The sequence below is a fragment of the Acomys minous genome (genome assembly GCF_964271855.1).
Source record: "Acomys minous genome assembly, chromosome: 10".
In the NCBI taxonomy this organism is placed as follows: Eukaryota; Metazoa; Chordata; class Mammalia; order Rodentia; family Muridae; genus Acomys; species Acomys minous.
The window spans coordinates 70,606,821-70,746,315 of record NC_140491.1 but is presented as its reverse complement, the minus strand read 5'-3'; the positions used below and the strand labels follow the sequence as shown (position 1 = coordinate 70,746,315).

General features: G+C 52.2%; 5 protein-coding genes across 13 annotated transcripts in view; 3 read left to right on the top strand and 2 right to left on the bottom strand.

The window, feature by feature from the left end:
- GARNL3 (GTPase activating Rap/RanGAP domain like 3) overlaps positions 1–15,837 on the top strand; it is a 146,914-nt gene extending 131,077 nt beyond the window's left edge. For all 4 annotated transcript variants that reach the window (XM_084799369.1, XM_084799371.1, XM_084799370.1 and 1 more), the window contains 6 exons: positions 4,164–4,271; positions 6,059–6,177; positions 9,367–9,505; positions 11,765–11,980; positions 12,899–13,025; positions 15,226–15,837. In XM_084799369.1, coding sequence (XP_084655495.1) covers positions 4,164–4,271; positions 6,059–6,177; positions 9,367–9,505; positions 11,765–11,980; positions 12,899–13,025; positions 15,226–15,400 — 884 coding nt within the window. In that variant the 3' untranslated portion in view covers positions 15,401–15,837. The remainder of the gene's footprint in view (positions 1–4,163; positions 4,272–6,058; positions 6,178–9,366; positions 9,506–11,764; positions 11,981–12,898; positions 13,026–15,225) is intronic.
- A 4,219-nt stretch (positions 15,838–20,056) lies between these two features.
- Positions 20,057–28,266, top strand: SLC2A8 (solute carrier family 2 member 8). 4 transcript variants are annotated; one of them, XM_084798439.1, is made up of 10 exons: positions 20,057–20,201; positions 20,276–20,438; positions 20,591–20,797; positions 22,463–22,562; positions 24,860–25,059; positions 25,562–25,705; positions 25,834–25,942; positions 26,373–26,546; positions 26,912–27,057; positions 27,569–28,266. In XM_084798439.1, exons 1-10 carry the CDS (start codon positions 20,143–20,145, stop codon positions 27,704–27,706), a joined length of 1,440 nt encoding a protein of 479 aa, XP_084654565.1. In that variant the 5' UTR covers positions 20,057–20,142; the 3' UTR covers positions 27,707–28,266. The 4 variants fall into 4 exon arrangements, with proteins under 4 accessions (XP_084654565.1, XP_084654568.1, XP_084654567.1 ...); XM_084798440.1 differs by lacking the exon at positions 20,276–20,438 and having other exon boundaries at positions 20,086–20,201; XM_084798442.1 differs by lacking the exons at positions 25,834–25,942; positions 26,373–26,546; positions 27,569–28,266 and having other exon boundaries at positions 26,912–27,055.
- Positions 28,267–33,446: 5,180 nt separating this feature from the next.
- RPL12 (ribosomal protein L12) lies at positions 33,447–36,125 on the bottom strand. Its single transcript, XM_084799393.1, has 7 exons — positions 35,966–36,125; positions 35,655–35,728; positions 34,847–34,945; positions 34,308–34,389; positions 33,812–33,898; positions 33,605–33,717; positions 33,447–33,492 (listed from the first exon to the last, which is right to left on the bottom strand). The coding sequence occupies exons 1-7, from the start codon at positions 36,000–36,002 to the stop codon at positions 33,487–33,489; spliced, it is 498 nt and encodes a 165-aa protein (XP_084655519.1). The 5' UTR covers positions 36,003–36,125; the 3' UTR covers positions 33,447–33,486.
- Positions 36,126–36,131: 6 nt separating this feature from the next.
- On the top strand, positions 36,132–75,135 carry LRSAM1 (leucine rich repeat and sterile alpha motif containing 1). Of its 3 annotated transcripts, none has more exons than XM_084799375.1 (26): positions 36,132–36,249; positions 36,646–36,780; positions 38,460–38,556; positions 39,475–39,531; positions 40,378–40,422; positions 41,433–41,510; positions 43,222–43,290; positions 44,111–44,195; positions 45,165–45,286; positions 48,123–48,213; positions 51,743–51,873; positions 53,615–53,644; positions 53,768–53,890; positions 54,156–54,295; positions 55,007–55,051; positions 57,558–57,628; positions 60,006–60,105; positions 61,220–61,307; positions 64,233–64,307; positions 65,481–65,561; positions 66,771–66,866; positions 68,420–68,518; positions 70,345–70,476; positions 71,696–71,777; positions 72,276–72,421; positions 73,608–75,135. In XM_084799375.1, exons 3-26 carry the CDS (start codon positions 38,485–38,487, stop codon positions 73,731–73,733), a joined length of 2,184 nt encoding a protein of 727 aa, XP_084655501.1. In that variant the 5' UTR covers positions 36,132–36,249; positions 36,646–36,780; positions 38,460–38,484; the 3' UTR covers positions 73,734–75,135. The 3 variants fall into 3 exon arrangements, with proteins under 3 accessions (XP_084655501.1, XP_084655503.1, XP_084655502.1); XM_084799376.1 differs by lacking the exon at positions 36,132–36,249 and adding an exon at positions 36,261–36,328; XM_084799377.1 differs by lacking the exon at positions 65,481–65,561.
- On the bottom strand, positions 75,101–126,453 carry NIBAN2 (niban apoptosis regulator 2). Its single transcript, XM_084799380.1, has 14 exons — positions 126,201–126,453; positions 93,906–94,036; positions 90,116–90,244; positions 88,485–88,590; positions 87,094–87,261; positions 81,508–81,623; positions 80,633–80,737; positions 80,370–80,532; positions 79,100–79,287; positions 78,168–78,323; positions 77,707–77,823; positions 77,421–77,528; positions 77,227–77,338; positions 75,101–76,933 (listed from the first exon to the last, which is right to left on the bottom strand). Exons 1-14 carry the CDS (start codon positions 126,253–126,255, stop codon positions 76,335–76,337), a joined length of 2,253 nt encoding a protein of 750 aa, XP_084655506.1. The 5' UTR covers positions 126,256–126,453; the 3' UTR covers positions 75,101–76,334.
- Positions 126,454–139,495: the final 13,042 nt, after the last annotated feature.

Below are 139,495 nucleotides of genomic sequence, written 5' to 3'. Positions count from 1 at the left end.
CCATGCGCCTGCTTCCAGGGTGTGGGGTGAGGACAGTGGCATCCAGCTAGCAGGCCTTATTGTGTACCAGGTAACCCCCATGTCATTCAAATTTTCACGTCCAGTGGCCCGCAGCAGGCTCTGTTGCTTCCTGCATGGAGAGCTAAGGCAAAGGAGGCTTGCAGAGGTGAACAAACTGCCTTCGTCAGGGCTATGTGCTACTCCGCATCAGGGCCAAGGTTTGCATCTGACCCTCTTGACCTCAGTACCAGACTTTATCATCTACTACTGCAGAAGATAAAATGTCCCTCATCTGAAGTGCTCAGGCCCAGAGTGCTTCAGACTTTGTATCTTTTAAACTCTGGGACAGTTCCTGAGCACAAGTTTTATTTATATTTTATGTACACTTTCTTAAGACCAGAAAGTAATTTCGTGAGTTTGTGTTGTTATTTTTAGAGTGGTTAATTTTTTACTCATATTTTAATTGTTATTTTTTTGTTATGAGATGAGGTCTCAGATAGTTCTGGCTACCCTGGAGCTCACTCTGTACACCAGGCTGGCCTCGAACCCACAGAGCTCTGCCTGCCTCTGCCTTCCAAGTACTGAGATTAGATACTCACACCACAGTGCCCAGCCAGAGTGTCTGAATTTTGGCTCTGACCATCAGATAAGATCAGGTTTGGTATTTTCCATATGTCAGCACTTACAAAGTTTCAGATACTGCATCAAATGTATATTTCAGATTCTTTTGGATTAGGGCTACACAAACTATAACTTTTCTTTTAACAGAGGCTCACTGTATGCCCCTGGCTAACCTGGAACTCTCTATGTCGACTAGGTTGGCCTTGAACTCAGAGAGATCTTCCTGCCTTTGCCTCCAAATAGCTGGAATTAAAGGTGTGAGCCGGAATCCCTAGCTTGTAAACTGTAACTTTTTACATTTCTCTGTTGTTAATGAAATCAGCCTAAAGGGGGCCTGTGTAGCTCGGTTAGGTTAGTTTGGGTCCAGTGGGCTTTGGCCAGAGCAAATGTATCAGATACCGACTTCCAGCATTTCAAGGGCAAATGGGGGGAGAAAGCTCACGATTAAAAATACTTGTCCCTCTTGCAGAGAACCCGGGTTCAGTTTCCAGCACCCACATGGCAATTCACCGCCATCTCTGACTCCCAGTTCCAGGGGATCTGATGCCCTCTTCTGACTTGGTTGGCACCAGGTGTGCATGTGGTGCACATACATGCATGCAGGCAAAACACTCAAATACATACAATGGCTACATGTTTTGTTTTGTTTTGTTTTGTTTTGTTTTGTTTTGTTTTGAGACAAGGTTTCTCTGTGTAGTCTTGACTGTCCTGGACTCACTTTGTAGACCAGGCAGGCTGGCCTTGAACTCACAGAGATCCACTTGCCTCTGCCTCCTGAGTGCTGGGATTAAAGGCGTGTGCTGCTATTGCCCGGCCTTACATCTTTTTTTTTTTTTAAGCAAATGGAAATAAGACCATTTCCTGGGTATGGTTTAACTAAAAAATAATAATAATCAGTCTCTAGAGTAGCAATTCTGGTGATAGCTCAGATACTGTGCTAAGTAATTGATAATTAAATGGAAAACCCAGTTATCAACACAGAAATTTGTCTGGTAAGTATCATCTTCAAAAGTCAAGACTTTAATAGGGACTATTCCAGAGAAGGCAGGACAGCAGCTCGCCGTCCCTGAGTCACCCCAAAGGAGCATGCATCCACAAGTTTTAGCTTAAGCATTCCTCAAGACAATGAATATTTAGAATTCAATCCTGTGGCTTTATTTTAAAAATCTATGCCTAGCCGGACAGTGGTGGCGCACATCTTTAATCCCAGCACTTGGGAGACAGAGGCAGGTGGACCTCTGTGACTTAGAGGCCAGCCTGGTCTACAAAGTGAGGTCAGGACAGCCAAGGCTACACAGAGAAACCCTGTCTCTCAAAAAAACAAAAAACAAAAACAAAAAAAAAAATCTATGCCAGGCGGTGGTGGTACGTACACACCTTTAATCCCAGCACTTGGCAAGCAGAGGCAGGCAGATCTCTATGAGTTCGAGGCAGCCTGATCTACAGAGCAAGTTCCAGGACAGCTAGAGCTGTTACACAGAGAAACCCTGTCTTGAAAGTAATTAATTAATTTTAAAAACCTATAAGGAAAGAACTGGCCCTCCCCACCCCATGAGAAACAAAACTAAACAAAAACTAAAAATAGGCTGGAGAGATGGCTCAGTGGTTAGAACACTGACTGCTCTTGTAGAGGACCTGAGTTCAGTTTCCAACAGCCGTACAGTGCCTCACAACCATCTGTAACTGTAGTTTCAAGGGATCTGATGTCACTTCTGGCCCCCATGGGCACCAGGTACACATGTGGTGCATAAACAACATGCAGACAAAACCTTCATACACACAAACCAACCAAACAAATACATATTTAAGTAAGCTAACTTTAAGATACCAGCACTCAACAGAATGCATCAAGAGGGTTGCAAGTCCCAGGCAAGCCTGGGCTACATGTCAAGATGCTGTCTCAAGTCATATCTACAACAATGATAGTTGTTACCATTATTTTAAAAGAAAAGTGTGTGGTAGGTACAACAGCTTACATAATGAACGGGGACTTTGTTTCCACAAAGACTTTCTTACTTTGTGAAGGTCTGAGCCCAATGTTCAGATGTCAGAATACACTAGGACTGGGTAGCAGAATTAAACTGGCCTTAATGTTGCCAAGGTTCAGCAAGGGGCATACACACATGGGCCAAGGTCTCTAGTAACATGTTAGGAGGCTGTACTAGTCAGGGCTAGAGAATGACTCTCTCTCTCTCTCTCATATATTATACATGTGTATATGATATATTATAAAAATATATATATCATATATTATGTATAAAGAGAATTTATTAGAATGACTTACAGGCTGTATTCCATCAATGGCTACCCATGAATGGAAGGTCCAAGAGCCCAGTAGTTGTTCAGTCCATGAGACTGGATGTGTCAGCTGGTCTTCAGTAGACTCTGGAATCCTGAAGAAACAGACTTTAATGCCAGTGAAGGGATGGACTTGCTAGTGAGGGTGAGCAAGCAGGCAGAGAGAGCGCTTCCTTCTTCCAGTTCCTTATATATGCTAACAGCAGAAGGCGTGGCCCAGGTTAGAGGTGAATCTTCCCACCTCACTGATCCGGATTAAAGGTGTGCCCTCCCACTGCACAGATCTGGATAAGCAGTGGCTCTTTCCACTTCAAATAGTAAGCAAAAGTCCCTCACAGGTGTGCCCAGCCTTTTGGGTTTTAGTTTTAAAAGATTTAGTCTTTTGACTACATTGCAGATGTTGCCAAGTTGACAACCAAGAATCACCATTACAGAGGGCATATGCAACTCCCCCCATGCTTGTAACCTGCCTTGGCCTGGAGAGATGGCTCAGAGGTTAAGAGCACTAGCTGCTTGCCCTTCAAGAGGTCCTGAGATGAATTCCCAGCAACCACATGGTGGCTCACAACCATCTGTAATGAGATCTGGTGCCCTCTTCTGGTGTGCAAGGGTACATGCAGGCAGAATACTATATAATAAATAAATTAATCTTAAAAGAGTGACATGCCTTGTAGAAAGGCTTCCTCCACCCATGGGCTGCCCATTCTGGATCTTTCTCTGGCATGATGACATGGCGCAGGTAGGAAGCTCACGAGCTCTGCAGCCTGGCCCAGCTTCATTCAAACCCCCCATCCCTGTAGAGCTGGGAGACTCAGGGCAGACCACCTCACTCTCCCAGCCTCAAGCTTATCTTCCAAGTGAGCTTACAGGATAACAGCATCTACTTTCTGAAGTCAGACAGATTAAATGGACAGTCTTCTTAAAGGCCCATGCTTGGCGGGCAGTACGTTTCCTCCAGGTGGCAGCTGTTAGCATACATGGTGACAATATTATTCTTGCTGACTGCCTCACAACCCTCAGCATCTGGCCATTTGTAATGAACTCGGGAGAGCCTGGTGTGGTGACTTGTCATCCCAGCACTTGGGAGGCTGAGGCAGGAGCATTGCTGCAAAGTCAAGTCCAGCCTGGGAGCAAGGAACCAGGGGGAGGAGGATGCCGGCCTCGTGGCCTGCTCGCCGTGTCTCTGGCTGCAGGGAGCTAGGTGCTGTCTCTAACAAAACCAGTTGCTCTCATTTCCATTGCAGACAGTTGCATCTATAAAAAGGTTTGCCCCTTTAACGGTGGCTCTTTTTTGCTTCAACCCTCGGCATCGGATTTCCAGTTCTGTTGGAACCAGGCTCCATATGCAATTGGTAAGAAAAACCTTCATCGTGGTCCTGTGGCCCCCGGCCGATTCCCCCTGCAGGGCTTGGTCTCCCTTCCAAACTACCGCACATTTTGGGGCATGGCCGTTCTTCAAGTCCTCTGCTGTTAGATCGTTTTTATGCTCCCGTTTTAGACTCATGTGCCCCCCTGGCTCTTCTCAGTTCCTAGGCACATGACATTTGAGAGCAATTAAATGTAACTTGTCAGTACCTGGCAGCCTTTTCTAAAATCCAAAAGCCAGGTCTCCAGCCAGCGCACTGACTGGCTCGGGGAGAAACACAGAGATCAGTTCTTACCTGCCTTGAAACCTGAGCGTCCAGAACCTCAGGGGCTGGCAAAACACCTGCCACTAAGATGCCAGAGTGGGCCTGGCAAGATGGCTCAGCTGGCACAGATGCTGAAAGCCTGATGACCTGACCCACATGGTAAAGGAAGAAAACTGACTCCTGCAAGCTGTCCTGTGACCACCACATATGCACCCCAACCAACCACCACATACACATGAAAATGTAGTTTTAAAAAGCAAAATCAAGGTGGGTGGTGTCATACACCTTTGATCCCAGCACTCAGAAAACAGAGGAAGATGGGTCTCTGAGTTCCAGGACAGCCAGGGCTACACAGAGAAACCCTGTCTCAAAAAACAAAACACACACACACACACACACACACACATACATACATACACACGCATACACATACACACACGCATACACACACGCACACAAAAGAAAAAATCAAGTCAAGTTCCTGGATGTTGATATGGCTTCATGGTACAGTGCTTGCCTGGCATCCACAAAACCCTGAATTCTTTTCCCAATGCTACAAATAACAGGAATAAAAACTTTAAAATTAAAATCAGGATATGAGTAGTGAAGGTTGTGTTTATGGAGCCACAATAGATGTTAGAGAGTCACCCCAAAGTCAAGAGTGCCCCCATTAGGACTGTTTTTTCTTCCTGCGATATGGGCTGTGGTAGCACAGGCCTATAACCCCGGCACTTGGGTAATGAAGATAAAAGGTTCATTAGATGCTCAGGGACACCAGCAAACTCAAGACAGCTTGTCTAAAAACAAACAAACAACCCCTCTCTGCTAGAAGGCCCACAGCAGAGAGTGAGGAAGGCACATGGTGAGGCTTCGATGACAGATGAGGTACGTAGTCCAAAAGATGGAATGGAAACTGACCTCTGGGCTTTGAGCCAAACACTGGAGAGATGAGGACCAGAGGCATAGCACATCAGAATGAGTCACCAAGGACTCAGACCCAACAGGTCACTATGCAAAGCACAGAGGGAGAAGGCCAGGGTGGGCAGTGAGGCATGAAGGGCCAGTCAAAAGACACAGGTACAACGGAGAAGTAGCTGTGGTGCGGGAAGTCAGCTTGTCGTAACAACCCTGTGAGGAGCGGTGCCGCCTGGGACAAAAACAAAGCATCCAAGTGCAGGGATGCTTTGAAGGACACAGCTACTGCCTGTACCACGAGGCTGGAGGGGTGCAGGGAAGGGATGGCAGTGCTGGAGAGCCATGGTCAGAGCTGGGTTGGAAGAGTAAAGGAAAGATCCCCAAGCAGGCCGCCACATGGCGACTACAGGCAAAGTCCCACAAGACTGGGCAACTGAGCCACCAGAAAACCAAGTAACGGGGCTTCAGACAGGGCCATAGCCATGACACCTGAGAGGCAGGCCACCCGTGTGAAGCATGGACGTTTCTAGGGCGGTGAGGATGCCGGAGCAAGCAAAGCCGCCTAGCCTACAAGCCCGCCTGTTCCCTTGCAGTCTGCGCCTTCCCGTACCTCCTGGCCTTCACCACCGACTCCATGGAGATCCGCCTGGTGGTGAATGGAAACCTAGTCCACACGGCAGTTGTGCCGCAGCTGCAGCTCGTGGCCTCCAGGGTGAGTGGAGTGCAATTGTATGGCCTTAGCACCCTGAGGTGTCAAGGGAACAAAACTCGTGGCTTATCACTTCAGGGCAGCTGCTCTGTGTCAAGATGGCAGGAGAGAGGTGGGAGCAGACAAGAATGTCCACTGGGGTTCTCACAGGCGCCCTCCATGAGCTTCCCAAATGCTCTCTCAGGGCTGGTGAGATGGCATGTAAAGCATCCGCTGTGCACACCTGATGCCACAGGTCAGTCCCTGGGAGCCATACAAAAGGTGGGACAGGACCAGCTCCGCAAAATGCTCCCTGCTTTGGGGAAAGAGCCATTGGTCCTAGTGGCAGCTGGGGAACACTCAACTGTGTACCTTCTTCCCTTAATTTTTAGTTATGGTGTGTGTGTGTGTGTGTGTGTGTGTCTGTCTGTCTGTCTGTCTGTCTGTCTGTCTGTCTGTCTGTCTGTCTGTGACTGCATGTGTATGTGCCCGTGCACCACAACACACATGTCAAAATCAGAGGACAAGCAGCTCCTTCCTTTTACTATATGGGTCTCAGATTGCAATTCTAGTTGTCGGGCTTGGCGGCCAGTGCCTTTACCCTGCACCCTCCTCCATGCTTGCTGACAGTGTAGTTTCTATTTGAGTTCCCCCCCCCCCCACTAACTCACATCCTCTAACTCAGAGGAGGAGCAAATCTGAAGGCCACTGGAAAAGATGACCTCCCAGCGTGTCTCTGTCTAGTGCCCTCAACATGAGTCAACCGCACAAGGGCCCTCTCACTCCTCCAGTCTAGGATAGTGCCCTTGTCTCCTTCCCTATAGCCCCTTCTCAATCCTGATCTTTTTTAAAGGGGGATCTTTTTTTTAAATACTTTATTTAATTTTAATTTATGTGTGTTGGTGTGAAGGGTGTCAGATCTTGGAGTTACAGACAGTTGTGAGCTGCCATGTGGGTGCTGAGAATTGAACCCTGGTCCTTTGGAAGAGCAGGAAGTGCTCTTAACCACTGAGCCATCTCTCCAGGCCCCTCAATCCTGCTCTTAATCATGCTGGTTGGAAGCAGCTGCTCCTCTGCTGCCCTGCTGCCTTGGCTGTGAGCACAGGGCCTGGGCTGTCCTCCCAAGTGGCAACCTCAGTGTGCACACCAGAGCTCCCAAAATGTGTCATGTTTAAAACGTGTGCATGTGTGTTTGATGACTGTTTACTGATGTAGCATACACAGTCTTAGTTATAGATAACAGTAAAATATGCTCATCTTCATAAAACCCAGTACCACTTATTCTAAAAAAAAAAAAAAACCTTTTTTATTTTTGCTGAGCCCTTGTATCCACACCAAGCTACAGGTTCAGCTCCACCCTGAGTTTAAGGTGGAGTCCTACCTCAGTCTACCCAGTATTGTCCCCGTGGGCTTATGACAAGACATCAGTCATGAAGCCAGATGTGCTGCTCGCATCTGCAAGTCCAGCACCTGAAAGGCTATGTGGAGAATTGCTGTTGGGTTTGAGGCCAGTACAAACTATGTGGTGAGGTCAAAGCTAGCCTGGGAAACAAAGACTTTGACTCAGGAGCCAGGCACACACCCGTAACTCCAGCACTCAAGAGGCAGAGGCAGGTGGATCTCTGTGAGTTTGAGGCCAACCTGGTCTACAAAGTGAGATCAGGACAGCCAAAGCTACACAGAGAAACCCTGTCGTGAAGAAAACAAACAAAACAAAACAAAAGACATTGACTCATTTGACTCAGAAATTTTAAATATGTAATCTACTGCTGAACTTTCTGGGCTGGAGAGACAGGCCAGTGGTTAGGATCCCTGGATGTTCTTGCAGAGGACCCAGGGTCAGTTCCCAGCACCCGTGTGGTGGCTCACAATGTCAGTTCCATGGGATCCAGTCCTTCTGACCTCCTTGGGCTCCTGTATGTGCATGGTGCACACAGACACATAAATTTAAATGATGTTTTAAAAATATTTCTCACCAGAAAAAAATCATGCTTCTTTTTTTGTCATTTTTGGTTTGTCTATGGTTTTTGGTTTCTGGAGGCGGGGTTAATTTGTGTAGCCTTGGCTGCCCTGGACTCACTTTATAAACCAGGCTGTCCTCGAACTCACAGTGAGCCACCTGCCTCTGCTTCCCTGAGTGCTGGGATTACAGGTGTGTGCCACCATGCCCAGCTGGTCAAATCATACCTTTTAAACCAGAATTTACTCCAGCTGCAGCCCTAGACTCAACACACTTTATCCAAGTTCTCACTGGTACCACTCACCAGTGTCTGTGGTCATAGCATCCATCCATTGGGTATGGCTAACACCAGAGTCAGGAAAAACCACACAGGAGTTCCCAAATAACAGTAAATGTAGCCAAATAATTAAGAATGGTTGAGTTCTGATGTTGAGGATCTTTGTCTCTAACATATTTTAGTTTGTGCCATAAGGCCTGGGGAGAGGGCCCAACAGGTCAAAGTGCTTTCAGAGCAAGAATGAGGACCTGAGTTCAAATCCCAAGCACCCATGTAAAATTCTGCATGTGGTCACATGCAAGCCTGAAACCCCAGTGCTGTAAGGGACAGAGACAGGGGGATTTCTTAGGCCTACTGGCCACCAGCTAGCTCCAGGTTCAGTGAGAGACCCTGTCCTAAGGAAGTCAGGCGGAAAGAGATGGAGCAGGACACCTGACTTCTCTTTCCTCCATGCAGGCACACAGTCAAGCATATTACTCACATATGGGGATAAACACCACACACACAAAGCTAATTTTATAGCTTTTCATTTTTATTGGTAGCAGTGTTTAAGATCTGACTTACAAAATTTTTGAGAGTCGGCTTTCAGAAACACATATAATGTCCCACTGCTGTGGTTGCCAAAATCAGCACATCCAGACATGCTGGTGTACCTGCGGACCCTGTGAGGCAAACATCCATCCCCCTGCAGAATGGGCCTGACTGAATCCCTGAGGTCTGTCCCAGTTCTGAGACTCCTGTGGGAAGTGTGTGTGTTGGGTCGGGTTGGGTTTGAAGATGTGTGGCAAGTGCAGAGACAAGGAAAACAAATCCTCGGGGAAATTCTAGCTGGATCAGACCGAGGTCTGCACTGCATGCTGAGGAGGTCGGGAGGCCCTGTCCAAGCCTGGGACCCAGTCAGGGCCTTGGCAGTGGTGTGGGTGTGTGCAGAGCCTGGGAGATAAGGCAGCTAGTAACACTTGCTCTTTCTCTCTAGTCAGATATATACTTCACAGCAGCCACGGCTGTGCATGAGGGCTCATCTGGAGGCAGCTCAAAGGGAGCCAGCGCCCACACGTCTCCTCAGACGCCGCCGTCCCGGGACACTCCACTGTTTCCTTCTTCCCTGGGGGAAGGTGAATTCCAGCTGTTACTGTCCTATTAACAGATGCTGCAGAGTCTGGTGGCCTTGGGGTATTGTCAGAGCTGGACATATCGCTGCTAAAGAAGTTACTCTTCAGCCTCAGCATATACCACACTACCTTAATCCTAGCACTCAGGAGGTAGAGGCAGGTGGATGTCTGTGAGTTCCAGGCCAGTCTGGTCTGCAGAGTGAATTCCAGGACAGTCAGGACTATGTAGGGAGACACTGTCTCCAAAAATACAAAACAAACAAACAAACAAAAAACCCAAAAACAGAATCAAAGAAAGAGTTGTCGAAGGTGTCGCTATCTAAAGCCAGTTTAAAAAGAAAAAAACAAAAACTAGCTTGGCTATGCTCCTAACACTTGTGAGGTTGAGTGAGACAGAGGATCCCACATTCAGGACCAGCCTGGACTGGGTGAGAGAGACCTGTCTTAAAAATAAACCAGTAATAAACTTTGTTCTCTGAATTGGCAAAATTTTTAAGAAACATTATATTATAATAATAGTGTTAATAGGCTGGGTGTGGTGGCGCACACCATTAATCCCAGCACTTGGGAGGCAGAGGCAGATGGATCTCTGAGTTTGAGGCCAGCCTGGTCTCCAAAGTGAGTCCCGGACAGTCAAGGCTACACACAGAAACCCTGTCTCAAAAAACAAAAACAAAATAAATAATAATAATAATAATAATAATAATAATAATAATAATAATAATAATAATGCCAGAAGACATGTTGGTGCATGCCTTTAATCCAAGCACCTTGGAGGCAAAGGCAGGTGGATCACTTTGAATGCAAGGCCAGCCTGGTCTCTATACTGAGTTCTAGGACAGCCAGGGCTACCTAGAGAAACACCAGCTCAAATTAATTAATTAATTAAAATTACAAAATAGGGGCTGGAGAGATGGCTCACTGATTGAGAGTGCTGCCTCCTTTCCAGAGGTCATGAGTTCAACTCCCAACACCCACATTGTGGCTCTGTGATCTAATGCCCTATTCTGCAGACAAATCACTCATATACAACAAATAAATAAGTTTTTTTTTTAATTACAAAAAAGAACCAGGAGGAGGAGAGAACGAGACAAATGTGTCTGAGGAGACAGCTTGTTCAGCAAAGTGTGCTGGCTATGAGGACCTGAGTTCAGATCCCAAGCACCCATGGAAAAGGCCAGGCATAGCGGTGTGCACCCACAAGTGCAGTGCCGAGGTCAAGAGGACCCCTGGGTGCACTGATTAGCCAGTTAGCAAGTGCCAGATTCTGTAAGAGGCCCTGTCTCAAAAAGTAAGTTGGAGGCACCTGATGTAGACCTCTGGCCTGCGCGCGCGCGCGCGCACACACACACACACACACACACACACACACACACACCATGTAAAACAGAAGAAATCCCATTACATAAAACATTGCTTCAGTAGGGAAAAGGAAAATAAAGCCAGAGGGCATCCAGCTTGCAGCGTCACATGTTTTTCCTGGGGTGGGGGTGGCAGTGCTGCTGAGTTTTACAGCTAAATGTGCAGCCTTGAGGCCTCAGTGTGTCGCTCTGGTTTGGCTTATGTTCAGAGGCCTTTGCCAGACTCCTGTGAGGCTAGGAGCCAGCATCTCTTGTCGCTTCTTGCCCCTTCAGTCATCTTTAGCGTGCATTGGTAGGGTAACGCCCAGGGAGTTCCTTGCTCTCCTTGTCTCATCTCGTTTTCTGTGCAAGCATATCTGGCAGCAAGTATATTTTATCAAATTCACTCCAAAGAGGTGAGTGCGGTGGCGCACGCCTTTAATACGAGCACTTGGGAGGCAGGACAGATGCATCTCTTTGAGTTCGGGGCCAGCCTGGTCTACAAAGCGAGTCCAGGACAGCCAGGCCTCTGTTACACACACAAAAAAAACCTGGTTTTGGAAACAAACAGAAAAACAAAAAATTCACTCAAAAGGAAGCTTCTTCATGCTAATTATACTAAGGAATAAGAAGTTGTTTTCAGGTCATTAAGAGGGTCAGAGGGTAAAAGCACTTGCCATCAGGCCCTGATGACCTGAGTTGAGTCCCTGTGTCCCACAGATAGGAGAGAAATGAGTCCTGCAAATTGTCTGCTGATCTCCACATATGCACATGCGCAGGCACACACACATACACACACACATACGTATGTATGTACACACACACACACACACTCAATAAATGTAATTTAAAAGTTTTAAAGAAGAAATTGTTCCATTGTAAATAAGCCTAAAATTCTGGTCTTTTTCAAATTGTGTTTCAGGTGAAATTCAGTCTAAAAATCTGTACAAGATTCCACTTAGAAACCTTGTGGGCAGAAGCATCGAGCGACCTCTGAAATCGCCCTTAGTCTCCAAGGTCATCACCCCACCCACCTCCATCGGCCTTGGCATCGCTGCCATTCCTGTCACTCATTCCTTGTCCCTATCTCGCATGGAAATTAAAGAAATAGCAAGCAGGACCCGCAGGGAACTGCTAGGTAATGACAGCTGCCAGGGTTTGTCCCCACAGCTTGTAAATAGACGAGTGGGCTTTCATCTTTGGAAACCTGAGGTTAAAAAGGAAACTTGGGGCCAGTGAGATGGCGCAGCGGGTACCAGCACTCGCCTCAAGCTTGACAACCTGAGTTCCAGCTCCAGGACACACGGGGTTGAAGGAGAGAATTGATGTCCTCAGGTTGTTCTCTCATCTCCACACACACGCACAGCACACCGTGACATACAAGCACCCACATCACACAACACAAATAAATGTAATAACAATTTAAAGGGACCCCCCTTTCAGAAGAGATTCCATCACTCATATTACCCCATCCCTGGAGAATATTGGAGCATTTCCCACCAGGGATGGTGGTGGCTTCTCTTGGATAGGACAGAAAACTGCCAAGCCCTGTTAATAAGAACACTATAGGGCTCCAGGCGTGGTGGCGCATGCCTGTAATCACAGCACGAGGGAGGCAGAGGGAGGCAGATCTCTGTGAGTTCGAGGCCAGCCTGGTCTACAAAGTGAGTCCAGGACAGCCAAGGCTACACAGAGAAACCCTGTCTTGAAAATAAACAAACAAACAAACAAACAGGGCAGGAAAACAGGAGGGAAGTGGGATGGATCTGACCAAAACATATCATATGCCTGTGTATAATTCCCTAAGAACTTTTAAATTTTGTAAATAAAAAAGGCATTTTTCAGCCAGACAGTGGTAGCACACGCCTTTAATCCCAGCACTCGGGAGGCAGAGGCAGGCAGATCACTGTGAATTCAAGGACAGCCTGGTTTACAAATCGAGTCCAGGATAGTCAAGGCTACACAGAGAAACCCTGTCTTGGGGGAGGAGGGAAAGGGCATTTTCTGTCCCTTATGGTAACGACCCACTGGCCTGTGATTCTCTTCTGCAATGCAGGTCTCTCTGATGACAGTGGACCCAGATCAGAAGGACCACCAAGGGCCAAATCAAAACCCCGGAAACGGTTAGAAGAAAGTCAAGGAAGCCCCAGGCCAGAGACTGTGAGGTCAGCTAGCAATGACAGGTAAAAAGAGGCAGCCCCTGCTCCAATGGTGGCCTAGTGATTCCAGCATGCCTGGGAGGTCCAGGAGCCTGGAACCCTGCAGGCTCAGCACCCAGCCCCACTCTGAAGGGCCCAGAGAAGACAGCTGATGGGATTGAGACAAGAGGACACTGTCACCAGCAATCAAGCAAATGTTCCCTAAAATATATTAAGAAGGCCGGGCAGTGGTGGCACATGCCTTTAATCCCAGTACTTGGGAGGCAGAGGCAGGCAGATTGCTGTGAGTTCAAGGCTAGCCTGGTCTACAAAAAAAGTCCAGGATAGTCAAGGCTACACAGAGAAACTCTGTCTCGAAAAAACAGAATATATATATATTAGCGACACTCAGCTAGAGCCTTGCCTGACCTACACACATGTAAACATACATGAGAAAGAAACAACAGAGAAACTTTTTTTTTTTTAGTTTCACTATTTGGCCCTGGCTAACCTAAAACTCACTATGTAGACCAGGCTGGCCTCAGATTCACAGAGACCCACCTGCCTATTTCCCTAATGCTGGGATTAAAGACATACACCACCACACCCAGCCCTAGAAAGAAACCTTAACATGTATGTGATGTATTTTGACCATCGTCATACAGACACACGCGCATGCACATTCCTCTCGCCTGTCGTCTCCCCACACCAATGCACACACTCCCACTGCTCTCTCTCCTAAGAGACTGTTCTTGGCTCACTAGTCAGATGGGAAAAAAAAAAAAAGATTGCTTAGTAAGAGTTGAGAGTCAGCCAGGTGTGGTGGCTCACGCCTTTAATCCCAGCACTCGGGAGGCAGAGGTAGGCGGATCGCTGTGAGTTCGAGGCCAGCCTGGTCTACAAAGTGAGTCCAGGATGGCCAAGGCTACACAGAGAGACCCTGTCTCGAAAAACCAAAAAAAAAAAAAAAGAGTTGAGAGTCAGGGACTTTGCGGCACTGTGAGCAGGAAGAGTCTTCTGAACAGAGTTGAGAACACGTGAATACACGCTTGTTGCCTCACAGCACGCTGTGCCCCCAGCAGTGCATGCGCACCTCCTGGGGAGTAATGGGAGCCCTGTCTGTGTCGCACTCTTGACTCAGCCACCCACAGGTCTGCTATAAAACTTAAAAGGCAGCAAGGGAGCTGGAGATGGCTGTGGCTGAGGGCACTGGCTGCTCTCACAGAGGCCGAGAGGCCCAGCACTCACATGGAGTCACAACCGTGTGTAAATCCAGCTTCAGGGGACGCAGTGCCTACTTCTGGCCTGTGTGGGCACCAGGCACTCAGATGGTACGTAGACTTTTTTTTACATAAAATAAACATTAAATAATTTTTTTACAAGTCAGCCAGGCTGGGCATGTGGCACTTGAGAGGACAAAGGCAGATCTCTTCAAGCTCAAGTGCAGCCTGGTCTAATGAGTATTAGACCAACCAGAGCTACAAAGTAAGACCCTGCCTCAAAATATCAAAAATAAAAATAAAGAGCCTTAAACAAACAAATACAGCAGACCCCACTGTGAGTGACTGGGCATGATGGCTCAGGCCTGGAATGCTAGCACCTGGGAAGTAAACACAGGGGAATCCTGTAAGGTCAAGGCCAGCCTGACCCTGTCTGGCAATAATATTATTAAGGGGCTGGAAAGATAGCTCAGGAATTGAGAGCATTCACTGTTTGATCTTCCAGAGGACCCAGCACCCCACGGTAGCTCACAATCACCTCCAGTTCTAGAGGATCCGACACCCTCTTCTGGCCTCTGTGGGCACAGGAATGAGCGCTGTGTACAGACATACATGCCGACAAAGCATCCATATGCATAAAATAAAAATAAATAAACTTAATAACACTCAATGATAAGATGCCAGGTAGAAGGTCCACTTTGAAGAATAGAGGAAGCAGCACAGGGCTAGCTTGGAATAAAGGATGAGAGTGCGGAAACTGCCTCAGACAGCACGCAGCCTGCAGCCAGAGACACTGGGACAGAGTGTGAGGGAGGCAGCAGGAGGGCCAGCGGGTGGAGTAGGGCCAGGGGCTCCAGAGGCGGGGGAGGGGGGTGGCATCTGTGGAATCAGAAACTCAGAAGTGACACCCTGCACCTCCTCAGCTTCCTCCCTTCACCCCATGGTAGAGAACAGAAGGCAACAAGCCACGGTGCCGTGTTCCGTGGATTGCCCCAGACCCTTTGACAATGGCTTCTCTCTTCCAGGATCCCATCAGGAGTTTTGGAAAGCCCTGCTTCTGAAGCCAATCCTGAGGGCCGTAACCACTCGACAAGCTCTGAGCAGGACCCCGTGGTGGACAAAGAAGGCAGCCCGGGCTCAGGCAGCAGCCCCTTCCAGCTCATGGCCTGCTCAGAGGAAGACATCATTGATTTGAAGTAGGCTGTGTGTCGGTGGCCATCCTCAGTTTTCTTACGCAGGTCTCTACTGTCTAAGCAACTCCAAACGTCCTGTCTCAACAAAATGCGCCTTCAGCCAGGCAGCGGTGTATCGGACCAAACCTCCTGCTCCCTCAGCCAGGTTGGGTCACTCTCCAGTGTCCAGTGCCATCTTTCTTGACCCTTGTTTCTTTCCGTTCAAAAACCGCCAGTCCCCTTGTAATAAAGGTGGTAGATTTCACTGAAGTTTTAGATCAAAACTTTGAATAAATCAAAACTGTTCATTCTTATCCTCTGCAACCCTTCTCTTATATTTTATAGATTTAGATGGAAATTATTTTTTTCGTAAATTTTGACTTATGACACATACTATGTTTCTTTTATGAAGAAAAGATGCTGCTTTTTAATTTTATTATAAATAAGTTTTCTTTCTGCACCTTGGCCCCGTTGCTGCCTGTATTCACTGGGGTGGGGCCCCCTGCGCTCCTGCCCGGCGCCCAGGAACAATGCCTGAAGCCTTCTGCTTCCTCCTCCTTCGGTTTCAAACAATAACAAGGCAAAGCTCAAAGTCTTAGGTTGCATCCATCTTGTCAGTGTGAGGTCCTGTTGCCAGGGAACATTGCGCCCTTGTCACTGAGAGGCTTCAGAGTCCCTCCCTTGAGTGGGTCCGCCTTCTTTGTTTTGTTTTACATGGTTGGGTATGGATGCCAAGGCCTTGCGCGCCAGGCAAGCAGGCTGCGTTGCTGGGCTGTATCCCAAGCACCTGCCTTGGCCTTTCATCCGACCCAGCAATTATCCCTCCTCTTACCCACACCTCAGAATGTTGAGATAAAGAGATGGAGAGACGGAGAAAGGCCTCAGTGGTTAAAAGCGCTTGCTCTCACAGAGGACCCTGGTTTGATTCCCAGCACCCACACGGTGTCTCACAACCATTTGTAAATACAGTTCCAGACGGTCCAATGTCCTCTCCAGATCTCTAAGGGCACAAGGCACACACACAGCGCACAAACATAAATGTATGTATAACACACAAATTCATTTTACTAGTGTTATGCAGATTGTTGTGTGTATGCGTGTGTCTCTGTGTGTATGTGCACATGAATGTAGTTGCCTACAGACACCAAAAGTGGACATCAGAGCCCCCTGGAGCTGGAGTTATAGGCAGTTGGGAGCTGCCCAAAGTGGGTACTAAGAACCCAGCCCAGGTCCTCTGCAAAATCTGATTTTTAAAATGTCCACCCCAGCACTCCTAAAAAGTGAGTAGTAAATAGTATAGACTGAGCCAGACATAAATGAAATAGAGAGATAGCAGCCCTGGCCCAGAGGTCACAGGTCACCTTTGGTTCAGCAGCTGATTCCTTCTGGTGCCCACATGGCCCCATCGCCTGGCCATGAGGAAGCAGCTCCCAGGAGCTCTGATGTCACGGCATGTGTCAGAGGTGAGCGCGCTGCTCCTTCCTCCTTGCCGGCCATCAGGAGGACCTCCTCCCTTGCCCCTTCTGTTCCACAGTCACACATGATACAGGGACTGACAGTGCCTGGCTCCTCTTTAGCTGTACAGGCAACTTCGCTACATCTCAGCCCCGGCAGCAGTTTGATTAGGTTTGTTCTGGCCTTTCTCAAGGTGGGGACTTGTGGGCATGTAAGTGGGTTTACATGGGGAGGCTGGAGGTCAGCCTCAGGTTTGTTCCTCATGGGCCATGTACTTTGTTTCTTGAGACAGGGTCCCTCACTAGGATCTGGCAGGGCTCAAAGTTAAGCTAGGCGGGAAGGCCAGTGAGCCCCGGGGAACACTCGTGAACACCTCCCCAGTGCTGAGATTACAGACATGCACCACCGCACCCGGATTTTGCAAGAATGCTAGAGAGTCAAACTCAGGTCCTCATGCTTGCAAAGCAAACGTGCCAACTGAGCCATCTTCCAGACCTGCTTCTAACGTAAGAAGACAGACGCCAACAAGAGTCCAGGATGTGAACCTTGTGCTCTTAGTCCCAACGCTGCCTCTCTCTGTTCTCTGTGCCTCTCAGAGGTTGGCTAGTAATTGTTTCCTTTTAGGATGGCGGGGGAGGGGAGTAGGGGAATGTTCGGACAGTTTCATGTGACCAGGATGGCCTCAATCTCTTAGATTCTCACGTTTCCACCTCCCAGGTGCTAAGTGGGAGGCAGCCCTGTGCCACACACCTGCATCCCAGATGCTGCTGCTGCTCATTACCAATTAATGAGCTTGTGTCTGTATTTTTCCTGTGCTTCTTGTTATAGCTCAATGCAGCATAAAATGCACGCCTGTAATTACTCTTCCAGAAAGGCAGTAATGAAGCCGTCTATGACCGAATGAAAGACAAGGGTATAAGAAATGCAGAGGAGGGAAGAAGGGGACCTGGCTCACCAAGCTGGTGTGGCTTCACTCATTCAAAAAAAACAAAAAGAGGGGTTCTGGAAAGATTTCTCAGAGGTTAGGAGCACTGGCTGCTCTTCCAGAGGTCCTGAGTTCAATTCCCAGCAACCAGATGATGGCCATAACCATCTGTAATGAGATCTGGTGCCCTCTTCTGGTGGGCAGGTGTACATGCAGGCAGAACACTGTATACAAAAATAAATTTTTAAATCTGTAAAAAGAAAAAAAAGGGGGGGAGGGTGAGGCTTCTGTAGCAACAATATCTAGGCAAATGTGGGAGGGGAGCCCATTGGCCAGTGGTTCATAGGTGACCATGCTCAGAAGTGTGGTGCTAGGCTGGGCTCGCTGGGGAACCCCTTCTTCATAAGCCACTCCGCATTACTGGCTCAGGTACAGAGTACATGGTCCAGGTGCAATCTGCCCATGGCCTTTACTCTGCAGAAGCCAAGGACCTACTGTCCAGCAGAGCTCGTGTCCATTGGGAAAGGAGAGAAAAGAGCAGGTCATTACAAAAGTGATAACAATTTGTCACTTGGGCTGGAGAGATGGCTCAGAGGTTAAGAGCAATGGCGGTTCTTCCAAAGGTCCTGAGTTCAATTCCCAGCAACCACGTGGTGGCTCACAACCATCTAAGTGAGATGTGGTGCCTTCTTCTGGCGGGCACACATGCAAGCAGAACACTGTGTACACGATAAATAAAATTTTTTTTAAAAAAAATTATCACCCACATATGAGACTTTTGAAGCACAAACAGGTGGTTGCCTGCCTTTAAGGATAGCCTTGTGATCAAGATTGGAAAATGCTGGTTGCTACAATTGGGTGGCTGCAATACCGTCAAACCACTGTGCTGACTGGCATTTGAATGCTTAGCCTGCTCCCAACTCTCTAGAAATGAAGACACCCAGGCTCAGGGAGGGGGCTAGGCGCCTCTGACTGTGCCACTGAAGCTGCCTGCCCACAAAGTGGTAGGTAGCAGCTAAGCAGAGAGCAGTGGTGGCACACAGCCACAGGCAGACTCAGGGTGGTAGAAAGATAAAGAGGTAATACTGGGCTGGAGAGATGGCTCAGAGGTTAAGAGCATTGACTGTTCTTCCAGAGGTCCTGAGTTCAATTCCCAGCAACCACATGGTGGCTCACAACCATCTATAATGTGATCTGATGCCCTCTTCTGGCAGAGCCCTGTATACATAATAATAAATCTTTTAAATTTTTTTCTTTAAAAAAAAAGAGAGATAATATAAAGATAATCCTGAGGCTTGGTATTATCTGTGGGGCAACCAGGGAACAAGAAAAAGTTCCTCTCAGTCCCAGTTCTTGAATGGGGGTCCTTGCCTGACAGGGTCTCAACATCTTGGGGTCCTAGGCTTTGTTAGCACTCACGATGAAGGTGGGCCGGTCCCAGAAGCAACAGGTCAATTTCAAAAAGTCCAAGGAGAGGGACACGTGGCCCAAGATTGCTTGGAGCCTTTTCACCTTGAGGCTCTCTGAGGCAGAAGTCGAGGTTGAGGAGGAATGGCTGACCTTATTGCAGGGAACTGTACTAGGAAGGGTGGGAAGTCTTGCCCCAGCCTAATGTGGCTCAACCAACTGCCACCCTCAGTAGTGGAGGCCAGATAGAGAGACGGCTCCACAGAAATACACGTAAAACTATAAGATCTGGAGGGGATGGCTCAAAGCCTAGCAATGCTTGTTCCTACAGAGGGCTCACGTCTAAGTCTCAAGCACGCACACAGTGGCTCGCAACAATCTGTAACTCCAGTTCCATGGGATCTGATGACTCCGCAAGCACCAGGCACCCATTGGGCACACACACACACACACATATGTAAGCAAACACTCTCAAAATAAGAAGTTTAAGATAAAAATAAAAAATAACAAATAACAATTGAAACCACCAAAACCTGGGCCAGCGAGATGACTCTGCTGATAAAGGTGCTTGCCCTCAAGCCTGACGACTTCCGTTTGATCCCGAGGATCCATATAGTGGAAGGAGAAAGCAAACTCGGGAAATCTTACTTCTGATCTGCACGCAGTCACCTCTGCCCCCTAAGATGATAAGGAAAAAACCACCTAAAACACCCAAACAACCTTCTCCATCCCCATTGGCTAGCTCAGTGGCCGTGCCCTCAGGCTCACATCACATTTCAATTGGATAATCATACCGGCAAAACCTGAACCTGGGTCCAGGGGCTTCAGTCCCGTGAGCCCTGCAACCGGCTCTGTGCTTCCATTGGTCAGCTCTGGTTGAGGGGCGGGCTCTAGCGTCCCATTGGTTACTCCTGCGGCCGGAGGCCGTGCTCACCCGAGCCGTGACAGTTCGCGGGTGGTAGGTACCCTGTGCTGCTGTGGACATGTCGGAGGAGGAGGACCCCCAGGAGACTCAGCCGCTATTGCGGCCACCGGACGTTAGGTGCGGACTCCCGGGGGCCTCGGCCTCTCGCTCACGCCCGGCGACTCCGCTCATGCCCCGCCTTGTACCCGCAGCGCTCCCCCCGGCCGCCGGGTCTTCCTCGCCGCCTTCGCCGCCGCCCTGGGCCCGCTCAGCTTCGGCTTCGCGCTCGGCTACAGCTCCCCCGCCATCCCCAGCCTGCGGCGCACCGCGCCCCCCGCCCTGCGCCTCGGAGACAGTGCGGCCTCCTGGTTCGGGGTGAGCCCGCGGGGGAGCCCCGGGTTCCCCGCTCTCCGCCGCATCCCGGGGTCCTCCTCATTCTCTTTCCTCTGAGGCTGCGGGGCGTGGGGTGGAGGGATCGTGGACCATGGCCCCTGGTGGCCTCCTCCTCAGCCGGTCCGGGTCCCCAGGCCATCGTGACCCTGGGCGCAGCGGCAGGGGGCGTACTGGGCGGCTGGCTCGTGGACCGTGTGGGACGCAAACTGAGCCTCCTGCTCTGCACCCTGCCCTTCGTGACCGGCTTTGCCATCATCACTGCCGCCCGGGAAGTGTGGATGCTGCTTGGAGGCCGCCTCCTCACCGGCCTAGCCTGTGGAGTCGCCTCACTAGTGGCACCGGTAAGTGGTTTGGGCCTCCTAGATGACCTTTGCCAGGGAGGGGGCAGCTCCCTGTATCAGTGAAGCCATTTTCACGCCTTGCATCGCCCTTAGTTGTGCCTCTTTTACCCTACAAATAGTGGTATTCCCTATATACTTAGTGATAACTCGGTTCCCCCTATTTTTTGTCAACAACGCAGCCGGGTTGGCTCCCTTCCCTGCTTTCAGCCAGCTACATACTTTGCAGCCCACACACGTGGATCACTTACGGGTGTGCATAGGCTTCCCCCTCTGAGTCACAGTTTGCTCCCCTGTAAAGTAAGGCTGAGTTCTGAGGTGGTTGCTGCGGACTTTGCACAGAAAGTTGCTGCCCCAGGCATGGTCTCTGGAAAGACTGACCCTGGTATCTGAGATTACCAACAACCTGTGGCCACACACTTGGGTGACCACCATCCCCTCCCTCACCTCTGTGGCCTCATTTTCTCGGCATCTGTTGGAGACAGGCATAAAGGAGCTAGAGGAGAGAGGGGCTGTAGATCTCTAGCCTTTTCTTTTTTATTATTATATGTGGTTTATGGCGGAGAGGGGTACCCCAGAGAGAGACAGAGACAGAAGAAGAGAGAAAGAGGTAGAGGGAAAGAGAGTAAGAGGATAAAAGCACTTCTAAAAAAAATTTTTTTATTAATTTATTCTTGTTACATCTCAATGGTTATCCCATCCCTTGTATCCTCCCATTCTTCCCTCCCTCCCATTTTCCCCTTATTCCCCTCCCCTATGACTGTTGCTGAGGGGGATTACCTCCCCCTGTATATGCTCATAGGGTATCAAGTCTCTTCTTGGTACTTTTTTTTTTTTAAGATTTATTTATTACATATACAGTGTTTTGCCTGCACACCAGAAGAGGGCACCAGATTCCATTATAGATGGTTATGAGCCATGTGGTTGCTGGGAATTGAACTCAGGACCTTTGGAAGAACAGACAGTGCTCTTAACCTGTGAGCCATCTCTCCAGCCCCAAGAACACTTAAAAAATAAAAAGAAAACAAAAACAAAAACCCGAGGCATAAATACGGAATAATCTAGAAGTATGGATAATGCTTAGTGACCCTTGAGCTTAGAAGTGATGGCAGCCCCTGTTAGAATTAGGCTGAACAAAAGCACTTTCAGTGTCCTGGGTAACACCTAGAGCTGGCCAGCAAGGGAGAAGTCGCTCATTCCAACTCATGTTAAATGTGTCCTGGGCTGGTCCTGGTGGAACGTATCTGTAATCCCATGACTTGAGGCATGAAGATCAGGAACTCATGGTTATCCTCAGCTCACTGGAGGCTAGCCTAGGGTACATGAAACTGTCTAAAAGGATAAAATGAGTATAGAGAAACTCTGTGCATTCCTCCCTTCCCTTGTGCAGGCAACCCACAATCCTCTTTTTAAATCTACAGACTATAGCTGGGCGTGGTGGCGCACGCCTTTAATCTGGGCACTCAGGGATTCAGAGGCGTGCAGGTCTCTGTGAGTTGAGTCAAGGACAGCCAAGCTTACATAGAGAAACTTATCTTGGAAACAAAAACAAAAACAAACAAAATAAAAATCTGCAGAGACTGGGGAGGGGCACTCTGCCGACCCACAGCTACAGTTAGACTTTCAGTTTAAAGAGCCAAGTAAAGTCTCACCTTAAATTACCACTAGGTCTATATCTCGGAAATCGCCTACCCAGCTGTGCGAGGACTGCTCGGCTCCTGTGTGCAGCTCATGGTTGTCACTGGCATCCTCTTGGCTTACGTGGCAGGTAGATTTTTGTATGTTGTCTTTTGGTCCCTGTTGATGGCTACGTGGCCACTTTGGGAACTGAGGTTCATAGAAGGCAGGAGTTTGCTTGGTGCCGCTGCTGGCACCAGCCAGGGTGCCAGGTTCTCAGTCACACTCCTGGGAGCTTGGGGTGGGGGTGGGGGCGTCGCCAGAATCTGGTAACTGGGTCCAGGGAGAACCAGAGCAGGTGGTTTCTTTGTCCCAGCAGCCCACCGCACTGTGGAGGGATTCAGGAGAGGGTTCCGGTTCCAGGAAGGGTGGATAGAGGGAAACACTAGCTCTGTCACTTGGAGACCTGGAGTCTCCATGTTATCACTGGATTATCGGACTGTCGGCAGACCGTCACAAGGAGGTCACTTCCCTGAGATGAGGGGCAGAGCTAGAAGCCTGGGGAGGGTGCAGAAATTGTCTCCTGGTTAGGAATGGATGGAAACAGGACAGCCTTCAGGCCTGACACTCTACCACCTGCTGTGTACCACCTCACTGTCACTGTGAGCCTCAGTTCCCTGTCCCTAAGTCTCCAGGGGTGTTAAATAGCATATGAAAAGTGCCTGGTGGCACATCCCCAAAGAGAATTGTTAAAAGGTGGCTTGAGAGTCGTGGGGCGGGTGGGTGTCAGGAGCGCTGACAGGCTTAATCTAGCCTGGGGACCCATACTAGATCGTCACAGAGGGCCTCACACGGGCCCTGGTCTTTAATTTTTAACTTCCTTATCACCCTGGCTCTTCGGTATCTTCTCAGCGTCCCGGCTGCCTTAGGAGCCCCGCGGCAAGCCAGAGCCCCTACTAGGCAGGCACAGATGATGACACTGTGGTGTGGAGACAGGCAGTGTCCATCAACCACAGTGTTACCTCCAGTGCGCTTTCATCACCCTGCCTTGCATTGACCCACTGGTATGAGCTAACTATGATAGCAGAATGTGACAAGGTGGAAACAATAATGCCTCCTCAGTCACAAGACGTTGTGGAACAGCTATAAGCTACCTTATGGCTAAATCTAACTGACTCCTGCAGGCTGACCTCTGACCCCCCTCATGAGTGCGGCACCACACATGCATGTATGTGCAGACTCTCTGTCTTGCTTTTGTGTTGCTATGGCAAAACACCATGACTTATAAAAGCAAACATTTAATTTGGGGCTTATAGTTCCAGCGGGTCTACGACCACCATGGTGGGGAGTGTGGCCAGGCAGGTAGGCAGGATGCTGGAGCAGTAGCTGAGAGCTCACATCCCCATCCACTAACACTAGGCAGAGAGCTGGGAACTGCAAGGACTTTTTCCGGTGACACACGTCCTCCACTAAGGCCACACCCCTTAGCCCTTCCCAAACAGTTCCACCAACCGAGGACCAGGTGTGCAAACATATGCGCATGCGGGGGACACTCTTATTCAAACCACCACACGCAAAACAGTTGAATAATGTGATGAAATGTAAAGGATTAAAATTATGATAAAAGTGTAACATGAGGCTTGGGAAATAGTTCCACCAGTAGAGAAGCTTGCTGCCCAAGCATGAGGACCTGAGTTCAAATCCCCAGCAACCCACATAAAAGGCTAAGTGTGGTCATGAGTTCTTGTAACCCCAACACTGTGGTCGGGTAGAGATAGGAGGATGCTAGGGCCTGCTGACCACCAGCCTAGCTGCAGACTCAGTGGAATAACCCTGTCTAAGGAAGAAAGTGGACAGCGTGGAGTGCGCGCACACACACACACACACACACACACACACACGCACACACACATGCACATTAAAAATTACTTTAGCTGGGTGTGGTGGCGCGTGCCTTTAATCCCATGACTTGGGGGGTGCAGAGACAGGTGGATCACTGTGAGTTTGAGGCTAGCCTCGTCTACAGAGTGAGTCTAGGACAGCCAAGGCTACACAGAGAAACCCTTTCTCGAAAAACAAAAACAAAATTATAATGTAGAAATACATCATTAGCAGTCATTTGTAACCATTGTCAGCATCCATGCCTTGACATGCCTGAGAGAGTACAGCATTTGGCTTACACCAGCATCTCCATTGTAGTACACTGTGATATGTTGCCATAGCTACAAGACATGGCTTGGCAATGGGCATCTTCCAACTGGTGTACATCTTATTGCAATCCGTCTGTATTTCCCTTAAAAGATGTCACCTAATGGTGTGTGATGGAACAGTCTTAATAGCTAGCAATGGTTTCTTTAGCCAACAAGGGGCGCAGCTGGGCAGAGTCCGTCTCAGGACTTGCAAGGGGGCTAGGCTGGCTCACCCTGGCTCTGACATGTGCCTTTGCAGGCTGGGTCCTAGAGTGGCGCTGGCTGGCTGTGCTGGGCTGTGTGCCCCCCACTCTCATGCTGCTGCTCATGTGCTGCATGCCCGAGACCCCACACTTCCTCCTGACTCAACACCAGCACCAGGAGGCCATGGCTGCCCTGCGGTTCCTGTGGGGCTCTGAGGAGGGCTGGGAAGAGCCCCCTGTAAGGGCTGAGCACCAGGTGAGAGGCTGATAGCATCGCCTGTTCCCAAGGCCACACCCTCACCCTCACTGAAAACCAGTGCTGTCCTGTCTGAGCAGGTGGGGACCAGCTGGAGCCCCACTTAGTTCTTTCTGTTCCAAAAAAGTGAAAGGCCAGGCCTGTGAGGGAAAATGGGTGAGGGGCCTAGATTTAATGGGGACCGTAGGCAGGGGAGTCGGCAGCACACAGACACTTTTCAGTTGTGTGGCCTGGCCACCTTTGAGTCTTGGGGCCCTCATCTAAGATAGTCCAGTGCTGAGATCTGAGCAGATGGCTGCAGGAGGTACCCAGCTGGAGGTGAGCCCTGAAGACACACAAGTGTCAGCCTCCCACAGGAAGAGGCTGCAGGAGCCTGCCGGCACTCTCAGGGCCACAGGTGGGGAGGGGACAGCAGAAGCACAACCTTCCACTTAGGCTTCTGAGCTCAAAGAAGGGTCCTCAGGTGAGGAGAGAGAACACTGATCGGCCATGTTTGTGACAGGGCTTCCAGCTGGCTATGGTGAGGCGCCCAGGCGTCTACAAGCCTCTCGTTATCGGCATTTCCCTCATGGCCTTCCAGCAACTGTCAGGGGTCAATGCTATCATGTTCTATGCCGAGACCATCTTTGAGGAGGCCAAGTTCAAGGTAAGAGGCTTCTCCCTGCAAGCGTGAGTTAGCCTGCTGGCGCCTATGGCTTTTTGACCCTGGCTCCCAGCCAGAGAGAGGGAGGGGCTTGTCTCTCTCTGGCAAACCAGCTTCTCCCCTCCCCCCAGGACAGCAGCCTGGCCTCGGTCACTGTGGGCATCATCCAGGTCCTGTTCACTGCTGTGGCAGCCCTCATCATGGACAAAGCAGGGCGGAGGCGTCTTCTGGCCTTGTCCGGTGAGGCCTGAGGGGTAGGACTTCCTGCCTCACATGGGGAGACAGGGCCAGGGAGGTAGTGTGTCTGGTTCTTTTGAACAAGTAACAGTCTGTCTGTCTGTCCCCAAGCCTTCTGAAGTGGGGGAAGGTCAGTAGGTTTGGGCTACACACCCACGGTGCCCATTGGCAGCTGTGACTGGCACTGTGTGGGGTTAAGCTCTGTTGCCATTCCTGCCTGTACCGGCGGGAGACTGCACGGGAACTTCCCAGCACTTGCTGAAGTCTGAGGTCCAAAGCAAGGACAGAAGTGCTGGCCCATCAGGGGCTTCCATGGGCAAGGTGCGCGACTGCTGAGCCTGGCCCGCCTCTCTCAAAGCAGCCACGCTGCCCCCGCTGTCCTGGATGCTGCCATGTCCCCAGCATCCTGTGTAGCCTGAGCCCTTGCTTGCAGGTGTGGTCATGGTTTTCAGCATGAGTGCCTTTGGTACCTACTTCAAGCTGATGCAGAGTGGCCCCAGCAACTCCTCCCACATAGGCCTCCTGGTGCCCATCTCAGCGGAGCCTGCTGACGTCCATGTGGGGCTGGCCTGGCTGGCTGTAGGCAGCATGTGCCTCTTCATTGCTGGTAAGAAGGGACTCAAGGGAACCCGGGTGAGGATTGTTGTCCCAGGAGCCCAGCATGCCCAGTTCTACAGCTCTCAGCTTCAAATCTAGTCTTACTTGGCTTTATCCGTCTGCCCCAAGGAGCATGGCTTCTGTGCATACGTCTCTGACCATGCGCCAGCACTGAGCTAAATCCACTCACTCACGTAATCTCCTTGACAGTTTGCAAGCAGCTCCCACCCTTGTCCTGATGGCTAAAAGGGCAGGGACTGGCCCAAGGCCTCCCACAGGGTTGAGAGCTGGTAGGACCCCTGAGGCCTACAGGCTAGGAAACAGACAGGGTAGGAGGAGCCCAGCACGTGTGTATAATGCTCATCGCTCCCACAGGCTTTGCAGTGGGCTGGGGACCCATCCCCTGGCTCCTCATGTCGGAGATCTTCCCTCTGCATGTCAAAGGTGTGGCTACCGGAGTCTGTGTCCTCACAAACTGGTTCATGGCCTTTCTGGTGACAAAAGAGTTCAGCAGTGTCATGGTGAGTGCAGGCCCCGCCCCCCCCTTGCATCTTCAACAGTGGCAAGCCTCGGAACCACTCTCAGTGCCAGAAAAACCATGTCCCCGACCTTGAATGCAGGCTGAGGTCCCCTCATGCAAAGGGTCACCCAGTGTCTTTTCCTGCAAGGAACTGAGGAGTGGGGACTTTGCAGGGTCACAGACTCACCCCCACCCTCTCTCAAGAGCAACTGTTCCCCCTTTCTCGTCACACAGAGAACTCACAGCACTGGGACACTAGAAGACAGGGCCATAAATGTCGGGTAAAGGAGAAGAGCGAGGGCAGTAAGCCGCAGGTGGCCAGAAACAGAAACCTAGCTGTCCCCTGACATATCTGATCTCAGGGCAGGCATAACCTAGGGGGTGGTGAGCTATCCCCTACACACCTGCGTCTCCAGAAACATGCTAGGCCTGGCAGGGCAGGGGTGCTCCTGGGTTGTGTGGGGCCTTCTGACCTGGGGCTACCTCCACATATGCGGTTCCTCTCTCTGCAGGAGATCCTCAGGCCCTACGGTGCCTTCTGGCTCACTGCTGCCTTCTGTATCCTCAGTGTCCTTTTCACATTGACCTTTGTCCCTGAGACTAAAGGCAGGACCCTGGAACAAATCACAGCCCGTTTTGAGGGACGATGACAGCCCCTCCCTGTGACTGGCAGCCCTGAGCTGAGCTGGCTTTAGGTTTCAGGAAGAGTGGCCTGGAGCTGAGCCACACCTCAGGTTGAGCCTGGAGCCTCCTGACTCCTCAGGCCTCTGGGCCTTCATCCAGGTCTCAACCCAGACCCACGCCATGAGGCCCACTGGATTCTGGGTCTAGTTTGCGGCCTGCTGCACACACTGGCCATCTGAGGGGCTGTGCAGTCTTGCCTAAGACTAAAGAAAGTGAAGCGGCCCGAGGGCTCCTGGCTCCTGTTTCTAGCTGGAGATCTTTGGGGTGCTGGGTCCTAAGCAGCCATCTGTGCCTCACACATGACTTTGGGATCAGAAAGGAACTTAGCCACATAAAATTGGGCCCAGAAACAAGGTCGTGACCTCTTTATGTGAGCCTAGGTGTGCCCAGAGACTGTGTGGGTGGGTAAGCTGGCTTACCCATCACTTGCAGGATCTTTCCAGCTCTTTCCTCGGCTCAGTGACCTGGGTCATTAGCCACCAAATCTTGTTGAGTTTCAGAAAATAAAACGCCTCTTTCTGCTCAACTTTAATGGATCTGGGAGTCTTTTGCAGGTTGCTTGTATCACGTCAGTACAAACTCACTGGAGCAGGTTAGAGGACAGACACATCAGCACGGCAGCCAGTCATCCGCTAGATACTGGCATGGCCAAGGAAGCCCAAGACTGTGGCTCCGTCACAAGGCTCCCCATGATATCCTCTCTCATTGTCAGCTATTTAAGGCTTTGCCTTAGTTAAGACAATAATAAGACCGATTGTCTGTCCTTTACAAAGCATTGTGATCCTCACCAGACTTCTAAATAGTTTCTCTTTGTACTATGTTAACTGTTAGTAGAATTCATTTGAGCTTTTTTTTTTTTTTTTGCGTTGTTTTGCCACAAGGCCTCACTGTGTAGCCCTGGCTGTCCTGGAATTCACTATATAGACCAAGCTGGCCTGGAACTCACAGAGCTGGGATGAAAGATGTGCGCCATGCCTGGCTGGATTTTTTTTTTTTAAGATAGTGACTCACGATGTAACCCAGGCTAGCCTAAAATGCATTAATATATCCCAGGCTGGCCTAAAATGCATTAATGTATCCCAGGCTGACCTGGGCCCCACTGTGGCCCCCTGCCTCGGCTTCCCATTTGTCATTCTGTTCTTTCAGATCAACTTGGGAAGCCATGGTCCTAGATTTTCAGTCAGCAAACCGTGGGTTAGTCCAAGTGTTTCTTGCTCCTTGGAGCTCATTTAATTTGCTGAAACCCTCACAGAGTGGCCATCTTTCAGGATCATAGAAGTTTGTCTCAGGCCATGTGTGAAGGAGACAGTCTGTCCCCAAATGCCTGGGAAGGCTTCATTTTGCTGCCATCTCAAGTGGTGGGTCTCCTGCTGCTATGTTTTTCCTTTTCCATCGCTGGCAACTGAGCTCAAAGCCAGGTGTGTGCTAGCTGGCCAAACACTCCAGCACCATGCTGCGCCTCCCAGCCATCCGGTGTTGTTTAATTCTGTTTATTTGTATGTGGGGTGTAATATATACATGAACATGTTTGTGGATGCTGGTGCATGCGCGCACGTGTGTGTGTGTGTGTGTGTGTGTGTGTGTGTGTGTGTGTGTGCACTAGATAATTATACTGTGTCTTGGATTGCTCTCCACCTTTTTTTTTTTTTTTTTTTTTTTTTTTTTGGTTTTTCGAGACAAGGTTTCTCTGTGTATCCTTGACTGTCCTGGACTCACTTTGTAGACCAAGCTGGCCTTGAACTCACAGCAATCCACCTGCCTCTGCCTCCCGAGTGCTGGGATTAAAGGCATGCGCCACCACCGCCTGGCTGCTCTCCACCATTTTTAAGATTTGTGTGTGTGGTTGTAGATACATCTGGCCCACAGAGGCCAGAGGCATTTGATCCTCTAGAGATGGATCAGTTTACAGGCACAGTTTGCCTGATGGGGATGGAGCTCTGGGCCTCCGCAAGGACGTACAGGTTGAATCATCATCTCTCCAGCCTATCTTCCCTCCCCCCCGCCCCCGGATTTTTTTGAGACAGGGTGTCGCACTGATCCTGAAGTTCTTGGACTGGCCAGCAAGCCCAGACATCTAGTGTCTTCCCCTCCCCCCAGGCACATGCTGCCATGCTCAGCTTTTCAGGTTAAATTGTATTTATCCTCTAGGACTGTGATCCACAGCACACAGGTAAAGGTCAGAACATTTGCAGGACCTGATTTTCTCCTTCCACCACACGGGTCCTGGGGTCCTGGACAGCAGGTGCCTCTCCCCACCAGCCCTCTTGCCTTGTGCTCTTATCTGCATGATGTACACCTGCACACCAGAAGAGGGCACCAGATCTCAATTGTTGATGGTGTGAGCCACCATGTGGTTGCTGGGAATTGAACTCTGGGCCTCTGGAAAAGCAGCCAGTTCTCTTAACCACTGAGCCATCTCTCCAGCCCTCTGTGCTCTGGATTTTTCACTTTGTCTTCTACAACTATTTTGCTTTGCCAGTCATGAATTAAAGCAATTTTAATTTCTTATTCAGGGGGTGGGGGGAGGGGTGGGGTGGAGAGGCAGTTTCAAGACAGAGTTTCTCCATGTAACAGCTCTAGCTGTCCTGGAACTCACTCTGTAGACCAGGCTGCCCTCGAACTCACGGAGACCCACCTGCCTCTGCCTCTCAAATGCTAGAATTAAAGGCGTGCGCCACCACTGCCCAGCTCAATTTTAAATTCTTAAGAATATTTTAATCTATTAATATGTTTTGATTTATTAAGCATTATGAGAGCACTCTCTCCTAGTGAAGGATCCTTGAACAGACCCACAGTCTGCTTTTGTGGGGTGACATATCCTGTGTCACTGAAGCTGAGTGAACACATGAGCTGTTGTGTGGTCTGAAGCTGGGTTCTCCAGACAAACAAAACCCATGGAGGGAAAGGATGTACAGTGTTGCTGCAAGGGGCTGAGAAGGCCTGAGGTCTGCAGAGTGAGTCAGTAGGCTGGCAGCCCAGGAGTGCTGACAGTGTGACAGCAGCCCAAAGACGAGCACAAGACTCAGGAAATGCACTGTTGGCTGCCAACCAATGACCACATTCAGCTTTGGACCTGGGATCCAAGCTAAGGTCCCCAGGCTTGCTGAGCAAGCATTTTACTGACAGAGCCATCTTTCCAGCCCTTATTTTTTTCTTACTCTCTGTGCCTTCATCATAGCATTTTATGCTGTTTAAGGGAATGGCAGCCTTTTCTAAAGATATGTATTTCCACCATTTGAAAATCAGACTGGTTAAGGCATTATTTACAAAAACAGAATGCAACAATTTTAAATATAAATTTTAATGGTTTAGCCAGGGCATGGTGCCACATACCTGTAATCCCAGCACTCAGGAGGCAGAGGCAGGAGGATCTCTAGTAGACATAAATGTTTTTGTTTTGATCTGAAGTGTGGGGTGGGGAACAGGCTTGTGAGAGATCAGGTGATGCTCATCCACTAGAAGACGAACAACCTCATGCGGGGACTTGTTTTTTGTCAGCTGAAACACGTCTTAGTACAGACTCTGAAAGGAGCCCAAAACAGGAGGGAGGGGGGCTTTTTGGGTCTTGGTATTGTTTGGCTGTTCATTGCTCCACTTGGAGAAGCTCCTAGGGAGACCACTCCAGAGAACGCTTCCGGGGTTCCAGTTCCAGCTGCTGCTCCGGGTTCCAGCAGGTCTGCTGAAATCCTGCCGACTACGCCAGGGGAATGCTCCCAGGAACTGAGTATAAAAGGTCTGCTTCTCCTGTACCTGTATACCTCCTTCTCTCCTATCTAGGGTAGTGGGTTGGAAGGGAGGTATAAGCATTAAAGAACCCCAAATAAAGTAGGTTTGGGGAAAGGACGAACTACAGATCTCTGAAAATCCACTGTAAGACCCTTACATATCGGCGTCCACTGCCAGAATAAGCACCCTTCCAGGCATCCCCGGGGAACTGGTCACTCCCTGTCCGGCCTGACAGATGAGGAGCCCTTAAGGTGGACTCTTGAGAGCCAGGGCAGGCACGAGGGGTCTTCTATGTAAAAACACACCGCACGAAGCAACGGGGAACACATTCCTGGCGGGCAGAAGAGACTGCAGCGCCTACAAGCGGAGTGTTGGCGGAAGTGGGTTGGGTGTACGGACTGCGCATGGCCGGAAGTGGCGTAGTTCTGGCCCGCACGCACTTTCTGGCGCAGTGAGGGACTCAGACGTCCAGGAAGTTGCAGGCGACAGTGCCGAGTGTAGCACCTGTGAGAGCTGTGTAGTTGTTCCATTTGCCCACAGATGGACGCTGTAACCCGACCAGAACGCTTTCCACGAGAGTTGTGAGATCTGAGTTCGAGGTCCGAGGACCTCTGGCCGGAATGGCCTGTGTACACCTATCTCTGCCTATTATCCGGCTAAGGCCGGCGACTTTAGCCTTCCGTCCCGCTGAAAGCAGCTGGGGACTTTGGAAGCAGCAGACACTTCTAGGGTGCCCTCGCTGCATTCAGGACAGGGGAATGTGCTTAGAAGGCCCAGACCCAGAAGGTCCCTAACTAAGGGAAGCAAGTTTCTCTCTGTAGAAGATAAATCTTAGCTACTCTTCCTGTCTCTAAGAATTGAAACCAAATGAAATGGCGTCTTTAGGAACTTGGGATACGGAATGTGCTAATATTTTTGCCTCACAAAAGTGGGCGTACATCAGCAATAGGACTGTGCTTTAAAATCAGTGTCCATTTCTTTGTTTTATTGAGACTGGGTTTCTTTGTGTAGCCTTGGTTGTCCGAACCAGGCTAGCCTCGGAACTCGCAGAAATCCTCCTGCCTCTCCAACACACTTACCAGTTTTAAAAACACCTGTAATCCCAACCCTGTTACATGGTTACCAAAAAACAAAATCCCCTTGTATTAAGTTTGTTGCCCCCACATTCATGTGTGTGAACACATGCCTTCAGAGGCCAGTGAATCCTCAAAACTAGGCAGTTGCTGGGAACGGAGCCCAGACTCTCTGCAAAGCAACCAGTGCTGAGCCATCCCTCCAGCCCTTTTTAACTTTTTGGGACTGTCTCCCCAAGTTGAGGTGTATTGAAGACCTTTCTACTTCAGCCTCCAAAAACCACAGAATTGCAGCCCATGCCAATTAAGACATTTGCTTACACTAAGTTAACTCCAGATGGGCCTGTTTTTCATTTTCTCCAGAGAATGGAACAGACCACCAAAAGCTATTCTGGATATTGGGAGCATTAGTATTTTCTGTATTTGAGTGTAAAAGGAAATGGCAAAAGCTGACACAGCATTAGCACCTAGAGACTGTGACCTCTGAGCCTCTTTACAAACACAGGTGAATCCCATCCCAAAGCAGATCTGCTGGTTAAGTCTCTGCTGAGCTAGGTTACATTGGCAAGCTAATAAAGGAACGTCTACTACCAATGCAGGGTTTTTTGTTTTTGCAACGTGGCCCTAACTGTCCTAGACTCGTTTTGTAAAGAAGGCTGACCATGAACTCAAGAGATCCACTTACGTTGGGATTAAAGGCATATATCACCACACCCAGCTGTTAGGCAGCCCTTTTCTTAAAGTTCCACTAGGTTTAGGAAACAGAAAACAAAAAACCCAACCCACTGTGTTCTTGGCCTGTCTCACACCAGGACTGATTCAGTGTTTCCCAGATCTTGCTGCCATGTCCATACCAAATATGCCGAACACTCCCATGCCCCCCCAAAACTTAACCAAGGAGACTGGCCATCAGATAGTCTTTTATTGAAATATTTTCTTGTTGCTTCTTAACTCTGTGGAAAAAAGAGGAAAAGTAAGTCACAATGGGGAATATATTCACATAAATTTTTACTCTTTGACAACGAAAGCCCAGCTCCCTCCACCCCAACATGCAAAGTCACTTACAGCTGGGCATTCCACAGCACCGCTGTTGATGTCATCTATGATGTCATGAGGGTGGCGGCCATCCACGTTGCAGCCCACAGACTGTGCAGTGCCCAGGATCTCCTTAATAGTTCCTACAGTAAAGAGTGGTGGCCTCAGTCCCTTCCAACTCTCAGGTTCAGGGCAAGGCAAAACGGTGGCTGTTCAGTGAAAACAACTTGCTCTTACCAGAAAGCTCTCTGGCTAAGGACCGGTGCCGCATCTGCCTGGCAATGTTGACAATCTCATCAAAAGTGATGTTTCCACTGTGTTTAACTGCAGGACAGAAAACATAAAGGCTCTTTAACCCGACTTCTGGAGACCAGACCCATTCCTCCCCCCATCTCTAGGCTGTCCCCATGCTCTCGGCACAGAGTCATCCACATGTAGGACAAGCCTGTTTCCTAAAAGCTGGGGCTTACTGTCAGCTCACCACTGGAGTGCACCAGCCAACGGGATGGTCAGGCGCAGTGGCGGGTGGCTGGGCACAATCAAGTCCTTACCAGCAGCCCTGACGAACTATGTTAGGGATGGGAACCAACAAGCTTAAATGCCTGAGGCCAAGGGTCCGGGGTCAACCAACCCTAACCCTGGGACGATATTTATTTCTGCACCCTAAGCTCATTACACGGAACCCCACAGCCGGGTGCAAACACTGAGGGGCCCAGGAGAGGAATGGACTCACTGTTCTTCTGCTTCTTCCTGTCTCTCGGTGGCTCCTTGAGGGCTTTGATGATCAGGGCAGAGGCAGAGGGCACCACCTCAATCTGCAGAAAGAGTTGGTGTGAACACGGCCCAGCAGAGCTCCAATAACAGCACTACCACTTAGACACACTGAAGGAGCCAGCAAGACAGCCCAGTTGGTAGTTATTTCCTGCCTGATCACTTAGACCTACATGGTGGCCTCCTGCACCGTAGCAACCACCTATCTGCACAATAAACATGTTTGCCTTTCTCTCCCCCCCCCATAGGGTTTCTCTGTGTAGCCTTGGCTGTCCTGGACTCACTTTGTAGACCAGGGTGGCCTCGAACTCACAGCGATCCACCAGCCTCTGCCTCCCAAGAGCTGGGATTAAAGGCGTGTGCTACCACCGCCCGGCTTATGTTTGCCTTTAAACTTCCCACAAAGATAAAACAGCTTGATTCACCAGAGCAGCAAGATCTAATACCCACAATTCCTGAGGACTGCTACCCTTCCCGGCCCCAACCAAGCAACGTACATACCTGGGCCTGTCTGTTCTGAATGGTCAGTTTCACTGTAATTCTCAGACCTTTCCAGTCACCGGTAGCCTTGGCAATGTCATCACCGACCTTTTTTGGAGACTGTAGAAATAATGGTATTTATTACAAAGTGCCACCAAAGTTGAAGCCACAGCCTTGAAACTCACTGCCTGCAAGGCCCCACATCTCTCACTATAACTCTGCTTTTAAGGACTAATGAACAAAACAGACTTTCTCTGTGTGTAGCCCAGGACTCACTCAGTAGACCAGGCTGGCTTCGAATTCAGAAATCCACCTGCCTCTGCCCTCCCAAAGTGCTGGAGTGAAAGGCGTGCGCTGCCACCAATCGGCCCAGACTTAAATTGTAATGGGCTTCAATGCTAGGTGCCCACGTGTTGCCCGACACGTGCTCCCTTAAAAGCTAGTGACTTGGCATTTCAGCAGCGACACACCGACTCCACTGTTCCCTCCAGAAACAAGCACCTGGCAATGTCTGAGCTTCCACCAGACCGCTTAAAACCCATTCCCTAGGAAGGCGAAGGGAAGCAGATTAGAACCGGCAAGACTGCTCGGCTCAGGGTAAAGCCATTGCCTGCCACAACCGTGCGGTGGCACGATCCTACACAACACACGCTACCTCGATTTAGAAAGCCCTTACAGAGAATGCGTGTTCGAATCCCAGCGGCCACATGGTAGCCCACCACACACACGTGGTGCCCTCTCCTGGCCTCCACAGGAACACGCACCCATGCAGGCAGCCCCGCCAAACGCGTTCGATGTCTACAGCTGCCGGCAGCGACGACTTACTTACCAGACCCAAAGGACCGATCTTGGGGGCCAAGGCGGATGTGGCGCCGACCTCGCCTCCGGTGCATCTCAGATACACTGAGAAAAAGCAGAATTAGAACCTCTGCGGCGCGCCCCGCGCCGGCTCACGCGCTGCCCTCGGTCCGCTGACCTCCGGGGGGCCCAGGCCTTACCCTAAGGCTGCCGGAGCGTCGGCACTCCCTCCCCATTTACACACGAGGAAGCCGAGGCCCAAGGGAGACCGGCCAGGCCCAGGGGACAGCACGCGGGCGAGCAAGGCTCCACCCGTAGCCCGGCCGCGGCGGGGGCACGCACCGACTTTGATCTCGTTGGGGTCAAACTTGGGCGGCATGGTGGGTGGAGGTGGCTGGTGTCGGATGAACCCGGATCCGGGACGACCGAAGAAAGTTGCACCGTAGCCTCCTCCGAGCCGAAAGCCGAAAAGACCGACGTTACCCCGCCCACGCCGGATATAAGGCAGGAAAAGCTCAGCTCTCGCGATAACTTCTGGCTCCGCCCAGTCTCGGGGCGACGCCCTCGCCGCCTTGTTTTTTATGGGCAAGCGTCTGCGGCTGAGGACTGGAGAGCTGGGAATGTGGGTGAGTTAGGGATTCGGAAGGGGTGGCGGTTCGGAGCGACTTGCCCGGCGGGTGTCAGAGTAGAAGGGCTGCACCAGAGGTTCGGGTTCCTGATGTACTCCACGTTCCCTTCTCATGAGGGTGACTCTGAAGTCCCTGGTACCCAGCCTAGGACCCCGCCCCTCCCCTAAGGGATCCGCACCTGTGTTGCGGGAATCCCGTGCCAAAGCTATCCTAAGTGCCCTTCTAACGCTTTGGCGGTGTGTGCATGTTAATTATAGGAGCAAACTATTCGGGTCTAAGTCACGACTCTTAAATCCGCTTTTCCTTGGTTCCTAAAGTCTTGAGACTTTGTCATCCCGAGCTGCATTATTTTCTCAGATTCAGAGTTTCGGTCCTCACTTCCAATGTTTGCAGGAGACCTGACTCCAGCTCAGCTTTCTGGGGCCTATGTTGTGCATCTATGACCAAGCCTTCGGAGTGATTGGCCTACCGTGAGGTCCATCCCAGAGTCGGAATATCGGTGGAGGACCTCTCCATCTTCAAAGCCAGGTCAGCCGCTGGCCAGCCCTGCCAGGGAAGGATGGGTGTGGTTCTCCGGGACCAAGCTGACCGGTCAGGGAAGTTCAAACCATATTTGAAAGAGCTCTGTTCAGAGCGACTAGGGAAGGGTACTTGGGGGGAGAGAGAGTCATTGAGGAAGATGTTTGGATATCTAGACCAGGATAGGGGTGAAAGAGGACTAGTCATTTATTGGTGAGCAGAAGGGTTGTCTGTAAAGGATGCAGGAGAGCTGTGTTGACATCATTCCTCAGGAGTGCCAGCAGAGATGACTGAGTGAGGAAAGCGCTGTGAGCTGGCCTTGCAGGCTTGGCAACCTCCTCTTGGCAGCCCACACCCAGGAATGGAGATCTGAAATCTCCAAGGACCAGGGGATGTGTCTTCAGCTGCAAGACTCCTCTAGCCCTTTTCTCCCTGGCACCTGTATTCCATCTGTCTAATCCCTGAGTCCATCTGTCATGTGCGTGGTTGCACTGTGTCAGATTCTGTGGCCTAGACCTGACATACGTGAAATCACTGAGCCACGCAGACCCCAGCATTGGCAGCATTACCCTGTGTTCCCAATGAGGAAACGGGCTCTGACTGATGACCCAAAGTGACACAACTGTTGTCTTGGATGATAGAGCCTATGTTGTTGGCTACACACTTCCTCTAGATAGTTGCTTCCTTCCTGTTGCTGGACCTTATACAGCACTGGGGTAGCCAGTGCACCCAGCTTCTGAGTCCAGGACAGAATAATTAACTTGGCTGAACTGTGAGGTCTTGGGAGCTGCGCAGGCTGCACAGGATCAGGACTTGAAAGGCAAGCGTCCCGGGATGGTTTCCCTGCAATCCGGGTCATATAACCAGATGGCTGAACTTAATGAGCATCAGGTTCTCCGCAGGGCTGTGGTGAGACTCAAATGAGTAACAGCTGTGAGGGTGGTAAGGCGCCTGTAGACTGCATTTTAATTTGTATTTAACTCAGATAGAGTTGAGTTCCCCCCAAGTCATGGCTACCTCCAGTTTGGTCTCAATGGTGCCATTCGGACAGTTTCCAGGGCTAGAAGTGACTTAATCGGCTGAGTCTGTCAAGAATCCTCAGAGAACATCCTTGCAAGGCACGGGGGGGGGGGGGGGGGGGGGCTCTTCCCCACAATGGGGAAAATGTGGGGCTCAGCACTGGGAGGGTGGTGCCAGCACCACAGATGCCAAACCCAAAGTGTGCCTGCTTTTTTTTTTTTTTTTTTTGCTTTTTTTTTGTTTTTTGTGGGTTTTTTTGTTTTGTTTTGTTTTTTGTTTTTCGAGACAGGGTTTCTCTGTGTAGCCTTGGCTGTCCTGGACTCGCTTTGTAGACCACGCTGGTGGCGAACTCACAGTGATCCACCTGCCTCTGCCTCCCGAGTGCTGGGATTAAAGGTGTGTGCCACCACGCCCAGCTAAAGTGCCTGCTTTATGATCTTTCTGCCTTATTGTGTGTTTATTGCTTGTTAACAGAGCAAAATTTTGAGCAGTGTCATGTGGGCTTGTGGGGGGGGGGGAAGGGGACGGGGGACGGGACTGAGTGAGGTGGCCAGCCCTGCCCACATGGCACTCACGGTGTAGCCAGCCGACCAGCAGCCTGCATCTCCGAGCTGCCTGACTGCAGCGTCACATGCAGCGCAGGTGCTGACTTCTCTCCCATGCTCCAGGGTCCAGAAGAACTCACACAGGAGGATGCCCCTCTTCTTTCGCAAGCGGAAACCCAGTGAGGAGGCTCGGAAACGCCTGGAGTACCAGATGTGTCTGGTAAGGCTCAGCGTGTTGTGGCTGACCCCTAAGTGTCTTCCAGGGCTGCTTGCTTTGCCTTCCGTCACTGGCTGGGTGACATTGCTTGTTGGTGTCTTCCCTTGCTGGACCCTCAGTCCCTAGACCACCTGCCAGATGGACTAGTAGAAGCGGGCTGTGGCCCTGGCCCCTTCCAACTCCTTACATCTTGTTTTCTCCTTTCCACAAGTATAATTTCTTGAATGCTTTTTTTCTTTTTAATCTTGAGAACTGGGTGTGGTAGCTTGCACCTGTAATCCCTGCCCCTTGGGAGGCCCAGGCAAGAAGATTACCACAGGTTCGAAACTATGAAGGGCAACATAGTGAGCTCCAGGTCAGCCTGAGCTAGAGAGTGAGATCCTCCCATGCCAAAGCAGCTGCACTTGGAGATGGCTTCACTAGGACCTGGGCTACTGCATGCAGTACCACACATGGCCACTGGGGGCAGATTAACACGGAGTCCAGGAAGGTATCTCACATAGCCAAGGACGGCAACAAAACCTTCAAGGCTGAAAACAAAGCAAAACCAATTACGGTTGATCTCAAGAAGCTAATGCCATGCATATGAAGCGTTCATAGCATGAACGGAGCTTTTGTAAACAGGAGTTGAAGACTTTTTGGGGGGTGAGACAGGGTTCCTCTGTGTAGCCTTGGCTGTCCTGGAAATCACTCTGTAGTCCAGGCTGGCCTCGAACTCAGAGATCCACCTACCTCTCCCTCCCAAGTGCTGGGATTAAAGGCATCTACCTTTCTCTCAAGCCTGTGCAGAGAGCTCATTCCTCGGAGGTGCAAGCAGGAGGATCAGGAGGTGGAGGCCAGCTTTGTCCACGTGATGAGTTGGAAGCTACTGGACACCCGGTCTTAAAACCACTTAATTTGGAATCATCTTTTTTTCCTTAGGCCAAAGAAGCTGGGGCAGATGACATTCTTGACATCTCTAAGTGTGAGCTCTCTGAGGTAAGCTGAGGATTACCTGTCCTCTCTTCTTGGGTCCTGTGTCCTTGGGAAAAACAGCTGTGGAGATGAGACTTTCAAAATGGCAAAAGTAAAGATGGGCAGGTGGCTCCACCTATAAAACGCCTGCACTGTAAGCACAAGGACATGAGGCCCCTGGGGCTCGCTAGCCGACTGTCCTGGCTGAGTCGGTAAGCTCTAAGTTCAGAGAGAGACTCAGTCTCGAAAACCTAAGGTAGCGAGTAAGACACTGGCCATCAGCTCTTGACCTGCATACGAGTGTGCGCACCCAGACACAGCCACGGCTGTAATCAAGACATGGTCCTTATTTTATGTTCTTGTCTGAAAGAACGGAGATGATCTTTTGGCCTCTAGGGCCTACTTAGAATATGAGCCCAGTGTAGTGGGGTGCACTTTTACTCCCAGCATTCCATTCGGAAGGCAGAGGTAGGGAAGATCATGAGTTTGAGGTCAGCCTGGGCTACGTAGTAAAACCCTGGAAAAAGGCAAGAAGGAAAACTGGGGATAAAGCTCCATGGTAGAGTTGGTCAAGTGCGCAGGATGCCCCTAGGTTCAATCCCTAATGCTATGGGAAAAGGGAAACTACATCAACAGATTCCTAAGGTGCTGGAAGAGCAGAGCTCCTGATGCCACAGAGCAGGTGGGCTGGAGTGGGCCGCCAGCTGATTGGAGAAGGGCTGACAACACGCCCAGCCCTCTCCTAGCTACACGCTGTTCTGGGAAGGCTTGCTGCCCTCAGTCACCTCGCGCTCTCAACACCAGTGCCACTGAGGCGGGTGGGACACTGGCCCGAGGAGACGGTTCTGACCTTTCTCTGTCTTGTCTTAGATCCCATTTGGGGCTTTTGCAACGTGCAAAGTTCTGCAGAAAAAGGTGAGCAGAGTCATTCGTTGTTCAGGGGATTGCCTGCGTAGTGTCTGCTTTTGGGGGGAGCCATTGTCCTCGCACGCGGCCTTCCTCTTTTGCCCTGCAGTAGGAGTTGTTACCATTCGGGGAGCAGGCTCCCGGCTCTGCCTCTCACTAGCTTCATAACTCAGCGTCCTTACATGCTCCCAGCTGTTTTGTTCTTTTGTTAACTTTTAGAATTTTATGTGTGTGAGTATTTTGGCCCGAGTGTATTTATGTATCGCGTGCATGTGTGGTGGCTGGGGAGGCCAGAGCCCATCATCAGGTTCTCTGGAACCGCAGTTAAAGATGCTTGTGAGCCTCCATGTGGGCGCTGGGAATCAAGCCTGGTCCCTCTGGGGGAGCAGTTAGTGTTCGTAACTGCTGAGCCATCTCCAGCCTGCACCCCAGCTTCTCCGTCCGTGGAGTGAAGATGAAAACGTTTTCAGAAGGTCATCCTAGGCTTTGCATACAGGTGGGTACGTGCGCACCGCCAGATCCAACACAGAAAGGTGAAGTGCGTTCCCTGCCAGCAGCAAGGTGAAATCCTTCCATGTGAAATATCGAAGCAGGAGTTAATGCCTAACCAAAACAGGCATGGTTGACACAGGCCGAGCAGTGGAGCACATGACAGCTCCACAGATAGCTTATCACTTGTCATGGCTGCCCTTGAGGAAAAGCACTTTATCACCCTATCTTCCATGAAACACTAGAGCCAGGAAAAGCTAAGTCTGTCAGAGCTGAGCCCGTCTCAGACTGGGAGGTATAAGTAGACTCTCAAACTCCTTCCGCCATGGCAGTTTCAGCCGTCTGAGTCAGGTTCAGAAGTGTCCATGTTTCTAGCAGCCCCCCCCCATTGTGGGTGTGGTTGGGCAAACATTCAAGGAGCCCAGCACGGCTGCCCTGTGCCCTGTGCCAAGCCACATCCCTCGCCCTCAGCCTCCCTGCCTGCTGTTCCTCCGCAGCCTGACATTTCTCTCTCCTCTCTCGCCTCGCAGGTGTTGATCGTGCATACAAACCATCTCACCTCCCTGCTTCCCAAATCCTGCAGCCTCTTGAGTCTTGCTACCATCAAGGTACGGGGCCCTCTCTAGGCGTCAGGGCCTCTGTGGCGCTTCAGCCGGCAGCCGAGCCTCCACACCCTCCTTGAGCGGTCTCTGTTAAAGTTCACACAGGCCGTCCTCACAGGTCCGTGTGGTGTTTGAGCAGCGTGGTTTCCTCAGCACTCCTGTGTGCTGTTGGTAAGGAAACCAGCCCGAGCGCCTGCCCTGTGAGGGTTTCACCTAGGCTGAGTCAGCACATGGATGGACATGACTTTGCCCAAACAAGAGGGGATGGGAGGGGCATCCAGAGAGTCGTTGCATTTGATACCCCAGTGACCTGGGTGGGGTCCCTCCTGACTAGTCCCCTCCGGGACGTGGTAGAATCATCACACGGTTGCACTGTCAGCCTTGGGGTGTTATAGATGAAGGTGAAGCTTGTAAGGGGCCGTCGTACCTTAAGAGTGAGGCCTGGAAACATGCACACTCTCCTCCGGCGTTCCATCCTTCCTCTGACAGGGGCGATTGTGGGGAGCTTCCGCTCCATGGTGATTCTTTTGTTTTCGGATGTGGTCTCACTATGCCGTCCTGGCTGGCCGAGAACTGGCTTTGTGTAGTACAGTCTAGCCTCAGACTCACAGAGATCTGTCTCCTGTATCCTGGAATTAAAAGCATGTGCCATGGAGCTGGAGAGATGGCTCAGTGGTTAAGAGCACTGGTTGTTCTTCCAGAGGTCCTGAGTTCAATTCCCAGCAACCACATGGTGGCTCACAGCCATCTGTAATGAGATCGGGTGCCCTCTTTTGGCCTGCGGGTGTACATACAGATAGAGCACTCATATACATAAAATAATTTTTTTTTAAAGTGTGTGCCACTACACCTAGCACTCAGTGCTTTTGAGAGATTTCTTTATATATATATGTATATATATCTGTGATTGTTTGCCTTTATGTGCTATGTGCATGCAGCACCTGAGCTAGTCAGAAGAGGACATCACAGCTCCTGGAGTTGGAGTTGTAGGCTACTGTGAGCTGTCCAGTATGGGTGCTGAGAACCAAACTTGGGTCCTCTGCAAGAGTAGCGCTTAACTGTGGAGCCATCTCTCCACCTCCACTCCATGTTTTTTTATTCTTTACTGTGTGTGTGTGTGTGTATGTGTGTGTGTAAATGAATCAATGTCAGGCCTTCATGCTGATGATGTGCTGTGCCATTGAGTCATACTGCAGTTCATGCATAGGCTGAGGCCAGAGAATTGATCTAACCTAGGCCACATTGTAAGAGCCTGTCTTTAAATCCTGAAAAAAAAAAAAAAAAAGAATATGAGATGGTGAGCTGCTGGGGCTGCGTGTGCTGGCACATGCATTTAGTGCCAGGCAAGCAGATTTCTAAGTTCAAGGCCAGCCAGGACTACATAGTGAGACCTTGGCTCCAAAAAAAAAAAAAAAAGGAAAGAAAGCAAGCTGGACATAATGGTGCACACCTTTAATCCTAGCACTCAGAGCCAGGTGGATCTCTGAGTTTGAGGCCAGACTGGTCCACATAGTCAGCCAGGGCTATGTAGAGAGACCTTGTCTCAACAAACAAGCAAAACCCCCAAATGAATAAACAGAAGACTATAAGATGGGGTGAACAGTGGGCAGCAGGAAGGGTCGCCATGCTATTACCAGGTATAAGGTGGCCTTGTCGCCTCTTTCAGCTTCTCTGAGTCTGGGGTTCTGGGGCCCTGACAGATGTGTTTGTTCTGTAGGTTCTGGATCTCCATGACAACCAGCTGACAGCCCTTCCTGATGACATGGGGCAGCTGACAGCTCTACAGGTAAGGCTGTAAGGCGTTTGCTGTTATGTCACCAGTGGACCCAGGCTGCTCTCGGCATCAGTGCCACTTTCACCATTGCAGCCTGGCTCTGAGAGTCTCTCTTCCAGGGCTTGGCAGGTACTCATGGGACTTCATGGCCTCATTGCTTTAACTTCTTCCCCAAAATAACTAACTCCAGTGGTGCTCTTACATTCATCTAGGCAACACACTCATATACATAAAATAAAAACAAATTCTTTAAATTCTTATGTATTTTTTAAAAAGGACAAATTCTGTACTTTTTTAATTTTAAGATTTTTATTTATTACATATACACACCAGAAGAGGGCACCAGATTTCATCATAGATGACTGTGAGCTACCATGTGGTTGCTGGGAACTGAACTCAGGACCTCTGGAAGAACAGACAGTGCTCTTCACCTCTGAGCCATCTCTCCAGCCCCCAAATTCTGTACTTGTGTCTGTAGCTGCTCCTGCACTGACTGAGTGCTGTACCTCCCGTTGCTCGACAGTAGATAGCCATATCCTAACCCTCACTGCCTCACTGAGCCCCTGACAGCCTTTCTCCCTTCACTCTGGTTCATGCAATTCCTGAGCAGTCTGCATTCAAGCCTCAAGTAGATGTGTGTCCAAGTGTCCTAACTTCTATAAGCCTCAGTTTTCTCATCTCGTAAATGGGACCGCAACAACCTATACCTCCTTCTTAGGGCTGTAGCAAGAAATACGGGCAGGTATGTTCAGTGCTCGGAGGATGCAGGGCTGAGGGTGCAGACAGCCACTGTTGTCCTATGGCCTCCTCACACCATTGTTTCCTTTCTTAGGTATTGAATGTGGAAAGGAATCAACTGACGCACCTCCCACGCTCTATTGGGAACCTGCTTCAGCTCCAGACCCTCAATGTGAAAGGTGGGGGTCACAAAGTCCTGTCCATGTCATCCTCAGGCAGCTCCAGAATCAGGCCTGCTCTTGTCCTTCCAGCATCCACAGGGATGCTACCTGGGAGCCACTGAGTGCAAGGGTGATGCTGTAAGCCAGACTGACCTCCTGCTAGATCAGTCTGTCTCCATGGCAACCAGAGGCAGTGTGTCTCAGAGTTCCATGACCCCCTCTGAAACAGAGACTTGTGGAGCAGAAAACAGGCCATAGTGACAGGTCAGCTAAGTGATGGGAAGAGAGTGTACTGATGAGCAAGACAGAAGGAGGTGCCACTGCAGTGGCTCTGAGTGGCTCCAGACACTCTGAATAATGTTAGCCCCGTGAATATGGCTGGCCTGACAAGTCTATGAGGCAGGCAGAGGATAAGCTTTGCTCAGTTAACATGAAGAAAGTAAGTCTCAGAGCTGTGGCCTGCTTAGGACACACACGCACACCCCAGTGAGGTAGTGACTAGCCAAGATGCTATGACAGTGTTCTTTTTTGTTGTTGTTGTTGTTTTGTTGTTGTTGTTTGTTTTTCGAGACAGGGTCTCTCTGTGTAGCCTTGGCTGTCCTGGACTCACTTTGTAGACCAGGCTGGCCTCGAACTCACAGCGATCCACCAGCCTCTGCCTCCCAAGTGCTGGGATTAAAGGCGTGCGCCACCAGGCCCGGCTAGGACAGTGTTCTTATCCTACAAGGAGGACTTGCCTCACTGTGGCCAAGCCGGGTATCTTAACCTTGCTGCTCCTCGCCTCTCTGCACAGCGTGCCAGCTCGTCTTGTGACTGATGGGCACGTAGTGGTGCCGTATTGTAGAGAAGAGGCACAGGGAGGGAAGAACAGGGGTCCTGAGTTGCTCAGCTAATAAATAGTGATAGAGCCTCACATGCCACGCCCCCTGGTTGTCAGGAGATGGCGCAGGCTCTGGGGTGCTGAGTTTGCCATCTGGGTCTCCACAGACAACAAGCTGAAGGAGCTCCCTGACACCCTGGGGGAGCTGCGAAGCCTGCGTACCCTTGATGTCAGTGAAAACGAGATTCAGAGGCTGCCCCAGATGCTGGCACATGTGCGGACCCTGGAGGTGAGGGGGGCATTCTCTCCATAGCAACTGTGTCTTCCTGAGAGCCTGGTCCCAGGCTGCCAGGTTTTACAGAGACTGACACATGGATGCATGTCATGGCCGAACTGCTTCAATCATGGGGGGTGGGGGGTGGTAAGTCCAAAGGGAAGGAGAGCAGATGGATCCAAAAGGCTCGCGCTCTATGGCCTTGAAGCCACACTTTGAAGGGGAATGAGATTTGGGACATAGCCATAGAAATGGGGGCATTCAGCGTAGAGAGTGGAACAAAAAGGCAGGAAGTAGCATAGAGTGCACTGTGGACAGGAAGTGATAAGGCCAGAAATGACGGTGCCTGGAGCCCGGGAACTGGGAGAGGGGTGGAGTCGGGTGGGCGAGATGTGGCAATCTGGCCTTAGTGTGGCCGGCTGGAAGCCGTGTCTCAGAACTCGTGGTGGTGGTGGGTGGGGTGCATGTGTCCTGGGGCTCCACATGAGTCATCTCAGGGTGATACATAGACGCTCCCCACACAGGCAGCTCACACAAGACAACGCAGGTGATGAAATCCACGTGTTGACAGTGTTGGTTCTTTTCAAGGCCCCTCTGCTGGTGGCCTGTGTCCGTCCTCTGCCTCTGAGTGTCTATGTCACATCTCCTCTTTCCTAAAGGACACCAGTCAGATTGGGTTAGGGCCCAGCCTGGCTCTAAATGTGGACATTCTGGAATGCAAGGGTTGGGATGTCGGTGTGTAAAGCAGGGGCACAGCTCAACACTGCCACTGATGCCAACACCAGGTGGCCACTCAGGGACAGTGGGCTCTCAGGTATGACAGGGAGGCTTTTATATACAAAGCCTTATGTAGTCCAGGCTGGCCTTAAGTTTACTATGTAGCCAGGGATAACCTTGAACTTTCAGTCCTCCTGCCTCCAACTCTAGAGTGCTAAGATTTCAGACGTGCACCAATACACCCAGTTTGTTTGGTTCCAGGGATCAAGCCCAGGGTCAGGTATGCTAGGCAGGCAGTTGGCTAACTGAGCCACCTCCCAGAACCCCTGGGAGGCACATCTTGTCAGACTTCGCCAATGATAGATGGGACTGGACATGTCCCCTGGAACAACCTTTATGGTTGTCACCTTTGTACAGCTTAGTATCTGGAATAGGGATTTATCTGTCACAGTGGTAACAGCCTGGCTGAGCATCTCAGGGCCCCCTGTTCTTTGGGTGAATCGCCTCTGTCAAGCCAGACTGCAGAGCAGCGGTCTGGGGAAGTGGCAGAAACAGAGACAGCATGTCTACAGCTGGTGCTCATCGTAAGGTGGCAAAGCAGTGTGCGCAGTCAGCTCCTCTCTCTGCACCTCCCAGGAGACTGTTCTGTCGTGGTGGGAGTGTCTGCTGACTGCAGAGCCCAGTTCAGTGGCCATTAGCCATGCACAGCTCCTGAGCATTTGTGCTTTGCGGTTATCGTATGTGTCAGGATAGCTCAGAGCGTGTCCCCAGTTGTGAAGCTGTCCTGAGATACTGAGTCCTAGGGGACCGAGGATGTAGCTCAGCAGTGCAGCCCTTGCCTGGCATGCCAGAGCGCCGGCACTGCAGCAGAAGCTCACGTGGGACTCATCTCCCAGCCGTTCCTTTAAAAAGCTCTTCAAGGCTTCTTGGCCCCTCGGGCAGACCTTTTCTCGGGGTGAGAACACGGGCACTGTTAGCAAGGAGGCCACATTGTGTGCCAACTCCACTCGGATGCTATCTGCTGTTACCTACCATACATCCTGTCAAATCAGGGACATTGTGCCTGTTAAACAGCCTAGCGTACCTAAGTGACCTGTTAGGACCTGTTTCACAGACTGCGCCAGGGTTTAAAGCTGGACTGAGTGTCTCTCAAGAGACAGAATCCATGGCTACTCCCTCCGCAGGGCATAGAAATGCTGTCCTGTGTACTGGCACCCAAGAACTGGTGGCCACCAAGCCAGCATGTAGTTCATGTAGCTAGGGTGACCCTGTCAGTTAAAGTTGAAATGAAGGCCGCTTGTGACAGTCCACACCTATAATCATGGCACCCGGGAGGCGGAGGCAGGAGGATCAGAAGTTCCAATGCAGCCTGGACTACAGAACAAAATCTTGTCTCAAGGGGGGAAAAATGGGGCTGTGGCCATGACTTGGTGGGGAAAGTGCTTGCAGAGGACCTGGAAGCCCCTAGAGGCAGTGTTGTAAAAGCCAGGCCCCCGAGATCCCTGGAGAGGCAGAGGCAGGTGTGTCCCTGGGCCTCACTAGCCAACTTACCAAATTCTAGGCCTGGGAGAGTCTATCTCAAAAGGCAAAGTGGATGGTTCCAACTGAACAACACTTGGGTTTATCCCCCCCCACACACACACACACATGTACACACAACTCAGGAAATGCAAATGGCCACATATGGCTTGCAGCCACTGTACTGGGCAGTGTGGCCCAGAGTCCACACTCTCAGCTACCACACTTTACAAATGATGACCAGGGTTACTATGATGGCTCTTTAGATCTGATCTCTAGCTGCTCCTGGTAGGCAGTCAAGGCAGAAAGCACCTTGACCTGGAGAGATTGCTCAGAGGTTGAGAGCACTGGCTGCTCTTCCAGAGGCCCTGATGAGTTCAATTCCCAGCATCCACATGGTGGCTCACAACCATCTATATTGAGACCTGATGCCCTCTTCAGGCCTGCAGTTGAGGTGCACATGCAGCCAGAGCACTGTATACATAATAAATAAATAAATCTTAAAAAAAAAAAAAAAAATACAGCACCCAGCTTAATAACAAAATCAAGTCAATTCCACCTGTGCTGAGCAGTGAAATGGTGTACACAGTAAAGAAGGGGTTCCCTGTGTCCACAGACGCTGAGCCTCGACGCCTTGTCCATGGTCTACCCCCCACCAGAGGTGTGTGGCGCTGGCACTGCGGCTGTGCAGCAGTTCCTTTGCAAAGGTAAAGACAGGCCCGCAGTGGCCATCCCCTGCCACCAGGCTGGGGACAGCAGACACCAGCTGATACAGACTGCCTGGCCGGAGGTCAGGGTCCAGTGAGGGGAACAGCTACGACAAGGGATCACAGGGAGGTGAACACCCAGGCTAAGCTGAGGAACGGTAAAGGTCATGTGTCTGGCTTAGGTTAGGGCTGGGAAGGCCTGTCTGAGAAAGCAACGCATCTGACACCTGAGGGGCAGCTAGGGCCAGGAAAAGAGACAGTGAGTGTTTCTAGCACAGGAGGCAAGTGTTAAAGGCCTAGAGGAAGGTAAGGGAGCCTGAGGTATGATGCAGAGGGGGCCAGTGTAGTCGGAGTGCTGGAGGCCAAGGAGGAAAAATGGGGGTGGGTGGGCAGTGTCCCCCCGAAGACCTAGCTTCACAAAGACGTAACACACAGTAGAGAAGGCAAGAGAGACTGGAGGACAAGCGAGGCAGGCCTAGGGGAGACCGGGTGCTCTGGGCTTGGAGGAAGAGCGAGGCTAAGCAGCTCGAGGAAGCCGCTTCAGCTGCTGTCAGCTGTGGTTCCTGGGGTGTGACACTCTCAGGCAGCCCCTGGTCATCTGAATTATTCATGGTGCCTGCAAAGCAAATGAAGGATGATCTTTTTTTAGTGTGCAAAAGATCCCAGATCCAGGCCGGGCGTGGTGGCACACGCCTTTAATCCCAGCACTCAGGGGGTAGAGGGAGACGGATCTCTGTGAGTTCAAGGCCAGCCTGGTCTACAAAGTAAGTCCAGGACAGCCAAGGCTACACAGAGAAGCCCTGTCTCAAAAAAAAAAAAAAACAGACCTACCGGCCTGGAGCTGCAGATCCAGCCATAGAGCGTAGAGCTCTCAACTGGTATACAAGGCCCTGGCTTCAATCCTCTGAGGAAAGACTCCAGCCTGATACCTACCTAAATACAGACAGCACTAACCAGAAGGCTGACAGGCTTAGAGTAAACTAAATCAAGCTTCTCGTCAAACGATGCCATCTAGGGAAGAAAAGGTCAACCCTCAGTCTTTGCAGCATGCCGACCCAACAGGACTTACTTTTATTTGTTTTATTTTCACTTGTCTCCAGACTTATTATTACTGTGCCAACTTACTATGATGGCCTTGAACTGAGAATCCTCCTGCCTCCGTCTCCTGAGTGCTGGGGTTATAGCTGCATACCTCTGTTTTAGTCACTTGTCGTTGCTGTGACAGTGTGCCTGATCGACTAAGCAAGGGTTTGTCGGGGCACAGCTTCAGAGACCTCACTCTGTGGTCAGCTGGCTCCGTTGTCCCTGGGCTAGAACAGAGCCACTCGCCTGTGGTCAGAAAGCAGACACACACAGGAAGGGTGGCACACAAGAACACCGCAGAGGGACAGGCAAGATGGCTTGGCAGACACAGACCTGGGACCGCACAAATTGTCTTCTGGCCTCCACGTGTGTACCCCACCCATGCATAAGTCAATGAAAATAACTTTTTTAACTTTTAAAAAAGAAATACCCTTCAAAAGCATATTTTCCCCATAGTCTGGAGAAATAGCTCAGTAGTTAAGAGTACTGGTCGCCTTTAATCCCAGCACTCAGGAGGCAGAGGCAGGTGGATCTGAGTTCAAGGGCAACCTGGTTTACAAAGAGAGTTCCAGGACAGCCAGGGCTACACAGAGAAACCCTGTCTCAAAAAAAAACAAGGCAAAATGATCTCCAGGTCAAGGTCAGGCTGACACCCAACAGAGTGTCTCCAGGGAGGCTGCAGAAGCAGCTCAGCTGCAGTGTGCTGCCTGCTGGACGTGGAGCCCTAAGTTCAAGCCCCAGTACCACATAATGTGTGTGTGTAGTAGCTCAGACCTATAGTCCTAGCTTTCCATTGGTAGAAGCAGGTACACAGTGCAGGAGAAGGTCAGCCTGAGGCATTTGAGACCCTGCTTCCAAATAAATAAATCATAAATTATACCTGGGTATGAAATTGAGTACCTGAAAAGATGAGACAGGGAGATCAGAGTGTTGAAATACCTTTTATTCTTCCTACATTAAGTATCACAGTAAATTATTAAGGCAGTAGTTTTCTTTAACCAGCTAGTTCCCGCAATGACAGACACAGAGACTGTGGTTTATTTTAAGCTGCAAGCACTGTGCTGGGCCGAGTCTGAGCTACTCTAATCCTAATGCCCTTAGAACCAGCGCCTGGCCAGTCTGATGGCTCCTGGGGTGGCTTCTGCTCCTCGGTCTCTTTCTCCAGCCACTTGCTCCACCATCCTCCCAGTCCCCCTTCTCCTTCCTGTCCTTCTGCCCAGCTGATTGGCCAAGCAGCTCTTTATTGACAACTGCTACACCCACTCACGGCACTCCTCCACATCAGCGCAGTCTTGTACTGCCTGGGTCACGTAGTGAGTTCAAGGTTAGCCTGAGCTTTGTGGCAAGACCCTGTCTCTCTCCCTCTCCTCCTCTCTCTCTTCTCCCTCCCCCTCCTCCCTCCTTTCTCCTTCCCCTCTCCCTTTTCCTCTTCTTCCTCTCCCTCTCCCTCCCCCTCCCTGTGGTGTTGTCATGTCTGTTCAAGGTGAACATTCAGGCCTTCAAACTCAGTTCCCTGACTAGGTGTTTGCCCAACAGAAAGAGAAGCCATGTTGCCTACAGCCACTCACAGCCACACTGTTCCAGTAGCGGTGCCTACTATTTCCTACTTACATGTGAATACCACACAGCACTGGAAAGAACAAACTGCATACAACAGGCTGGAAGAGTCTGCAGCAGAGTAGAGGGAGAGAAGCCGGGCACAGGGGAAGTACGTGTATGTTCCCAGCATGCACCGCCCCTGGCTCATAAGCGTGTGTTCCCCTTTAACTGTTCTTTGGGCTGTGGCAGACACAACAGTTGTCTAGTGTACGTGAGGCTCTGCTTCCGTTCCCTGCTGCTAAAATAAAAGGAAAAAAAAATCTTGGTAGAGTATATACACCTATAATATTTACACACATGGGGAAACAGAAGCAGGAAGATTGTTCATTTGAGGCCAGCCTGGGCTACCTGCTGAGACTGTCAATACCAAAGTAATGTTTTAAGATTCTCTAATGTTTATGTAGACAATAGACATGAGTCAGTAAATATGTCTGTACTGAATACAGAACTCAAATATATATATGACATCATATACTGCCCCCCCCCCCAGTCAGTTGAACCTGGGCCCTCCCATGCTAGGCTAGGCTCTACCGTTAGTACACCCCAGCCTTTTTCTGCTTCTCATTCTGACACATGGTCTTGCTCTGTTACTCAGACTGGCCTTGAACTTGCGCTAGCCCTGGCAGGCTTAGAACTTGCAGTCCTTCTAGTTTCTGAGTAGCTGGGATGACAGGCCTCTGTCACCAGGCTGGATGTTAAGCAGTAGCTATTAGAAAGCAGGGAGGCCCAGAGAGCTGAGTGTACCGAGCCAGCAAGGTGGGTGCCATGGAGGAAAGCTAGGGGGAGAGCAAGGATGGCAGGAACAAGCCGGGGTGCTCCTGGCCAACCGGTGCCCTTTCTCCCACAGAGTCAGGACTGGAGTACTACCCACCTTCTCAGTACCTGCTGCCAGTCCTGGAGCAGGATGGAGCCGAGAGCTCCCAGGACAGCCCCGATGGGCCCATAGACAGGTTCTCCAGGGAGGATGCTGAGTGGCAGGTAAGGGGAGCTGCCAGCAGCGCGTGCCTGAGTGATTGTGCCTGCGCGTTACTTGGGGCTGCTGGCCTAAGAAGTGTTCAGAGCTGTGCTGACAGATTCTTCCTTTCCAACCACAGGCCACCTAGGCCGCCAGCTCACCACGCACCAGCTGTCCAGCTCTCTTCTGTTCCCTGAACAAACCATGTCCCTTTCCCTACAGCATCTTGGGGCAAGCCATTCCCACCTGGACCCCTCCCCCACTCACTCTTTGATTTTCATTTTATCGTGCTTTTAAAACATTGTTAATATGTAGCCAAGAATGACCTTTGAATTTTAGAAAGTTATTATCTCTCCCTTCCCTCCTCCCTCTGTGTGTGTGTGTGTGTGTGTGTGTGTGTGTGTGTGTGTGTGTGTGTGTGTGTGTGTGTATACACGCTGGCATACATGTTGGGGCCCGAGGCCAACTTGGTAGGGTTCTTCTCTGCTCTTCGTGGGTTCTGGTTGACCATGGCCATCGCCCTTCTGTGAAGTACTTCGCCGCTACTGAGCCATCTCTCCAGCCTCTCAATTCATTCTAAGATTTTTTTTTTATTGCATTTATTTTGTGGAGAAGAAAGAATGCGCTTGAAGACCAGAGGACAGCCCTCAGCAGTTGGTCCTCTCCTGCCACCCTGGGGGGCCTAGGGGTCAGACTCATGTCATCAGCCTGGGTGGCAATGGCCTCTACCTACTGAGCCATCTCACTAGCCTGGTTCTCAGTTTAGACATGTGTCCTGTGAGTGTCACCAGCCTAGGTCAGACCTGGCCAGACGCGCTCCTTCCCCTTGCCCTGGCAGCACTCCCCTGTGCTGAATGGAGTAAAGGATTGTGTGATACATACTTCCACAATCCATCTCCCTGCTTGGTGGAACTTTCCAGGAGGCAGGAGTGCGTCTGGCTTGTTCCCTGTCTCCCCAGAAATTCCTGATCACGTACCACTCATCGGCCAGGACGGCCCCATGACTCAGGTCTAGTGGGGTCTAGTGAAGGGAGGCACACAGGCCAGCACCAGCAGCAGATGGCTTTTGAAGTCCCCAGCCCGGGGGGCCAGCATGGCACAGGCTCAGGGAGGAGGGGTCTCAGCAAAGTTTTGCCGGGGTCAGCTGGAACACCTGCCGCCGGAGCAGGCAGGACCTGCCTCCTCCTCCTCCTCCTCTCTGACCAGGCTCATAAAGCAGATGGCTGATGGCTACCTGCTGTGTGGCTTCATCTTCAGATTCTGCCCCCACTCTGCATTGTTGATGGGGTGCATCTGTGACTGTCTCTAAGCAGTTATGGCCGTTGGAGAGGGAAGAGGTGACTAAGCAGGGACTTCAGTTGAACTTGAAAGCATCCGCAGTGTGCATGCCTGAGGGGCCTCATCTGAGTTCGTCTCCACTTTTCTCTGAAATGTTGCTCCGGGAACCCTACAATACCGTTGTGCTCGCAGAGGTTTAGGTGGCCAGAGTTGTGTGCTGCAGTGTGTTCCATGCATAGCCAGGGAGGCAGATGGTGGTCCCTGTTTGGATCTTTCGGGAGCCCCAGACTACCTGCCCAGTGCTTCCTTCCAGAACTGTCTTGCAGGACTCCTTCCTTCCCGTGTTGTCAAACATACAGTGGGTCTCGCTGTGGAGCCTGCAGGACCCTTCCATCTGCTCATCCCAGTGGAGCAGGTTGGGTGGGCCAGGGCACGCATGGGGACCACAGCCACCACCTGGCCTCACCTCTGCTCTTCTCCCCCCAGAATCGATTCTCTGACTACGAGAAGCGAAAGGTAAGGGCGCTTACTTCCCTGTCACTTTTCTCATCCCTGAGGATCACAGCTCTCGGGGAGTCGAGGGACATCATCTCCCTGGCTCTGCTTTAGACATGAAGGGCAGGCATCTTGTTCCCTCAGGAGCAGAAGATGCTGGAAAAGCTGGAGTTCGAGCGGCGCCTGGACCTCGGGCAGCGGGAGCACGCTGAGCTGCTGCAGCAGAGCCTCAGCCACAAGGACGAGATCCTCCAGACAGTCAAGCAGGTGCGCGACCGGCACATGCCAGCCTGCCTGTGCCCTGAAGAGGTGGCAAAGCAAGGGATTAAGCTGTCCCACTGTCCCCTGGAAGCAGGAATGGAGGCCCTGGCTAGATACCCTGGCCAGCATCCTTGGGCACAGTGGACACGGGAGGGACCAGCCCAAGGTCACAGAGGGACCCGTAAAGTGAGATAAGAGGCCCATTCTCCTTCCTGTAGTCAAAACCCCTACTGTGCCTGCATGTGGGGTCCCTGTGCCTCCCCCACTGCAGGAGCAGACGCGGCTTGAGCAGGGCCTGAGTGAGCGCCAACGCTGCCTGGATGCAGAGCGGCAGCAGCTGCAGGAGCAACTGAAGCAGACAGAGCAGAGCATCTCCAGCCGCATCCAGAGACTCCTGCAGGACAACCAGAGGTCAGTCCTGGCCAGCCCCCAGCATGCCATCTGTGGGCAGGGACAGGTCTCTCCTCACAGTCTTCATCCCCGCCCAGGCATTCCTCTGCCAGGACCCAGGGAAGGTGTTCCAGTTTGCTCTGGTTTGCAGGAGCCCTGTCCTGGGGTTAACAGTGGGGTTCTGTCACAGGCCTGCTGACAGTACTTAACCAGCACCCTGCCCCACCCATTTCCCTCGCCTGTGTATCAGCAGGCGATGATCACAGCCTTCCTGCACGTGGCTCCCAAGGAGCCTGTGCCTGAGGTCAGCTGCTCCCCGTGCAGGAAACAACCCTGTACAGGACTGCCCAAGAACAGCTCATGACTGGAGAGAGGGGAGCCAAGTAGAGATCTCAAGAAGCCTGAAAACTTCTAGTTAGAGGAAGGTTCTAGAAACTGGCTGTGACCACATGCCCCACTAGCTGCAGGCTTCCTTCTTCCGTGCCCTGAGTGCTTGTTCCTCTGTTATCTGTCAGTGACAAAGTGACAGGTGTGGGGAGGAGACGCTTGCTGGCTCTTCTGCGCCAGGCACTGCATCCCCAGAATTGGCTCTGTCACAGGAGGACCCTAGAGGGCCGAGAGCGGAGCTGCTGGTAGTGGGCTGAGCCAATGTGCTGAAGTGCTGAGGTGAGCAGTGCTCTTAGCAGCAGCAGCGCTGGTGGCCACAGGGCCCGTCTCTGGTTTTTCCCACAGGCAAAAGAAGAGCTCTGAGATTCTGAAGTCATTGGAGAATGAGAGGTGAGTGAGCCTCTGTGAGCACGCGGCTAGAGAGAGGTCCTGGTGCTCAGCAATGGGGAGCCAGACCTGGGCCACTCACAGGTGTAGGGGTCAAACACCCTAGGGCGCTCACAGCTCTGGGGATCAGACACCCTGGGGCACTCACAGCTCTGGGGATCAGACACCCTGGGGCACTCACAGCTCTGGGGATCAGACACCCTGGGGCACTCACAGCTCTGGGGGACAGACACCATGGGCGCTCACAGCTCTGGGGGACAGACACCATGGGGCGCTCACAGCTCTGGGGGACAGACACCATGGGGCGCTCACAGCTCTGGGGGACAGACACCATGGGGCGCTCACAGCTCTGGGGGACAGACACCATGGGGCGCTCACAGCTCTGGGGGACAGACACCATGGGGCGCTCACAGCTCTGGGGGATAGACACCATGGGGCGCTCACAGCTCTGGGGGACAGACACCCTGAGGCACTCACAGCTCTGGGGGACAGACACCATGGAACACTCACAGCTCTGGGAGACAGACACCCTGAGGCACTCACAGCTCTGGGGGACAGACACCATGGGGCGCTCCCGGGCCTGGGGAAAGGGAGCCATAGCCCCCTCCAGCTTGTGCTGACAAGTCGCACTGGTGCTCTAGGAGAGTCGCCTCATGGCATCTAATTAATAGTGGATCTTCTTGAGTTTCTTAAAACACATGTACACTTGTGAAAAAACTCAGAAATATGAATAAAGGAAGGTGGATTTATAATGCCCACCTGTACTTCCAGGTAGAAACCATCTTCAGAAATGAGTCCAGAGCCAGGCGCGGTGGCGCACGCCTGAAATCCCAGCACTCGGGAGGCAGAGGCAGGTGCATCTCTGAGTTCAAGGCCAGCCTGGTCTGCAAAGAGAGCCAAGGCCACACAGAGGAACCCTGTCTCAAAAAACAAAAACAAAACAAAACAAAAAGTCCAGGTATGGTGGCACATGCCTTTTACTCTTAGCACTAAGAAGACAGAGGCAGTGGGGTATCTGTGAGTTCAAGGCCAGCCTGGTCTACATAGTGAGCTTCAGAACAGCCAGGGCTACATAGAGAAACCTTGTCGCAAAACCAAAATAAATGAATGAAACTTTTAAAAATCCACATTTATAGAAATAAAAGGAATGTGGTATTTTTGTCTCACATAAGTGAACCTCACACATCTGCACTAAACCCTCCTTAGATGCCTTGAGATGCCCAGTACAGGGCAAAGTCTTTGCAAATAGCAACTCTGCTGCATTAGGGGAAATCCTGCCATGCCAGTACAGACACGGGATTTTTCCAGTTCCGCCCCCCAACCCCCAGATAGGGTTTCTCTGTGTAGCCCTGGCTGCCCTGGAACACGATTTGGAGACCAGGCTGGCCTCAAAGACCTGCCTGCCTCTGCCTCAGGAGTGCTGGGATTAAAGGCGTGGGCCACCATATCTGGCTGATTTTTCTAAGTATTACTGATAAGCAAGCAGTTGGTTGGATGTGCAGGCAGAGAACCCTCAGATACACAGGAGCCACTGTGTCCCTCGACGGCTATAAGTGGGAGGGCTAAAGCAGAACAGATGTGGCATCACACTTCAGATGGTTTGCATGTGGAAAGCAAAGAGACCCGTCCCCAGGGTTGCCGCCGGGCATCTGAGATAGACAGGAAGTACAGGTGGTGGCCCTGGCTTGGGTGTTTACCAACTTGGCTACTTTGAGGCAATTCCACATTTGTTGTCAGGAAAAGTAACAGGTCGGGCTTGGCACACACCCGTCATTCTAACGTTAGGGAAGTGGAGGCAGGAGTTCGGAAGGATCAGGAGTTCAAGGCCAGCTTCTACTACATAGTGAGCACTGCTCCATACCATACCAGAACGGGACTGAGAGAGGGATCAGTAAAGAGCTTGCCACACAGCCATGAGGACCTGAGTTCAAGCCCTACCTTAGCATCTACCTAAAATCCAAGCATGGCTGGGTGTACCTGTAACTGCAGGAATCAGTAAGGCTTGCTGGGCAGCCAACCCTGAAACTAATGAGCTTCAGGCCCAGTGAGAAACCCTGTCTCAGAAAACAAAAGTGGAGAGGGATAGACTTAAAACCTTGTTTGCACTTAGAAAGCAGAGGCAACAGCCAGGGCTGCACAATGGACCCTGTCTGAGAACAAACAGAAAAGAATAAAAACCTTGTTTGAAGCTGCTTTTAGGCTAATGTCCCCTTATGCCCTGTAGCCCTGTAAGCCTATAAGTGAGCTTTTTTCTTTTCTTTTCTTTCTTTTTTTTTTTTTTTTTTCTTGTTTGTTTTGTTTTTCGAGGCAGGGTTTCTCTGTACAGCCCTGGCTGTCTTAGAACTGCTGGTCTCAAACTCACAGCAATCCACCTGCCTCTGCCTCCTGAGTGTTGGGATTAAAGGCGTGCACCGCCACCGCCCAGCTCTGGTGAGAGTCTTGTTGAAGTGTATTTGAAAAATAAATGAGTGAGTTTTGCTTTTGCTTTTCTTTTTCTTTCTTTCCCTAGAATAAGAATGGAACAGTTGATGTCCATAACCCAGGAGGAGACAGAGAACCTGCGGCAGCGTGAGATTGCCTGTGAGTTGTGTGGTGGGCTAGTGTGGGCTTTTGTCACGTGTGCAGGGTACTGAGTGTCCACCCTGAGGAAGGGCAGCCAACTCTGTCATGGAGCTCAGGCCCTGGGGTCAGGCAAGCTGCAATTCTGAGTCTCGAGTTTCCTGTCTATAGTGTGGGAAACAGCAGTTACCTGCCTGCCACACAGGACTGTCAGGAGAATCCCATGGGCTCAGGCCTGAGCATGCCACAAACCTGGCTGCTCTGGCTTCTGCCACTGAGAGCAGGGCCAGCCACACTCGGGCCCCTGGCCAGTCTTCCCCTTCCTGGTGTGCCCAGCGTGGTGCTGAGCTCCACGTGTCCACACCAGTGACCCCTGCTCCAGCCAGGCCTGAGAACCTGCAGCCAGGGTCTGAGGAAGGCCATGGAGGCAGTGCTTGTCCTTGGTTCAAATGCAGATTGCCTATCTCCGTCTTTGGGGCCTCTGTCATGGAGGGGCTTTCTGTGTGCCAGACTCAGAGCCAGACACTTGCCATAAACATGCTCACCACACCTAGAGCAGGGTCAGTCCACTGACAGCTCTGTTAAAGGTCACCCTGTCACCATTGCTAAAGAACAGGTGCGAGCTGGGTAGTGGTGCACGCTTTTAATCCCAGCATTCAGGGAAACAAAGGCAGGTGGATCGCTGTGAGTCCAGGACAGCCAAGGGTATCACAGAGAAACTCTGTCTCAAACAAACAACAAACAAGCAAACAAGAGCAGCTTTGGAAATCACCAGATGGATGTTCATTAAGTTAATTTCACAGAGATGGGACCAGAGTCCAAGGTTTTGTGTTTTCAGCCTTTCAAAATCCTGGTTGCTGTTGCTTGGATTGAACCCAGAGCCTTGCACAGGGTAGACAAGCATACTTACCACCGAGCCTTCTCCAGTCCCTTACTACTTTTATAACTTAAAAAAAAAAAAATCAACAAAGAGCTGGAGAGCTGGCTCAGTAGTTTCTGCTCTTCCAGAGGACCTGGGTTCTTATTCCAGCACCTTCTGGTGGCTTATGACTAACTCCAGTCCCAGGGATCTAGTGCCCTCTTCTGGCCTCCACAGGCACTGCATATGCATGGTACACCCTTAAGTTTTAAAGAATTCGACAAAAATAACCAACTGGGGAAGATAAAGAGATGGCTACATGATAAGCATGTTGGCCAAGCAGACATCACGACCTGAACTGAATCCCTATACAAAGAGCAGGGGTGTCAATGCCTACACCTGTGACCCCAGCACTGTGGGGCAAGGACAGGAGTACTGGGCTTCTCTAGTTCTGGGTTCAATGAGAGACCATGCCTCACAAGAATAGGCAGAGAGTGGTAGAAGAGGCCCCCCACATCCTCATACCCACATGTACACATGCCACACACATGTACCACACATGCAGGTGCACAAAGAACAAACATCAGTTGGGTGTGGTGGCCGTTGCCTCTGATCCCAGCAGTCACTCAGCAGACAGAGGCAGGTAGGTGTCTGCGAGTTTGAGGCTATCCTGGTCTACATACTGAGTTCCAGGACAGCCAGGCTACACAGAGAAACCCTGTCTTAAATACCCCCTAAATGGGCAGTGTGGGTACACACCTTTATCCTTTAATCCCAGCACTCAGGAGACAGGCAGGTGGATTGCTTCAGTTTAAGGCTAGCCTAGTCTATAAATCGAGTTCCAGGACAGCCAGGGCTGTTATAGAGAGAATTATATAGAGAAACCCTGTCTTCCAGGGGAGCGGGGGGAAGGAATAAAGAGCTTACATAGCATCCAGGAGGCTTTGTGTTTGATCCCAGAACTACATAAACTAGGGGTGGTGATGCACACCTGTAATCCCAGCATTTGGGACATGGAGACAAAGGACTGACTTTCTTCCTGCATAGGGCTTGAGCCTACGTGACATTCCTCAAATAAAGGTTTCATAAGATGTATGTGTGCATTGCTCAGGGTCATATGGTTAGTGGGCCTTCCAAGTTTGGATTACCAGTATAGATTTTTTTTTTATGTTGTTTTTCAAGACAGGGTTTCTCTGTGTAGCCCTGGCTATCCTGGAACTCGCTTTGTAAAGTGCCCTTTAACTCACAGAAATCTGCCTGCCTCCACCTCCCAAATGCGTGCACCCCCACAGCCTAGCAGTGCAAATGTTCTTTTTAAGGCTGGGTGCTGGTGCTCATCTGCAGTCACAGAATTCAGGGTGCTGAGGCAGGAGGATTGAGGGTCCCAGGCCAGTCTGGCCTATCTGTCAAGCCTGTGAAGGGAGGGAGGGGCTTTGTTAAGAATGACTGTCCGTCAGTAAGCAGGAGCCCTGTGGGCTTCACCCAGGGAACCCCAAGAGCAGCCGCCTTTCCTGGGCAGTCACAGCCTTCTCTCTGCAGCCGCCATGCAGCAGATGCTCACCGAGAGCTGTAAGAGCCGCCTCATCCAGATGGCCTACGAGACCCAGAGGCAGAGCCTGGTCCAGCAGGCCTGTTCCAGGTAAGGTAAGGAAGAGTGTACCCAAGTGAGGGCTCTGAGGGAGTCCACTGGGGGTCCATGACTGGAGCGAGAGCTGGACACTGAACTCTAGAGGCCATCCCAGCCTTGGCCACGGTATGAGGGACAGGTGATAACCTGTCTAGACCCATGAGTCAGGGTTAGGCACTGATAAAGTGAGAGCAACCATCTACCTCTGAGCCCATCCAGTGTGCCAGGTGCTCGCCTGTCTGTGGAAACAGAAGTGTTACACATTGCTCTTTACATCAAAGCTGAAGTCTTCAATCTTCGCTGGGTGTGGTGGCACGTGCCTTTAATCCCAGCACTCGGGAGGCAGAGGCAGGTGGATCATTGTGAGTTCAAAGCCAGCCTGGTCTACAAAGTGAGTGTAGGACAGCCAAGGCTACACAGAGAAACCCTGTCAGGAAAAGAAAAAAAGAAAAAGAAAAAGAAATTCAATCTTCACCAGGCTTGTAATGGTAACATTTGTTAAGTAAAGGCAGGAAAATCAGGAGTTAAGAGTAAACTACATAGTGAACTGAGCACCCACTTGAGCTACATGAGACCCTGTCTAAGTGACCTGATGCCCTCTTCTGGTCTCCACGGGCACTGCACACGTGCCAATGCACTTACATACATGCAGGCAAAATACCCATACACTTAAAGTAATGTTTTTATGAAAATTTTAAAAACTTTAAAAAATACCCACCAATTTTTACAAAAGTTAATGTGAAAGAAACTCAAAGCCAAGACTGTTGATGTGTGGGAAGCCTGAGGTTGCAGGTTCTATTCCAGTCACTAGCCTTTTGCAGAAATTCGGGGAGGAACATTCCAGAAGCTGAGTGGCTCACCAGGGTGTCAAGAGATGGTTAGGCAGGAGCCAGGCATCCACTTGAGATGGTGTTGTGACGGAGGTCCAGGTGAGGGCTGGACTCAAGGACAGGGTGATTCTCTCTCTGCCTTTTGGAGACTCTGCCACCTTCCTTGGTGCCCACGAGGCTCTGCACACTCCCTCTGTCAGTAGTGTTGAGTGGCTGTTTATCTCGGTCTCCTCCGCCCAGCACACAGCAGGTACTCAGGAAATGCTCTCTGCATGACTGTGCTGTTTCTCTGGCAGCATGGCTGAAATGGACAGGCGGTTCCAGCAGATTCTGTCATGGCAGCAGATGGATCAGAACAAAGCCATCAGCCAGATCCTTCAGGAGGTGAGGCCTCGCCTGCAACCTGTAGGACCCAGGGACCTTATGGCCTTGGAGACTTGGGAGCATGAGCCTCCAGCCGTAACCCTCTGGTCCCTGACTTGCTCTTCCTGGGGACACCCATCCCGACCTGAGTAGGGAACTCAGTCGAAGGACTTAGTGCCCCGAGGTGACTGGCATCCTGCTCAGGGAGCCAGGGCGGGCCTCTGTCTCTTGTTCCCCACACACTGCTGCTCTCTCCCAGCTGCCTTCACTGAAGCTTAGCAGGTGTCAGTCACATGGAGCCTGAGATGGACCAAGCAAGGTCCTTTTGTGGACCCCACTGCGGCCCCTTAGCCTTTCCCCGAGGCAGCCCTTGATTCCTCCCTGTGCTTGTCACAGCCTCGTCCTCTGTACTCCTGTCACCCCAGCCCTGCGCAGCCATCTTAGCCACTCCCTTTCTAACTCCAGCCTTCTCTGCTGAGGACCCTGTTTCTCAGGGAGGACACCTGCCTCTGCTTAAGGAGAGGCGGGGGGGGGGGGGGGGGGGCAGACCTGGCACCGGTCACTACCAGCTCCTCATCTGTGAAATGGGCAGCAGAAGCGGGCATGTCGTCTGTTCTAGACTCCTCTGTTCAGAAATGGGGGTGTGGCTTAGTGGGTGGAGGGATTGCCTGGCAAGTCCAGAGCCCGCGTTCCACCCCAGCAGCGCATAAAATGGTGTGCTAACACACCTGCAGTCCTATCGTGAGGGAGGGGGATGCAGGAGGACAGAAACTCAAGCTCAGCCTTCAGTTTCAGCTACGTAGGGAGCTTAAGTTTGAGACCAGCCTGGGCTACAGGAGATCACCTTACCTCAAAAATACATAAAAAGAGTCTGTGTGGTGGTATACCAGCACTGACCAGGCAAATTCTGAATTTGGGGCTAGCCAGGTCTATAAAGCAAGTTCCAAGACAGCCAGAGAGACATAGACCCAGTCACAAAAAATAAAATGAATAAATAAATAAGTTAAAGCCAGGCGGTGGTGGCGCACACCTTTAGTCCCAGCACTCGGGAGGCAGAGGCAGACGGATCGCTGTGAGTTCGAGGCCAGCCTGGTCTACAAAGCAAGTCCAGGATAGCCAAGGCTAACACAGAGAGACCCTGTCTCGAAAAGCCAAAAAGAAATAAGTTAAAGAAAAGAAAGAAAGAAAGAAAGAAATTGAGTGCATGGCGAGGGAAGTGGAAAGCATGGGTGCTAGCCCTTAACTGACACAGGAAATGAGGGGCTTTTTCATGACTTTATGCCAAGTTCTTCACTTCTATTCCCCGTTACCTTCTCGTTCCCTTCCCCCTCCCGCTGGTTCCCTTCTGTTTCAAGGCTTTCATCCATAAATACATGTATATGAAATGTATATTCATATATTAATATGTTGTAGATTTATACATACATACATGAGTAATATACGCATATATATTATGTGTGTATAATAGATGTATCATTACATATGTTTTTTTAATGTAGAGTCCACATACAAGAGAACACTGTGATATTTATCTTTCATGTAACACAGTGGTCTCCAGTTCTGTCCATCTTCCTGCAGACAACACAGTTTTGCTCTCCTTTATGGCTGCATAGGCTACCACTGTGTGTACCCCACGCTTTCTTTCCCCACTGACCTGTTGATGTACATTCAGGCTGGTTCCGTAACTTCACTTCAATTTAACTCTGAGGTTTCTTGGTTGATTTTGTTGCTGTTGTGTTTGTTTGGATTATCTCCTTGTTCATAAGCGAGAATATTTAAGTCACCCACTACTGTTTTCACCAGGACCTGTCTCTTTCCGCTGTGACTTTCCGCTGGTTCCCTCTTTCCTCTGTTTCTCTCATGACACTATTTCATTTTTCTTTCTTCTTAAAGATCTATTTATTTTCCAAGTACAGTGGCACACGCCTTTAATCCTAGCACTCGGGAGGCAGAGGCAAGCAGATCTCTGTGTGTTCAAGGCCAGCCTGGTGTACAGAGCAAGTCCAGCACAGTCAAGGCTACACAGAGAAACTCAGTCTCAAAAAAAACAAAAAAAGATCCATTTATATGTATGAGTGCTTGTGCCTGTGCGTGTGCCATGTGCAGGCCGGAACTGGAGTTACAGTTGTTGCTGGCTTACATGTGTGCTGGGAACTGAACCCAGGTCCTCTGCAGGAGCAGCCAGTGCTCTTAACCTTTGTGCTATCTCACCAACCCAAGTAGGACTGGGATTCCAGTCCAGGGTCCTCAGTGAGGAAGGGTACAGTCACAGCCTTTTGCCGCCGCGTGTCCCCCTACCCCACTCCTCTCTCTTAAATGGTACTAGAAACTGTGTCCACCGTTTTGCTGTAAGGCCTTCTGGCCCTAGTGTTGGGGGCTGTCCTTTCCCCGCCTATGGTTATTAGTGCTCTTCTCTTAAATCAGAACACCGCTGATGCCCTGCCTGTTCTCAGTCAGAGTCATACGGATGCAGGGTCTGATCTGCTACTTGACCTCAGAACCCTACACTGCCCAGCCTCATTTTAAATTTTTAATTGTATAAGATAAAAAGTTACTTCTCCAACTACGTGTGGTAGTAGCATAGTCCTGTAATCCCAGTGCCCAGGAAGCTGAGGCAGGAGGATTGCTTTGAATTCAAAACCATCTTGAGCATCAGAGACTCTGCATCAGAAGGAAAGAGAGAGGAGAGCTCTTTTTCTGCCTACCCAAGAAGTGTAAAAATCACACTTTAAGTAGGCAGATGAGGCTCCCCAGTGGCTGGTATGTGGACCCTTGGGAGAGCCAAGGAGCACAGCCTTGGGAGAGCCAAGGAGCACCGCCTTGGAAGAGCCAGGGAGCACAGCCTTGGGAGAGCCAGGGACACAGCCTTGGGAGAACCAAGGAGCACAGCCTTGAGAGAGCCAGGGAGCACAGCCTTATGAGTGGCCTGTGCATTGTCTCTTGCAGAGTGTGATGCAGAAGGCTGCATTTGAGGCTCTCCAGGTGAAGAAAGACCTGATGCATCGGCAGATCAGGAACCAGGTAAGCTCATGCTGCTCCCCCTTGCAAACTTGGCTGATCACCTGGCTTCCCACTTCTTTTCTCCAACAACGGGGCTGTTGGTTTGTGCCTTGAACAACACTGGAGGTGGCCTCTTCCCACAGCCTGGCAGAAGCCTGCTGGGCAAGTGCAGTGTGCCCCCATAATACAGGGCTGGAGAAAGGGCAACGCTGACATGGCTCTTTGGGAAGCTGGCCAGCTCTGACTCCAGTACCCCATCCTGGCAAAATGACGGAGCAGCACAGTGGCTTCTTGGGGTGGGCAGCCAGGTCCTAGGATCTGCTGAGGCAGGGCCCTGGCCTGGGAGGAGGAGGCCACCCTCCCACCCAGACTCCACTACTGACCTGTGGAGTAGCCTTGCGCAGGGCCCCTGCTGGGCCGTGGGGGGGGGGGTGCTGGGTCCAGAGGTGCTGCAAGCTGCCAGGCTATGGGAACACACATCGCGTCATATTCACACACTGAATCTCACATTTTCGCATGCTCTCTTTTCTTTTTCTTTTTTCTTGCTTGACTTTAACCGACTTAGTTTTTGTTTTTGCTTTTTTTTTTTTAATCTCCCTCTTTAATTTCAATCCCACATTGCCAGACATGAAGCCCATTCCTCTGACAGGGGTTGGTGACATCAGATACTCAGGGTTGGGAGAGCCTGGCCACAGGGTCACTGACTGGCAAGGGGTGGAGAAGGCCCTGGCTGTGGGGTCTGAGAGCATGTGGTGACCCCAGATATTCTCAGTGATCCTGTCCACGTCAGACCCTGAGTTGGGCTATCCCGGGAAACGTTCTCTCCCTTACCTGCTCTTTGCCCTTGGATAAGTTGTGTGACCGCGCTGAGCAGCAGTTTCCCTGTCTTTGTAACGAGGGCCAGAGAACTGGGTGATAATTCTGCTGCACCCCAGGCCTGGCACACAGCAGGGGGCCAGCAAATACCTGCTGTTCGTTGCCCACTCTGATGGGCCCATGCGGGCCTCTGTCAGTGGTGTTGACTGAGACACAGATGTCCATGTTCTAGGCCACCCCGAGCCATGAAGTGGCCATTTGTTTTTAAGCCTTTCAGTGAGGTCCCAAGGCCCACAAACCCCTCTGTCCAGGTCAACACAGCACGGAAGGGAGCCGTGGTGGTTGTGAATCAATGCCCCTGTTTCGTCTTCTGTTTAGATTAGGCTAATAGAAACTGAGTTACTACAGCTGACACAGCTGGAGTTAAAGAGGAAGTCCCTGGACACAGACACGCTTCAGGTATGTGAGGCTCCCAGCCAGACGACACCCTTGCCCTGCGCCTGACCCCGGGCTACTCCTTAGCTGCAGGCACAGCAGGGCCAGCCCCAGTAGAACCAACGTGGTCCAGGGCCAAAGGTAGCTGTGTGCTGGGCAAGAGGTCAGAGGAAGGAGCGCTTCACTGCCAGGCCCCCTGGGCCCTCACCATCTCTTCATTTTCCTTTCTCGGCTGGTGGCTGTGTGGTCAGGCGGGCTTCAGGGCCCATCCTGTGGAGGGAGTTCTGGTGTCCCGGGGGCATGTGAGCAGAAGCTGGCCTGGATGTCCTACTAATAGACTCCAGAGGGCAGCACAGGTTGGCACATGGAGAAAGGGGGTACCTTTCTCCTTTCCCTGAACCTCAGTCTCCCCAGATGCACACAGGGACAAGGGAGGATGGCACTTGAACATGTGGCCATGTCAAGCTTTTGAACAGTTTTTATCCAGCGCTGTCACTGTCTGTGCCCAGGGGAGGAGTCTGAGTTGACTCCCAGCCTTCCAGTACTTAGAGTCCTGCGGCCCTACGTCTACCCAGACTGCTAGGTGGCCTTAGACATGTCATTGTCCCTACTGGGCCTCTCTACCCCTCTCTAAGGTGGAGGGCATCATGGCTAGCCTGTGCCATCAGCCCATCAGAGTGTTCTTGGTGGCCTCTGATGCTTTCCACAGATGAGAAGCTGCCACCACTGTGTTTGTCTGTGCCCATTTGAGCCACGGAGTTCTCACTGGGGGGACCGCCAAGGGGTTTCCAAGAACAAGAGGATAAGTTGTGGCCACAAACACAGGGCGGTTTGCACGTGTCTCGCTGTGTGGTAGCAGCCTCATCTGTCTATGGCGCCCTCATTGTGCAGGCTCCACATCGGCCCTCCTTGCCATTTGCTTCCACCCATGTATGATGGTCAGTCAAGACCCATGGCTTGTTGTTTCTTTTGTTTGACGTTTCTCACTCTCCATCGTCATCATCACTAGGCTCCCATGCCTGGCCTGAAGCCCACAAAGAAGGGAACCGAGGGCTTGGGAGGAAGTGGGTAGCTTACCAGAGTAGGGGTACCCCTGGGTTCTGTCCCTCACCTCGGCCTAGAGGCATTAGAGCCCTGAATCCAGTTAGTGGGGCTCCCAGGCGTGCATTGTAGGGGGATGTAGGGATCACTGTGAGCGTTCACCGTGGCCTCGGGTCTGCTCCTGTGTTGCAGGAGATGATTTCAGAGCAGCGCTGGGCACTCAGCAACCTGCTCCAACAGCTACTCAAAGAGAAGCAGCAGCGGGAGCAAGAACTCCGTGGGATCCTGGTATGCTCCTGGCCTCCCGTTCCACATCCCCAGGGCACGCGTGCACCACGCTCGTGTGTCCCCCGGGCATGCCCACTGTGCTTTTGAAGCACCTGTTATTCTATAGAAGGTGCCCATCGAAGGGGAACTTAAGGGCCAAGGAAAGTGTCCTTGGCGACTGTTTTAGCTCCTTGCACACACTCACAGGCCAGGTTACAGCCCATCCCTGTGGGGGAATAACAGTGGTGAGCTTGAGGCAGCTGGTCACAGCACCCCAGAGTCAAGAGTGGAGCGTAGTGGGTGCACAGGCCATGTTTTAGCTCTGTATACAGGGCGGCTCTGAGCACTCTCTCTGGGACAGGATGTGCCTCGTTGCGAGCAGACCTCTACTTTTATCAGGGGTGGCCCAGCCCGTCCCTGTGACTAGTTGCCTTTTACTCTGCTATGTATCAGGTAGACTGAGCCCCACTTAGAGACATCGCTGCAGACTGAAGACCAAGGCTAGGACCACCAGCCAGGGCTGAAAAGATGGGATCACTCATCTCAACATCCCCCCAGCTCCCCTAGGCCAGGGTGGGGACAGAGCGAGACCCTATTTCAGAAGAATAGAGTAAAGGGCAGTGGGATGGCTCAGCGGTTAACAGCACTTGTCGCCAAGCCTGCTGACCTGAGTTCTAACAGGGCACACACGTGTCAAAGGAGAGAACCAGCTCCCACAGGTTGTCCTCTGAGCTCCCCCTGTGCGTAAATAATAACTTAATGTAGTGCACTTACATTTAAGTGCTTAATTTAAGTACTTAAATTTAAGGCAGAAAAGTGGAGTTCTTGGCCCTCTCAGGAGGAACCACCAAAGGCAGTGAGACGCGGGACAGCTTGAGATGCGTCTGTCCTGAGCATAAGGACCTGGGCAAGGCAGGCCAGCCCAGCTCCTGCCGTGACCCTGGGCCAGATGCTCCTCCTCAGAGCCCGAACCCTTCACTCTGAAGTACTTTTTCAGAGTTGGGAGAAGAGAGGGCATCTTTTCCATGAACAGCGCAGTATGGACCACAGTGCTGTGGTTGCAATAGTGATCACCAATCAGATCCGCTAGCTCACTGCCTCATCCTGGCACCTAGGATAGTGCCCACCCAGAAGGACCCTTTTATGAACAGAGTGAAGATCTCACTCCAGCAAAACAGCTCTTCTCAGAAGTCCTGAAGGTCCTACAGCCACCTGTCTGGCATCCAGAAGTAGGCCTGCCCTTGTTGGGGACAGGTATAGCTGTACAAGACTTTGCTGTCCCATAAACAGACCAAAGGGACCCCTCTCAGATGCAGCAGCAGAAGTAGCAGACCTAGTGCAAGAAGCCAGGAGAGGCTCCCCTCAGTGCGTGTGTGGCCTTAGGCAGCTGCCCTCCCCATATTCATTCCCTGCAGCTGTTGAGCACAGCTGTGCTTCTGCCTTTGCCCTGTGGCTTAGAGCAAGGCCCTGGGGTGGGTGGGAAAGTCTAGTAGGTAACAGCATGGTCTGAAAGTCATTGTTTCCTGACCAGACACTAAACTGCAGATAACGGTGCTGGCTTGTGTTCTTGGCAGGCGGAATTAGAAGCCAAGAGTGAAACGAAGCAGGAAAACTACTGGCTCATCCAGTACCAGCGGCTTTTGAACCAGAAGCCGTTGTCCTTGAAGCTGCAGGTGAGGACCTCGGTACTCATCTGGCCGAGGAGCCAGAGAGGCTAAAGGCACCTCAGCCCAGGCCCACAGGGACCTCTGTACCAGGCACTGCAGTGCCAGCTCCCTGCAGGGAGGTGAGCAAGTGTTCACTCAGATGAGAGACGAAGCAAGACATTGGTCATACTATGCAAGAAGAAACTAGTGAGCTGTGCAGGTGGGCGGGCCAGATGTGGCTACACTCCCTGTGCGTGCGCACATATACACACACATTTTGTTTTTGAGACAAGATCTCCCTATGTAGCTTTGGCTGGCCTGGAACTCACAGAGATCCCTCTGCCTCTACCTACTAAGTGCTGTCTTAGGCCATCACATCTGGCCTAAAACATGCCCACCCCCGCAACTGGCTGTCCTAGAACTTGCCTTGTAGATCAGGATGGACTAGACCTCACAGAGAGCCACATGCCTCTGACTCCCAAGTGCTAGGACTGACGTATGCACCATGGACAGCCTGGTGTAGGGTTTTATGAGATGGTCTCGCTTATGTAGCCCAGGCTGCCCTTCAACTTACCATCCTCTTGCCTCAGTCTTCGGAGCACTCAAATTAGAGGAGTGTGCCACATGCCTGGCTTACCTTTTCTGTGTTTTCTGTGTGTCCATGGTATGTGCGTGTATGCCTGCTGTGGTGGGTGTGTGCATGTGTGCAGGGGTGATGCAGTGACTGGAAGTTGGCATCAAGTGTCTTTCCACAGTCACCCTCCTTTACTTTATCATTTTATGTGCATGAGTGTTCTGTCTGCATGTGTGTGTGTGTGCACAGGTAGTGTGCCTGGTACCCATGGAGATCAGAGGACGGATCAGATCTCTGGGACTAAAGTTAGAGACAGTTAGGAGCTACCATGTGGTCCTCTGGAAGAGCAGCCAGTGTTCTTAACCCCTGAGCCATCCCTCCAGCTCTTCTATGTTTGTTGTCTGTCTGTCTGTTTGTTTGTCTGTTTGTTTGTTTTTGAGGCAGGATCTCTCAGTGAGCCTGAGGCTCATCAATTCAGCTAGACTAGCTGGTCAGTGAACTTCAGGGAGAAGCATTTCCTTAAAGTCAAGTCCTGAGGTACAGACACAGACTATTATGTCTGGCTTTGTAGCTTAAATTTTTAATGAAAATGGACTCGTCCTATAAATTTAATTTCTTTTCTTTCTTTTCTTTTTTTTTTTTTTTTTTTTTTTTTTTTAGATTTTTGTTTTCATTTTGTTTTTTGTTTTTTGTTTTCAGACAACATCTTACTAAGCCTTGGCTAGCTTCCTCCCAAGTACTTTGTTTAAAGGTGTGTGCCACCAAGCCTAGCTTAGATTTATTTTTATTTATGTGTGATGTACACCATGTGCATGCAGATGCCCCTGAAGGTCAGAGGAGGCCAGAGGGCATCAGGCCCCCTGGACCTGGAGTTACAGAGGGTAGTGAGCTGCCTTGTGGGTGCTGGGAATCAAACCTGTGTCTTCTGCAGGAGGAGTGAGCTCTGTCAACCACTGAGCCTCAGTCATACTGTTCTGGTAACTTGCTTTTCTCTCATAAATATTGATGAACAGCTTCCAGATGGTGCTCACCCCACTTGCCATTGTTCTCAGGGGCCTGAATGTGCCCGGCTTCTGGGCCAGCTCCCTCTGATGGCGGTTTAGGTGGCTTCTACTCATGTAGAACAGCAGTGAACTCCCTCGTGGGTCCACTGTGCACCTGCACACAGTTTCCTCTGGGGACTGTGACACGTTGAGTGTCGTGTACTCAGACTGTTTGTCCTGTCTTCTGTTCCTTACCTTCCGACACCCTTGGCCTTGCCCATGGGGCCATCCCACAGGAGGAAGGCATGGAGCAGCCACTGGTGGCCCTGCTGGTGGAGCTGTCTGCTGAGCACTACCTGCCCATCTTCGCCCACCACCGCATCTCCCTGGACATGCTGAGCCGAATGAGCCCTGAAGACCTGGCCAAGGTAGGCAGCCATTGTCTTGAGGGAAGTCAGGAAGGCCAACCAGCCTGGACCCGATGTGACGGGGGATTGGTGCCTGTTTGTTCAATTTTTGGTACATCAAGGTCTGTCCAGATCAGATGACTCTGGGCCTTCTTGCATCTCATGGCTAGAACCTTTCCTCCACTCATGTGCGTGCTCAGCCTCTCATCCAGCTGAGAAAATGAAGAATGTAGGTCCTAAAGTGTGGCTCTTCACCCGTAGGGTCAGCACAGGTGCTTACAGAGTTCAGGCCAACCTCAGCTTGTGCCATGGTGTCACTAACAGCCGTAGCAGTTGCCTGAGATCCAGTTACATCTTGACCGTGGTATGAGCTCCCTCCATGGGATTCATCCACTTCTCCTCAAAATAAAACACTGCTGACGGCCACCCACACGTCCCTGGGCCTGCACATGCCTGGCATCACTCTAAGTGTCACACACACAAACTCATGGACCCAGAACCGTGACTGAGTGGTCTGGTCCCCGAGCTCCTGTTCTCATCCACTCTGCTGTCCTGCCTCACCCAGGACAGATGCAGGGCCCGGGACAGAAGGACTTGATGGCACTGCAGGGTTCTGGGCCCTGCTCCAGCTCTGGGGTATGGAGCTGTAAGGCTCGGACATGGCTGCTTCTCAGCAGTGTTAGCTTCGGTGGCTCTCGCTGTCATCAGTTCACCATGTACAGTGACAGTGGCGGCCAAGATCCAGAGGAGTGTCAATGGAGGTGACACTGTCTAGGCAGTCCCTGTCCTCTGAAGCATTCAGTAAGTCACATATGTTAAGACTTCCTGCTGGGTGGCTGTGGCACACACCTATAATCCCAGTACTCAAGAGACAGAGGCATGTGGATCTCTGAGTTCAAGGCCAGCCTGGTCTACAGAGTAAGTGCCAGGACTACACAGAGAAACCCTGTCTCAAACAAACAAACAAACAAACAAACAAAAACAAAAACTTCCTTTAGGGGCTCAGCTTTTCCCTCTGCCACAATGATTGTTGCACCCAGGCCCTGTCAGCCACCTATACACAGCTGTGGTTCTGCCCTGCCTCATGCTGATGCCAAGGCCCAGACTTCCTGTTTCCCCTGAAGGTGCCAGAGGTGGAGGCTGAGGCAATGCTATGGCCTGGGGCACTGTATGGCAGCTTAGTGCAGGAGAGCTGGCTCCTGCCCAGAACTGCCCTCAGCTCTTCCCTGTCCTGCCACAGGTGGGTGTCTCAGAAGCAGGCCTGCAGCATGAGATCCTAAGGAGAGCCCAGGACCTGCTACACGGGGGCAGAGTCCAAGCAGGTACAAAGTCCAGGCTCTTTCTAGAGCTGTTCAGAGGCCCAGGTGTGTGGGGGCTGGGATTGACAGCCTAGGGGCCACTGGCTCCAGGGCAGAGCTCTGGGCACAGAGGGGCCGTTGTGTGGGGGAGGGACTTGGGGTGTTCCCATTCTGCCATCCCCTAGTGGTCCCTGTGTCCTGGGGAGCCTGGTAGAGCCGCTGGCCACTAGCCAAGGGCACCTGTCCTGCAGTGCCACCACTGGATGGCGCTGTGGCCCCAGGCAAGTGATGTCCTCTCTCAGCTCTGAAGGATCCACAAGCAGTGTGGAGTTGGCTGGGCAAAGCATTCACTCCAGATAGAGACTTGAAGAGAAAGAGCCTGTCCCCTGCTCTTGCACTGGAGGCACCTCCCCCGCAGCCAGATCACTCACTTTGGGGTGCACACAAGCCAGGAGATCTCCTAGGGATTGGGGTCATGTGGGGATGACTCTCTGGCTTAGCCTGTCTCTCTGATTTCCTCAGAGTTGAAACCAGCCAAGAATGAGGTCCTTGGTGTCCTGGAACCTTCCACAGCCCCTCAGGAGCCTGCTGCCTCAGTGAGACCCTCTGCGCCCCCAGCAGAACTGGACACGCCGACCTCAGAGTGCGTTGTGTGCCTGGAACGTGAGGTGAGTCTGGGAAGATGCTACAAACCCCAAAACACAGGACACTGAAGTGACCCGTGACCTGTGACCCATGACCCATGACCTAGATGCACGCTGTGCTAACATTGTCTAGAGTCTCTTTTTCACCAAGAGGAAGGATTTTTCCCTCAGCTCATCAGCTTTATTAGGGAAGAGTTCTCCCATCAGTACTCACCAAGAGCAGGGTTCTCCCTCAGGCCTTTTGAAATGGTTGCAGAATTAACACTTATTGCACAAAGTCAACATACCAGTGCTCAAAATACAGATCCTCCCTCACATCCACCCAGGAATCAGACTTGGAAAAGTAGTCAAGGGGCCTGGGCATGGTGGTGCGTGCCTGTCTTGCCAGCCTGTGAGAGGTGAGGAGAGCAGGAGCCCTGCATCTAAGGGCTGTGTAGCAAGACCCTGGCTCAAGAAACCCCAAAAGGGCTGGAGAGATGGCTCAAGCACCCAAGTTTTGCTCCCTGCACCCATCTTAGGTGCCTCACAACTTGAGGGGCTCCACACCCTCCTCTGCCTCTGTGAGTAGCTACACACAGGTCTCACACACACACGTAAGTGACTAAATGAGGCGGCCACGGTGGCAGCTCGGTAGCTCTCGGGCATTCAGAAGATTCCGGATGCTGCGTGGCAGAGGGCACAGCAGTTAGAACTCTAACCAAGGCCCTGTCCGCAGGCTCAGAAAGTGACTCCCAGTTTCTTGATCTGATAAATGACGCTGAAGGAGTTGGAGACTTCTCGGGACGTGTGCATGCCAAGGGGCTGTGCTAAGGCAGAGTCGGGGTACATATATATATACACACACACACACACACACACACATATATATACACAAGGCTGCTGACCTATAAGGTTGAAGTCATTTTTAGACAAGGCATCACAATTTGGCAAGTGCACACCCACAAAATAACTACAAAGAGGTACACACCTTGCATCCCAGCCTTCAGGCAGTGGAGGCAGCTCAGCGCAGGGCATTTGGCCTAGCATACACTGCAGGAAAGGGCTGTTGGATTGCAGATGTCTGAATGCTATTGCAGTCTATAGAGAAATAGGCACAAAACTGCCGACAGGCCTGACTAGGTTTTCACACTTGCTGGCATGTGTCTGGGGCTGGGATGAGGTCACGCTCACCAGAAGAACAGAGCAGAGAACAGAGCTCCTTCCTCCACAGGCCCAGATGGTCTTCCTCACCTGCGGCCATGTCTGCTGCTGCCAGCAGTGCTGCCAGCCGCTGCGCACCTGCCCACTGTGCCGCCAGGAAATCTCCCAGCGCCTCCGGATCTACCACAGCAGCTGAGCGCACAGCCAGCTACCAGCCCTGGCCCTCGCTTGCCACCATCTCCACCACTGCTGGACTCCACCTCCCCATAATCCCCGGACTAAGGCAAGAGTGCCGTAGGCCACCCCATCCCCACTGCCGTGAACTCTAGGGAGGCAGATGGGGTGTTCCTGGCCTGTGACATGGCTAGTCTGAACAGTGAGAAAGAGATGGGGCATAGGGACAAGGTCCAGGAGATGGAGGTAGCCCTGCCACCAGCAGGACTCAGGAATCCATGTTACTAGCCAAGCCTCAGCGCTACCCCCGGCACTCTGCTGCTTCTGGAGGTGTCCATATCTGTGGAGTGCACCAGCCGTCCTGGCCTGAGGTAGGGCAGTCTCCCTGGGAAGGGGTGGGTGGCTCAGGACCACTCCCCAGCCATCTTCTGCTTTCTGAACACCGCCCTCCCATATCTGCACCCTCAGCCCACACAGGCAGGTTGATTCAAAACAGGAACACAAATACAGATAAATCCGAGTCACCCCTGGAGTGGGCAGCTCTTGTAGGGGAACGAGCCAGAGCTAGGCCAAAGGGAAGGCAGCAGACACACTACCCAGTAGAGAGTTGGGCAGCATCCTTTTCAACAGAGGGCAAGGGGAGCAGAGCCGGGGGCGGGGCCTCAGCATCCTTAATAAGCAGCTGTGCTCAGTGACTGTCCTAGGTTAGAGGCTGCCGAGGCAACTGAAAGGCATGCTAAGTCTGAGGTGGGCAGTCTACCCCCACCAGTTGTAGTAATGGGGGGGGGGTCCGTATGACTTGATAGCCTTCTGCCCTCCCCGGGATACTGTATATGGCCTGTAGCATGTGCTCAACAAATACCGCCCGATGGGCCCTCAGGGAACTAGCCGCTGGCACAGGCCCAGAGCCCACCCTCATAAGCAGGCGCTTGGATTGCTCAGCTGTCGGGCCAGTCACCTCAAAGCTCCATGGCCTCTCCCTTGTCTCAGAGTGCCAGTTCCCCACTCTGAAATAGGGCGCTGCTAGAGTGGGCTAAAGAAAGAGCTCAGGAAATCGGTTAGCATTTGAAATCTGGATCCCCAGAACGCACAGAAAGGGTCAGGCAAGTGCATGTAATCATAGTACTGGGCAGATCCCTGGGGCTTAACAGCCCACCAGGCTATCCTAGCTGATGAGTTCCAGGCCAGTGAGAGACTTCATCTCAAAACACAAGGTAGACCGACATCTGAGAGCCTTTGGCTTACACACACACACACACGAACACAGGAACACACATAGGAACACACTCAGATCAGGGACATAGCAGCTCATATGATGAGCCCAAGAAAGCTGAATTGAATAGTGTCCCAAGGCACCCAGGTCTCCCGGACCCCAGCAGCACAAGGAAATGAGCTTTAAATAAAGCGTTTATTGATGGGCAGAAGCTTACAGTTTGCATAGATTCTTCATACCATATCTGGAAGGCTGGTGGAAACCCCCAAGGCACTAGAGAGCGGAAGAAGTTAGCATACGATGGAGTCGGGCCGCGTCCTGTGGGTCTGAGGCCTGGATCTGGAGAGCAGGTCCACTTAACAAAGGACACAGGGCTGGGAGGGGACCACATCCTAGGGACCTTGAAGAGGCAGTGGTAGTTTCTGCTTTGTTCCCCTAACCCCAGCAGGAGTCTGGGGAGGCCCACGGTGACAGTCACCAGCTGAGTCCTCCTTGGTTTGACCCTCATGACTAAGAGGAAACAAGCCCAAATGGCTTCAGGGGACATTGGAAGAGGGGTCTGGAATTGTCCGGTTTAGGTGATGTGAGGTGCAGAGGCCAAGGATGTTCAACAGTATCTCAGAGCCATGGCCCTCGGGAGCCCCTACAGGGCTGGGAAATGACAGCCCACATTCAAGCCCTGCCAGGGAGCAACTGTCAGCCCACAGTGGGCTTGGGAAGCCAGGCAGATGGACAGGGGCAGTAGGCACCCAAGACACTTCAGCTTTCAGCCACCTTCACTTTGCCATCCTGACCTCAGTCAGACACTCCCAACCTCCGTCCCCTCAGGACACGTCCCCTGCACAGACTAACACATTCTAGGCCTTTCTCATCCCATCACAGGCCCTTTGTACCACTCCCCTGTAAGTCTCCCAAGCCCCACCCTCCCACAGCAGTAGCCAGCAAAGTAAGGCCAATGTCTACTCAAAACCTTTCTAGCCTTGGGGCCTCCTGCAGGGAGGGGACAGGACAGACTGGACCTCCATCTCGTCCTTGTCACACTGGTACCAAGGAGCCTTAGAGTGAGATGGCAGCTTACCAGCCTCCTAGACGTGAGTCACAGCACCAATGCCTTCACCCCCCGCCATCAAGAACCACCATGAGGGAAACAGGTGACAGTACGAGGGCAGGATGGAGGGGACCCCCAGCCCCTTGCAGAGAGGAAACCCTCAAAACCAGACCCAGCACGGGAGACTAGCCCACAGAAAACAGGCCAGTAACAGATACACTGAACCCCATAAAGTGACTTGGCTAGGCCAGACCCCTGGAGGTGCCATAGCACCCCAGCCGCCTCCCCCATAAGGCACAGGCTGGAGCACCCCTTCCCAGAGATGAGGCTGCAGAGTCCAACAGAAGCCTGGAGGCCCATGCCTAGAACTCCGTCTGCACTCCAGCGCTGTCCTCAGTGGTGGTGTGGATGGGGGGACGGCCACCAGGGCTGGAGACCTGCTCCCCCGTCTCTTGATCGCTGGGCTTAGGGGGCTCAAGGTCCACAGGCTTTCCAGGTGGGAGATGCCGGAGTGGTGAGGCTGGCGGTGAGGCGGCCTCTGGCAGTGCTGTGGGCTGGGGGCTCTCCTGCACAGGGGCCCCATTGAGAAGAGGGCTGGCTGGTGGGGGGCTCTCAACCTGCACATCCTGGGCCAACAGGCCTCGGAGCTCCGTGACACTGTCCAGGGACGCAGGTGATGGTGGTTCAGAGCCAGCCTCGAAGGGCAGCCCCGACTCCTCATCCTGGACCACAGACACCACCTGCTTGGCACGCCTGCGCTTTTCTGTGAGGGTGGCTGCTTCAGAAGGGCTGGGGCTGGGGCTGCCACCGCTGTCGCTGCCATCACCGCTGTCACCATACTGTTCGCCCCAGTCAATGGGCACGCCCTCAGCCAGCAGGTGTAGGTTGGGGTCACTGTTATGCAGAACCATGCTATCCCGGTAGAGGTTGTGTTTGCGCTGCACTGCGGCCTCCTTCACAGCTGCAAGACCAAAGGAGAGGCAGTGCGCTCAGCACGGACCACCACAGCCAGCCTGCTGCCCTCCCAGGCCCTCTTCTCACCCCTCCCTCCAGGCCTCCCTGCTGCAGAACTAACTCAGGCCAAGGCTGCAAGCTGGCAGTCCCTCCCTCTGCACCTTCAGTAAAGCCAGGGACCAGAGAGGACACTTAAAGCACAGAGAAGCCAGTGGGCTGGGTGCAGCCCTCTGGAGCCCCAGCCTCTGTGCGCCTTAGCTACTGCTGCCTAGGACCGCTCTGGGCCGCCCGTCCGCTCACCCTGCAGGATGTCCTTCATGACCGTCTGCAGCACCACCTCCTCGTATGTGTTCTCCACCAGGATGAACCTGGCGAAGTCCTCAAAGATGAGCTCCTGGAAGCGCGGCAGCTCCTGCCAGGGAAGCAGGTAGAAAAGGGTCAGAGGCGTCACCCCCGGCTGGTCCCCCGAGGGGCTAGGGCAGGCAGGGACTCACCGACTTGCAGGTGGGGGCCAGCTTTTTGAGCAGGAAGGGAATGGTGATCTGCAGCAGCGCCTCCCGGAAGAACCTCTTGCGCACGGAACTGCTGTCGTAGTCGTATTTCTGCATGGAGGGACGCAGGAGGACCCTGGGTCAGGAGCTCCCTACCTGGTGGGAGGGTGGGACCCAAGCCCCGAGCGCCCGTGCACCTAAGCCCAGAGCACCCATGCACCTAAGCACCAGTGCGTCCTGGGGATGGTGTCTGGGCAGTCGGTTCTGGGCTCGGCTGGCCATGCCTCACCTTCAGCACCCGCTCCAGAATCCGCTGGATGGACTTGCACAGCTCCTCCTTGGTGGGCCCCTTCCCCAGCTCTTGGTGCAGGAGGGTTTCAAAGGTGTACACGGCGTTGTCCATTTGCTGCAAGGGGGCACAGAAGGGCTCCTAAGACCCTGCGTCCTCCACCAGGCCCCCAGCCCCCACCCCAGGCCTGTCACAGAGGAATTGGGGGAGGTCTGTGGCTTGTGTGCTCGCTGCATGCCTAGGTGCAGGTGTCTGCCTGAGGGCGCAGAAGGGATTGCAAGGTGGTGAGGACAACTTCCCAGAGGTAGGAGGATAAGGAGACCCGATAGGCAGCCCAAGTCAGCAGGTAAGCAAGAGGCACCGGTGTTCTGAAAGGCACAGGAAGGGCACAAGGGTTTCCCTCTCCCGGCGATGGGTGCCCTGGGAGGCGGCCAGCAGGGTATGGGCTGGTGGGGACACACCTCTCGCATGTGGATCTGGGCTCGCTGCTTGAACACAGAAGTGCTAGACACGTCAAAGCGCTGCTGTAGCCCATCGAGCCGCAGTGGCTCCATCTTCTCGTAGCAGCTCTGCATCTTCAGGGGGTGGTACGCCAGTTGGGACAGCTTCTCCATATACTGCAGGGGGCGGGGCCACATGGGTGACTACACAGCCTCCACATACTCACACCTTACCTGGGCCTGCCGCCACCAGCTACCCAGGGATGGCCTCCTGGAACTGTGCCCACTAGGACAAGCCTAGGAGGGCCCAGGAGAGAAGGGAAGGGGACCCTGAAGGCAGAACATCAGTGTTGAGGAGAGAGGCCAGCCCACACTCTGCAGGACAGTTCTCATCACCTCTAGGTGCTGGTGACCTTGGGCAAATGGCCACTCTCGCTTTCTGAGCATCATTGTCTTCAAGCCCCAAATCAGCAGACATCTTGTTGGGATTTCTAAGGTCCTCCTGGGTTCTCAAATTACGATTATTACTACCCTGGGACTCCCAGACTTGAAGTCTGAAGGAAGAGGCTAAAATTCAGGACAGACTCTAGACAAAGGCTGCCAACTAGGGACCATAGAAAGATACTGTTAATCCTGAGAGCTAGGTCACCAGGACAGGTAGGACTGATTTGCTGCTTGTACTTGTGGGGTGTGACTTGTAAATGCCTCAGATCACACCTGAAGCGTGCCTACCCTGCCTCCCTCACTTTAGCAACCATCTTGCTTTATACTAAAGGCTGCTGGTACACAGCAAAACTATCCACTCTTTCCTCTAGCCGCCAGGCCCCTGTTGGACAGGACAGCTTTGTCCTGTGGCTTTGCCTCAGGTCTCTGTCGATGCTGAAAAAGGGCAGCCCACCCTGAGACACATAGCAGAAGCTCTGGGGGACACCAGACCCGTGCCCAGGTCTCACCTCGCCCAGCTTGTCAATGCCTCCCTCGTTGATCACGTTCAGATTCATGTCGGTGACCTCTTTGAAGAAGACATCCCGCACCTCAGTGAAGCCCTGGCTAGTGGGCACCATCAGGGCCTCCAGGATAGAGGGGATGTAGGGCTGGACGTGGTTCCTCACGCACACCTCTGCCTTGGGGAGGATGAAGGCTGTATGGGGAGGGGGAGAATTTTGCTGGTGGGTGGTGCCTGGGGCACAGTTCACCCAGCTCACCAGCCCAGCCCACGCACGTTCCCATCCTGGACGCCCAAGAAGCTGCTAGTGACATGAGCCAGCTCACTGACCTTGGAGAGGAAATCAATAAAGACAACAAATCGAAGTGGAAGAAATACATCTGCCAGCCAGCACCGCAGAGGTGGAGGCAGGAGAACCCAAAGCTTAGCGCCATCCTCTGTTACAAGTTTGAGACTGGCCTGGGAAATGCCTCATAAGAAAAGGAAGGAAGGGGAGGGAGGAAGGATAGGAAGGAAGGAAAAATGAAAGAGACGGAAAAAAATTTGCAACAAAGGGGCCTCAGTGGATCCAGTGAGCTCTGTGGAAGCTGACCCCTACCCTGGCTCTTTCTGGCCAGCTCTTCAGAACATTCCAACCACAGCATCTTCGCCCAGGGGGTGTTCTGTACCCCACCTCTACGAGATACTTACTACACACAATAAATGTCAGCTCTCGGGACCCCGCTAACCTCCCAGCAAATGCGGCTGATCCACAGTCACCCGCAGGAAGCCACGGCCGGTAGTAGTGTGTGTCAAAGGGACACACAGCGGATGGTGAAAGGGGATGTACAATCTGGAGAGGCTAGGACAGTCCACCAGGAGGACATGTCACCAGACCTGAGTTGGCCAAGGATGGACAGAGGTTTAAATCTCTAAGACAAAAATCTCCACTTCCAAAATCTGAGCCTAGTATCAAAATCTTGTCATCCTAAGCTAAGGCAGAAGGACCCCAAACTCAAGTCTAGCCTGGGTAACATAATACTTTGTCTCAAACAGTAAAAAGAGACTAACGCCGAAGCTCAGTGACGGAGTGCTTGTCAAGTCTGGCTAAAGCCCCAGGTTCGATTCCCAGCACCGCCAGAATCAAATCTAGATTTGCAGGAATAAAACCTACAGTTTGCAGGCGTCACGGGGACCTGGATCTGATTGATTTTTTCAGCAGAACCAAAAGCAAGTGAAAGATCACACTACAGAGAAGCTGGCCCGGCCCCGTGCACAGTGGCTTCTGGCCCACCTACCTCGGATCTTGCTGGCCAAGTGCTCCTTGGAGGTGATGATCTGGTCCATGTCAGTGCGAATGACAGCCTCCATGGCCGGCCGGGCCATCTGCAGCTTAGACAGCACCTCCTCGAAGTGCGCCTTGGCCTGCTCAAACACCAGGCGGTACACAGCATCCGAGATCTATGGGTACAGTAGAGGTGTCAACACCAGGGCTGAGGGCAGAGTGCCAGCTGTTCCCCCTCAGCCCCACATCCCTGCCAGGGGTCCCCGGTCCACACACCAGGATCCACTGTCGCTGCCGCTCCTGCGGCTTTCCCTTCAGCCGTGGGCCAAGCTCTGCCTTCAGTGCTGGGACCAGCTCCTCCATCACCAGGTTGCTTAGGATCTAGGACCAAGTGGCAAGACACGGGGCAGGGCTCAGCCCCTCTCTACCTGACTTGACTCTCTGCTTGTCTCCAGCCACTCAAGGCCTCTCCTCTGGGCCTCCTCCACACCTCAACAGAGCCAGCTCCCAAGCACGCCCTATAGGTGTCAGACTTATCTGCCTGGGCACCATCAGCATCCCCGAATTCCAGTGTTACAGCTCAAGGCCTCTGCAGGTCTCCCACACACACACAAATGTGTGTCTGTGGTATCTGTCTCCTGTACAGCAGGGCTCCTGAAGAAAGGGGCTATAGCCGTTTTGTTCATGGCTGCCCTGGCCATGCCCCCACCCCCAGCACCCACAGACACGCGTGGACAGATTGGCGGGTGTAGTGAGAGTTTTGTAATTTTGGTTTCTTTTTAAAAACCACAGACGTAAGACCATGTTTTTGTTTAGTCCCAGGTGTGGGGACATGGGGCTGCTTAGCAGCATCTGACTATGATCTGCCTTGTGCACTGGAAGAGGCATGGTTTTGCCACCTGCAGATAGTTTCTGTGATTGTGTGAAGACACAAAAACAAAGAAATCAGATTCAGGGATTTTCCTATTTCCTCTCTCCCAAAGGCTGGGAAAAAGAAGAACCCATGAAATGGCAAAGACTGGCTATAAACAGGGGTTCTCACCCAATTCTGCTCTTGCCATCTCTTCCCAAACCTGTCGCACCCCAGAACCCGACTCCTATTGCAGCCTTACACACTAGGGCCCCCCCCCAAGCAGCCCTTCCGACCTCACCTGCACCTCGTTGCCACACAGCATTTCCCAGGTGCCGTACTGCTCCTTCGACTGTCGGTACATGCGGATGGCGTCTGTGAATGCAGGGCCCTCCACCTTTGAGTTCTCAGGGATCCCTGCCCAGGCCAGAGGGCGGAGAGGAAGGAAGGACACAGGTGGTCAGCAAAGGACCTCTGCCAAGACCACCAACCAGCGCATGCACTCACCCCATCTAGGTCACACACGGCAGGGAAGGCAGCTGTGACTCGCGCTGCAGTAGCCCAGCAATCCTGTGCTGCCCCTCCAAATCACCTGCAACCTCTGTACCACCACCAGCCCTGATCCCCCACATATGGCTCCATTAGTGTCCTGTGACGTGCCCATGGCATGACAGACAGTAAATATTTCCAGCTGTACAGGCCAGACAACCTCTGTCCCAGTGCAGGACCTAGCATCCCAGCCTGCAAACAGCAGAGCTGGTCTTTCTCAATTACCCCTTGCTGCAAAAATAGGCCAGGGGCTGACCTTGATCCATGAGCTGCTTGTTGGGCCTTGCTTTATATCACCGAGAGAGCCTCAGTTTCCTCTTATGGAAACAATGTCCCTCGCCTGGCCTCCTACATGTACTAGGGGCTACCATGTACCTACAGTGAGCCACAGGAAGTCCAGGTGAGTGGCACCAGGGTCCTAAGTATGTCAGGCAAGCACTCTACCCCGGAGCCACATGCCCAGCCACTGAAGGACACTTTCTATCAGAAGCTCCGAGCCTTTCCTGCAACACCCTGGGCCCTGGGCCTGCCTTGTCTGGGTGCTGCCTCGGTGCTAAGTACAGGTGCTAAAACTTGGCTGAGGCTGCAGCCCAGTGGTAGAGGCCCCTAGTCCAGTCCCTGGGGTGGGAAAGGAGGAGGAGGGGAGGGTCAAATGAGGGTGTGACTGCTGCTAACAAGTAGGAAAGAAATACTATTCTGTATTGCTGTTGCTGCTGCTGGTGACGGTGGTGATGGTGGTGATGGGGCCCTGTGTTGCAGGGCAGGTGAGCTTATGCTGAGGAAACAAGAGGCAGGAAGTGGCCAAATCTGAGTAGGGAGAGAGCATGGCTAACTTACCAAACCTAGCCACATGCCTCTGACCACAGTGTCCCTGGAACCCAAGAAGGGGAAACAGCAATTTGTGCATCACAAACCCCAGCGCCCACTGCAGTGACAACAGGCTGAGTCACCCCACAGACAAAAGTCCCTCGCCACAGCCAGCCTCCCACAGGGATCACTGCCTGTCGGAGCCAGGGGATGTTCTGCCATGGGGCCATGAAGCTCAAGCCAACAGTGCCCATCTCTGCATTCCCGGAACCCAGGGCCAGGCTGGGGGCAGAACAGGGTGTCAGGGGCGTGTAGGAGGAGCCCCCAGTCAGGCTCTCAGGACACACTCTTCTAGAGCTCAGGTTCTGTCTGGGAAATCTGGCAATACACCAATCGCAGCCTCTCCCGGAGCTAGGAATTTCTCTTCCGTGCATGGCGAGCAAGCGTGCAGGGCAGCGGTGTCCCCGGTAGGAAGAGGGCGTCTCCCGCTAAGGACCTTCTCCAGTCTGCACATGCAGCCACACCATCCTCCACAGGAGTGCAGTCACCCTGCCTGTGAGCCTGGCTGACAGTGAGCGCTGTGTTCACCTGGCAAGGCACCTCAGAATAGGGCTGTATTTAGAACTTCTCTCTCCCAATAGCAAAGCCTGCCATATTTTTTGGACCATAAGACGCACTTCCCCCCCCCCCAGAAGTGGAGGAGGGAGGGGATTAGGGTGTGCCTTATGGTTCGATTGCTGGTTTTACTGTTTTTCTTGGTTTACTGCTCTAAAAACTGGGTGCATCTTATGGTCCAAAATATACTGTAACTGAGAAGTGAGGTGAGCTCACATCTAGTTCGACTAGCATCTTCATGAGAAAGGGAAATGTCTTTCTTTCTTTTTATTTTGGTTTCTCCAGACAGGGTGTAGCCTTGGCTGTCCTGAAACTCCCTCTGTAGACCAGGCTGGCCTCAAACTCACAGAGATCTGCCTGGCTCTGCCTCCCGAGTGCCGGGATTACAGGTGTGTGTGTGTGTGACCACTGCCTGGCTGTGTGTGTGTGTGTATGTGTGTATGTGTGTGTGTGTGTGTGTGTGTGTGTGTGTGTGTTTGTCTTCAAGGTCAAAGATCAAGGTGAAGTGTCCTCTATTGATCTCCATCTTTCTTAATTTTATTCTATTTTATGTGCATGGGCATTTTGCCTGCATGTATGTCTGTGTACCAGGTGTCTGAGGAGTCTAAAAGGCAGCTTAGGATCCTCTGAAACTCGATGCGAGCCACTTGTGTGTACTGGGAACTGAACCCAGGTCCTCTGGAAGGCAGCCAGTGCTCTAACCGCGGAACTGTCTCAGCGCTGCCTTCTTACTCTTTGAGATAAGAGTCCCTCACTGAAGCCGGAGTACATTTCAGCTGCGCTGGCTGGCCAGCGAGCACCTGGCTTCCAGGTCCCCTCTAGCGCTTGGCAGAGACGCCTACTGCTACACAGACTTTGATGTGGGTCTTAGGACCCCAAACTCAAGGCCTCAGGATAAAAGTACTTCATTCACTGAGCTACCTCCCTGTCCTGGTTTGTCTGTCTGTCTGTCCAGCCCAGAATGGCCTGGAACTCACTCTTTTGCTCAAATCGGAGCCATCATACCTCACCCAGACAGAAGGGGACTGTGTGTGTTTGTTTGTTTGTTGGAAGTGGTCTCACTATGTACTCAGGCCTTAAACTTACAGAAGTCTGAGGCAGAATGATCATGTTGAGCCTTGGAGTTTGGGGCCAGCCTGGGCAAGCCTCTGTCTCAAAAAATATAATAATTAATAATAATAATAATAATAATAATAATAATAATAATAATATGATGATGATGATGATGATGAGCTCAGCAAAGGAACACCCTGCTCCCTGCTGCCCTCACCAACCCGGTCCTCTACCCCCCAGAACTAGAAGAAAAGTTGTTGTGTGAGTCCTGGGCTGAGCCTTCATATATATCAGCCCATTTCAACCCTCAAAGGAGGTGGGGAGGAGGCTGGTCTTAGCTTCAAAGGAATGCAGGTTCCAGCCGTGTTTGTTGCATGTGCCATGTGTGCATGGTGACATACATCCATCACGCCAGCACGGTCAAGGCAGGAGGAACACAGCAAGCTCAAGGCCAGCACGGACTATCAGGACTGTCTCAAAAGAAACCAGGGACGGGATGGGCAAAGCCACTGACTTGAGAACTAGGCTAGGGGCATGGTTACATGGGACTGGAACCCAGGACCTCTTTAGTCTAGTCAAACCCAAGGACTGAGCAGGACCCGGCCACCAGGCCTTCAGTGCCCTGGCTGCCTTCTGACACCCCCCACTGCTCCAGGAATGCGCGGCAGCATGTGAAGGGGGCCCTAGCCAGACTGGCAGCCACCCAGCTTGGCCTCCTTCCCCCACCCTTCCACCCCCACTTCCTGGCAGGGCCAGGAGTGAGCAATTCCAGGCTCCACAAATTCCAGGCCCAGCCTCAACAAGGGAGGAAGCAGAGAGCTTTCTCACAGTCCTGGGGTGGAGGGAAGAGCCCTGTCTGGAACCAGCCTCCTCAGCTCCTGCGGGGGTGGGACTTCCTGTCATCCCAGCACACATGACCTTCCAGCTGAATGCTTGCTGTGTGTCAGAGCGAGGCTCGCAGCTCTGTCTGAACCAGCTCGTGCCTCCATTTCACAGTCCCTACTGTGATACACACCAGGGACCTGACCTGTGACTTTACTCCCACTTAGCCCAGGCCTCACCGCTCTCCTCCCTCCCAACCCCAGTGGCCTCTGCTCTGTCATAGTAGGTAAGCCAGCAGCCTTGGGAACCTGCAGAGAGCTCACGGGCCAGCAATGAACAAGGAAGGAGGGTGTCTCAGGCGAGGCAGCCAGATCCTGAGCCAGAGCCACAGCCCCAGGGACCTGGGAACAGGAGGCCTTTGTCGGCAGCAGGGCAGGGCCCCGCCCAGGTGTCAGGGCTTGGCCTGGCTGAAGACCTAGTCTCCTCCCATCCCACAGATTCCAGGAGGGGTGGAGGCCTCTCTCAAGAGGTGGGGTGAGCTGGGTTCAGCTCAGGTGCCCTCATCACCAGGTGGGGCGGCGCCTGAGAAGGTGGGTGAGTGTTGCTTTGGGCCTCCCTCTGCCTCTGGGACCACATCACTAGGTCAGGGCAAAAAGAGGACAATCTTTTGTAATTCCTCAGAATCCTATAAGGCCCTTGCAGACCTGGCCTGAGACACACACACACACACACACACACACACACACACACACACACACACTACTTGTCCTCATTCTGAGCCGTCCTTTATGGGGGCCACAGCCTCTTACAGGGAACACTTCCCCAGCCTGCAGGCCTATCCACAGTGGAGCCTGCCCATCACCTCCTCCCTAGCCACAGGGCAGCACCTCCCCCAACACATGCACAGGCTCCCAGCCAGCACCCAGAACGAAGAACACCACCCTCCCTGGTAGCTCATCTGTGCCACATCTGTCTCTCCATCACACAGCTGGCAGCGTGCGGGCTGGGTACACTCCTTGCTCCCCTTTTATAGACTCAGAATAGATGCCATAAATGTTAGCGGGCTACATGAGTCAGCCAAAGACTAAGAGGATGAGTTTACAAATGAGGGAGGGAAGGAGGGAGGGAGGGAGGGAGGGAGGTCTCTTTCTAGATCACCATGTGTAAGGAAGGAAATTATATCATAGAAAATATTTTGGTGTGTAGTGTGACAGGATCCCACTGTAGCCCAGGCTATCCTAGAATCACTATGTAGCCCAGGCTGACCTGGAATCCAGAGGGATCCTCTGGAAACCGTTATACCCAGCTATGAAAAAAAAGTCTTGTCTAAGCACAAAGTAGACTCCTGCTCGGAACCCCACAGTACCCCAAAATACACAAGGGATACTTATTGCCATTTTACATAGAACTGAAGGGGGAAGTCAGTCTCTATGAAAGTTAATCCTGACTGTCAACCTGACAGGGCTTAGAATCACGGTGGAAACGAACCTCTGGGCATATCTGTGAGGGTGATTCTAGATTGAGTTAACTCGGGTGGAAGAGTCACCCTAAACACGGGTGGCACTAACTCTGGGCTGAGCTGCCAGACTGAATAAAAAGGAGAAAGGAGCTGGCGGCAGCCTCCTCGCCCTCCCTTGCTGACAGTGTGAGCCGCTGCCTCACACTCCTGCCCCCACGCCCTCCCTGCCACAGTACCCTTGAAATGGGAGACAAAAATAAACCTCTTTTTACTTGAAGTTGCTTTTGTGACAGCAGCAACACTAACTACTATAAATTTCTGAACATCAGTTCCTAGAAAGTGGCAAAATCAAGATGATTTTGGGACCTGGGGGCCATGGGCTCAACAACCACAGCCTTCTGAGAACAATTTTGTAACGTTTCCCTGGCAACACAGAAGTATTTTCATCAAGGAAGAAGAGTAAGAGTGATAATCAAAGGGGGAAGGAGAGCAGATCATAGAGCAGGGTAGCCATACCACATGCAACCACTGGGTGACGCCACTGAGCACGTGGGTAAGTACTGCCGCCTGCTGGCGACTCACCGTTGTTGCAGTGCCGGACGCAATCCTGAAGTACCGCCTGCCACTTGTCCTGCTCAGCTTCCGTCATCATGCAGAAGTAGTAGTGACGGGCATAAGGATGCCACAGAATGAGCGGGAACTGCGTAGGGCACTTAAGGATGGGGGCGGAGCCTGATTTCGAAGTGGTCCCTGTAGAGACATAGCTGTGAGGTCTAGGCTCAGGTCCAGAGAAGGCTGTCCTGAGCCGGGACGTCCTCGCATCAGCAAGGAAGCAGCTGGCCTTCATTTTGACTCCATGGCCCAGCTACAGTGACTGTGAAACCTTGGCATCGGTGCAGACCCTTTTCCTAGAACTGGAAATAGGTCACATCCACCTTGCTTGTGTGTAAGGCACTGTGACAGGGTCAGGCCTCTAGTTCATTACAGTCTTGAGTTTCTCTTCAAATTTCAACAGCAGAGGCCAAACTGGTGGTTTAAATATCCGGGGAAGGAAAAGGGCATGTGGGCAAACAAAATAAGTAAAAAGGTATTTTTCTCTATCTCTTTGGCTCTCGTGGATATATTAGATCCAGCAAGATAACCGGTCCTGGGCTCAACACTGTGGTCAATAATATGTTGTCTGCTGGCCAGCTCTGGGTGGCTGGGCTAGCACACCCCCAGGCCCACGGCCCCTCTCAGCGCCAGGGTTCAATTGATGCTGAGGACCATGACGTCACAGGGGGCGGGGCTTAAAAGGACTGAGACTCACTCCTGGAGTCCGGGAAGATGGATTCCACCCAACACCTACCACCAAGCTGGCTTCAGTTGCATGTCCCAGGTGGGGACCATGTAAGACTCTGCAAGCCTCAGGGGGCTGAGTAGAACGGGGAGGGTGCTTTTTTTGTTTTTGTTTTTTCGAGACAGGGCTTCTCTGTGTAGCCTTGGTTGTCCTGGACTAACTCTGTAGACCAGGCTGGCCTCGAACTCACAGAGATCCGCCTGCCTCTGCCTCCCAAGTGCGTACACCACCCCACAGCTCGGATCGGAGAGGTTTATAAGATAACGTCTCAGAAACCCTCGGCAGCCATACTTAGGGTCACCATCATCTTTACCCCAGAGACAACCATGGTCCCGGGGAGAGGGGAAGAGCGTCCACCATGTAACACTGCTGCATCTGGCTTTGGCACTTGCAGGGCCTGGCTGAGGGACCAGACTCTATATGGATAGGGACAACCTGGGCAATCTCGACTTGCAAGCCTCAGGAGCCTCTCCCCTCTGAGGGCTCTGGTTGTTCACAAGATCTATTGATATTCCAGGCCCCGCTGGCCACCCTGCAGAATGGGCCCCAAGCAATGGGCTCAGGGTGACCCCCTTCCCTGGCCATTCCTTAGGCCCGTGTAGGGCAGTATGGCTGCGAACCACTGGTCCTTTACCTGGGAGGGAATTGCCAACAAGCTCCAGATACTGGTCGACAGAGGTGAGAACTTTGTAGCCGGCACTGTTGATGATGGCTCGGGGTGGTATCTGGCGCTCATAGGCCTGAAGAGAGCAAGAGAAACGCCGCCTCAAGCCTCAGAATGCGGCCCAGCACAAACCCCATCTCCAGCTGGCTCCAGGGAGCACTTGGCTACTTGTCCAAGGTGGGGGAGGGGAGAGCTAGAGGCATCGGAGTGACAGGTGGGGCTGGGATGCAGCCCGTCTCGCACGCCCCCAGGGACAGGACTTAGTCCCCACGATGGAGACTGACTGTCGTACTGACTGGAGACAGAGTGGTGTGGTGACGGAGACCCATCGCTGGGACCTCAACCTCAAGACACATCCCACATGAAATGTTTAGTGCGATGCCTAGTGTCTGAGGAGCTTGGCTAGGGCAGCTGATACCTCTGCAACCAGTGACACTGTGCTGGGGAGACTGCAGGCTTCATCTCACAGGATGCTCACAATACGAGGTGTCTCAACTCCAAGTCACACGGACAGGAAGTAGATGTTGCTGTCCCCAGAACCCAAGGCCTTTGACCATTACCTTGGACTGCTCACCCCAAATGTCTAGGTTCTAAGCGGTCACAGTGTCTCTCAGGAGAATTAGCTATCCTTACAGAAAAGGGAAGGGAACTCTGCCCACTAGGGGGCAGGCAGACTCACTGCTGGAAATAAGTCTGTAACATAATCAGGTGGGATTTCCTCTAAAGGCCGGAAGCAAAGAAAAAGACAAAATCAGTCCCCATCCTTCTCAGACCTGCACCAGGGCAAGGAGGATTGGGGAAGGGGTATCAGGACCCCCATATAGAGAGGGGCACGCAGGGCCGGGCCGGCAAACGGCTGCTGCGAATGCTGAGGAATAAGCATGGAAGGGCGTTTTGGAGAGGCAGGAAGGCTAGCCAGGAGGGAGGCTGAGGCAAGCAGAGGGCAGGCTCTGCAGTGATGGAGGGATCGGATGGGACTTGAGAGTGACTTCAGGAAGGGCTTATGAAGTGGACACAGGATGAAATGGCATTGAGAGAGAGCGAGCCCCAAGACCAAGCCGATTTGAAGAAGCAGAGAAGGCTCAAATTTTACTTTGGCCCTGGAAATTCCATGGAGAGATACTAGGTGTTAGCTTATAGGCAGCCCAGCTAGCAGCCTGCCTCTAGGTTGCTTAGCAACCTCTGACAGCATCACCTGCTGCTGCCAGATATAAAGGACAGGCCCATCACTTCTCTCTCTCTCTCTCTCTGCCCTCTAGGTTTCTCCCTCCCTCCCTGTGTGTCTGGGGCGCCGCCCCCCGCCCCTATGTCTCTCTGTCTCTGTCTCTCTCTCTACCCTCATAGCCCACTCGGGCCCTAACCCCTCTTCCCTTTGCTTCCTCCAAATAAATCTCTTCACATCAGATCTGTTGCGTGATACCTCTGTTTTTAATATAACACTAGCTGTCAGGCATAAAGGGGACAGCACGGGGTCTGCTGCCTCAGATTTTGGAATGGGGGTCAGAGAGCAAGAACTAGGTAAGTGTGTGGGGGGAGGTGGCTGGCTGCCGGGAGCATAGAGGAGAGCAGCCTGCTCACTGGAGCGCGCCCCGTGCACTCACCACTTTGTTCTCGTACAGCACCAGCCCATAGTTGTGGGGCACCAGGCTGAAGCGGTTTCTCCACTTCTTATTGTCTTCCTGGTACTGGAACAGGTTCCCAGAGAAGATGATGCGTTCATCCAGGGGCACCTGCGAACAGCAGGAAGGAAGGCATGAGGCCCCTGCCCGGGAAGGAACAGGGGAGGTCCCTACAAGGTGGGACCACAGCCATCAGTGCCTGCATTATAACTCCTCACTCAGCACACACACACACACACACACACACACACACACACACACACACACACACACACCTGGGGAGCAGCCTGTTTCCTCTAGCTTCCTGCCACTGCTACTTGAGAGCGCACCATTCACCCAGCTGGAGGACACACCCACAGGCCAAACCTGGAAGGTCCTGGTGCCAAGGCAAGCCTCTGCCCACCCAACTCTGGGCCTCAGTTTCCCCTCAGCGCAATGAAGACTTGAACTTGTAACCAGAGCTCTCCAGTGTGGCCAGCAGGCCCGGTGGCATCCCTGAGTCTGGGTGGGGAGAGACGGTGGACAGGCATCCAGGCGGAGAGGTGACCTGCGTGACCACACTCAGACGTTCCTATATAACCCCACAAAGGTGCTAGTGTCCTCATCTGTAAAATGGGCACTGCAGCTGACACTAGGCAGGCAGCATATTCAGATCACGCAGGAGATGGTGGCCACGTCAGGAATGTGCCAGAGCACAGGCACAGGACACACACACACACACACACACACACACACACACTCTCTCTCTCTCTCTCTCTCTCTCTCTCTCTCTCTCTCTCTCTCGGATTGATTTGAACACTGGAGGTGGGATGTCTTCACACCGAGGGTGGGAGCCCAAGCTGCAGCTACAGAGATCACAGAAGCTTCTGGAAGGGACGTACAGAAGCTGCAATGGACTGTGGGGCCCAGGAGAATCTAGGGATCTCCATTTCTGAGCAAGTTCTGTTTATTCTGTGATAAACATGACAACAGTTACAAAATGAACCAAGTCTAACATGTACTGATGGGAGAAATTCTGACTTTGTGCCCAAACCCTCAGGCATCTGGGGTCTGCGCATCGTGCCCTTCCTTCTGTGGTCTTCCCTGGCTCCTTTCCCCAGCTCCCCACTGCTGCTCCTCAGGGGAAAGCTACTCTCTTAAAAGGAGAGCCCATTGTGCTCAAACAATAGGACCCTAGGCCTGTTTCCTCTCTAGAAGAAAATATTTACAGGAAAAAAATGGGTCTGTGCTCCTCCCCCACTGTGGGCTTTGCTGGTGTCAGAAGGCGCCCACTTGGTGGTCTATATTTAGACTTCTGAAACCCAGCCCTGCAATCTGTCTTTTCTAGAAAGAACAGCCAGGGTTTTCCTAACACCCTGGGAAGACCCAGCCCCTCTGGTCCCTGAAGGCCCTGGGATTAGGAAAGCCCCAGTGGGTGGCTGTGTAGAGCCAGGCTCTGCACCCCACTGCCAAGCACACCCCCAGATCCTGGGGGCTGCCTGGATGCTACGTTAGGTTTTATTTTTAAGATTTTTTTCCCAAAGTAAGCTGAACTATTACAAGCAAGGCTGTAATCCCGGATTCAGGAGGGAGGTAAAGGCAGGGGACCAAAAACTCAAGGCCATCCTCGACTACAGATGGAATCTGAGGTTAGCCTGGGCTACATAAGACCTATCTTGTTGTTTTGGGGGTTTTGTTGTTGTTGTTATTGTTCTGTTTTTGGTTGGTTGGTTTGGGTTTTGGTTTTGTTTTCAAGACAGGGTTTCTCTTTGTAGCCTTGGCTGTCCTAAGCTCACTTTGTAGACCAGGCTGGCCTTGAACTCACAGAGATCCACCTGTCTCTGCCTCCCTGAATGCTGGGATTGAGTACAGGGTGTATGCCACCACGCACAACAAGACCCTATCTCAAAAGGGGAAAATTAGGTTTTTTTGTTTTTTGTTTTCAAATGGCAGAGTCATGGTTTGAGTGGAAGGGCCTGCAGGAAGTACAAAATATTTCTGACCTGATGAATCAGAGCCAGCCTTGTCACCCATCACAGAGCTAAAGAAGTGACTCCCTAGACTCTTTGTGCCTGATGACCCTCAGAGCAGGGGTCGGGTGTGAGACGGACAGGACCTGTCCATCACAAAACCACTACTGATTACTTTGCTTGCTGGGGTGGGAGGTAAGACACGAGTCCTACTTTATGTATATGCCCCAAGCTGGCCTTAAACCCCTGCTGTTCCTGCCTCTGCCTGGAGTGCTGAAGTCACAGGCCCGACACCTCACCCAGACCCATTTGTTCTTATTAGGGCTATGACTGTCTCTTTAGAAAACAATTGCGATCGTTCTGGTGACTAATGCTATTTGCCTATGACTGTCATGACTCCACATGGCAGGCAGGGTCATGAGCCATCAGAGAAAGCCCCAGGCTTTCAGAGTCCGTGAGCAACTTCAGGTCGCTCCTCTGGCTACATGTCCTGTGTGCTGGAATGAGCCCAGCCCTGTGAGCACGAGAAGCCAGACACAGAGAAAACGCTTACCACAGCACCAGCTCCCACAGCCCTGGGCTCTTGGGAACTGGGCTGCCTGAACCTTTTGTTTTTGTTTCTTTTCTGTTCTTGCTTTGAGACAGGGTCCTAGGATATAGCCCTCCGTGGCCTGGTGCTCTCTGTGTAGCCCAGGCTGGCCTATACCTCAGCTTCCCAAACACTCGGATTACAGGCTTGTGTCACCACGCTGGACTCGCCCTGTGACCTGTCACTCTAGATAGGAAAAGAAGTTCAGGCCCTGCTCATCTGGGCTGAATTCAAGCTTCCCTGTCCTTGTCACTCAAGGTGCAGGGGCACACCTGCCAGACCTGAGACCAAACAGCCCAACCTTCCTCTCCTCCCAGAGTAGGCTGCAGACAAGGAGAAAGGGTCCTGGGCTAGGAATCTGAGCCGGCTGTCTGCAACTCTGGGCTAAGCCTGGGATTTTGTACAGATTCCCTCTGTCCCTTCTCACCGCCAACCCCTCCCAACCCTCAGGGCATCAGTGGAGGAGCCTTCCCCAGACCAGCCGAGACTCTGGTGCCTGCATCCAGCCAGTCATCTTCCCAGATCCCATCCTATTGTGTAGACAGTTGCTCGTGTCACGCTCATGTCAGCTTGCGCACTTGCAGAACTGTGTGGAGGACCGCACAGCCTGGGCACCTGACCCTGCAGCCGGCAGAGTCATCAGCAAAGAGTCCCTTCAGGAAGCACGGGGCCATTCCAGCCACTTACCTAAGCCTCTGCCTCAAGTTGAGTAATTCAGCAGCCATCGTCCCAGCCCTGCCTGTCACCTCCAGGCCTACCACAGGGTTCCCATTCCAGACTACCCAGGTTAGAGCCTGGCAGCTTCCTCAGCGAACCCAACCCCAATGCTAGTAGCAGGAGTATCCGCAAGAGCATCCTGAGGAGAGGCAGCCTAGAGCATGCGACCTGGGACAGTGTCCATGGATCTGTAAGGCAGGGACCATGCCACTTCCACTCTGGAGGGGAGGAAACAGGACCAGATTTTGTCACATCTCTCTTGACAGGTGAGTACCCTAAGACGTCAAGACTGCAGCATGCAGCTCTGATGACTGAGAAATTGCAGTGTGACAGTGGGGGAGGGGCTGCACTGGCAGTGGGGGTGGGGTGGGGAGCAAGTGAGGGGAGGCTACCTTCAACCAATGAAGGCCTTTAGAGACCAGCCTGGTAACGCACGGAAACAAAGGCCTAGAGAAGCCAAAGGTCCATGGGAGAAGAGGTGGCAGAGCCCAGGCTAGACCCTCTCTGTGCCTCTCACCTTGCGCCAGAGCAGCTGTGACTGTGGCGGCCCGGTGCCCTCGATCTCATGACGCATGCTGTTGAAAAGGGAGACGCCATATTGGTCCTCATAGAAGTGGAGGAACTCTCTCAGGATCTTCTCAGTTTTCTCTGAAAGGGAAGCATTCGTTGGAGCGTGAGGTCACCAAGGACACCTAGGGAACAGGTCTACCAAGTCCCCATGAAGAACTGTTCACACAAACTGAGGCTGGTCACCTTGGCCTCAAGAAGGCTAGGCAAGGGCTTTGGTCGTGAGCTGTCTGCCCATGAGTGGCCACCCACTCCTGACAGGAAGCTGGTTCAGTGGCCACACACACACAGAAAAAGGAAAACCACACCCAACAGGCCGGTAAGAGATTTAGCCTTACCAGTGACCAAACCAGCACCAAGTGAGAGAGACTGCTTTTTTTCCTGGATGAACAAGTGTGTGGTAAGTGGGGCCAGGCCCTCTAAGGTGGCTGCATGCACCTTTCGATGCCTCGCTCACACCTAGAACACCCTGCAGGCGAGCAAGCATCAGCTAACTGTGCAGTGGGCAGACTGGCCAGCACACAACAATCCACCCAGGACAGAAAAAAAGCCAGGCTACGGTAGAAACAGAGAGGTAGTCTAGCACGCTGAACGCAGTCTCTGAGCAAGACTGGTTTCTACTGGTGAGAAGAAACTAGTGAGGAAAAGGTGGGGAGGCCACAGACTCGAGCCTCCCGGTGTGGGGGTGGGGGCGGGGTGCAGATAAGCCTCCTCACTTTCAAACATTTGAATAATTTACTTATGATTCAAATACATATCTTGAATTCATCTACCAAGTTAACCTTTTTTTTTTCTTCTTCTTCTTCTTCTTTTGAGACAAGAGCTCATGTAGCCCAGGTTGGCCTCTAACTCTCTACCTAGAAAAAGATGGCTTTGAACTCCTGATCCTCCAGGCATGTAACCACCAAACCCTGAGATCCCTGCGCTGGGACACACTTCACCAGTGGAGCCTCAGCCCCAGCGCTGACAGGCAGCAGCTGGCCTCTTTTTTTTTTTTTTTTAATATTTTTATTATTATTTAATTTTAATGTGCCTTAGTATGAGAGTGTCAGATCTTGGAGTTACAGATAGTTGTGAGCTGCCATGTGGGTGCTGGGAATTGAACCCGGGTCCTTTGGAAGAGCAGGCAGTGCTCTTAACCACTGAGCCATCTCTCCAGCCCCAGCTGGCCTCTTCTAACTGTTTGCTTCTCTCTGGTGCTGAAGCAGCTTCAGGACAGAAAGGGTGAATCCGTGGCCTTCGGCAGTTTGGGTGTCCCTATTTACAGATGGGGGAAATTGAGGCACTGAGGGGCCTCAGAAGAGGAGCCTCCTGGTCCTAAAAAGTTGGAACTAGAGTCCCAGCCTGGAGTTTGTAAAGCTCCCGTCCCTAGGCCTCAGGGTCCCCTGCACACCGAGAGGGCTAGAAGCAAGGACAGACCACTCTGCTACCACTGACAATCTTAGATTACAAGTTCTAAAGGCCTGGTCCTTCCTCTGGGCACCCACAGTCCATCTCCAGGTCCCTAGAGCCAGGGGCCTAGGACAATAATTCATTCGATTCTCTCAATGGGTCTGTGAGGCAGGACCCCACATCAGGGCCACTTTAGAGAGGAGGAAAATTGAGACCCAGAGGGGCTCTGTCATTGGCGCAAAGTCACACAGAGAGTGGGCGATGGAACCTGAAGAGCCAGCCAGGAGCTGGTGGCAGGGAGAACCCCAGGCTCACCCCACATTAGCACACTCCCAGCCATGTACCCCTAACTCTGCCTCAGTGACAGGAGTCACAGGAGAGGGGGTCATCTGCTCTGAGGGTTGCTCGCCCACCACTCCACAAAGCCAGCCTGCCACACAGCCCTCCCCTGGATTGAGGTCATGTCTGTCCAGATTCTGATTTGCGGCGAAGGAAAGGGCGACGAGCGAGAGAATCTGTCCAGAACACCTGCTTTGTGAACACTGAAGAGCAACAGCCCCTCAGAGAGCAGGGAAATAAGACAGGGTGGGGGGATGGCCATGGGACTGTCACCCCCAAGGCTACTATTGACACGCTGCTAACCCCAGAGTGGGGCACAGCTTCGTGAGGGCTGGGGACGTGCTGCCACCATGCTCCAGATGAGGGGACAGAAGGCTTAGTGGTCCCATGTCCCTGGCCCGGGTTTGGCCTTGACTCTTGGCAAACAATGAGTGTCCTGCCAACGTAACAGCTCAGAACTTCAGCCACAGCTCTGAGGTCCAACCCAGGTGGTGGTGGGGGGTGTGGACACACACACACAGGGACACCCTCCCTCAAACGGAGCATTATCACAACAATGGCAAATCTGTGTGCCTGATGCCAGGCCAGGCTCAGGAGGAAGCAGCCCAAGGACAAAGGCTGTTAGCCAGGACCCCTGCTGCCCGTGACTGTCGTCCCAGGCACCATAGAGAACTTGACCCAAACTGGCAAACCCCTGGCAAGCTGACCTTCCAGAACCAACCAACAAGTGGGGAGGCAGAACCCTCGAGATACACATCCGCTTTCAGTTCTGGAGCAGCTGGAGTTGGGTGGGAGGGCATGGGGTGGGGAGGGCATGGGGCGGGATGGGATGGGGCGGGATGGGGTGGGGGGGAGCTGGCTGCCCTTCATTGGGCCACACACAGCTGGAGCTTAACTGAGGAAAAGGACCTAGGGCGGGCACCAATGGCCAAATGGCTATTGAGCAAAGACATGAATGGCTGGGGGGGGGGGGAGAGTGGAGGAAGGGGGTGTCAGCAACAGGACCCAAGAGCAGTGCCAGGCAAGTGGCAGGAAACAAGATAATCTATGAGTTAGCACCCCAGGAAGAGCTAACTGGAAGAGGATGACAGTCGTGGACAGAGTCACGCAAGAGCCTTGGCAGGGAGACTATAGTCACACTCTGGAGAGATGCGTCAGTCAGCTGAAAAACAGAACTACTGTGTGATGGGTACTAAGGAGGTGCCCCCAACTTACAAGGGACGAGAATCTGGGATTTTAAGGAGCAAAGGGGACCCCAAAGGCCAGCAACACTCCATGGGGTTCTAACCGGCACTTAAACCCTATCAATGGCCCTTAGCACCCCTTTAGAGATAGTTATCTAACTATACTCCGGGCTGGCCTGGAGCTCATAGCAATCCTCCTGCTTCATCACCCTCCTAAGTATTGGGATCACAAGCAGGAGGCAACAATAGCTACTGTTTTGACACTCTGCTGCATGCAGCTAGCTCGGGGTGGGGGTGGGGGCTGTCAGGATTCCACGACTCAGCATCCAGGCTGGGCATCTACAGGTAGCACTTAGATCCTGGGGCACACCTCTCCCCAACACCTATCCACATCAGCTTCCGATCTCTTCAAGGTCTCTGGAGACACCGGGCTTCCGAGGCCAAGGCTCACCACCCCGAGGATGCCTCTGAATCAGAAAGAGTGAGAGGCTCGCAAGATCACATAGGAGACAAGCTCTGACCACTGCCTACGAAACCTCAGAGGGCAGTGCTGAGGCAGGCTGTGGCCCTGATGAGAGAGGGCCAACCTCAGGGACCCTGGGCCCCCAGAACCTGGAGGCTTATACAATGCTACAGACGCATGGGTGGGGCGGTCTGTGGGTGTGGGCTGGCCTCACCCACCCAGGTTGCATATTTTCATCCACCCTCGTGGACTGACTCAGCCCTAGACACTGCTGCCTGAGGAGCAATGGGGACAGTGCAAACTGATAGGCCCGCCCTCCAGCTTCCTGGGGAGAGTGAGGCGCGGGGCCTGCCCAGTTCTCAGATCCTCATGTTCTTTGTTGAGAAAGCAGGCATCACAGAGCTCCGTCACAGGGCCAGACAGGGCAGGACATGGGTAGTGAGTGCGGTATGTACAGCCCAGGGCACCAAAAAACCCAAAAATTGCTAATTAATTATAACAGTGATTAGCTTGTTAACTACGAAGGCAAAAGGTGGGGTGAACTATTTATTACCAGGAACAACTTTTATAGCTTGAAAAAAAATCCAATAAAGACCTAAAAAAAAAAGAAAGAAAGAAAGAAAGAAAGAAAGAAACCCAAAGATCAGACAAAACAGGAGTTAAGGAAACAGGGCATGTGTGTATGTGTCCTCGTGTGTGCACTGAGGGTCCCCTACCACCACCCCAACCTGAGCTGAGAGTCGCATCTCTGCTCCACTCTGCCAGAAATTCCCCTCAGATGTGGGCCCACTTCACCCAGACGCTAGGCTACCTGTCTCTGCCCCCACCACACAGATTTTTCTGCCAGCCCCAGGGGAACATGTTACACATAAATTCCCACTTCCCTGGGTTATAACGGGAGGAGGCTCAGGGAAGACCACTCCTCTGCGGGTCAACAAAAAGCAAATGGGGCCCCGTGTGGGTCATCCTAGGGTTCCTGCCTGGTTCTCTGTCACCCTGAGGACAGCTGGCAAGTCCAGAGCTGGGCTGAGGATCCATCCTTTCTGTGTCAATCTTGATGCATCTGGATACATCAAGGGCTGCACCTTCCAAAGGAGGTCAGGGGTGGCCCAGAGAGACCCCCCCCCAACCAGCCATTTCTAACTCTGAGCCCAGAATTCCCAGTGCTCCCTGCATGTACCCACTGAGATCTCAGCATGAGGCTCTCAGCCCATGTGGTCCTGAGGTTGCTCAGAGGCACACAGCCTGGAAGGAAAGAGAAGAGACATTTTGGGAGGAGGAATTTGAATTGTTTCTTTGAGTGAAGAAGGTTTAACCATGTAGCCCAGGTTGGCCTAGAACTTACTATGTAGCCCAGGCTGACCTGAGACTTGAGACAATTCTACCTCCCTAGTACTGGCGTCACCGAGCTGTGCCAGCATACCTAGTTAGAAATGGGATTTTGTTGTTTTGTTTTCCCAGTGCTGGGGACTGGACCTAGGGCTCACGCATGCCAGGTGAGCACTCACCCTTGCCAGTGAGCTAAATCCCAGGCCAACAGGAAGTCAGCTTTGAACCTTGCTTCCTCCAGAGCCTGTCCAGAGTCTCCCATCCCCAGGCGCCTGTGACACGGTCACATGGTGCCTTTATGAGGTCCCAGCTTTACTTTCTAGGTCCCTACCCAGGCCCAGGAGGAAGTAAAGTGGGCTGAACTGTCCCCCGTTTTACAGCTGAGGTAACCCTGGATCAGAAAAGCAAAGTGGCTTTCCCAAGGTCATGCATCTGTGAGTGTCAGATAAAGCCCCCTTCCTGTTCCCACATAGTCAAGGCTGGCACAGCGCCTTCCTGCCTCATGGACACCCCCTCCCTTGATGATCCTTCCTGGGTTAAAATAAGCAGGTAGGTCTCAGATGAGCTAAGGTCTTAATGAAGCTCTCGGCAGGGCTGCCCTGGCCTCGGGAGCAGGCCAAGATGCTGGCCTCAGCATCTCCACTGACCTGCTGCTAGTGAGTCATGCAGACTAGGGGCTGACCACAGCCACCTCAGGCTGGACAGAGGGACTGCGAGGTGGACAGGACACAACCCACAACAAGATCTCCATCACCACATGGGCTTGCAAGTACAGGCCCTGGGTTCAAGTATCAGTTCTAGCCCCTCTTAGCTGTGTGGCCTTGGCCAAGGCACTTTCCCTCTCTGAGCCTGTTTCCCTCCCTTCAAGATGGCGCATCAGTACCCACCTGACTAGGCCATGAGAGAACCAATGAACCAGTGAGCGTAGAGCGCTTGGCCCGGCCGAGGACAGTGCACGTGACCGATACTAACGGCAGCTCAGTGGCCGGAAGAATGCTGATCTCTGATTTTCCAAAGTGACAATTTTAGGGAATCACACAGTTTCCTGTGTAGATAGCAGAAGCCACAAAGAACAAGAGCCTTAGGGTGCCCTGAAGTCCAGGAAGCTGAGACAGGGGCTGGGGGTGGGGGTGGGGTCCTTGGGGAACATGCTGCAGGTCATGCTAATCCCGTTATCCTGCGGCTCTTCTTCAACACAGTTCCTCATGTTGTGGTGACCCCTCCCCAAACATAAAATTATTTTCGTTGCTACCTCACAACCTTAATTATGCTACTGGTATGGATCGTAATATAAATATCTGACATGCGACCCCTGTGAAAGAGTCCTTTGTCCACCAAAGGGGTCTCGCGGCCCACAGGTTGATTACCACCACCCTAAAGCCTTGGCCGGCTGGGCTAAGCGGTATCTGTTCTGTGAGTCCCCAGCATGCTGCACCCTCTATGTTCTCTAACGACAGGTGCGACAGGTGCACGGGCTCCCCTGTCAGACTAAGCCCCTCCCACAGCGTTCATGAACGAGTATGCAAGAGCCCAGGTCCAAGACCCAGGGGCCTGAGCCTGAATCCCCTTCCACAATGATAGCATCGGGACAAAGAAGACAGTCTCCAAACAGGGTGGCAGCCGACCTCCTGCGGATCACGGGGACTTCACACAAGTCCTGCCCTGATCTGGACTCAGATGTGGGCACCGAGCCAAACATCCTGGTCTGGCCGGTCCCTCCAGTGGGCCGGTGGAACAAGCCTCGCTCGCTACCAGGCCCAGCCCAGTTTCAGGGTTTCACTGGGACTGAAACCCAGCAGGTGACAGCACCTGTAGGGTGGAACAGACTCAGAACCCGCCTGCCTGGTTCTTGGAGCACTGGGGAGGGTTCCAGATAGGGAGGTGAGGGAGGTGCCTAGGCTGATGACCCGCTCACCCACCCTAGAAACTAAGGACTGAGGTGGTGGAGGCAGGGGACTCAGGCTCCCTAGGCCATGAAATCAGATACCAGTAACTACCTCATGTGACTGGCCCAGCCGGGAGAAGGGAGGGCCCAGAGAGGGAGTCACACATTCCTAGGATCACACAGCACAGCCCAACAGATAAGGACTGGAGTACCAGGTCTCAGGGTCTCCCCCTAACGCCTTTCTCCCAGGTCACTGAATTCTCACTATTGACAACCCCCTTAGTAGCCATCCACGTAGGTCTCCTTGGCGCCCAGGACAACGCTACAGTCTGACAGCCCAGGCTGGCCCCAAACTTGTGTAACCAAGACCGACTCTGAATTCCTGAGGCCTCTGCCTCCACCTCCCAAGTTCTAGGATTAAAAACATGAGCTGCCACACCCATCTAAAAGTATGAGCATTTTTTCCCCCTTACAGCACCGAGGATCCAACTCAGGACCTCCCACGTGCAAGGAGAAACACTGCCAACTGAGCTATCCATATACCCCAGCCCTGCATTGACTACAGCCCTGAGGAGGTGAGGTGATTTCTCTGACAACCCACAGCATATAAACAATATAGGGGTGGGGGTGAGGTCAAAGGGGAGGACCAAGCAGTATAGGGGCCACACTGGAGAGATGGCTTGCCTGGTAAAATGCCTGTCACGCAACCATGAGTGACGATCTGGGTTTGAATACCCAGCGCCCACGTAAAAATCCAGGCATGGCGCCCCAGTGCTAGGAGCAGAGACAAGCAGGGCCAGGGTGGGGGTGCCGATTAGCTGCCCAGCCTGACTGAGCTCCAAGGTGAGGGAGAGACCCTGTCTCAAAAGTAAGGCACGGAGCCGGGCGTGGTGGCGCACGCCTTTAATCCCAGCACTCGGGAGGCAGAGGCGGGCGGATCGCTGTGAGTTCGAGGCCAGCCTGGTCTACAGAGTGAGTCCAGGACAGCCAAGGCTACACAGAGAAACCCTGTCTCGGAAAACCAAAAAAAAAAAAAAAAAGTAAGGCACTGAGGGACCGTGGGAGCCACCTGTCAACTTCCGGCCTCCAGGCGCACTTACAAATAGCTCTATACCAAACTGACACATGCAGACACACACACACACCCGTGCGTACATGAACTCATGTCACAGAATCAGAACAAGTTGAGTCGAACAGGGAACCGAAGTTGGAGTAAATACATTTCACACCCACCACCAAGACTGTCAGCCTCTGGGGAAGACACGGGCAGCCCGTGGGTGGCCCTGCTCAGGAAGGCTGATGCAGGCCTCCTGCTCGGCACCTGTAATCAGGTAGGAGGTGGGAGCGACGAGTAATGACAGGCTGCATCACCCAGCATGTGGGGCGGGAGTCGGCAGTGAGAGGAGCTGGGACCGGCAGGCCAGGACCTCAGAGAGCCAGAGGCGGGAAGAGTGTGATAGCTGACGGCATACCAGTCAGGCCAGGCGTGTCCAGAGAGCAGGCCCTTTGGCAAGATGTCCCAAAAGGGGGATGTCCTCAGCAATGGCAGGTGCCTGGGGCGCTGCTTCTGACCCTCAGGGAGTCAGAACTGTGAGCTGACGCAGGTCGGTCAACAGGCCAGCTCACCTGAGCTCAGCCTGCACAGCCTGCCATTGCCCCCAGCCAGGTCGCTACCCTCTGATGCCTGACTCCCTCCCTGCCCCTCCCATCCCAGGAGCAGGAGAGAGTTGCCTGGTCCTCCCCGCTCACAAACCTTCTAAGGCTCCCTCTGCCCTTGGGATACAGGCGAGGCTCCTGTTACAACCACAGCACCCCAGAATTCTACTATCTGAACAGCCCCCCTCCTCTACTTGGCTCATGCTTCAGATCCTACCTCCCCCAAACTGTCTTTTTCTTTGGGGATCCCCAGGACGGGTGGGTGCTCCCTCACCTATCCATGCTTGTGAGCAGTCTCTCACAGGCTCTAACCCGACCCCAGACTCCTCCCGCTGACAGAGGCTTGCGCAGAAGCTGGGGTCCCGCAGGCCCCGGAGGATGAAAGAAATACATCCAGCACAGTCCCTCTTTGTTGGGAAAGCGGATGTCATATGAGCTTTGCCTCCCTTCTCGCGGCAGGTGTCCTGAAGAGACCTTCTGCCCAGCTAGTCTTCTTTCCCGCAGACCAGGATTAACAAAGGAAAACCCTTCCCTATGGACACAGCTCCTGTGCCTGTGTATGTACTTGCTGTGGGCTGGGGACGCCAGGGGACCAGGGACCATAGTTCACTCTTCTTTCTTTTTTCTTCTTCTTCTTCTTCTTCTTCTTTTTTTTTTTTTTTTTTTTTTTTTGAGACAGGGTTTCTCTGTGTAGCCTTGGCTGTCCTGGACTCACTTTGTAGACCAGGCTGGCCCCAAACTCAGAGATCTGCCTGCCTCTGCCTCCCTAAGTGCTGGGACTAAAGGCGTGCGCCATTGCGTCCAGCTCACAGTTCACTCATTTTTTTTCCCCACTCATTTTTTTTTTCTTTTTTCTTTTCTTTTTTGGTTGTTCGAGACAGGGTTTCTCTGTGTAGCCTTGGCTGTCCTGGACTCGCATTGTAGACCAGGCTGGCCTCGAACTCACAGTGATCCACCTGCTTCTGCCTCCCCAGCGCTGGGATTAAAGGCGTGCACCACCACCGCCCAGCCCTCATAGTTCACTCTTAAATGACAAAGGATGGATGGAAAGAGACTCTGCCATCTCTCACTGAGGATAGATTGCAAGCTGTTATACACAAAACAGAAAGCTAGGGACACAGCAGAGTGGCAGAATGCCTGCCTATCCCACACAAGGCCTAGGGCCAATCACCAGCACTACAAAATAAAAATAACAATGGCAATGGTGGCGCACGCCTTTAATCCCAGCAGCACCCAGGGAGGCAGAGGCAGGCGGATCACTGTGAGTCCCAGGCCAGGCAGCACTACACAGAGAAACCCTGTCTCGAAAAGCCAAAAAAAAAAAAAAAAAAAAAAAGAAGTTGCTTTGCTCTTTGTTTTTGTTTTTAAATTAAGACACAGGTAAAGAGGCACCAGGCTGGTTGGGGACCTATCATTTCTCATGTAGGTCACAAAGTGTCATACCAAATACTGACCTGCAAGAACCCAGAAGGGTCTCGGAGCACTGCTCCCACTGAGGAAACAGAAGCTGAGTGATTGGAGACGGGCTTGCTGGGCCTTGACTCTGAGGACCATGGAAATGTCCAGGCCAGGTGACTGGCTTTTTTAAGGACAAGCTGGCCTCCAACCACCTCAGGAGGCCTCGGATTCCTCATCTGCATGGATGCCATACACACCCCTTGCCCTGACATGCTGCCCCCATGAGCCCATGAGCCCATGAGCCCATAACAACGAATGGAATCTGAGGTAGAGGTGTCCCAGCCCCTGCCCTGGCTGTGTCCCACTGACACCAGTGTGTCCCCGCTCTGCACTCGCCTTCGATAAGCAGAACCTTCCCTGACTCCAAGGGTCAGTCTCAGTCAGACTTTCTTGCCCTGCTCCCCACATTACATCACAAGGCTCTCTGGTTCCCCATTTGTGTATAATTATAATCATCACAGAGTGAGCTAATGCACGCACGCACGCCACAGTTGCCCAGAGCTGGCACCGAGGCAGCGTTCGGAAGCGCGTTTGCAAAACTCGTCACCATGTCTTCATTTAACCCTCAGCAGGACAAACCGACAGTCCCATTCTCTGGATGAGGGACCCCAAGGCTCAGAAGTTCCGTGCCTGCCCAGCATTACACAAGAGACTAAAACCAGGTATGACGTCACAGGCCCCTGCCACTCACACGGCACCGGAGAACCTGGTGCTACTACAGGTTGTTTGCTGCCCATGAGCAAGCGGGCTGCACTGACTGAATCCAGCTCTGCCACTTGTTAACCGGGGCTTCGGGAAGGACTCTCCGGGACCTAGGAAAGCTGCCCCTTGGACGACGGGGACTGAGGCTCGATAAGAAAGCAGACCTCCACGTTCCCTCCACTCTTGCTCCCCTCCCAGGCCTGGTCCCTGCCCTCTCTCCCTGATCTGTTAGCCAGGCCTATAAACAATGACCCCCCAGGAGGAAAGGTTATCTAGTCCCAGATGCCAAGAAGGCCACCTGCAAAGGGCTCCTGAAGGCCCAGGAGGGCTGGGTCTCCTTATCCAAAGCCAGTTTTGGGAGTAGTCAGCAGGGACTTCGCACAAAGCCGCCTTGCAGGCTTCTCAGCAAATATTTAACCAGAACTCAGCACCAACACGTCTGGTGGAGGATAAATGCTGAGACAGAGGGCCTGAGGGGTGGAGGGGGCAGCCAGGGCAGAGGCCTGGGAAATGTCTGGGGGCAGGGGGAGCACCTGGGACTGCCCTCCACATCCTCCACTTCAGTTTGGGGAGGCAGTTCCCGTCTGGACACAAACAGGAGAAACAAAGGCCTTCTCATCCCTTCCCAGCCCCGCCCACTTGCCTGGCATCAGCTCTGCGCCCACAGCCTCCAGCTGGCAGCCTGTTCTAAGAGGCCAGGACACAGACACCCCTACACTTGGGGGGAAAGGAAGAGCAGGACAAGCCTTTCTACACCTACCCCGGGCTCTGCCACAGGACTGGCATCATGCCCACTCTCCAAGACGCTCTGTCTGTGTGTCCCCAGGGTTAGGGCTCTAGGAGGCTAATGAAGGAGAAGAACTGTCAGTGCAGAACCACACTGGGACTGGAGAGATGGCGCAACGGTTAAGAGCACTTGCTGGTTTTTGCAGAGGACCTGGGTTCCGTTCCCAGAAACCGGCATGGTGGCTCGCAGCTGGCTGGAACTCTAGCTCCAGGACTCCAGAGGGATCAGGCTTGCATGTGGTATACGTACAAGCAAACATTCGTGCACATAGAATAAATATAAATTAAATTGTAAAACAAAGCAAAACCCCTACAGTGATGGCTGGCTCAGCGGGTAAAGGCACCCACAGCCAAGCCTTCTGACCTTAGTTCAATACCGGGACCCCACAGGGTAGAAGAAGAATTATCCTCTAACACACACAGTCTGTAAAAGTGACACCACAAAGCCAGGCGTGGTGGCACATGCCTTTAATCCCAGCACTCGGGAGGCAGAGGCAGGTGGATTGCTGTGAGTTTGAGGCCAGCCTGGACTACAAAGTGAGTCCAGGACAATCAAGGCTACACAGAGAAACCCTGTCTTGAAAAACCAAAAAAAAAAAAAAAGCGACACCACAATGTGGAGCCCCCCTGACTCAGAACTCAGAGGACAAGTGGTACCGTTGCCAGGGCCCAGGGCATCTAGCACCTGGCAGGGAGCTGAGCATCACAAGTGTGTCCCACAGACAATGCAGGAAATGGAAGCAAGAGTCAGTTTGGTCCACCCCTGTGTAGGCCAAGGGCTTTCCGCGCAGCAGCAAGGTGCCCCATGCTCCACACTCAGATGGCATTTTCTTTTTTGGTTTTTTGTTTGTTTGTTTGTTTTTTGTTTTTTGTTTTTTTTTTTTGGTTTTTCGAGACAGGGTTTCTCTGTGTAGCCCTGGCTGTCCTGGAACTCACTTTGTAGACCAGGCTGGCCTCGAACTCAGAGAGATTCATCTGCCTCTGCCTCCCGAGTGCTGGGATTAAAGGCGTGCGCCTCCATGCCTGACTAGATGGCATTTTCAAATAAACCAAGTCCTCGGGGGCCCCAGGAGATTGAGCACAGGGCTTCACTCTGTCTGAACCTCAGTTTCCCCTGCTGTACATTTGAGGAAGCAGGCCCCACCTTGTCAGGTGTCAGAAAGGTTAAATGAAATGAGTAGCTCCACAGAGCCTGTGCAGACAGTTGACACTGCCAGCGGCAGCAACTGAAGGGAGGCCCTTTGCATTCGCCCCAGCACTAATTGGTCAGGGCGCCTGTCAGCTAGCAGCAGCTACCCAGTCCTGCAGAGCCATCAAGAAATAGGAAACACAGCTGGGTGTGGTGGCGCACGCCTTTAACCCCTACACTCTCGAGACAGAGGCAGGTGGATCTCTGAGAGTTTGAGGCCAGGCTGGTCTGCAGAGTGTCAATTCCAGGACAGCCAGGGCTACACAAAGAAACTCTGTCAGAAAGAAAGAAAGAAAGAAAGAAAGAAAGAAAGAAAGAAAGAAAGAAAGAAAGAAAGAAGAAAGGAAAGGAAAAAAAAGAAAGAAAGAGGAAATGTGCCAGGCATAGCAGTGCACATCTTTAATCTCAGCACTCTGGAGGCAGAGGCAGGTGGATCTCTACGCGTTAAAGGCCAGACTGGTCTACATTGTGAGTTCCAGGACAGACAGCCAAAGCTACAGAGAAAGGGGTACACCTTGTCTCAAAAAGAGGGAGAAAGACAGAGACAGAGAGAAAGACAGACAGACAGGCACACACACACACAAAATGGTGGGGGGGGAATAGAAAGTCTGGGGTCTCCTTTTTCTAGACCCTTGTCACTCAAAGGTTAATTAATCAGAAAGGGGAAGTGGACCCAACACAGGACAACCAGCAGACCTCACCAGACCACAGCCCTGGTCCCACAGCACTGTGGGTGGGCGGGCCACCACCTTACACACACACACACACACACACACACACACACACACACACACACACACACACACACACACCAATCAACAGGGATGCTGGGTAACTATCCCCAGAGACAGCACCATTTGGGAACCCAGAGCCTCAGCAACTTGACCATCTGTCACCCATCCACCCGTACCCCAGGCTAGCTTCTGTCTACCTGTCTGTGTCTAAACTCCTTCGGCGGGTGCTCTCTTTGGGGGTAATCTCAAGGCACAGGCTAGAGGGAAGTACTTGGGTGCCCTGAGCAATCACAGAGGCTGGAAAAAAATCCCTGGAAAAACGGACGCTGTGCTAGCTGCAGCCAAGGCCTGACCAAACGGAAGGTGGATGGCAGGCGAACATAGACAGTACCAGGGCCTCCATGAGAGTGCTACCTGCATCTGATGCCCAGAACAGGGTAAGTGAGCTGCAGAAGGGGAGCTCCCCAGAGACACGCAAGCAGACACTGAAGAAGGTTCTACCCCAGCAGAGTAAGCAGGAACAGGACCGCACAGGCTCAGCTCCGCTGTTGGCTATAGCTTCTGAAGTCTCAATTTCTTTCCATAAAACCAGCATTGGAAATAGTTCAGCCTGGGCTGGAGAGATGGCTCAGAGGTTAAGAGCACTGACTGCTCTTCAAGAGGTCCTGAGTTCAATTCCTAGCAACCACATGGTGGCTCACAACCATCTATGATGAGATCTAGTGCCCTCTTCTGGCCGGCAGGTGTAATGCAGATAAAATACTGTATATATAATAAATCTTTAAAAAAAAAAAAAAGGAACAAAGAAAAAAGAAAATGGTCCAGCCAGCTTAAAGTGGTAGCATGTGGCTTTAACCCAGCACTCTGGAGCCAGAGGCAGGCGGATCTCTGTGAAATTAAGACTAGCCTGCTCTATGTAGTGAGTTCCAGGACAGCTGGAGCTATGTAGAGAGCCTGTGTCTCAAATAAAAAAGTTCCCTCCCATAAAAAGATAATTTAACAGCTGGAGAGATGGCTCAGCAGTTTAGAGCACTTGTTGCTCTTCCAGAGGACCAGAGTTCAATTCCCAGCACCCATATGATGGTTCGCAACCTGTAACTACAGTTACGCATAGAAGTGATGCACTTACATACATGCAGGCAAAACACCACACATAAAATAGATACATCTAAAACAAACAAACAAACAAAAAACCCAGCCAGGTATGGTGGCACACACCTTTAATCCCAGCACTGGAGAGGCAGATGCAGGCAGATCTCTGTGAGTTTAGAATCAACCTGGTCTACATAGTGGGTTGCAGGACAGCCAGAGTTAAAAAATAGAGAACCTTGTCTTTAAAAACAAAACAAAACAAAACTGGGCGTAGTGGCACACGCCTGTAATCCCAGCACTCGAGAGGCAGAGGCAGGCAGATCACTGTGATTCCAGCCCAGCCTGGTCTACAAAGTGAGTTCAGGACAGCCAGGGCTACACAGAGAGAGCCTGTCTCAGAAAACCAAAATAATAATAATAATAATAATAATAACAACAACAACAACAACAACAACAACCTACCAAAGCCAAGTGCAGTGATGGCATGCTTGTAATCCCAACACTAGAAAGGCTGAGGCAGGAAAATTATAACTCCAACATCAGCCTGGGCTACATGACAAAACCCTGTCTCAACAACAGTAAAACTTGTAAGGACCCAATAAGATGTGTCGGGAGCAATTGGCACCCTCTCTGTCTGATAGGAAGAGCCCATAAGTGCCAGTGCCATGCTAACAGTAACTAATAAACAGAAAGTTCCGGGTACCTCAGCCCCAACAGGAAAGGGCTGAACAGGACCACAGCTGCTACCACGTGTCCGCTGGATGCCAACAGTACCACAATCCTTTTACCAAGTCCAAGTCCAAAAGTTTCTTCCCAAAGCTGCCTCAATTGCCATTCCCCTCCTTGCCCGCCCACCCAAACACCAAACACACACACACACACACACACACACACACACACACTTCCAGATCCCAAGGTCTGGACAGCAGTTAGGAGGACAAGAGGGTAATGCTGATTTCTCCAAGCCAGGGAGGAGGAAGACACGAGGGAGCAACGGAGACAGGAAGATGAGCCAGCGCAAAGCCATTCCTGTGCTTGCAGCTCAGCTGACAGAAACCCAACCCCGGGCTGCAGTGTCACACAAAGACATCCAGATAGCTGGAAGGCCATGTATAGTGGCTCACAGCTGTAGTACCATCTACTCGGGAGGCTGAGGTAGATGGATCACTAGCGCAAGGCCAGCCTGAGCTACCCAGTAAGACCCTGTCTCAAAACAAAATGAATAACTAAAATAAGCCAAGCTGCATTCATGATTGGCCAGGGCTCTGTGCTGAATAGGGGCCTGGTAACAGTTGAGGACGAGGCCCTCTCTGCACCCTAGGTGGATGGTTGGAACTTGGGATCCATTTGGTTAAGACTAAGTGGTCCCCTGGGCTGGCCACTGTCGTGGGAAGGGACATTCACTGTCTTCAGTACTTTGGGAGGGTCTGGGGCCCTCCCAACAGGGTTTCTCTGGGTAACAGCCTTGGCTGTCCTGGAACTCGCTCTGTAGACCACCAGGCTGGCCTCTGCCTCCCAAGGGTTGCGATTAAAGGCGTGTCACCACGCTGGATGCTCCTTCCATGTTTGTGTAATCTTCAGGGATCAAACTCGGGTCACCAGGCTTGCAGAGCAAACACCTTTAACTGCTAAGCCATCCCGAAGCAACTATTTACTTGTCATCTGACCGCATGAGGTCACACCAGAGCGCCACAATTCATTCTTCCAGAAACCCGAAGGTACAGAAAGACAATTGGATTTTCCCAGAAAGCTTAACTCTGGGTCCTTGACAGCCCCTGCCCCGCCTCTGGGGCTAGATTAACTCAGGGCTTGACAGTCCCAGTACTGCCTACAAGGTAGGGCCCTGCCTGCCCAGGGCCAGGTATGGAGGCCATACCTAGGCCAGCCCTAGGTCACACATCAATGGTAGAAAAGGTCACCACCCTGGCATGCCAACTAAAGCTGTCACTTAAGCTCGATCCTCTGCTGCTTCTTCATGATCCAGTGCTGTCAAGGGCTCCTGTGCCTGGCCAGCCTGGGAAACTGTAGCAGGCCAGATCTGCAAGCAGAGTCTCCCCGACTCTGTGAAGGGGAGGGGGGAAGGGGGGGGGTTCCACAGACACTCACCTGGGCAGGCACATCACTCGGCTTGCCCAGCCCCTCCCAGGGACATGCGACAACGCTCTGCAAAACAACTATCAAGAGTCCTGTACACAGAGTTGTTGCTGTGACTGTGGCCAGTAAGAACACACAACCTACTGCAAGGTTTTCCTTTCCCAGGACTGGGACCTAATCGCCTCCTCTACCCAGCTTCCAGGTCCTACCTCAGAAGCCTCTCCTCCCGGGGGCCTCAGGGGCTCATGCAGTGGAGACCAGGGCACTTATTTTTGAGAGTGTTCACAGTGTTTGGCCAAGCATGACGCTCGCAGTATTAAAAGGGCGGTTCACCACCGTGCCCATTTCACAGACAGATAACCAGCCTCTTTTCAGACTCTTCTTCGCTTCTCCTCTTCTCGACCCTGCCCTGTGCTTGCAACTTCCCTTTGGCTCTTGTCAGACTGGGTGACTCTAAATTCCAGAGAGAGAACTGGAATTGTCCTTCCAGAAATACAACAAACAGGATCATAGCATTCTTATTAATTTGATATGTTTACTGCTTAACCTGGAAGCTGGGGGGTGGGCAGGAGAGATGGCTCAGAGGTTAAGAGCACTGGCTGTTCTTCCAAAGGTCCTGAGTTCAATTCCCAGCAACCACATGGTGGTTCGTAACCATTTGTAATAAGATCTGGTGCCCTCTGAATACTGTATAAAAAAACTCAGGAAAGGCATGGGGAGATGGTTCAGTGGGTGGAATGCTTGCTGTGCAAATGTGAGGACCTGACTTTGGATCTCTGGCACCCAGATAAAAACTGGGAGTGACTGGGGCGGTGGTAGCAGACACCTTTAGCCCCAGCATTTAGAAGCAGAGGCAGGCAGATCTTCCAGTTCAAGGGCAGCCTGACCTACAGAGCTGAGTTCCAGGGCAGCCAGGGCTACACAGAGAAACCCTCCTCCCCACCATGGGGGAAGGTGATTATTCTTTCCGGTCTCAGTGGCTACATGTTACACCTTTGAATGATACTTACTGAAACACTGTTTTTCTCTCTCTGTCTCTGTCTCTCTCTCTCTCTGTCTCTGTGTCTCTCTGTCTCTCTCTCTCTCTCTCTCTGTGTCTCTCTGTCTCTGTCTCTGTCTCTGTCTCTCTCTCTCTCTCTCTCTCTCTCTCTCTCTCTCTCTCTCTGTCTCTCTCTCTCTCTCTCTCTGTGTCTCTCTCTCTCTCTCTCTCTCTCATCAGTATCCTGTGATTCCGATAGCGGCTGCACAGGTCTAAGGCAGGGTTCTAGGTGTCCTTCCTCTAAGCAGTGTGTGGGTGTGTGGACCACCAATCTCCTCAGGCCCCCATTTCCTGCCTGGCCTTTAAAAGTTACAAGGTTTCAGCCACAGCAACTTCAGCATTCCTCTTTTTGGCCAGGGACACAAACTCATAGCTCCCCACCTCAGCACTGCATGACACCAGCGGCAGGTAGGACCCCTGTCACCACAGCTCTCTAAGACAGGTAACAAGGAATGAAGTCACCAAGAGGGTAAAAATGCTTGCCTCAGGCTTGAACCCACTCAGGGGACCCCAGGCCACCAGGGAGCTCTTCCATCTGTGATAGGAGAGCAAATGACAATATCCCACATGACAGAAGCAAGCTCTCAAACTCCACAGCAGTCTCTGCATGGAAAGGAGGCTCGTACACCTCTGAGCCTATTCTATACCAGGAATGGAGCCGAGAGTCTGCCTGGCCCCTCTGCCTAGCCCGCTAGTGATTCAGCCAAGACCAGAGACAGTGGACAGGAGGACCAGGCTGCTGAGAACAAATCCCTGGCCTTACCCTCCGGAACAAGAACAAAGATCTGAAAAGCCCATGAGTCACGGTAAGGGGAAAACGCAAGAGAGGAAGGAAGCCCTGTGTGGATGAACGCACCTTGTGCCTGTGGCCTAAGACACAGCAGGCCCGGACTGCTCCTTCCAAGAGGAAAACCCGGGCTCTCGTGCCTCTGAAAGCACCCAAGTCCACACCCCCACACCCCAAGTCCACACCCCCACACCCCAAGTCCACACCCTGACACCCTTGCGTGCCACACTCCCAGGCCCTCATGCAGAGGGTTCCAAGGTGCCCATGCACCAGAGTAGGACAACTGGCATCTCCCTCTCTTTTTTAACTCATCTATTTATATATGTGTTTATTTTGTCTGTATGAATGTTTTGCCCGTGTGTACATGTGTACAACAGGTACACAACCACAGAAGTCAGGAAAGAGCATTAGCTTCCTTGGACCTGGAGGTATGCATGATTGGGAGCCGCCACATGGGTCCTGGGAATCGAACCTGGAACCTTTGCAAGAGCAACAAGTGCACCTAACTACTGAATCATCGTTCCACCCCAAGTGGCATCTTTTCATCCAAAGATATCTAGGTGGGCTGGAGAGTGGCTCAGGGGTTAAGAGCCACTGGCTGCTCTTCCAGAGGACCTAGGTTCAATTCCCAGCACCCACATGGCGGCTCACAACTGTCTGTAACACTAGTTCCAAGAGATCCGACACCCTTACACAGACACACATAAAAGCAGAACATCAATGTACATAAAATAAAAAATTAATTATTGAGCCAGGCATGGTGGCGCACGCCTTTAATCCCAGCACTCGGGAGGCTGAGGCAGGTGGATCGCTGTGAGTTGGAGGCCAGCCTGGTCTACAAAGCGGGTCCAGGCCAGCCAAGGCTACACAGAGAAACCCTGTCTCGAAAAACCAAAATAATAATAATTATTATTATTATTATTATTAATAAAAAAGAGCATATCTAGGTATTAAGCCCTATGGTGTTTACTATCCCAGAGCAGTGGCGGCTGCCAGCCACACACAAATCCACAACCTTTGCAACCATTAATGATTAGTTATAGAAAATGAAACAGGTTCCTGGCCTAAGGGCACTTGGCCAGTAAGAGCAGGCTGTCACCACCAAAGCCACTGTCCACCCAGGGAAGCCCGGGCAGCCAGCCCTCAGATGCTACAAATATGTTAATAAAGAAAGGCCACCAGGGCCTTCTCCGAGCACAGGGCTCCAGGATGAGGCTGTAGTGTCTTTCAATATGTATAACATGACCCAAGGTACAGAAGGGTCTGGAAGGATCTGGAGGAGGTGGTACTTTGCACTATGAGGGCGAGAAGGTTCAGAGTGGAGGCAGGTGTCGTCCAAGGCTAAACTCAGTTCTGAGTTCATCTATTGCTCACTGGCCTCTTAATACACAGAGCTAGCCTCTTAAAAGCTCTCCGTGTGACTGGGGGAGGGGACAGCCCCTAATTGCACAGGAAGTGTGCTGGGCCCCATGTGGGTGGAGGGGCCCAGGCCGACAGGGCAGGACCCCAAGCAGCTAGTCTGGGATTCCACTACAGTCTCCAAAGGAAAACAGGAAAGTGGAGCAGTGCAGCCTGCAGCAGCCCTGTCTGAAGGGAGGTTAGGCCTCCTAGGGCCAGAGTGGTCCGGGTCACTAAGAAAATAACCGCTCTGCTCAGTACAGAAGCCCCTGCCTCAGGCCAAGACTAAAGGAGCCCTTTTGAGGCCCCAGCCAGAGCCAGATCAGAGACGCACAAAGGGCCTGCTATATTCATCCAGTTGACTCACACCACCTCCCCATCTTGTCACCATGAAATGGGACCTACACCACTTTAAAGAAGGGGAAACTGAGGCCCAGAGACACGCGGAGCCTTGGCCAAAGTCACCCCAGTTACTGTCCTGAGCACAGCAATGTCCTATGGTCATTCCCAGGGAGACCAACTCCACACAAGGAAAGGCAATCTGTCCCCCTCTCGTCTTTTCCTGGCGGTAGGGCTGGGAGCAGAGTGGCACTTTGGCTATTTTTAACCAAATACAGTTTTCTGCCTGTGAGTGGACAAGCCTAGGCTGTCCTCAGACACAGGCCCGTCTGTGATGCCCACACAGGGCCTGCCTTGCTGGCTGAGGACTTGTTTGTTTACTCAGTTTTTAAAATTATAACCTCTGCAGTCTGGCCCAACCCAGTCATCCATCCCTGTGCTGCATCTGGGCTGCTCAGTGGCCGACAGGGCAGTCAGGCGCCCTGGGCCTAGTTCTGCGGCCTCTGAGATCGTGGGCTCCGCTCTACCTTTCCACTGTCACAGCCTCAGTTTACTCAGTGATGACATGATGGACAAAACTGGTAAAACATTTCCCTTTCTCCTTCTCCTTCTTCTCTCTCTCTCTCTCATTCTGAGACAAGGTCCCCTATGTCCCCCAGGCTGGCCTTGACCTTGTGATCCTCCTGGCCTCCTGACATTCTGACATTTAGATAATTTCAACTGTCCCACCTGAGAGGCGGAAGTCCAAACTGCAGGGGAAGAAAATCCTCCACCACCCATCAGCAACTTGCAAGTCAAGGCAGGGGCTTCGGGTGCCGGTGCCGGTCAACTGTGAGAAAACTTTCCCTGTGATTCCCGGAGCTTAAACTCACTTCACTCCGCTCCCATTCTTCCCACACCCTTCACATTCCAAAGAGCTCTGTGCTTAAAAAAACAAAAACACAAAGACACAACAAAACACAGCCAGGCGTGGTGGCTCTTGCCTTTCATCCCAGCACTCAGGAGGCAAAGGAGGCGGAACTCAGTGAGTTCAAGGATAGCCTGGTCTACACAGTGAGTTCTGAAATAGCTTGCTACACAGAGAGAATGAACACACACACACACACACACACACACACACACACACACACACACACGAGGCAGGGTGGTTGGCTAGGTATGGTGGTGGTAAATTTCAGGATTTGGAAAATTGAGTCAGGCTGAGGCAGGAAGAATGCTGCAAATTCAAATTCAAGGATTACGCAGTGAGCCTCAAACCAGCCCGGATTACACGTTGAGCCTCTGTCTCAAAATGAACCCTCAGACCGGGCGTGGTGGCACACTCGGGAGGCAGAGGCAGGAGGATCGCTGTGAGTTCAAGGCCAGCCTGGCCTACAAAGCGAGTCCAAGATAGCCAAGGCTACACAGAGAAACCCTGTCTCAAAAACAAAATAAAACAAAACCAAAAAAAACTGAACCCTCAGTGCTAAGGACTTGTCTCCCGTTGGTAGAATGCTTGCAGAGCATGCACACCGTACAGAATGCAATCCCCAGCACCACAAGAAACTGGATGTGTGGCTCATGCCTGTAATCCCAGGATGGGGAAGGGGAAAGTTCAAGAACCAGAAGTTCAGGGTCATCTGGTTAGGATTTCATCACCATGTACCTGACATAAGCCAAGAATTCTATAGGGCATCCCTCAGAAACTTTACATATTTCAGAGGCAAGAAATGGGGTCACTGTTCACACCTTACTGTCAATGCAGCTCCAAGAAGAGTACCATGACCAGGCTGGAGAGATGGCTCAGTGGTTAAGAGCACTGCCTGCTCTTCCAAAGGACCCAGGTTCAATTCCCAGCACCCACATGGCAGCTCACAACTGTCTTTAACTCCAAGATCTGACACCCTCACACCAATGCACATAAATTAAAGTTAAATATATTTAAAAAAAAAAAAAAAAGAAAATCTGAAAGAGTACCATGACCAAAGCCACACAACTTTGTCTCTAGTATTAGTCTACTTCCACCCCATCATAACCAGATACATAACATCCGGAACAGGGCTGAGGGAGTGTTCCATGCCATGTACTTAGAAAGACAGAAACATCTGCTATCTGTCATTAGACCACAGTGCTTGCTGGAACCTTCTTGGTCTGCACAAGAGTTCCACAAAATCAAGGCTATGTCACAGCTTTGTCCCCAGCCTGCGCCTTCCACTGGGTCCAAGACAGCTTCCTGAACAAGCTCTACCACCCTTGGCAAGATCGTTGTGCAGTAAACATGTCACCATGGTTATTCTGTATTTTGATACAGCTGAGCTCGCCACACGGGCCATCATGTGACCACTGTGCAGATAGGCAAAGAGAGGAAGGAACACAGATGGGGCACAGACAAGAAGAAAGACTGTCTCTCTCTCTCTCTCTCTCTCTCTCTCTCTCTCTCTCTCTCTCTGTGTGTGTGTGTGTGTGTGTGTCTGTCTGTCTGTCTCTCTCTCTCTCTCTCTCTCTCTCTGGTTTCCCTTTGTAACCCTGGCTGTCCTGGAACTCACTCTGTAGACCAGGCTAGCCTCGAACTCAGAGATCCACCTGCCTCTGCCTCCTGAAAGCTGGAATTAAAGGCGTCACCGCCACTGCCTGGAAGCTTTGTTTCTTTTTATATTTTATTCATTTTGGGGGGGGGGGGAGACACACCACCACCACCACCACCACCACTACTACATATGTAGTGGTTCTTTCCTTCCAGTGTGTGGGCTGCAGGGATCAAAGTCAGGTCATCAGGCTTGGCGACAGGCTCCTTTACCTGCTGAGCCATCTCACTGGCCCCCTGCCCTACACTTCCTCCTGAGAGGAGGGACTTCCTGAATCAGAGACCTTCCAGGAACTCTACCCAGCAGCTGTAGCTGAGACACTGGGAAACCCTGCCAGACAGACAGACACAAGCACACACACACACACACAGACCCAGAGTGAGCCTCTTGCCATCCGAAGAGCAGAAGCAGAGGCCAAGGGCCTTGATCCAACCTTCTGCAGGATGTCAGCCCTGTGGAGGTTCCCTCAACCCAGCAGCAGCAAATTGGTGCACATCAGATAGGTCCCACCACTTGTCACTATCAGAGACCTTGGCCACTCCGCCCCCTAAATGGACATGCCTTTCTTACTGTGCCCCACCTCTCACCATCTTCCCTATAACCAGCCCCCTACCATACCTGGGTGGCGCTTTTTCCTGGAAATGACCCAAGGATTCCCCAGGTCTCTTAGGACAAGGCCCCTCCTCTCCAAGGCCAACGCTTATGGCTCCTTCCACCTGATGCTGCTCCCCAACACACACCTTCCCCTATGAGAACAGACCCAGCCAGGAAGCTCCAGGCAGTCAGCAACCACTGAGAAATTATGATTGGCCTGTCCCTGCACAGGAAGACAGGAAGGGCTTTGGAACTGTTCTTTGCTTCCTTTTTTTTTTTTTTTTTTTTTTTAAGACGGTCTCTCTGTGTAGTCTTGGCTGTCCTGGACTCACTTTGTAGACCAGGCTGGCCTCAAACTCACAGCGATCTGCCTACCTCTGCCTTCTGAGTGCTGGGATTAAAGGTATGTGCCACCCTACCCGGCTCTTTGTTTCTTTTTTTAAGTAAGCACTCTGTCGCTGGGTTCAGAAAAAATGTTTTAATTGCATGCGTGTATTGGGGGATGGGGGGGGGTGGAGTTCCTCAAGAGAACCACAGCAGGTATGTGGAAGACAACTCTACAGTCATTCTTTTTTGTTTGTTTTGTTTTTCGAGACAGGGTTTCTCTGTGTATCCTTGGTTGTCCTGGACCCGCTTTGTAGACCAGGCTGGCCTCGAACTCACAAAGATCCGCCTGCCTCTGCCTCCCCAGTGCTGGGATTAAAGGTGTGCGCCACCACGCCCAGCACTCTACATTCATTCTCAACTTCCACTGTGGGAAAGAACTCAGAAGTTAGGCTTGTACAGTGGGTGTTTCACCTGCTGGACCACTCACAGGTCCTCACAACTACTGGCATCTAACTGGATACGTAACCTAGGATGACTTTGAAGCCCTGACCCTGCTGCTTGAGTCTCCTGAGTGATAGGATTACAGGCATGCGCCATGAAGCCCAGATGAAATTCCATAACTCTTGACAGTGAATAAAAGAAAGAATGACCAAGTATGTCTGAGGCCAGAGCACATCACCTTTAGGTCATCTCAGAGGCACGTACCCCTATTTCCACATAATAACCCATGAGGTCTTGCCTTCAAAGGGCACCGTGAGACCCCTGGAAAAGGTTTTCAAAGATAGACCCTTCCCAAAAGAAGATATCGGTCTTGAGATCACAAATGGGGACAATCAGAGAGGCGCGGCCTCAGCCCAGGGTCCCAGAGCAAATTCTCACCAGTGCCAGGCTCAGACTCACAAATCTGCTTCTGGACACACGGTGCCTTGATGCTCTGTGTCCCACCTCATGGCAGACACCGAGTGGACGATGCTGGGGAGCCTCGGTCCCACGCCACAGCTCTTCACATACAGGCCGAATGCCTCAGGTATCCTGAACCAAAGGCTGGTGGCCCGGCTCAGGCTGGTACGTGTATGCTGACCATACGTGAGGGGGGCAGACAAATCAGCCATGGCTCCTGAGGTGTCAAGCAAGCCCAGTGGAGTAACGGCCCTCCCCAAAAAATGGTCACTTGAGAGGGACAAAACCAGACGTTTTTAAAACCCTTGCTGTGTAAACATGACAGAGACTCCCCAGAAGCCACGTAAAGATGGAAGGAGAGACCCAACCTCACAGTGCTGTCCTCTGGCCTCCAGATGTGCACACACAGCACACGTGAGGCCACACACATTCATAACACATACACAGCCAATTAAAAATAATTTAAAGCTGGGTGTGATGGGGTACACCTTTGATCCCAGCACTTGGGAGGCAGAGGCAGGCAGATCGCTGTAAGTTCAAGGCCAGCGTCATCTACAAAGCAAGTCCAGGACAGCCAAGGCTACACAGAGAAACCCTGTCTCAAAAAAACAAAAACAAAAACAAAAGAAAAAGAAAAGCATCAATAAACAAAAATGTAAGCTATCGCCAAGTGGTGGTGGTGGTGCAAGCCTTTAATCCCAGCACTCAGGAGGCAGAGGCAGGAGGATCGCTGTAAGTTCGAGGCCAGCCTGGTCTACAAAGTTAGTCCAGGACAGCCAAGGCTACACAGAGAAACCCTGTCTCAAAAAAACCAAAAAAAAGAAAAAGAAAAAAGTAAGCTATCATTCAAGCTGGGGGCATAGCTCAGTTCTTGCTTGCCCAGCATGTATCAGGCTCTCACTGTGTTCCAGCCCTGACACCACATAAACAGGGCCCAGTGCCATAAACCTGTAATGTCAGCACACGGTGGACACAAGTTCAAGGCCGACCTGGGATACATGAGACCCTGTCTCTAAATAAATAAATAAATAAAGCAGCTGTCATTCACTGTACTGTCACTATCTACCTACCCCACCCTTCACTATCCAAAGACTACATTCCGGCTCCTCCCAACTGCCCTGTGAGGGCACAAGAAACTCCATCTTTTACAGAGACAGATCAACGTGCCCAGAGACACCAATTCATCTAGAGGCAGAGCCAAGACTTAAGCCCAAGCTACACTTAAAGTCTTGTTCTGGGGACTCTCTCGGATCCCTGCCTCCCTTCCACCGTCCCGCTGTGGGGGCAGACCCACGGTCCCTTTACCATCCTGGGCTGGAGTCAGCACATTTCCAAATGGGGCCGGGTCCCAGGTGGCCAGGGCACCACCCAGGCAGCACTTCCGGTTTGCCCAGTTTCACCATCAACTCTCCTCAGTGACTCAGGCCCTGAAACTCCACTGTGAGAGAGGAGTGTGGCTTAGCTCCCGACTCTGCGCTTCAGAAAGCCTTGCTTCCCCAGGCAGGGAAGTGGGTGGGGGTGGGGCCCGGGAAGGAAAAGGCTACGAAGGAATCTGTAACCGCAGGATGACGCTTCAGCGACAGTGTGTGTAGTGAGTCAAGAGTTCTGCCTGGGAGGGGGCGGGAGGGTGAGGGGGAAGAGGGGTGGTTGCTGAAAGAGAGACTGTGAGCCTCTGAGTAATGACTACGGGGTGGGATACATCTGTTCAGGCACCTCTGACACAAGCTACATAAGTCCCCACTCCCACAGGCCCCTGTCCCCTGTCTGTGTTCTTTGGGGCCTTTCCCATACTGTCCCTTGCCCATCAGAGCTATGCATGCCACAGTGGGGTTTGGACTTAGTCGCTAAAGGCCTTGCTCTCCCTGTCTCCTGGGCTGTTGTAGTTCAGTTGGTAGGGCTCTTGCCTAGAGCACACACGAAGCCCTGGGTTAGATCCCTGCCTAAAATCTTAACACTCAAGAGATACAAGGTCCTTCTCAGCTACACACTGAGTTGGAGGCCGGACTGGATAATGTGAGGCCATGTCTAAATAAATTAAAAAAAAAAAAAAAAAAAAAAAACCAAAACCTATTTCAGCATTCACAGCCTGAGAAGTGCCCCTCCCTTCTCTCTCACCCGCCATTCTCAGACAGGAAATGGACCAGTCCCTGTGGGCAGCAGGCCAGGGGAGCAGTTACCCGTGTGACCACATATCCCGAGGCCACAGACTTCAGTCCACGCTAACAACTCACAGCAGTCCCTTCAAGTGCACCGGCATCTGACAGATGCTCAAGGGCCCCCTGGACTCCTGGGCATGTCCAGATGACTGAGAAGCAGGCAGGGTAGTGGGAAGAGTCTGTCTTCATGAGAAAAGCAAACCCAGCCAGGGAGGCATCATACATAGCCGACTCTGTGTGCTCCAAAACAAGAAAACCAAACACGGTGGAGCAACCCGAAGGCCAACATTTGGGGACCGGCTAAGAAATGACTGTGTGTCCTGGCCTGGAAGGACATGCACCTTTGGAAGAGATGTTTGTTGCAAATGGTTTAGAAAAAGAAGCAAGACACAGTGTTGAGTCCCAGTCCCAGCAACCTATGACAATAAGCAGGGCCAGGCAAGGAAACAGGACAAAAGGGCAAAGTGGTGGTGGGGGAGGGCGTGTGTGTGTGTGTGTGTGTGTGTGTGTGTGTGTGTGTGTGTGTGTTCCTTCTTGTCTTTCAGCTTCATTCCTTAGGCGGCAGGAGGCAGGGAGGGCGGGCTGTGGCCCAGTTTGGGATTAGAAAAGGTCTCTTTTGGCAGCCTGTGTGGGAAGGCCCAGAGGGTGAGGTAGGAGGCCCCCAGGAGGCCAGAGCACAGGCTAAAGGGTGGGAGAGGACCAAATAGGAGACTAGAGGAGTCTGGGTGGGGGAGGGGAGTGCAGGGTCAAAGCCAACAAAAGCACATTATGTAAGACTCAACACACGAGATAGCAGAGTCCCCAGGCAGCTTCACCCCCAGAGGCTGACCCAAGGCTGGTCACGCACCCGCCCTGCCTAGTCCCTTGGCAAAGCCGTGGACAAATAGGAGGCACAGCAGGCAGAGGGTAGCACACCGCCTCCGCCGTTTTACTCCTGCACCTGCAACCACTTTTAAAATGGAGGGGCTGGGGAGGGTTAAGATCAATTTGCAAACAGGTATTATTTGCTTTTCTCGACAAATAAACATGATCCCTTTTTCATACCCTGCTATCAGAAAGGGTGATAACCTCAATAATAAAGCAGGTCTTGGCAGGGGGTGTGAAATATTTGCCGCCTTCCCACTGCTAAGTATGGATAGATCAGTGAAACCCCCCACCCCCACCCCCACCCCCAGAAGGTCTCCTGGAAGCCTCTGATATCAGCTCTGAGCACAAGACACACACAGGGAGGTTGAAGTAGTGCTACATTCATACTAGCAAGATGCCAGTAAAAACTCAAAGCTGGCCGGGCGTGGTGGCGCACGCCTTTAATCCCAGCACTCGGGAGGCAGAGGCAGGCGGATTGCTGTGAGTTCGAGGCCAACCTGGTCTACAAAGTGAGTCCAGGACAGTCAAGGCTACACAGAGAAACCCTGTCTCGAAAAACCAAAAAAAAAAAAAACCAAAGCTGCCACCAACCAGGGCTCTGGACAAGTAACACTGCCCCAGGCACAGAAGAGCATCTTTAGCGGAAGGAGAAGGCCGGCTGGTCTGGAAGAGGTGACCAGACAAATGACTTCTTCTGGAGAGCGAAGGCCAAGAGAGAACAATGGAAGATAGGTTTTCTTTTTAAAAAAAAAAAAATATATATATATATATACTGTCCCCTCCCGGAGTGTCCAGGCACACACGGCTTTGGCAGTTTAACCAGCCGGGTCTAGAGATGAGAAGACTCGAAAGGATGGGTAGGAGTGGCTCCTGTGATGGGTCCCGGGGCTTATTTCAAGCAGGCTGAAAAATGTTCTCTCAGATTAGGTATGTAGCTGGTTGCACACCTCAGCCAATACACTGAAAACTTTTTTCTGTGAGTGGATGGCACAGGGTATGGAATTGGAACCCAGTAAAGCTGTTGTTGTTGTTGTTGTCATTTGTTGTTGTTTAATAAAAAATAATTAGCCAGGAGAAGGGAGGGGAGGGCAGGTGGGTGGGGCACACAGGAGCATAGGTGCTGGGACATTCTGCCCCTCTGTGGGACACTCTTACACCTTTACTGAGGTAAACCACAATGTGGAACATCCTTAGGATGTCCTGGAGAAAGGTAATTTCCCCCACCACAGCCACCGCCAGCCCTCCCACTGGCAGCTCGGGCTCCAGTCCCCGCCCGTCCCTCACCTGCAGCACTTTGGTTTTGGGGGCTCCATCCATTTGCACAAAATCCCTCAAAGGGGTCAGAACTCATATAATGAGTCCTGTCCTCTGTTTCGTGGAAAAGATGGTCCGGCATAGCTCAGTCCCTTGTCTTTCTTCTGCTTCCTTCTCCACACCCTACAGTCACTGTCCCTGTCACTAATTACTCAACCTGCCCAGGCAGGCCACGTCCACCACACATGTAAACTGCCACAGCCGAAGGGAGCCAGGAAGGAAATCAAAGCTTCTGACAACCCTGGTTTATCCTCAGGTCTGGAGGAATGGACCACCCTGACTCCAGAGTCAGAACAAACCCCAGGAGAAGGCACGGCTGCCACTGCCCCCCAGCCTTCTGAACTCCAACCCTAGAGGGACCCCAATTGCAGAGAGCCAGGAACAAGCTCAGTAATAAGCTAATTCCTCAGCACCTCACCCAGGTGCTAGGCAGGGCCGAACTTTCTCTGCTTTAAGCCTCTAGGCCCGCTACCTAGCTACCACCGCCACTCCACCCTGCTGACAAGGAGGCTGAGACCCAATCCCTTAATGCATGGGGGTGGAAGGGCCTGGTGGCGCAGTCCTGGAATCCCAGCTAGTCAGGAACTGAGAGACAGAAGTAGCTCAGAGTCAAGGTCCGTCTAGGTTACAAACTGAGTTCAAGGCAACCTGGGCCACTTGGTAAAACTATCCCAAAATAAATAATGTGAAAAGGACTTGAGATATAGCTCAGTGGCATAGAGAACACAGAAAAAGGAGGGGGGGGCGGAGCTGGCGAGTTGTAAGAGCACAGTCTGCTCTTCCAAAGGTCCTGAGTTCAATTCCCATTATAGATGGCTCACAACCATCTGTAATGAGATCTGGTGCCTTCTTCTGGTGTGTAGGTATACACGTAAACAGAACATCATATATGTAATAAGTGAATCTTTAAAACAAACAAACAAAGAAAAGGGGAAGGCATGGAGAGATGGCTCAATGGTTAAGAGCGGTTGTTCCCTGCCGAGGACATGGGTTCGGTTACCCACACCCTCAGCTAACCACCATCTCCAGGGCATCTGATGCCCATCCTGGTCTAACCAGGGAACACATTCCATGCACAGATATATACGGGAGCAAAACACTCACATATAATAAATAAAATGAATAGATCTAAAAACATTAAAAAAAAAAACGGGCTGGAGACACTGGTCCAAGGTCAGCAGCTAACACTTTGCCCCAGTCAAGCTTTGTAGAGAATTTTGTGTTGTTAGGCCCTCGTGGCTAGAAGGGACTTCAGCCACCAGGTGCCACACCCCTTTCTGTTCATAGCTCGGGAAACTGAGACCTAGGGAAAACAAACAGCCGGTAGGTGACACAAGCTCCCTAGCTCTCAGGCCCATTCCCTACCCTGCTACCAGCATCACCAGCGCCGGGCTGGAACAAGCCCCTGCCTGCCAGAGGCTTTGAAATTTCAGCATGAAAGATACCGGGGCAGCAAAACAACACCCTGAGTAAGAGCACGCCTGACCTTTGCCAGGACTTGCAGGCTGGCATTCACCTGCTCACCTGCTAGGGGAGGGTGCAAGACGGCCAGCCAAGCCACCAGCACCCTAACAGGCCTGGGAGCTTAGGGCCCTGTGGGAGGGGTGTTCCCACAGCTGTCACTTGCACGGGCAGGGAGCTCTCTGGAATTTTACTCCTGAGAGTGAACGGGTGGCTGGAGGTAGCAAAGACGCAACCCCATTTCCCTCCAACAGATTCCTAAGGAAGTTCTCTCTGTTGGGCTACCTTCTTGAGCACCCCCCTGACCCTCCCTCCCAACACACACACACACACACAGGTGAGCCTGCCATGGAATCTAAAGCATCTGAAGGGGGTTATTAATAGCACTGAAGTGTTAGGAGGAGCGGCGAGCAGGTTCTGAGTGGGCACCCACCACACCCACTTCCCCCAGTCTATATCCACGAAACAAACTCAGCCCTTCCCAGAAGGGGCCACTTCACCTTCCTAAGCTCCGGCTCCACCCTGGGAATTGGCCAATAGGGCAAGGGTGGGTTCTGAGCTCAGGACTTGGGAAGGTGGGAGAGCTGGGTGTTGGGGAAAGGAAAAAACCCACTCAAGTAGGGCACACCCCACCCATGCCTGCTGAGAGGCCTGAGAGGGAGGTCCTGAATGGAGAGACTGTTACAGAACCCCAGGAGGTGGCCACCAACAGGGAAGGGACAGGAAGACTCCACCCTGCCCTTCCTGAGCCGGGGCCTTGTCCCACAAGGAGGCCTTGCAGGACTTAACCCCTAGCTGTTCAGAGGTGAGAAATGATCTAAATCGCCCCCTCCTGTGCCCAACTCCAGGCCTGGCCCAGTGACCGGGTAGCACTTCTCTTGTGCCTTCCTTGAGCCCTGCTAGAGTAGAGCCGTGGAGGATAACAAGGAATACCTGCCTGGCTCTCGAAGGGTCTCTGCCATCACAGGAACACGGCTAAGCACGCAACAGGACATCAAGACACTCTAGGGACACCACACTCAATGGACAGGGAGACAGGTAAGGGCCAGGCAGAACTGTCTCTTCTTCATGTGCCTCTTCATATGCCCTGGACTCAGCAAGCCTCACTGAGAACTCTCAGCAAGCACCTAGGACCAATCTCTCAAAGATAACAGTAAGAGACTGGTCCAAGCTGGGCGGTGGTGGCCCACACCTTTAATCCCAGCACTAGTGAGGCAAAGGCAGACAGATTTCAGGCCAGCCTGGTCTTACAGAGGTAGTACCGGGGCAGCCAGAACGATATAATGAAACCCTGGCTGGGAAAAAACAAAAAACAAAAGATGACTGATTCAAAATCACACACCTGGGCAAAAATGCTGAAATTACATTCAGGACTGCCTGGCCTGGCTTGCCTGCCTGGTCAGCCCAAGCTGAGTTTCGGGACAGCTGCAGATTCTCACCCTCATTTCCCACTCTCCACAGTGAACCCAGGATCTGGGCTCCTCTACAGACTAGGGAGCAACTCCCTCTTGTTAAGTGTCCACCATGCCATGAGAGGCTGAGAGCAAGGCTGGCAGAAGGAGACTGGACACAAGCCCTGAGGGAGCCAGCTCTGACCGTGAACAGCCCCCCCTCCCAGGGTGTAGCGCCAGCACTCTGCTGATTGGAGCCGAAGGCCAGGGACCCGCCCCCTCAAGAGCACCCCATCTCTCCGAAGCCCCACTCTCCACGTTCGGTCCCGGCTCCTCTAGGGCCCATTCCTCTGTAAGCCTCAGCCACGTGTACCGGGACTGAGGCCAGGGCGAGGTGGGACAAGGCAGCTGAGGGGACAAGTCAGGAAGCTCTGACTGCGCGGAAGAGAGTCCGGAGTAGAGATTAGGCTTGGAACGTTGCTGGGAAGAATGGGGGTGCCACCCCTCCGCCACGCGACTTAGGGTATAGCTTGCAGGGTTCTGGCCAGACTGGGCTCCAACGGGAGCAAGTTCCAGTAGAGAAATGGGTCCTAGGCTCCTCAAAGGGGGAAGGGAGCACAGAGAAGGGCCCGGAAAGGCCGTCCAGACCGAGAGAGAGCAAGTTCGGAGGAAGAGTAAGGGTCTGGCCGGCTCCCGCCCCGCCCCAGGCCTTGACTCTCGGGACCCCCCCGCCCCCGCCCCCGCGAGAACGGAGGCGTGGCCCGGGGTGCCCCGCGGAGCCCCAGGCCGGCTGAGCGGTCCTCACCTGCGATGTGCTGGCGCCGCGCGTCATCCAGGTGTGTGGACAGCACGTCTCCCATGGCGAAGAGAAGCCGCGGCCCGATCCGCCCGCCGCTACTCAGACAGACGCGGCTGGCGCCATGGAGTCCGCAGGCCCCGCTCCCCGCTCCCGCCGCCTCGCAGCCCGGCTGCCGCCTGCTTTCCTCTCTGCTCCCACCACGATCCCCGCCGCGTCCCTCCCGCCGGCCGCAGCAGCCTCTCCAGCCCGCGCCCAGGCCCTGTGTCCCAACCCCGCCCCGCCAGGCTAGGCCACGCCCACGTCACAGCCACGCCTTCCTCTCCGGTCTAGGGCGGGCGGGGACCTCCAGACAGTGGGGAGACTTAGACAAAGAGAAGATCCCTGGAAGGGAGACCCGGGACCGACGCGCCGGTTGTGCGCCAAATTCAGATAGCAGTCAAGAAAAGGCTGATGAGAGCATCGCAGAAAACGGGGCGCCCTAGGGACTGCAGCCAGAGCGTTTCCCCCTCCCCTCCTCACACCCAGGAGAATGTAGGGACTGCAAGGGGACGCCTGGACGGACGTGCGGGAATTCAACAGTCCTCCAGCCCCTTTCCTCTTGCCCCCTGCCCCCAATTCCGCCCGCAGCTGCCCGCACTGGGGAAGTCCCCTGGCCTTGATCGGACCTGTCCCAGAAGGTGTGCCAGCCCATCTTGCACAACAGCTAGGGGGTAGATGGGGAGGGGAAATGGACAAGAGTAGGGTGGAGGATGGAGGGACTTTGGAGGGGAAGGGATGGGGAGGGGGCGAAGGGAACGTAGTTGGAGTTCAAAGATATCAGGGCCCAGCGCCAGGAGGTCATAACTCAGGCCCGGCCTGTGGGCATTTCACAGGCCGAACAGAGCAAAACAGGAACAGGACCGGCTCTTTACAGTATGCAAAAGACTATCTGAAATGAAAAGCCGGGACCTCGGACTTTGGGTACTTGGACTGTAAGGGCTGGGCATAGGTGGGTCACTAACACCAGGAGAAAGTGTTTCGGTTTCTGACCTCCCAAGCTGGTAGAGGAGGCAGACTAACGACTAGTCAGCCTTGGTTCAGGTATGTCGTGTGTGTGTGTGTGTGTGTGTGTGTGTGTGTGTGTGTGTTGTGAGACCAGGCACAGCTAGTTGCTGCTTGCTTCCACCTCTTGACTCAACACTTTCGTCCACTCCTTTATTAGCTGCTCTCTCTGTAGCCCTGACACCTGGCAGCCAACAAAGGATCATAACAGTCACCTGTGACTAAGTACCTCTCTCTCTCAAGGCTGTCACCACCGCAGGAGGGATGCAGGCCCCCAGTCATGTTTCCAAGTCACTCACCAATCATTCAGGCAGGAGGTAAACATTCACTTGCTAAGCCTTCTGCAAGATGCTGAGTACGGTGCCTCACACCTAGCACTAGGGAGAAAGGGAGGAAGGACAGACCGTCAAGAATTTAAAGCTATGGGGCTGGAGAGATGGCTCAGAGGTAGGAACGCTCACTGCTCTTGCAGAGGGCTCACACAGTCGACTTACAACTACAGTTTGTGGTTATCTCCCTATCTCTTCCGGCCTCCACAGGCTCCTATACTCACATGGGGCAAATACATTCATCCAGGAAAACACACACACACACACACACACATAAATAAAAATCATAAGACATTGAGGTCAGCCTAAGCAAGCGGCAAAGCAAATTTGAGGCCAGTCTAAGATACACAGAAAGACCCTCTTTCAAAATCATACCAGTGGCTAAACTGGGTGGTGGTGGCGGAGCAGGCCTTTGATCCCTACACTGAGGGGGCAGAGGCAGGAGGAGCTCTGAGTTCGAGGCCAGCCTGGTCTACAGAGTGAGTGCCAGGACAGCCAGAGCCACATAGAGAATCGCTGTGTGGAAAACACATACACACATGCACACACAGATATTCAGGGTGAAAAGATGAGGAAGTCCAAGCTATCCACCCCTCTGTGACCCTGAACAAGTGGCATTCCTTATGGGGCCTGTTTTCTCACCTGTCACGTGAGAATGATGACACTTTGTGGGGAGGGTCGAAAGAGTCAGAGAGTCCCTAGCATAGTCAGTCACCTCTCAATAGACAGAAATGTCAGTCTGGTCCCTGCCCTCCAGAAGCCTGAGGGAGGGAACGGAGCATTGTGTTATAAGGATGGCCATTTAAGCACAGCGCCAGAGCTGAAAGTTGAAAAACAAGAATTGTGACAGCAGGTACTAAGGAAAGGACACTGGGGAGTGGGGCCCCACACAGGCAAAGGCCACGCCTCTAAAAAACAGGATGCATTCATTCAGAGTCATCAGGAGGAGTTGAAGTCAGACCAACAGGGACTTCCAGCTTCCTTGTGCAGAGGTAGCTCAGAGAAGGAAAGTGACTTTTGCCCAAGTCTCCCAGTGGGGCCAAGGCCATCACAGCTGACACTGGCCGTCATGGTCTCTGAGCTGCCAGAAGCAAATGATGCGGATGAGCTCATTCTATCCTTCCCTCGGCCTCAACTACAGAGCCTAGAAAAGCCTGTTCTGGAGCCGGTGTGTTGGCGCACGCCTTTGATCCCAGCACTTGGGAGGCAGAGGCAGGCGGATCGCTGAGAGGTCAAGGCCAGCCTGGTCTACAAAGTGAGTCTAAGAAGCCAAGAATACACAGTGAAACCCTATCTCAAAAAAACAGGAAGGAGGAGGAGGAGGAGGAGGAAAGAAAGGAGAAGAAAGGCATTTTCTGCCTGGGGAAAGGACAGCTAGAGCCAGCTGGTCCCTGTCATTCCCCAACCATCCCTTTAGCCTCGCTGCCTGGGCTAGGTAGAGGAAAAGGCTGACTGGTAGCCTGTCCCTAGCCTTCATGGTACACCCAGGCCCAAAGCCTGGAGCACACAGACTTCCCAGACCACATGTCAGGTCCCTGGCACAAGAACCCCTTTCCTCTTGGCTTAGACCTCTGCCGTCTGTCACTCAACTGCCCTGAACTTCCATGGCCTCAAAAGTGGACGGTTCTGTAAACTGTAGGGTGCTGCGTATGTGAACAGTCACCTCCGATCTTAAGGCCAGTCCCTAACAACTTTAGATTGAATGCACATAGAAGAAGAAGAAAATGTAAGCCGGGCAGTGGTGGCACACATGCTTAATCCCAGCACTCAGGAAGCAGAGGCAGGCGGACCTCTGAGAGTCTAAGGCCAGCCTGGTCTACACAGTGAGTTCTAGGACAGCCAGGGCTGCATAATAGAGAGACCCTGACTAGAAGAAGAAGAAGAAGAAGAGGAGGAGGAGGAGGAGGAGGAGGAGGAAGAAGAAGAAGAGGAAGAAGAAGAAGAAGAAGAAGAAGAAGAAGAGGAAGAAGGAGAAGAAGAAGAAGAAGAAGAAGAAGGAGGAGGAGAAGAAATAAGGATAAGGAATGAGCTACAGGAGCGACAGAGGATAGATGTGAATTCTTCTTGGTGGCTCAGGGGTACAATCGCAACACATGCTTGCCCAAATTTAATGAAATCTGCGTTCAAAGAGATATGTTTCATTGCCACACCAGCCACCACCCCCGCCAGATGCTAGAGAGCAAATCCAGGGCTTTGCACTTGCTAGACAAGCGCTCTACCACTAAGTTAAGTCGCAACTCCCCAAATGGAGCGGACATTATTGTATAAGTCACTTGTGCTAGGTTTGTGTGTGCGTGGCATTGGGGACGGAACCAAGAGGCTGTACCTGTTAAGCAAACATGACCCTCTGCTGTTGTATTCCCAGCCCTTGGCCTTTAAAGACAACCTCCCCCCCCCCCAAAGGTTTATATGTTTATCTCAAGTTGGCCTTGAACTTGTGGTGTAACCCAGGCTTGCCTGAAACTCGGGGTGGGGGGTGGGGGTGAGGGTAGGGGTGGGGTTCCGGCTTGTCTCGCCATTGCCCAGATTGGCTTGGAATTTGCTACAGCAGGCTACAAACCTGGAGCAGTCTTCTTCCGCCTCAGCCTCCTAAGTGCTGGGGTTACAGATGCCTTCTGAAATAAGGTCTGTCGAGATCTGAGAAAAGTGTAGAAGAAGGCGAGAAAGGGAAAAGACAGGCAAAATGAGTCCGTTTAGGCCCTCAGACCACATGGCTGTATTGAGACGTCCCGCAGGAGAGGAAGGGAGGGAGGCTGTTGTTGTGGATGGAAGGGGGTGGGACCAGATGAGGAGGCAGCTGCAACAGGAAGAGTGGGGCTTGTTCTGAAAAGATTGTAAAGTTCTCTAAGAAGCTTTTAGCTGTCTTCTGCGTCTGTAACTGTGAATCAGGGCAGTTAAGGCCTTTTATGGCCTTTGGGTCCGGAAGGAATGAAGGGATTTTGCCTCTTGATTTTTTTTTTTTTTCAAGACAGGGTTTCTCTGTGTAGCCTTGGCTGTCCTAGACTCACTTTGTAGACCAGGCTGGCCTGGAAACTCACAGTGATCCTCCTGCCTCTGCCTCCTGAGTGCTGGCATTAAAGGTGTGCGCCACCATGCCCCGATGCCTCTGGATTTTTTTTCTTTTCTGTTTTCTTTTGGCTAGGGAGGGAACCTGAGACCTTGCTTATGCTTAGCAAGCATTCCACTATGGAGCTATCCTCTAGCCCTTCCCTTTTTTATTAAAGAAAAAAAAAAGGAAAAAAAGAAAAAATAAAAGAATATGGTCATCAGCGTGGGGGATTCCAGGAAGCCAGGCAGCAGAGGACTTACAGCCCAGTGGACAGGGTCATTTTCATGGTCACCTTTTTATTTGCTTTTCATTAACTTTTGTACTAAGTGTTCAAAATAATGGGTGTGATGGCATTGCACATACTTTATATCTTTGTCCTTTGCCTTCACACCCACCCCCCTTCCCTGTGTGACATTTTTTTTTTTCAGTGCTGAGCTTGTGCGCGCTGGACAAGAACTGTACTGTGGACTCCCAGCCCTTTGCCTTCCAGATTTGAGCAGATGGCAAGATTGCAATGTGTTTTCGTTTTGTCTTGTTTGTTTGTTTGTTTTTGTCTTTTGAGACAGGGTTTCTCTGTGTAGCACTGGCTGTCCTGAGACACCTCCTGAAGACCAGGCTGACCTCGAACTCACAGAGAACCACCTGCCTTTGCCCCCGAGCACCGGAATTGAAGGCACGTGACACCACTGCCTGGCTATAAAATGTTATCATATATGTACAGGGTGCATGTCATTTGTGTTTTCTCTTGTCATGCGTGGGCTCCAACATGACACATGGTAAGCAACTTAGTCCTCTACTTACCTGCACCCTTGGTCCATTCCTGTGTTCTGCTTGCTTCCCATTGGAATGTTGAGTGTGTGTGTGTGTGTGTGTGTGTGTGTGTGTGTGTGTGTGTGTGTGTGATTTGTACAAGCCCCTGTGTGTATGTGCATATATGAATAAAAATATAAGATAAATAGGAAAGAACATGACTGCTCCTAGGTTATGATGAAGAAACTTTAGGGTGGATAAAAGGGAGAGCATAGGTAGAAACAAAGACATGTTTGGGAGCCTAGAGTGGATATGACCCTGAGCCTTGCGAGGAGAGGCAGAGGGGAAGAAAGAGGGGAGGGGGGGGACCTGGTGTGGCAGCCCAAAGGGCAAAGGTACAAAAGGGGTGGGTAATCAAAATGGCTGGAAGAAGAGCCTCTGGCCTGGAGGGGGCGGACTGTGCCAGACCAACCCTGTAACAGGTAAGGGCTGAGAGACTCTGGGAGAAGCTGGTGGCCAGCTCCCCTTTGATATGTTAAATAGGCACCTGGACCATTCGTCCCACCCAGGGACTGAGACTTAACAATGCGCATGTGTGTTCTTGCACGTGGAGGCCAGAGGTCAACATCAATGCTCTCCACCTTATTTCTTGAGGCAGGGCCTCTCGCTGAACCAGGAGCTCAGTGAAGCAGCTAGGCTGGCTGCCTGTCCTCTGCCGCCTCCACCACCACCACCACCAGGGGCTGGAATTACAGACGCATGCCCTAAATTCCCACACAGGCTCCTGCAGCCTGTCAGGTGGGTGCTGGGTATCTGAACTCTGGTCTTGATACTTACCAACTGACAATCTCCCTAGCCCTGTGTTTTTGTTTGTTTTCTTTTTGGTTTTTGTTTTGTTTTGCGAGACAGAGACGGACCTGGATTCCCTTTGTAGACCAGGTTGGCCTTGAACTCCCAGAGCTCTGCCTCCCTCTGCCTCCAGAGTACTGGGCTACCACGGTCAGGAGAGGCTGCCTCTACCCAGCAGACACTCCCACCCCAGATAAAGGATAAGTATGTTAGGATCTGGGACAAGGAGGGGAGAGACCCTGCTGCCCACCTGCTGGGCCTGCTCCTCCTAAGGAAGAATGCCACCTACAGCCCTTGACTCACCAGTCCTGTCAGGAAGTGGCTTCTGCCAACCTGCCTCTCCACAGGGCTGCCCTGCCCCACCCAGCCCCGCCCGAAAGCACATTTGGAAACAGCAACCCGAAGGTGAAGAATAATAAGCCTTTACTTTCAAAGGGAGGGTCTAGAAGACTGGAGCCAGAGGCTGGACTGAAGCCCAGAGCAGGGCAGCCATTTCTCTAGAGTTTCCAGGAGGGGCTCAGCCAGCACCTACCTCTCCTTGTCCTATAGGAAGAAGGAAGAACCCCTCTTTGCCCCCCCCCCTCAATCCCCCCCACAGGGTTCCTCTCCCTGCAGGTTGGCTCCAAGCCCTGGCTCTGCTTGCCCCACAAACCTGTCAGACTAGAAATAGAGGGGGGGGGACAACAAACACCTCCAGTAAACTGTGGGGTGTGTGTGGATGAATCGAGATTTTGTTTTTAAGGAATATCATGTGTCCGCCTCTGTTTACCTGGTTGGCATGCCCTGTGGTACGGAAGGAAGGGACCCTGGCATTGGGCCCAGACCTCCCCCTTGGGCAGTGAGAGGCACGGCAGCACGCAGCCTGTTCCACCCATCACCTGGCCTCTGCGAAACTCCCTTCTTGATCCGATGGGACTATGGCCTCATGCAGGGCCCAGCAAGTGCCCAGGCTTTGGCTGGCCTGCCTGGCGATGGCACTGGACACTCTAAAACACAAACATGGTCATGTTGTTCTCCACCTTAAACCTTCTGCGGCGGCTCCCGCTGTCCTTGAGAGGAGGCCAAATTCCTAAATGTGACACTTAGGAAATTATTTCAAGCCTCTCCATTTTTTTAAAAAGTTTTTTTTTTTTTTTACATTTATTTGTTTATGTGTGTATGTATTTGTGTGGCAAGGGAAGGGGGAATAGCACAGAATGTGGACCTCAGGTTTGCAAGCGTCTCTTCTTTCTTCTCCTCCCACGATGTGGCTTAGATAGCACCCGCAGTCCCCTACACCCTGAGTGAGCCATAGCGCGGGCCCTCTTTTACCCTGCTTCCCTTTCCTCCTTCACCAGGTCACCCTGCACTTTCACGTAATTTAGACTAGCCCAGCCGTCCTCTAGCTCAGAGTTTACAAACTAGCCAGTCCTTTCCCCCTGAGTTTTACCCCTCCAACCACCGCTCACTGTTGAGACCTCAGATAAAACGTAATCCTTTTCCACACACCTCTGCCTTAGGTTAGGCCTACCATCATCGCCCTCCCCAGCACTCTACAGTCAGCACGCTTAAGGTTTTGTTTTGTCTTTAATTGTGTGTATGGTTATCTGTGTGACCAGAGTGAGCATCCTCTCTGAGGACTAGGACTCCTCCTCACTGCACGTAACATGACAAGATTGAGTGAGCGCTAACCATGGGCGACGTGAGGTCCACTTGCCCCTGGAACCGAACAGGCTTGTCGGAGACATGGGTCTCGTCACACCTTCAGCAGCCATCTTCACTCACGTGACAGCAAAATAAGCCCCTGCCAATAGGGTCTGCTAGTGTAACTTCAGGAATAGGGGCCTCACTACCATTCCAGATCGTGGTTCCATGGTCAAGGCAGACAGGGAGCTGGGGAAGTGTCCTGAGGACAGGGCCAGCCTGAGTTAAGGTCCCACACCCAGCAGGGATGCTGCCCTGGGTACCAGGTTTCCCATTCTCTGCTCACCGGCATCTGCTGGGAGAAAACAGGCTCAAGGATGCTGTAACTTGTCAGAATTTTCAAAGCAAGTAAGGGATGAAGGGTTGGGATGTAGCTCAGCGGTAAAGCATGTTTGGAGTGCATGAGGCCTTGGTCCCATCCGACCAGAATCAGAAGAGAGAGAGGAGACCCTCACTTCACACAGCTCTGGCTACTTCAGAGCTTCGAGGAGGCGTACCTCGTGCCACCTACCCTGTATACCCAGTCCTAACCTCCCAACCACTTCTTAGGTCCAACATAAGATCTTCCCATTGACGTCACCCACGTCCATGTGTCAGAATGTCATAGCAACACTTTCCATACCAATGGCCATTCATCTATTTTTGTTTTCCTTTTTCAAGACAGGGTTTCTCTGTCATAGCCCAGGACGGACTCACTTTGTAGACCAGGCTGGCCTCGAACTCACAGATATACGCCTACCGCTGTCTCCCAAGTGCTGGGATTAAAGGCGTGCGCCACCACCACCCAGCTTTCACTTACTATTTTTATTTTGTCTTCATTCCCAAGCCCGGTCTTGTGTGATATTTGCGGCCAAACCCAGGTCTTCATGTATGTTTGGCAAGCCTTCTAAGAACTGAACGACCCACCTACTCACTCAACTTTTATTTTATTTATTTATTTATTTTTCAGTTCTTCAAGACAAGGTTTCTCTGTGTTATACTGGCAGTCCTAGACTCGCTTTTTAGACCAGGCTAGCTTCAAACTCACAGGGATCTGCTTGGCTCTGCCTCCAGAGTGCTGGGATTAAAGGCATGCACCACCACGCCTGGCTCAACCTTTTTTTTTTTCTTTTCTTTCATGACAGGGTTTCTCTGTGTAGCTCTGGCTGTCCCAGACTGGCTTTGTAGACCAGGCTGGCCTCAAACTCACAGCAATCCGCCTGCTTCTGCCTTCCAAGTCCCGGGATTAAAGGCATGTGCCACCACTGCCTGGCTCAATTTTTATTTTTTAAGACATTGTCTCACCATGTAGCCCTGGATGTCCTGGAACTCACAGAGATCCTCCTGCCTCTGCCCATCAAATGCTGGGATTGCTGGCTTGTGCCACCCACCGTGCCTGGCTTTATCTTCTAACTTGGGGGTGGGAGGGGTGTTTGTTTTGCAGCACTGGAGGTTGGACCCCTTCCTCAGAGTACAGTAGACTAGACGTGAGCTCTGACTTCAGCCCTCCTTTACTTTGAGACAGGGTCTCTCAATAAGCTGCCCAGGCAGTCCTTAAACTCGCAGACTCCCAAGTAGATAGGATTACGTGCCTGTGCCATCAGCCCGCGAGGTTTTGCTTTTAAGACAGTCTCGCTGTGTAGCCCGGGCTCACTTCAAATTCACGACGGAGGGTTTATGTATGACTTTGAACTCTTGATCCTTCTGTCTCCACCTCTCAAATACTGGGATTAGAGGTGTGTGGCACAGAGCCCAAGTTCAAAACTCTTTCTGAGAACTGAGGTTATAGAAGTGAAATGGCTGGCTACACCTCCAAAGCTTAGTGACTGACTGAGGTGACTGTAGCAGCCTGTGTTCCTCAGGCACTCCCTGCCCTGTGCTGTCTTATGTCTCTCCTTCTGTTGGCTGCTGCGCTTAAGCACAGGCCTTTACTACTCACTCGCTGTTCTCTAGTCATAGCTGGTCCTGACTCCTGATGGGCCCTGGGAGCTGTGAGTTGCTAAGCCCACTGGAGCTGGCCAGTCCCTCCCAGTTCTTCCCCCCCCCACACACCCCCTGGCCCTCAGTAAGGGGAAGGGACTCAGGGCCCATCAACCCACACCCCACACACCTCTTCCACTGTAGCCTCTCGGTTTCCTGCTGGGCCACAGCTGTCCCTCACTAGCCGGTGACTCAGAGCCTTCCAGGATGGCAGTGCTGCCAGCCTTGCCCAGCCCTCTGGGCGGGTGACTAAGCTTGTGGTAAAGGCTGGGCTGAGCTCCTGGGGCAGGCGGGGCTCCTCTACTCTTCTGGTCCTCCTTCCTCTATCCCTCGCGGTCTTGCTGATTCCTGTCTTCTGGGCCTTCTTCAGAAAATGGGGACAATCGCGAACTCCACAAATGTTTCCTAGAGCACCAAGCATTCCAGTGGGGATTACAGAGAGAAGGAAAGCAAAGAGGAAGTGGGAGAGAGGTGGTAGGGAGCCCCTAGTCCCAGTGTAAAGGACTGGGGGGGGGGGCGATCCAGGACCAGGAAAGGGTCAAGGAGTGGCCCACCCTTCCCCCACATATGCCTCTGTGAGGACTGGGAAGCCAGTGCCCAAGAATCTCGGCCAGTCTGGTCCCAGGGCCCCAGCTAGCTTGGCAAGAGTAGCAGGCCAGATTCAGCTCCTGGCACCCACTCTACCAGTCACACTTGTACAGGGAGGCTTAGGCGAAGAGGCTGGGGTAACACCTTCTTCTGGGAGACATTTAGAAATAGGTTCTCAGCTGGGCAGTGGTGGCGCACACCTGTAATCTCAGCACTCAGAAGGCAGAGGCAGGTGGATCTCTGTGAGTTCGAGGCCAGCCCGGTCTACAAAGCGAATCCAGGACAACCAAGGCTACCCAGAGAAACCCTGTCTCAAAAATAAAATAAAATAAGATATAAAATAATCAGAAGATGATGTCACATTCCCTGAAACTGGAGTTACAGAGGGTTGTAAGGTGCTACATGGGTGTGCTAGGCACCAAAACTGGGTCCTCTGCAAGAGTAGCCAGTGCTCCTAAGCCCTGAGGCATCTCACTGGCTTTTAGATGTGCTGTGCTTTTTTTTTTTTTTTTTTTTTTTTTTTTTTTCCCGAGACAGGGTCTCTCTGTGTAGCATTAGCTGTCCTGGACTCACTTTATAGACCAGGCTGGCCTCGAACTCACAGTGATCCACCTGCCTCTGGCTCCCGAGTGAGTGTTGGGATTAAAGGCATGCGCTACCACGCCTGGCCAAAAGTGCTGCTCTCTTTCATTGCCCACATTTTGCTGAGGGAAGGCCTATGGGTCACAAGGTGAGAAGCCAGGAAGCCAGGTATCCCAAGTCGACTCTTAGACCCCCAAACCTGTGGAACAGAGGCTGGTCCACTTAATGGATGTGGAAACTGGCTTGGTCATTCAGGCGGATGAACTGGTCCCAGACCATCACTGGTAAAACCATGTGGACCTCCAGTGTGGTAGCATATCGGTCAACAGCCTTTCCTCCCTGACACCACATCAGGGGCTGCTTAGCTTCTTCCTGCTCAGAATGTCTCTGACTTTAAAGCAACAAAGCCCTTATTTCCCTATCACAGGTGTTTCCCTGGGCCTTCAAAGGATCCCAGAAATAGAAATGACCCTCTGGCACCTGGTAGACCGTCCGCTGTACCTGAGTGATTGGCCATCTGGACCTTGGTTTCTGTAAATGGAGCTAGAAGTCCACCTGAACTCTAGCTACTGGAAAGCCTGGGCCAGGCACTGTCAGCGACTGGGGAATTGCTCCTAAGAGCAGTGTGCTCATCTCAGAGGTGGTCTACACCGGGGAGTCTAACTTGGGGGGTGCTGTGCCGTGATACAACCCAGGAACTCCCCCACACTAGGTGAGTGCTCCATTGTTGAGATCTGATCCCACCAGATGCCGATTCTGACAGTCTTGAGGGCAGGCGCGCACACACCCTGACTGGGAGGGCATACCTGGAGGCAGGATGGCACTGTGGGAGGAGGCAGCATGTAAGCCAGGCAGGCCATCAGGGAGAGACAGAAGCAGTGTCGCAGGTGTGTCAGCTGAGCTGCCAAGGCCTGATTTGTGGAAATCCTCCCTGAGGCTGCTCCCAGTGGGAAAGAAAGGTCCCTCTGGGCTCTGGCAAAGCCAGAAGGCCATTCTGGGGAACAAGGTCAGACACTCGGGTCTGTCTGTTCTCTTGCTCTTTCTTTTGTTTGCTTTTACAAAATGACCCAGCTTTCGGCAGGAGGTGGCAGGGGTTTTGTTTCTGTTTTTTGCTTTTTTGTGTGTTTTTAAGATTTATTTATTATGTATACAGTATGCATCAGGTCACATTATAGATGGCTGCGAGCAACCGTGTGGTTGCTGGGAATTGAACTCAGGACCTCTTGAAGAGCAGTCAGTGCTCTTAACTGCTGAGCCATCTCTCCAGCCCCCTTGTTTTTGTTTTTTGAGTCAGGGGCTCATGGAGCTCTGGCTGGCTTCATACGTACCAGGTAACAAGATGATGCTGAATTACCGATCCTTCTGCCCCTACCTCCCAGATGCTGGGAGTACACGGAGCTAGCTGTGAAACCCAGGGCTTTGAGCATCTCCCGACTGAGCCCTTCTCAGTGGCTTTTTGTTCATTTGTTTGTTTGGTCGTTGGTTGGTTGTTTGGTTTGGGCTCGGCCTGTAGCGAGCAGTTAAAAGGGCCTCCAGAGATGGGCAGGCTCCAGTTATGCGCCAGCAATTGGCTTGGCATCACAATTTAACCCATCAGTGAGTCTTAAAAGTATGAGTTGGGCTGGGCACTGGTGGTACACAACTTTAATCCCAGCACTCAGGAAGCAGAGGCAGGTGGACCTCTATGAGTTCGAGGCTAGCCTGGTCTACAGAGCGAGTCCAGGATCTGGGCTGGATGCAGTGGCACATATCTTGGGAAGCTGAGGCAGGATGATCCCTGAAAGATGGAGGCCAGCTTGGCTGTATAGTGAGTTCCAGGCTAGCCTGGGCTACATGATACCTGTCTATATGTGCATGTGGTACACACATGTACATGAGTGCACTCGTGTGTGTGCATCATGCCATCTTTTTAGCTTATATAAAACACTTCCAACCAGACGAGGTGCCACATGCCTGTAATCCCTGAGTGCTGGAATTAAAGACGTGAGCCACCACACCCAGCTTCATGAAAAAAAATTTTGGGGTGGTGGTGTAAACTTTTTTTTTTTTTGGTTTTTTGAGACTGGGTTTCTCTGTGTATGTAGCCTTGACTGTCCTGGACTCACTTTGTAGACCAGGCTGGCCTCAAACTCACAGTGATCCACCTGCCTCTGCCTCCCAAGTGCTGGGAGTAAAGGTGGATCGCTGTGAGTTCAAGGACAGCCTGGTCTACAAAGCAAGTCCAGGACAGCCAAGCCTACCCAGAGAAACTCTGTCTCAAAAATCCAAAAAACAGCAATAACAAAAGATGTTCATATAAATGGGATCAAACAATAATGCATCCTTCTTCTTATTGTTGTTAATTTTTTGAGACAAGGTCTCACTGTGTATCCCTGGCTGGCCTGGGACTCGCTATGTAGACCAGGCTGGCCTCAAACTCATAGGATTCCATTCTGACTCTGCCTCCTGACCACTGGGATTAAAGGTATGCA

Excerpts from the sequence above, each read along its gene's own strand:
- SLC2A8 (XM_084798439.1), top strand. The coding sequence starts at position 20,143 with ATGTCGGAGGAGGAGGACCCCCAGGAGACTCAGCCGCTATTGCGGCCA. Across the intron at positions 20,439-20,590 it reads GTGCGGCCTCCTGGTTCGGG|GCCATCGTGACCCTGGGCGC; the intron begins GTGAGCCCGCGG and ends CCGGGTCCCCAG. Across the intron at positions 22,563-24,859 it reads CCTCTTGGCTTACGTGGCAG|GCTGGGTCCTAGAGTGGCGC; the intron begins GTAGATTTTTGT and ends GTGCCTTTGCAG.
- RPL12 (XM_084799393.1), bottom strand. The coding sequence starts at position 36,002 with ATGCCGCCCAAGTTTGACCCCAACGAGATCAAAGTCG. Across the intron at positions 34,946-35,654 it reads AGATCGGTCCTTTGGGTCTG|TCTCCAAAAAAGGTCGGTGA; the intron begins GTAAGTAAGTCG and ends TTATTTCTACAG. Across the intron at positions 33,899-34,307 it reads CAGGAAGAAGCAGAAGAACA|TTAAACACAGTGGAAACATC; the intron begins GTGAGTCCATTC and ends TCTGTCCTGCAG.
- NIBAN2 (XM_084799380.1), bottom strand. The coding sequence starts at position 126,255 with ATGGGAGACGTGCTGTCCACACACCTGGATGACGCGCGGCGCCAGCAC. Across the intron at positions 94,037-126,200 it reads GCGGCGCCAGCACATCGCAG|AGAAAACTGAGAAGATCCTG; the intron begins GTGAGGACCGCT and ends CTTCCCTTTCAG. Across the intron at positions 88,591-90,115 it reads TGCTGTACGAGAACAAAGTG|GCCTATGAGCGCCAGATACC; the intron begins GTGAGTGCACGG and ends TGCTCTCTTCAG.
- LRSAM1 (XM_084799375.1), top strand. The coding sequence starts at position 38,485 with ATGCCCCTCTTCTTTCGCAAGCGGAAACCCAGTGAGGAGGCTCGGAAA. Across the intron at positions 53,891-54,155 it reads TCCTCCAGACAGTCAAGCAG|GAGCAGACGCGGCTTGAGCA; the intron begins GTGCGCGACCGG and ends CCCCCACTGCAG. Across the intron at positions 68,519-70,344 it reads CGTTGTCCTTGAAGCTGCAG|GAGGAAGGCATGGAGCAGCC; the intron begins GTGAGGACCTCG and ends GCCATCCCACAG.